We start from the raw sequence: 144,179 nt of genomic DNA, 5'->3' as shown, positions 1-144,179 counted from the left end.
AAATATAATAACAATTTTGTCCTTAAGAGAAATAACTGAGGCGGTCATGGTTTAAGCTAAATTGCGTATTTAAATAATACTAGCTGATCCCGGCCCGCTCCGCTGCGCCCGATAATGCTATGTTGAAGAGGAGTGCTCCAAATTTGCAAATTTCTCCAATTTCCTGTGGATTTATCTACTCTCAAATACCTCTTATTTAAACACCACATTGAAGTGGTCGATAACAAATCTTTGCTTGGGGGGGTGTGGTGTTGCCCCAGAGACTTGGTCCCAAAAGTGGAAGTCAATTTCGCGCTCTACTCCCCAAGGCCTTTTCATTTAAGATCCATGTTGCCATGATCGATAAATATATCCCATTTGAGGGGTTTTGACCCCTGAAACCCTTAATCCAACAATTCCGTATCAAAATTCGTTTTCTACTCGCAAATACCTTTAATTTGATACTCATAGTGAAGTGATTGCTTTATATATCCGTTTGGCGGGTTTTGGGGGTGGGCGACCCTCCTAGACGCCCCACCCCAGATTTTGATACTAAATTTTTGTTTTTAGATAAGGTGGTAAGAGTGCAAACAAAATTTCGCTTAAATCGCCCTATCCATCTCTGAGATCAGGTATTTCTGAAAATTAGGATAAAGGGGAGGGTCCGCGCCCCTTCAGATATCAAAAACTGAAGTACACTATTTTCATCACGGTTCCATCTGTGTAGTTTGGTTCAGCCTTTTTTGAGTCTCTGCGTCGTAGACCCATAAAAGCCACCTTTATTATCCGATTTCGCAGAAATTTGGGACAGTGATTTGTGTTAGGCCCCTCGATAGCCTTCTTGAAGACGACCCAGATCGATATAGCTGCCATATAGACCGATCTCTCGATTTAAGGTCTTGGCCTCATAAAATGCGTGTTAATTATCCGATTTCGCTGAAATTCGACAGAGTGACACATGTTAGGCTTTTCGACATCCGAGTCCTATATGGTTCCGATCTATCTACATTGGGATATAACTGCTATAAAGACCCATATTGAACCAAAATTGAACTGTGACTTGTATTTATTGAGTGGTCTCAATGTGCATGCCGAATTTGATTCAAGTCGGGCCATCTTTCGATATAGCCTCAACCCTGGGTACGTCCCTGATGGGAGTTTTATCTGAATGTGAACCAATTGATATGAAATTCAACAGCAATGGTGGGAATCATAAGGAATCGATAATCGTTTAGCTAATGACCATATTATTGCAATATTAGTTCAAATCGGACGAACATAGATGGGAGCTATATCCAAATCTGCACCGATTTTTTCTAATTTCAATGGGTGGCATTTCTTGACATTGAAGATGCTTTCAAAAATGTAAAACCAACGTCAATCATGAAGGAGTTGGAGTTTCTAGGCATCAACTCTACCATAAGAAAGTTTATTAATAGCAGGCTTGGAATCTGTGGATCTAAAAAGATGGGTCAGCAGTGGAGCACCTTCAGGAGGTGTTCTGTCTCCTTTACTTTGGAATATAGCCATAAACAATATATTATTGTCCCTGGGAGAAGGCGTAAAAGTGGTCCCGTATACTGATGTTGTGGCAATTGAGGTTAGGGGAAAGTTTCCCAGCACTCTAAGAGATATTCCTTAGGAAGCTCTAGATGCTAAAGCGAAGTGGGCTACCGAAAGTGGTGTAGGTATACATCTGCGCAAGACAGAAGTTATTCTTTTGAGCACAGTGACACCTGTCTCCTTGGGAAGAGAGATTCTTCCACTTACAGAAAGCGCAAAATACCTGGGTGTTTTGTTGGGCAGGAAATTGAACTTCAAATCCAAGATTTTGGAAAGGGCAAGAAGAGCAACTCTTGCCTTTATTGCCATACTAATAGCCGCGACCACGGCCACTCTTTCCAATATTTTGGAAAGAGCTAGAAAGGCAACTCTTGCCCTATACACTAGCAAGAGGGCCATTTGCAAAAGTTGGGGGTTTAGACCGCGCGTCATGCATTTGGTATATACTGCAGTTGTCACACCTATAATGCTATATGGTGTTGTGGTCTGGTGGACGGCGTACAAAAGTCCACCTATTGCTCAGTACTTAAACGGATCAAAAAGAATGGCTTGTTTGTGCATCACAGCCACACTGAGGACGACACCATCTGATGCACTGAATTTAATGCTACACCTAATGCCTCTGTGGCTAGACAAATTGCAGCGACCGTGAGGTGGAAGGAAGCTTTCTCATTTGTCATGCAGCGGATTACACCCTACCTAAGCCGCTTTTTGATAAAAGTATGGTACCACTATTCCTGATAGAACTGATGGTAACTACGATATCCCTAGTAACAGAAGTTACATAGACTTCTATACGGATGGTTGCATACTAGAGGACCAGGTGGTTTTTGGAGTGTACTTTAATCTAGAATCTAGAACTGGTCATATCGAGAAGGTTACCCAATCACTGCAGTGTGTATCAAGCAGAGATTCTTGCAATTAAGGAAGCGGTGGAATGGCTAAGATATAATGTCATAACGACTATTGGCATAAATATCTTCTCAGGCAACCAGGCAGCCTTTAAATCCCTGGGGAACGTATTTCTGAACACAAAAATCGCCCTCGACTGTTGCAGATCTTTCACCGAGATGGCTGAATAGTTAAAAATTCACCTGTTGTGGGTGCCAGGCCACAGAGATATCCCAGGGAATTGTAAAGCGGACGAGCTTGCTAGACTAGGGAGCACCCTACACATTCCAGGGATGCTGGAATCTGTGGGGTATGCCTCTAGCGACATGTAAGCTAAGTTTTCAGGATCAGGCCCGAAGGACAACGAATGATAGATGGTCACAAGGAGGGGGCTGTGAGCATTCTAAAACTATGTGGCCTAAGCTAGACTTGAAGAGGTCTGCCGTTTTGCTGTCATAGGCTAGAACAGACGTCTCAGTCATTGTGTCCGTTATGACAGGTCACTATCTAATCGAAAAACATGCTGACAAACTGAAGGTTGCCAGTAACGACTTTTGCAGAAGCTGTGAGGACATCGAAGAAGAAGAGACTATAGAACACCTTCTGTGTGTGTACCCCGCTCTGGCAGTCAGAAGGAGTTCAACGTTAGGTTCTCATTTCTTTGAGAGCCTGTCTGATTTAGCGGATGTGAATATTCGCAAGTTATTGGGCTTTTTAAAGCGATCTGGATGGTTCAACGGTAGGAACTAGAAGGCATCTTCCTGCTTCTGTTACTGTGGTATCACAATTGACATAGAACTTCAAAGTGAGTGTGATGGCAGACTGCCACTTAAACCTAACCTACAAACGGAATGACTATTTTAGTATACCCCCATCCTATTGTGGTGGGTATAAAAATAAGTGATGGCTGTGAAAAAGTTGTCACCCTAATGTACATGCATGCATTCATTCCCTAGCCTTCCAATTGAAAACGTTTCTGATATGATGTGAAATGTGGGTCAACAGTTTTGAAGTGATAAATAATAGCGTATATGCATGGCCTGGCTTTTAATGAAAGCACACACAAATACATTCGCACTATGTGCATGTGGTTTGTGTTACTACATTAAAATAAATGAAAAATTTTCATTTGATTCAGTTATGAATGAAACATAAAATATTGACTGGTGGAATTTGAATGCATTGTTATAGAAATATGTGTTTAATTCATATGCATTTTTCAAAGTTTACCTATTGGTGAAATTGAGCACAAAGCATGCATGCCAATTAAAACTTACAAACCATGATTTGTTTTTCATGAATTTGCAAAAAAAATAATCATTGATGTTTAAACTAATCACAAGTGCTTGAAGTAATTGCAGTTGGGAACGAGATTTGTAGGGTTATGGATTAAATGGAGATTAAATAATCTAAAATAATAAACAAGGAGAATCAAAATTAGTGAAACATAGTTTCATGTATTACAGAGAACAAATAGAAATGTTTCAAGATTAGTCGGGTGGAACTTTGGGTTGCCGCCGTTAAAGATTCTGCTAAAAATTTAGGCAAATTATTTGAATTTTAAACCAAGTGAAAAAATTGTTATTTGAACATTGAATAGTCATCTCACCACGGACCTCGGATATACATATTGATCTCATTATATCAAATTCGGTGGAAAAATACACCATTTTTTAAACCTTAGAAGCCCGTCTGGACTTAAATCGCCATGACCCGGATCCTTTTCCATACCCCAATTTTCAAAATCGTTAGATCTTGGAGATGGGTGCACCGATTTAATGCTTTGCCAAAAACATGAAATTGATATAAAATTTTTGGGTCAAATAACCTGGGGGGAACGCCCCATCCCAAAGCCCACCCGAACGGACATGTTTACCGATTGGCACAATATGGGTATCAAACGAAAGGTATTTAAAAGTAGAGTACGAACTTTGTATACAAATTGCACCCTACGTGTTCGGGGGTCCCCCACCCCCAAAAAAAACCACCCAACAGGACTCTTTCACCGCTTTGGGCAATATAGGTATCAAATAAAAAGTATTCGAAAGTAGAGTAAAAATCTGATGTAAAAATTTATTCCTTGGTGTCTGAGGGGCCTTCCCACCCCCCAAAACTCCCCAGTAGTATTTACCGATTGGGAAAATATGGATATCAAATGAAAGGTATTTAAAAGTAGAGTAAGAAACTGATATAAAAATTTATTCCTTGGTATCTCAGACGCATAAATGCGCCTTTTATGGGCCCAAAGCCATAAATCGAGAGATTGGTCTACATGGCAGCTATATCCAAATCTGGACCGATCGGGGCCAAATTAAAGGAGGATGTCGAAGGGCCTAACACAACTCACTGTCCAAAATTTTGGTAAGATCAGACAATAAATGCGCCTTTTAAAGGCGCAAGACCTTAAATAGAGAGATTGGTCTATATGGCAGCTATATCCAAATCTTGATCGATCTAGGTCAAATTGCAGAAATATATCGAGGGGCATAATTTAACTCACTGTCCCAAATTTCGGCGACAGCGGACAATAAATGCGCCTTTTATGGGCCCAAAACCTAGTATTGAGAGACCAGTCTATATGGCAGCTATAACCAAATCTGAACCGATCGGGGAGGATGTCGAAGGGCCAAACACAACTCATTGTCTCAAATTTTGACAAAATCGGACAACAAATGCGCATTTTATGGGCGCAGACTTAAATCGAGATATTTGAGAGTAAAGCACTATGCCGATACTTTTTATACCCTCCACCATAGGATTTCGTCATTCTGTTTGTAACACCTCGAAATATGCCTCTAAGACCCCATAAAGTATATATATTCTTGATCGTCAAGACATTTGAAGTCGATCTAGAAATGTTCGTCCGTCCGTCTGTCTTTCGAAAGCACGCTAACTTTTGAAGGAGTAGCGCTAGCCGCATGAAATTTTGCACAAATACTTTTTATTGGTGTAGGTCGGTTGGGATTGTGAATGGGCCAAATCGGTCCATGTTTTGCTATAGCTGCCATATAAACCGATAATGACTCCTTGAGCCTCTAGAAGACGCAATTCTCGTCCGATTTAACTGAAATTTTACACATAGTGCTTTGATATCACTTCCAACAACTGTGCGAAGTATGGTCCAAATCGGTCCATAACCTGATGTAGCTGTTATATAAACCGATCTTGGGTCTTGACTTCTTGAGCCCCTAGAGGGCGCAATTCTCATCCAATTTGACTGAAATTTTGCGCATAATGTTTTGATATCACTTTCAACAACTATGCGGTTCAAATCGGTCCATAACCTGATATAGCCGCTATATAATCCGATCTTGGGTCTTGATTTCTTGAGCTTTTAGAGGCGCAATTCCTATCCGATTTGGCTGTAATTTTGCACGTGATGTTTTGGTATCACTTCCAACATTTATGCGAAGTATGGTCCAAATCGGTCCACAAGCTGATATAGCGGCCATATAAACCGATCTGGGATCTTGACTTCTTGAGCCTCTAGAGAGCGCAATTCTCATCCGAGTTGGCACAGATTTTGTACAACGGCAATATGGTCTGACCTTCAACAACGGCCATGGCCTTCAACATACGTGTGCAATATGGTCTGAATTGATATATAGCCTAACACAGCTCCCATATAAACCGATCTCCTGATTTAGCTTCTTGAGCCCCGAATCGGACTATAACTTGATATAGCTCCTCCTCCTCCTCCGTCCATATTCATTATTTGCCTAAAAAGAGATACTGCGCAAAGAACTCGACAGATGCGATCCATGGTGGAGGGTATATAAGATTCGGCCCGGCCGAACTTAGCACGCTCTTACTTGTTTAGGGCTACATACCCCTCAAACTGAACATATTTGTGGATTATGGCAAAAAGGGGCTCAAATCGGAGAGCGGTTTAATGGCCAAGTGTTTCAGGGACGTCTCACCTCATAAACTCCCTCAAATGTGGTTTTTGGATAGTAGAGTGTGAATCTGATATCCAATTCGGGGCAAAGCGTTTGGCTACTTCAATCTACCACCAAAAACAAGAACTAGATCATCCAAATTTTAATGAGCGGACCCTCCCCTTACCCAATTTTCAAAAACGCCAGATCACGGAGATGAAAAGGAAATATAAACCAATAATGACAATATGGGGTTCAAATGAAAGGTATTTGAGACTAGAGCACGAATCTGATATATGGGCGTCCTCCTCACCCCCAAATTACTCCATACCGGACATATTTACCGACCACAGCAATAAAAGGCTCAAATGGGAGAAAAGCACGAAAATAATATCCACATTGGGGCGAAATATCTGAAAGGCCGTGTCAGTACCCCCAAAAGAAGACTTATTTCCTGACCGTGCCAGTATAGCGCTCAGATAAAATAAGAGATTCAATGAAAACGCAGCTGAGCGGACCCTGCCCAGCTAGTAAATATATATAAGTGTCCAAGTATGGGCCGATTTGGATCATATTCTAAATCAGGTTTAAATGAGGATTTTATAACTTAAGACCCAGATCTGCAGATCGATCTATTTGGCAGCTATATCCAATAAAGTCCGATATGAACCATACGCAGTTCGGATATCGGGTGGCCTAATGCAACTCCATGTTCCAAATTTATATCAAACTATGGTTAGATCTGGACCAAATTAGGTTCGGACAATGGGAAATCTAGTCAACTCACTAAATTTCAGCAAAATTGGAAAGTACGGCTTTTTATGGGCTTAAGACCCTAAATTGTTTGATCGGTCCATATGGTAGCTATATCGAAATTTAGTCCGATCTCCACTATGTTCAGTTCGGACAATGAAAGGCCTAGTGCAACTCACTCTTTAAAATTTCAGCGCAATCGGATAACAAATGGGGCTTTTGTGGGCTTAAAACCCTCGTTCTGCAGATCGGTCTGTAAAGCAGCTATACCTAAATATAGGCCTAGTGTAACACGGATGTAAATCGGATAACAAATGGGCTTTTTATGGTATAAGACCCTTAATCGGAAGCTCGGTCTATATGGCAGCTATATCTAAATATAGTTCGATGTGAAATCGGGTGATAAACGCGCCCTTGAATCAGTAGGTCGGTCTATATGGCAGCTATACCCAATTATGGCCCAATATGGAACATTTTCGGTTCGATAGTACAACTCGCGGTTTAAAATTTCATCGAAATCGTATAATAAATGCGGCTTGTATGGGCTCAAGACCCTAAACCGGAAGATGGGTATATATGGCAGCTATACCTAAATATAAACCGATTTAGCTCGTTCAAGAACTTTACCTGCCTATGGTCAAAAAAAGAATTTGTGCCTAACTTTAGCTCTATATCACGACATTTGAAGGCTGTAGCGTGATTATAACAGATGGACAGACACACATCTTAAAAATTTAACCCGATCCAGAGTATAAAGGGTGATTTTTTAGCTCTTATCTTTTTGGCAACACTGTTTTAAACAGCTTACGCATGTTTTGTTTTGTTTTACTGTCAAACATCTTCAGTTTGGTCTATAATATAACCATGAATCGTCTTACAAACGAACACCGCTTGAATTTTATTATCAAAATGCGTGCTCTGTTAAGAAAGTTCATCGCGCGCTTCTTTCATTCCATCGACGAAGTTCATTTTTGGCTCAATGGATACGTAAATAAGCAGAATTGACGATTTTGGAGTGAAGATCAGCCAGAAGCATCAAAGTCAAAGTTTGGTTTATGGTCTGGTGGCATCATTGGACCGTACTTCTTCAAAGATGATGCGTATCGTAACGTAACAGTGAATGATGAGCGCTACCGTGAGATGATATACAACATTTTATTGCCCAAAATGCAAGAGCTTGACTTGCATGACATGTGGTTTCAACAAGACGTTGCCACATGCCACACAGTATGCGTAACAATGGCCTTATTGAGAGGCGAGTTCGGTGAACATTTAATTTCACATTCGGGACCGGTGAATTCGTCTATTTTTTGTGGGGCTATGTTAAAGCTCATGTCTATGCAGACAAGCTCGCTTCAATTAGCGCATTGGAAGACAACATTGAAGAATTTATTCGGGAAATACCGGCTGACATGTGGTATAGAGTATGCCAAAATAGGACTAAGCGGATTTTTCTGAATTTTATGGTTTTTTTTTTGAAAAACTTTCCTATAACTTAACCTTTAAAGGAGGCTTCTACGAACTCAAGAACTTAAAGTGAAGGGATTTTTCCCAAAAAAAACCTCTGAAATCTTTTCGTTCAGGGAACCTCACTCTGAACAGAATATTTATTTATTGGCAGAAATATTTCCCCTTCGGTTTTATTCTATGCGCATTTCTTTATATGCAGTTCCACGAAAAAAGAAAAAAACAAAATATTTTATTTAAAAACAATGAATTTAGATTGCGGATTTTCCGCTTAGCTTAACAAAGCAAAATCAAAATCAAGGTCTACTGGCACAAGTTGAATACACTCTACAGACATTGCAGAGGTTGACTCAACTCGAAGCAAATAAAATAAAGAACGACAAACATCGCTGCAAGAGTCAATACCTTGACAGTGAAATAAATCTTTCTTTTTTTTCTTCTGGTTGTTGCAGCTATTGCAGCCAGACCCCAGAAGACAATGTGCCACATTTTTGGCCTTAGGCACGTTCCCATGTTAATGGTGCGACTGTCAGACACGAGTGATGGCATTCTGCAGAAGAGTGGTGTCTCCAATGCATCTATGCCTATATGAAGCGGAAGGTATATAATCTTTGGCAGATCATTGAATGCAAATAGTTTGAAATTTAAGCCGGCAAAGCAATAACAAAACGTTAATCGCCCTAACGACCTAACGTTTGTCTCAAGGTTTCGAGACCCCACACAGAAGAGAGTGAACTGTGCCCCTTAAAAGACGTTTAGTTGCCTGCTGGGCAGAGATGTTAAATCATCAACGTTCCCCCTATGGCAGGGGATGGCATCGGTTGGTTGCTTGCACCTCCATAGCCCTACTCATAGCCATAGTTGCCAGCCAATTGCCCCAGTCTTTGGCCCAAGGCACTAAATATGGCCTATGGACTCCAGACAAGGAATGTGACGATGCTGCCAGTGTAGTACAATGGACTGGAGGGCAATTTGAATTTCCTTGTGCCTCCACCAAATCGCTTTTCAAAAGCTCTGGCAAATATATTTCCAAAAATGTCATAGCCACCAGAGCGCAAATAATCCGAGACACCATCTATTTAGCGTTGCCGCGCTATCGCAAAGGTGTACCCGCCACCTTGGTGAAGACCAACATAAAGCCTGGCACCTGTTCGGCCACCTTTACTCCCTTCCCCTGCTGGGACATGCAAGAGGAGGGCAACTGCAAAGCTTTGCAATCTGTGGTAGATTTAGTGGTTGATCAAAATGAAATCATTTGGGTGCTGGACACGGGCATAGTCAACACTCTGGAGACACCGGTGCGCAAGTGTCCCCCCAAGGTTATGGCTTTATCGGCCAAAACCGGCAAAGTGCTCAAATCCATTGACCTAGAGGGCTTAACCTCCACCAACTCACGTTTGCAGTATTTGGCCGTTGATTATGCCCCGGATGGTGGGTGTTTTGTCTATGTCAGTGATGCGGCCAATCGAGCTATCATTGTCTTTAACATAAAAGCTGATCGTGGTTTCCGCATTGTTTTGCCCAAAGCTGTGACGACCGGATGTCGGACACGTGATGTTTTGTACATTGCATTAATACGCCAAGATTGTGGCACCACCGAACTCTACTTCACATATTTGAGTACGAATCGTTTGTTCTCATTGAAATCGGAATATCTGCGAAGTGGTGTAGCCGATGGACGTATAATGGGTAAGTTGTTATGTAAATGTTGAGGTTGGATGAGATCTTAGAAGGAAATGTTTTTAAAGACTGTAGGGGGATTTCAACAGACAGGCAGATGGACAGACGGACGGATGGACAGACGGACGGATGGACAGACGGACGGATGGACAGACGGACGGACGGACAGACGGACGGATGGACAGACGGACGGATGGACAGACGGACGGATGGACAGACGGACGGATGGACAGACGGACGGATGGACAGACGGACGGAGGGACAGACGGTCGGACAGACAGGTGGACGGACGGGCGGACAGACGGGTGGACGGACTGAAATGGTTAGATCGTCTTAGATTATTACGACGATCAAGAATATAAATTTCAGTAAGTGTATGTTAATTCTTGATCGCCGTAAAAACCTAAGATGATCTAGCTATGTCTGTCTGTCTGTCCATCTGTCACGTTGGAGTTGTTAACAAGTAAAAGCGTGCTAAGTTTGGCCGCGACGAATTTTATGTACCCTCCACCAAGAGCCGCATTTGTCAAGATCTTTGCACGGCATCTCTTTTTGGGCAAACAAAGGATACTGGATAAGAATTGCTATGTTGTTGGAGGTATACCAAGTTATGAATCGACAGGGCCATATTTGGTTTGGCTGTTGGAGACCAGTAGACGTAGAAGTCATTGTGCAAAATTTCAGCCAAATCGGATTTTCAGAGAACATGTTGTCTTGGCGTAGGCGGAGTGATAAGGACCACGCCCAATAGTGCACTGGACACTATTCTAGATATCCGACCCATTGACATACAGATTAAGTGTAAGGCAGCCACTGCGGCTATGAGACTTAAGGCGATGGGAAAATGGATTGAGGATGGGAGCAGCTCATACCATCGCGGTATAATCGAGGCGACGATAGGAAACCTGGAAGGAAGGTAAGAGGTTTCCGATCGGATACCTGAGATGAAACTTGAAGTCGAGTGCGAGGCACAGCTGCTATCGGCACAGTCTTGGGTTAACGGAACCCTAGTATTGCCATCTGGAAGATCATATTACACGGATGGATCAAAGCTAGAGGACAGAGTGGGCCAGGGAGACTGAGATCTGCTTTAGACTGCCTGACCATAATACGGTTCTGCAGGCGGAGATCCGGGCGATCACGGAATGCGTAATAACAACCAGGAGAGTAAGGTCACGAACAATTTTGCAGTGTAGGAAGGAGATTAACGCCTTCTCTGAGGATGGCAAAATCTGCATCGTTTGGATGTCGGGCCATAACGGATTTAGGGGAATAAAAGGGCAGACGATTTGGCGGTGAAGGCCAGAGGACTGTTAAACTCAAAGCCTTCGAGTCGACGCATTCCCATTTAAGGTCGTGGGCGACAAACGCTGCGCGGAACGGCGAAACAGTTGGTAGAACGGCGAAAATCTTATGGGGTGATCCGGGTCGGAAGAGGACGAGGCTATTACTGAAAGTAAGTAAAAAGAAGGTCAGTATAGCTGTTGGTGTCATAACGGGACACATAGGATTACGAGCTCACTTATGCAAAATCAGTGCGGCAAGTGATATCATGTGTAGTACATGTGGGAAAGATGATGAGACATTGCCGGGCTTTCGTGGCTAACAGACACCAGTATTTAGGTGGGGACACAATACAAGACATGAACTAACTAAGGGGAGAGGCAGTGATTGTAATTAAGGATTTTTTAAGTAGCACATGCTTCATAACTTGGATTGTCTTTTTCGAGGTTACTTTTTTAGTATTTGGAGCGCACAACAAGCCGATTGCTGGCTTAGGTGTATGTTCATAGTTGCTTGGGTCGGATTAATATCTGCATCCTCTTTTACAACCTAACCTTACCTATTTTATTTTATAATACCCTCCACCATAAGGGGTAGGGGGATGTACTAATTTCGTCATTCCGTTTGTAACACCACGAAATTTACGTCTCAGACCCCTTAAAGTATGTATATTCATGATCGTCATGACATTTTAAGTCGATCTAGCCATGTCCGTCCGTCTGTCGCAAGCACGCAAACTTTCGAAGATTTAAAGCTAGACGCTTGAAATTTTGCACATATGTATGTTATGTAGGCCAGTTGGGATTATAAATGGGCCAAATCGGTCCATATTCCACATCTGTATTCCAACAACTGTTTGGTAGTAAGAGGTCTTTTAAACAAATAGTTTGTCCTTGAGGCCGGCAACTGCCACACAGTTGTAGAGCATGGATATCTGATTTGTCCATGTGGGTGCAATTGCTGCAGACGTCGTAGCATGGAACATTTATTCTAAGTGTTTTAGTGGCAAGCAATCAGTGGTGACAGCAATCAGCATATTGCCGTCAGCACTGTTGTCTTTCCCATAAAACAATTGTTTCCACAAATCAGCAGAATCTTTTAGTGCAAAATAGATTTTGATGGAGTCACCTGTTCGGTGGCGAAATGGAATTTTATTCCATGGAAAATAAGCGAAAGTGCCTTAAATGAAAATATTTACAAATTCCAATGAAAACAATTGACATTTGTTTTGAAATCATTCAGCGAAACTCTCTCATTGCAATCTGTGAGGTTTTAGTATTCCCCTTTTTAATCCCATGACCTGCTGGATAGCAGGGGGGTATAATTTTCATTTAGTCATTCTGCTTGCAACACATTTCCGACTTTAAATATACACTTTGTAGGGTTATTAATCATCGTGAAATTCTTCGAACCTTACCTGCCCATGAAATTCTTCCAACCTCACCTGCCCATTGGGCTTTATGACCATTTTGCAAACTCTTGTTCTACTCACTACCCGTTTTTACAGCCTCCACCATAGGATGGGGGTATACTAATTTCGTCATTCTGTTTGTAACACCTCGAAATAAAGTATATATATTCTTGATCGTCATGTCATTTTAAGTAGAACGGACGGACAGACAGACGAACGGACATAGCTAGTCCGTCTGTCCGTCCGTCTGTCTGTCCGTCCGAAAGCACGCTGACTTTCGAAGCAGTAAAGCTAGGCGATTGAAATTTTGCACAAATACTTTTTATTAGTGTAGGTCGGTTGGGATTGTAAATAGGCCAAATCGGTTCATGTTTTGATATAGCTGCCATATAAACCGATCTTGGGTCTTGACTTCTTGAGCCAATAGAGGGCGCAATTTTCGTCCGATTTGGCTGAAATTTTACATGAAGCGTTTTGATATCATTTCCAACAACTGTTCTAAGTACGGTTCAAATTGGTTCATTACCTGATATAGCTGTCATATAAACTGGTCCTGGATCTTGACTTCTTGAGCCCCTAGAGGGCGCAATGCTAATCCGATTTGGTTTTAATTTTGCATGTGGTGTTCTGTTGTGACTTCCAACAAGTGTTCTAAGTACGGTACAAATTGGTTCATAACCTGCCATATAAACCGATCTGGGATCTTGACTTCTTGAGCCTCTAGAGGTCGCAGTAATTGTACAATTTGGCTGAAATTTTGTACAACGGCTTCTCCCATGACCTTCAACATACATGAGAAATATAGTCTGAATCGTTCTACAGCTTGATGCAGCTCCCATATAAACCGATCCCCCAATTTTGCTTCTTGAGCCCCTAAAGGGCGCAATTCTTACTCGAATTGTCTGAAATTTTACACAATAACTTTTACTATGGTCTCCAACATTCAATTTACTTATGGTCGAAATCGGACGATAAACTTGATATAGCTCCAATAGCATAACAGTTTTTATTCATTATTCTTTGTTTGCCTAAAAAGAGATACCAACAAATGCGATCCATGGAGAAGCATATATAAGATTCGGCCCGGCCGAACTTAACACGCTCTTACTTGTTTTGTGTGTTTGTGTCATCTTTGTCCGCCTACGGGTAGCTTAAAACGCCCAAGAAAAGAATTTGAGCATTATGGCAGCTTCAAAAGCGGACAAAACACCCGAAAAAAATTTGGGTATTATGTCCGTTGGGCATTTAGACCGATCTGCCGATTTAAGATCTGAGGCCCAAAAGTCGCATTTATTACCCTGTTTCACTGAAATTTGGTATAGCGAGTTTTGTTTGGCGAGTTCACCGTTGCGCGGAGATTAGTATGTCCGCCTATGACCTTAAACCCCTAGCTTCGATTCATGGCGGGATCATCCGAAAAAAATTTCAGCGGTGGTTATCCCCTCTCAAAGTTGGTGACATTGGTGAGGTACTATGCCATGTAAATACTTCTTCGCAAAGAAGTGTCGCACTGCGGTATTTAAATTGTGTTTGACCCTTAGATATCCGTGCTCAGTATGGTCCAGATCGGTCTACAGTTGGTTATAGCTGCCATATATTCCGATCTGCCAAATTTCACTGAAAATTTTCACATTAAGCTGTGTTAAGCTCTTCGATATAAGTGCTCAATATAGTTCCGACTGGTCTATATTTGGATAAAGCTGTGATATATACCGTTCTACAGATTTATGTTCTTGGGGCCACAAAACAAGCATTTGTTTCCCAATATCACTGAAATATAGTACAATAGGCCCCCCGACATTCAATCGGACAATCGAATTAGGCCATATCGATTTCCCAATTTAGGGTTTTGGAGCCATAGAACGCACATTTATTACTGAAATTTCGCTGAAATTTAATGCAATGAGTGGTGTTAGGCCTACCGCTTTCGGAACCGAGTATGGTCTAGTTTGGACAATATTTGGATATAATTGCCATATACGCAGTTTCCCAGTCAGGATAGAATTTATGTTCCGATTTCAACATAATATAGTGCTAAAAAATCCCTACAAAAAAGTCCGTTGAGGTATACAATATATTCACTGGATTCGGGCATATATAACTATCTGGTTCTCAGATGGCATATTTTTACTAGTTATACCCACCACCAAAGGATGGGAGTATATTCATTTTGTCATATATATTCTTGATCGGTGTAAAAATATAAGACGACCTAGCCACGTTCGTCTGTCCGTCCGTCCGTCTGTCTGTTGAAATCACGCTAGAGTTGTTAAAGCTAGAGATATTGAGCTGAAACTTTGGACAGCGTCATTTCTTGTCCACCAATCCACCGATGTAAGGCCTTAGGCCCCATAAAAGCCACACTTATCCGATTTCGCTGACATTCGGGACAGTGAGTTGTGCTTGGCCACTCGACATCTTTCCACTATTTGGCCCCGATCGGTCCAGATTTGGATTTAGCTACCATATAGACCGATCTCTGGGTGTAAAGTCTTGGGCCGATTTTGCTCAAATTTGGGACAGCGAGTTGTGTTAGGCCCTTTGACATCCTTCTTCAATTTGGCTCAGATCGGTCCAGATTTGGATAAAGCTGCCAAATAGACGGATTCACCGATTTAAGTTCTTAGGCCCATAAAAGGCGCATTTATTGTCCGATTTTTGCCAAAATTTGGGACAGTGAGTTGTGTAAGGCCCTTCGACATCCTTCTTCAATTTAGCTCGGTTCGGTCTAGATTTTGATAAAGCTGTCATATAGACCGATCTCCCTTAAAAGACGCATTTATTGTCCGATTTCGCCGAAAATTTGGGACAGTGAGTTGTGTTAGGCCCTTCGACATCCTTCCTTAATTTGGCCCAGATCGGTTCTGATTTGAATATAGCTGCCATATAGACCGATCTCCCTTAAAAGACGCATTTATTGTCCGATTTCACCGAAAATTTAGGACAATGGGTTGTGTGAGGCCCCTTGACATCATTCTTCACTTTGGCCCAGATCGGTTCAGATTTAGATATAGTTGCCATATAGACCCACTTCTCTATTTAAAATCTTGACTCCATAGAAGGTGCATTTATAATCCGATTTCGCTGAAGTTTGATACAGTGACTTATCTTAGGCTTTTCGACATCCGTGTCGTAGATGGTTCAGATCAGTTTATACTTGGATATAGCTATCAAACAGACCAATTTTTATACCCACCACCATAGAATGGGTGTATATTAATCTACCCATTCCGTTTGTAACACCTCGAAATGTTGATCTAGGACCCCATAGGGTATAAATATTGTTGTTTGTCTCGAAATTCTGATTCGAACTAGTCATGTCCGACCGTCCGTCAGTCGAATTAACGATAGCGGTCCAATGCGTAGAGCTAACCGCTTGAAATTTTGCACAGGTACCTAATATTGATGTAGGTCGTTAGGGATTGCAAATGGGTCATATCGGTTCAGATTTGGTTATAGCTCCCATATCAACCGATTTCCCGATTTGACTTCTTGAGCCCATGGAAGCCAGAATTTTTGACCGATTTGGTTGACATTTTCCACATAGTGTTCTGTTATGACTCTCAACAACTGTGCCAAGTACGGTCTAAATCGGTCAAGAACTTGATATAGCTCCTATATAAACCGATCTCCCGATTTGAATTCTTGAGCCCATGGAAGCCCCAATTTTCATCTGATTTGACTGAAGTTTTGTACATGGTGTTCTGTTATGACTTCCACCAACTGTCCTAAGTACGGTTGAAAGCGGTCAAGAACCTGATATAGCTCCCATATAAACCAATCTTCCGATTTGTCTTCTTGAGCCCATGGAAGCCAGAATTTTTGTCCGATTTGGCTGAAATTTTTCACTTCCAACAACTGTGCTAAGTGCGGTTCAAATCCGTCAAGAACCTAATATAGCTCCCATATAAACTGATCTCCAGATTTGACTTCTTGGCTGAAATTTTGTACATGGTGTTCTGTTATGACTTCCAACAACTGTGCCAAGTACGGTCCAAATCGGTCGAGAACCTGATATAGCTCCCATATAAACTGATCTCCCGATTTGACTTCTTGAGCCCTTACAAGCCTCGATTTTTCTACGATTTGGCTGAAATCTTGCAAATAGGGTCCGAGGGGCCCTTCTCGGGCTTCGTCAAGAGTTGACTTCTTGAGCCCCTGGAAGCCGCAATTTTTGCCCCATTTGGCTGAAATGCATGCATGTGGTGTTCTGTTACCACTTTCAACAACTGTGCCAAGTACGGTCCAAATCGGTCAATAACCTGATATAGCTCCCTTATAAAACGATCTTCCGATTTTACGTCTTGAGCCCGAGAAAGCCGCAATTTTCCCATATAAACCGATCTACCGATTTTACTTCTTTGGCCTCTAGATGGCGCTATTTTTATGCGATTTGGCTAAAATTTTCACAGTGACTTTTTCTATGACCTGCAAAGACCGAGCAGATGTGATCCAAATCGGTCCATAACCTGATCTCGTTACCATATATAGCTATCGCCCGATTTGAAATTTTGAGCCTCCATGGTAAAGTGTATATGAATCTAGGTCCGAGCTAACATTTACTCCTTTTTATTGTATTTTCTTCACCGACCGAAGCCGCAATTGTTGTCCTATATGGCTAAAACTTTGCGTGTAGTGTTCTGTTATGACTACCAACAACTGAGTCAAGAACGGTCTTAATCGGTCTATGGCCTGATATAGCTCCCATATAAACCGATCTACCGATTTTACTTCTTGGGCCTCTAGATGGCGCTGTTCTCATGCGATTTGGCTGAAATTTTCACAGTGACCTGCAAAGACCGATCAGATGTGATCCTAATCGGTCCATAACCTGATCTAGCTGCCATATAAAGCTATCGCCCGATTTGAAATTTTGAGCCTCCATGGTAAAGTGTGTATTAATCTAGGTCCGAGCTAACATTTACTCCTTTCTGTTGTTAGTATGCAGGGTTACTATTTTTCTGCTTAATACACGGTTTTTGTCCTATAAAAACATGGTCAACATGATTTGCATTGTTTACTCAAATCTTATTATCTGACACACAAATTCATTGAAAGTATACTAGACGTCAGCAGAATGCATGGTGCTTGTTGTTGTTGTTGTTTGGTGTTGAGTATCCTTATCGAATTTATGTATCGACAAGTAGAGTTGTTGTGGCTGAATGCATTTGCAAAACAAAATTGATGAACTTTTCATAACAGCAATTTCGAAATAATTGAATACATAGACATACGTAGGTGCTAGTCCATGAAGTAGGTCAGTCAACCTGCTGCTAGCCCACATTCAGGTGATGTGCGCAGAGCGGGTGGAGGGGGGGCGCGGCACTAAACAGTTCTTTGCAGTTGGTTCTTTTGTAAAAGTTCTGGGGTAAAGCTATCAAAATTGCTCATCATATTGCTGTCCGTCTATACTTTGAGTGTTCCATATTTTGTCTAGAACACAATTGCATACACACACACACACACACACATTTGTTTTTTGTATTGTATTTTAGCCATACAAATAATCACTTGCCTCATTTTTGTTGTGTTGTGTTTATTTGCAGACTTGGGTAAGAAACCTTCGCGTATGGTTATAATTGGAACCGACAATGGCTCAGCCATTTTCTTCCGTAATGAGGGCGACGCCGAAGTCTATCGCTGGGATACCAACTCAACATTTGCCGAGGCAAACTTTAAGCCTGTCTATCGTAGTCCCACCTGTCAGTTGGCCACCCATGCAGTGCCCGATTACAAACGCAACACAATGCGTGTGCTGCAAAGTAATTTCCCCGATTTTATGCAAAATCGAGTGGGCTGTGGAGCCATACAACAATTGTCGCGAATGCAAGGTTGTTGGTAATGGCTGAGCCGCCAGCAAAGTTAGTTTATGGCAACCTGTCATTCAGTCGTAGCCAAAAGTATGAGTGTTGTAGACGAATCAAGGCAACTGTTGAAAGTTGCCCCACATAGAGAAAGAGAAGGCAAGGCATGCACGGGTAAACTCATGTGAATGAATGAAACGAAAGTAAGTCACTAAGAAGGAAGAGTGAAACAGGTTTTTTTTTTATGTTATATAGTTTTCTTTTTGCATTTTTTTTTTTTCATTATTAAACCTAATATTTATTTTAAATAAGTAATATAACACAAATATGCTCGGAGCCAGGGCTAAATTTCGACTCCACTTCACATCACTTTGAATAACATGCCACTACACAACATATCTGAAGTACATAATCTCAAGCACACACCCACACAAAGAAATACCACATTTAAAGGTCCCTCCTTTACGTAAACACAACACACATGCGCCTATACACCATATCACACGCACCCACATACACTCACACAACAACACACCCCCACACTACACTATACTCAAAAACACCGACAAATTGTGCTTTAATGGTCATAACAAAAGGATAATCCGAAAAACTATTTTACTCAAGTGTTTATTGTGTATTAAATGGGTTGTAGGGTTATTTAAGTTTTCCGAGATTTACATTTTGTAGTTTTCTCCTTGCATATAAGTTAAACGCATAAGTAGTTTTAAGGCAACAACATCAACACATCGTTCGACATTAAGTTCTTCCATAAACTGTTTACAACTACAACTGTAAAAGTTTAATATGTGGCATATAAATACATTAAAACCAAAGAAAAAAAATACAGAATTTTTATTTAAATTAAATGGGAAATGCAAATAATGATGAATACCAGAGCGTATTTTCTTTGCAGATGAGTTATAAAAGATTGTGTATGGGGATTTGGGGGAAAAGTGGGTAGGTATGGGGTTTCTTGTTTTGGCATGCAAAAGGTAATCTTCAGTTCAATGAGATGATTCCACTATGGGCGAAATTACCCATCTAGCACCGCAAAACTCAATTTTCAACTTGTTTGAAATAGGCAAAATTGTACCTCAATCAATCACAAACATTCCATTGATCTTAGAAATCGATTTCACATTGATTGATTTGGTCCACTAGGACAGCTAGCTGTCAAACCCAACATATGTTTCAGCGGATGCAAACTAAGCATTACCACGTGCGTTTGCGTCAATTAATTAAACGTATTTTTCATTAAGAGAGGTATGTTTTAACTTTAAAGAAGTAAAAGAGTGCTAAGTTCGGCCAGGCCGAATCTTGGCAGCCCACCACCATGGATTCTGATAAAAATGGATAAAAACAAGTAAAAGCGTGCTATGCTCGGCCGGGCCGAATCTTATATACCCTCCACCATAGTCGAGTTCTTTCCCGGTATCTCTTTTAAGATAAACAAAGAATAAAAGAAAAGAATTGCTTTGCTAATTGAATCGAATATTGGAGACACAGTAGAAGTATATGTGTAAAATCTCAGTCAAATCGAATAAGAATTGAGCCTGTTTATAGGGAGGCTGTATCAGGCTAAAGACCGATTCAGACCATATTTGACACGTATGTTGGAGGTCATGAAAGAAGCCGTTGTACAAAATTTCAGCCAATTCGAATAAAATTAGGCCTTCTTGAGGCTCAAGAAGTCAAAACCCCAGATCGGTTTATATGACAGCTATATCAGGTTATTGACCGATTTGAACCATATTTGGCACACAGTTGTTGAAAGTCATAACAAAACAACTCATGCAAAATTTCAACAAAATCGGATAGGAATTGCGCCCTCTAGTGGGTAAAGAAGTCCAGATTGAAGATCGAAATATATGGCAGCTATATCAGGTTATGGACCGATTTGAACCATACTTGGCACAGTTATTGAAAGTCATATCGAAACGTGTCATGCAAAATTTCAGCAAAATCGGATAGGAATTGCGACCTCTAGAGGGCTCAAGAAGCCAAGACCCCAGATCGGTTTATATGATAGCTATATCGGGTTATGGACGGATTTGAACCATACTCAACACAGTTGTTGTAAATCATAAGAAAACACCTGATGCAAAATTTCAACCAAATCGGATAAGAATTGCATCCTCTAGTGGCTCAAGAAGTCAAGATCCCAGATCGGTTTATATGGCAGCTATATCAAAACATCAAACACCGATATGGCTCATTTACAATCCCATTCGACCTACACTAATAAGAAGTATTTGTGCAAAACTTCAAGCGGATAGCGGATAGCTTTAGCGGGCTTTCGATAGACAGACGGACGGACGGACAGACGGACGAACAAGGCTAGATCGACTTAAAATGTCATGACCATCAAAAATTTATATACTTTATGGGGTCTTAGACGAATATATCGAGGAGTTACAAACAGAATGACGAAATTAGTATACCGCCATCCTATGGTGGAGGGTATAAAAAAAAACTAGTTGAATTATTCTACTTCAACTTCTGTCAAACCAGCAAAAATGAATGCTTCTCGGAACCGAACAAGGATGGTCCTGAGAACGGTTTATATGGAAGCTATATCCAAATCTGAACCGAACTAGGCCAAAATAAAGAGGGCTGTCGAAGGGCCTAACACAACTCCCTGTCCCAAAAGTTTCGGCGAAATCGGACAATAAATGCACCATTTATGGGTTCAAAACTTTGAATCGAGGGATCGGTCTATATGGCAGCCATATCCAAATCTGAACCGATCTGGGCCAAATTGTAGAAAGTTGTTGAAGAGCCTAACGCAAACCACTGTCCCAAATTTCAGGGAAATCGGACAATAAATGCGTCTATTATGGGCCCAAAACTTTATATCGAGAGATCGGTCTATATGGCAGCTATATCCAAATCTGAACCGATCTGAGCCAAATTGAAGAGGGCTAACACAACTCACTGTGCCGAATTTCGGCAAAATCGGGCAAAAATTGCGCCTTTTATGGGCCCAAAACCTTAAGTTGAGAGATCGGTCTATATGGCAGCTATATTCAAATCTTGATCGATCTAAACCAAATTGCAGAAATATATCGAGAGGCTTAATTTAAACCACTGTCCAAAATTTCAGCGAAATCGGGCAATAAATGCGCCTTTTATGGGCCCAAAACCTTAAATCGAGAGATCGGTCTATATGGCAGCTATATAGAAATCTGTACCGATCTGGTCCAAATTGCAGATAGATGTCGAAGAGTGTAACACAACTCTCTGTCCCAAATTTCGGGGAAAGCGGACAATAAATGCTCCTTTTTAGGGCCCAAAGCGTCTAATCGAGAGATCGGTCTATATGGCAGCTATATCCAAATCTGGACCGATCTGAGCCAAATTGAAGAGGAATGTCGAAGGGTCTAACACAACTCACTGTCCCAAATTTTAGCAAAATCGGATAATAAATATGCCTTTAATGGGCCTAAGACCCTAAATCGTCGGATAGGTCTATATGGTGGCTATATCAAGATATAGTCTGATAAAGCCCATCTTCGAACTTAACCTGCATTAAACCTGCTAAGTTCGGCCGGGCTGAATCTTATATACCCTCCACCATGGATCGCATTTGTCGTGCTTATTGACATTTGTCTTAAATCTTTGGATGTCAAAGTGGGTGGGAAAAACATTAGCCGGAAGTCGATTCCACATACGAACGGTTCGGGCGAAATAAGAATTCACTCTATAATGCATTGTGCGGTCCGCTGGCCAATCAATTACAAACGGGTGTGAGTTCCTGGAATGTCTAGTATTCCTGACATACATTCTTACATCAGGAGAATAAGAAGACGAATATCAGACGAACACACACCATGAAAGTATCGCTAGAACAGCGCCAAACAACCCACATTGCGACGATGATGAAGGGAGGCAATAGAGTTGGATACCCCACTGTCCCCAATCAACGCCATCCCATGGCAGCCGGTTGTATGTACCGGATTGACCCGATGAATTCCTTCATCGGCAAGGGCTGCCCACTCAGCGTACCACACACTGCTACTACAACAACAACAACGCCATCGCTCTCCTCTGTACACGGTCCAGTAGCTCCAGGGATGATTTTGAAGCTCCGGCCTTATGAAAATGGTGTAGATGCTAAGAAGATCAGGCGGAGTGAATTAATCCTTACACCGTTTAGGGAAGTCTAAACACTTGAATGCTTCTTTCGACACTTCTAATACATGTTTAGCCTACCGGACATCACTTTCTATTTTCATGCCCAGAACATCAAGAGCTTCTGATTGCTCAACATCTACACCGTAGATAGACAAAGATGATCGTAATGGGTCAGCGAATCGTTTGGGTGACAACAAGCAGCACTGAGTCTTCCGTGCATTAAAATCTACTCAATTCATTCGACCCCACTCAGAAATGGCCAGCAAATCCTGGCAGAGTGTAGCGTCCATAACCCGCCTCTTGTCCTCAATCTCTTGAAGACTTGGCCTATGGTGGAATGAGTACGAATGGCAGAGATTAGTGTCATCCGCAAATGAGTAGATCGGATTCGATGTCTGGAAGAGAAGGAGAAAGAACAGAACCCTGGGTTACACCTGCGGTCAATTTGCGCTCATTGAATGAGAACCCATCTATAACGACTCGAATAGTGCGATCTCTGAGAAAGCTGGAAATAAAGCGAACGAAGCCATTACCGATTAAGCCAAATGCGACAAGCTTTGATAGTAGTGTACCGTGCCAGACCCTATCCAATACCTTGGAGATATCCAGAGCCACAACCTTACTCTCACCAAACTGGTGAATTGAGCGACTCCAACGTTCCGACAGAAGTGTCATGAGGTCATCCGTAGAGCGATTTCTGCGAAACCCATACTGTTGGTCGCAAAGAAGGCCATTAGACTCTAAATACCTCACGAGATGGTGACCTTGGAGAGAGCGGAGCATATCGCAAATGGCCGATAACTCGCAGGGTTGCTTGCCTCACTCTTCTTGGGTATTGGCTGAACGTTCGCAACCTTCCAACGCGCCGGGAAGACTCCCGCACGGTGGGCAAGATTGAAAAGGTTGCGTAATGGGCGAGCGAGCGTCGAAGAGCACTTGCGTAAGACAAGTGTTGATATGCCATTCGGACCCGGGAATTTATTTACGTCTAGATTTTCAATAACCCTTTAAACTGCACGAGTTGGAAAAAATATTTGGGGCATGATGCCAGAAACATTTTCGATTGAGGGGAGTGGTTGATAGCTATCCAGCAGGGAAGAGTTCCCTGCAAATATATCAGCCAACAGGTTAGCCTTATCAAACGGGCTCAGTGAACGTTTGATCATCCTTAACAAGAGTTGGAATAGATGAAGAACTACCCTTTACTCTTTTCACGAACGACCAAAAGCTCTTACTTCCTAGTGTAGAAGCAAGGACCTTAGTACGCAGACGCTGTTCGTAAAGAAATTTTTCGCGCCTAAGCACATTGGCACACGAAGATCTTGCTTGCTTGCGCAGCAGTTCAGTATTGGCATTTTTATACAAGCCCCAGTTCCTGAATGCAACCCTGTTTCGATCTGACAGCATCTCTGCATGTCTGGTTAGACCAACTTTTGTCGTCTGATTTTGCGCGTTATAGTCTTAACTGGAATAAATGTCTTCATTCCATTTAAAATTATCTTCTCAATCATTTCAGCAGTAGCATTTAAAATGACATGACGATCAAGAATATATGCACTTTATGGGGTCTCAGACGCATATTTCGAGGTGTTACAAACAGAATGACGAAATTAGTATACCCCCATCCTATGGTGGAGGGTATAAAAAAGGATCGGTGCACATTTTCAGCTCAATATCTTTTTTTTAAGACTGTAGCGTGATATCAACAGACAGACGGACGGATCGTCTTAGATTTTTACGCTGATCAAAAATATATATACTTTATAGGGTCAGAACTGGATATTTCGATGTGTTGCAAACAGAATGACAAAATGAACATACCCCCATCCTTTGGTGGTGGGTATAAAAAAGTGATTTTAGAGTTCAATTTTATTAAAGAAATTTTACTTAAGCACTGTTAAAGCTAACATTGGTTTAAATTTGATACAAATGGTAATGACAGACTCTTCTGAAAATGTTAATATTATTAATTTTTTTCTCCTACTTACCAATAACAATGTTAGCAACAGCAAGTTCTCCTGCAGGGGTAGCTGTTCCTAAAGGGAGAAACACTAATTTAACATCTGTTACTTTAACAACATCCCAGAACATTGCATGGCAAAAAGTAACATAGCAACATGTGCACTCTACATATGAATGAATTTCGGGTTATTTAACATAAAGTAATAAATGTAATAGGGGGCCTCCTTTTTTATGCCGAGCCCAAAGGGCGTGCCGCAAAGCGACACCACCGGGTAGAGAAGGTTTAAAACATGGCAGGATGCCTCTCAAATGAAGCCAGCATTAGTAAGAGCATAACCACCGCTGCAAATTTTTCTGATGTTCAAGCCGGCATTTGAACCCAGGCGTTCGTGGTCATAGGGGGATATCTGAACCTCTGCGCCACGATGGCCTCTTACTCCTTCTTCCAAACAACTACTGCTTTAAGAGCAATGTGCGAATAACATTTAAAGACATATTTCGGTTGTACATTGCGCGCGCTGTTTTTCACAGGTTCTACAGTGCCACTACGTATGTAATTTAACATTGTTTTGATGTTAATGGTGAGCCTTGTTGTACCATGTTTTTAGTTAACATGCGTGCAAAGCACACATGTTTGTTTGTATGTGTAGTGCATCTGTATAAATTAACAGTTTTTGATTTGAATGAAATTGGTGTGTGTGTGTGTGTTAACATGCATCATTGTGCGCATGACCTGTTAATAGCATAAGTGTTCTTTAAACAGGGGAAATGCCAGAGGTTGGAAACAAACAGCATAATGTTATCATAACTAATCAAGCGAACGGTTTGTTTTTGGTGGTGAAAATGGTGAATTAGACATTCCAGTCCAATGTTGTGGATTTTATGTTAAATTTTGAATTTTCAACAGCATGCTGTTTTGTTTACATTTGTTTTAGGAGCAATCAGCTATTTATGCTAAGATTCAGTTCAATGAGAGTAAATACTATCAATATCTTATTATTGGGTTGCCCAAAAAGTAATTGCTGATTTTTCATATAGTCGGCGTTGACAAATTTTAAGCATTAATCGAATTGGATCGTCATGTAACTGAGCGTGAGATAGGAGAGAAGTTATATATACCAAATACTATCAATATCTTATTATATCCTACACCACCACTGTGTTAGAGGATATTATAAATTTGTGCATTTTTATCCCACCACCAAAGGATGGGGGTACACTAATTTAGTCATTCCGTTTGTAACACCTCCAAATATTGATCTAGGACCCCATAAAGTATATTTATTCTTGATCGTATCAACTTTCTGAGTCGAAATAGCCATGTCCGTCCGTCCGACCGTCTGTCGAAATCACGATAGCGGTCGAACGGGTAAAACTAGCCGCTTAAATTTTGCACAGATACCTAATATTGATGTAAGTCGTTGGGGATTGCAAAATAACCATATCGGTTCAGCTTTTGATATAGCTTCCATATAAACCGATCTTCCGATTTGACTTCTTAAGCCCTTACAAGCCGCAATTTTTGTTCGATTTAGTTGAAGTTTTGTGCGTAGTGTTCTGTTATGATTTCCAACAACTGAGCCAAGTACGGTCCAAATCGATCGATAACCTGATATAGCTCCCATATAAACCGATCTCCCGATTTGACTTCTTGAGCCCCTGGAAGCCACAATTTTCATCTGATTTGGCTGAAATTTTGTATGCGGTGTTCTGTGTATAAACCGATCTCCCGATTTGACTTCTTGAGTCCTTACAAGCCGCAATTTTTGCCTGATTTGGCTGACATTTTTCATGAACGGTTCTGTTATGGCTCTCAATAACGGTCCAAATCGGTCAAGAGCATGATATAGCTCCCATATAAACTAATCGCCCGATTTGACTTCTTAAGCCCTCAAAAGCCGCGATTTTTATCCGATTTATCTGAAATTTTAAGTTATGAATTAGAACAAGTAAAAGCGTGCTAAATTCGGCCGGGACGAATCTTGGTAACCCACCACCATGGATTCTGCTAAAATATGGGAGCTATATCTGGTTATAGACCTATTTAGACCGTACTTGGCTCAGGTGTTGGAAGTTATAACAGAACACAATGTGCAACATTTCAGCCGAATCGGACAAAAATTGCGACTTCCGGGGGCTCAAGAAGTCAAGAAGTCAAATCGGGAGATGGGTTTATATGGGAGCTATATCTAAATCTGAACCGATATGGCCCATTTGCAATTCCCAATGACCTACATCAATATGAAGTATCTGTGCAAAAGTTCAAGCGGCTAGCTTTACCCGTTCGTACACACGAATAAGTGAGGCCACCGTATCGCGTTGGTTTGCATATCCGCCTATGACGCTGAACGCCTGGTTTCGAATCCCTGCGAGACCATCAGAAAAAATTTTCAGTAGTGGTTTTCCCCTTCTAATGCTGGCAGCGTTTGTGAGGTACTATGCCTATGTGAAACTTCTGTCCAAAGAAAAGAACCGCCCATCCCCACGCAAGCACAAATGTACCTACGCCGGAGCTTATGGTAGCCCCCTTTGGAACCATCCTATTCCTTCAACTAATCTCAGGAGACCTGCCAGAGGTACGTTCGCAAGTTCACCCAGATGACAGAAGAAACGGCTCCCCAGAGAGGAGAGCCTACGTACCTGCAGACTCTGATCACAGCTAGCGCTCAATAGTCTCCTCTTCATCCTCATCGAGGCAACTCCTACCGAAGTCATTATGCTTTATCCCCTGGGCGCCAGCATGCTGCCTATGGCACAGTGTCCGGTTATGACCCCTTTCAAGGTACTCATCGACCTTCTATGGAACGCCAGCAATTCCCTCGTCCTTCTTCGGTCGATGACCAGCCAAAGCGCCTTTTCAGTCCGGCCACCATCCACCGAGTCCCACCTCGCCACCGACACCGCCCTTGCCATACCCTCTACTGTGTTCAGTAGCTGGAAAAATGGCACGTAGGCAAAACCGATGACTGGTCCGCCCGGCGCACTCGTCCGCCCTCTCGTTCTCTGGAATCCCCTCATGCCCAGGAACCCATGTCAGCGCCATATCATGGGCCCGGAGCCTATTCAGGGACCCCAAACAATCCGCCACACATCTCGACCCCACCATCCTCGACCCTAAGGCCTTGAGTGTCGCCATACTGTCCACATAAATTCGGAGTTTTCAGGGCGGTAAGTTCCTTATCAGAATTTCTCTTGGGGCCACTGCGATGGCACAGACCTCTGCCTGAAAGACCGTACACTCGTCCGGCAGTCTCAGAGACATATTGCATCAGAGTAGACTCCCATCCAGTCCCTTACTCCATCTTTGTAGATCGTCCTCCTTAAATGCAGCATTCGCTCTACATTCATCCCTCCCAGGAAAACGAATTGCGAATGCCCTCACACCAGTCCGGAACTGGTGCCAGTTAGTCGGAGATCCTCCTCAGTCGACCCTCCGCATCCATAACACCCAGAATCGAACTTTGGCCGCAAGCATCCTCGTTCAGCATGCCGAGCTTTCTCAGTCTAAGCGCGACCCTGTCGGCGCAGTTCCGAATATAGGTCTTAATGGGCTGCATATTCAACATCGCCTCCAGGCCTACATGCAGGGAGGATCTCAGCGCCCCTGTGACCCCGACGCAGGCCAGTCTCTGGAACTTCTCGAACTCCCTCGCACGCGTTCTCTTCTCTAGGGCATTCCACCATACCATAGGCCAGTACTGGTCTCACGATGGCTGTATACATCTAGAAATCATCTTGGGGGTTACCCCTCACTTCCATCCGAATATCCTTCTGCAGGAGTAAAAAGCGCACAGCGTCTTACGGCTTCTTTCTTCGGTGTTACTCTTTTAGGACAGCTTCGAATCGAGGACTATGGCAAGGTACTTCGACTCCTTCGCCAGCTGCAGGGTGATCCCGTCCAATGACGGGAGTCTGAACTCCCGTATCTTACATCTACGCGTGAAGAACATCAGCTCCGTCTTCCCTGGGTTGGTCTTCTACCGATTTCTGGTACCCCATCGCAACAACCTGCTCAGTGTCTCTTCCATGATCTTATTGATCGTCGACAGAAACCTGCCTCAGTTCAGCAGCACGACGCACAGTGGGCCAAATGGCAAAAAAATTGGAAATAAGTCTACAACTTTTTATCTGTTGATTTTAGCCATACAAAATGTTCTAGACATTTGTAGAGGAGGACATAGGCTTTCAGAAAAGTGCTGTTGTTGGTCCATATCTTTAATACAGGGTGAGCTACAGGGTGTGAAAGTTGACCACTTTTGACTTCTCCAAGCTTCTGGGGGCCATAACTTTTGATCTACTCAACCGATTTACATGATTTAGGACTCTAGAGAAAGAGCTTGACAAGATCTAAAAAACTTATGCATAAAGTACCATGCCATCGTGTACTGTTAAGGAGTTATGAATTGTTTAATTTTAAAATATGAAAATTTGGCCTTGGTTTTTTTCAGTGTTTTTTAAATAACTCCGTCAATTTTAAAGCTATAAACTTCATACTTCACACAAATTATGCCAGCATATGTGTGCATAAAATACAAAAGGAATCACGTGAATATCTTTGGCGGTTTAAAAATGGCATCGTTTTCAATATGAAAAATATTTTTTTTGTCAAAAAATTGCAAAATTTTTCAAAAAAGATACTCCCATTTCCTTTAAGTTTTCGCAAACTTTGGCCATCAAAGCATTATCATTTCTTTCCATTTTCACAAAGTCGAGGTATTAAGAAAAGTTTTAAGTGCTAATTTGGCTAATTTCGATATCAAACAACACCGTTATCTTAAGACCAAAATGGCCAATTTTTTTACTAAACTTCAAAAGTTTCTCACTGGAAAAAAAGTTCCACGGGGATTTTTTCGCTTTTTTTGAACTTAAATGAAAGCTTAAAATGTTCCCAACATTTTAAGGTATGTCTCGCCATATCCTAGCCATAAATGAGATCGTAGCGATCAAAATACTGAAAAAAGTCAATTTTCAAGTAGTGCTATATTCATTGCTAAAAAACAAGTATTACGTCACATTTTATTGCAAAGATGTTAAATAAACTTTTATTTGGTAACACTTCTTCTACAAAACACAAAAAGAATCATGGAAATATCTCTATTCTATTCCATTTTATGGAACCGGCAATAAAAAAGTCAATTTTTCAAAAAAGTCGAATTTCCCAAATTTTGTTTTTGTTGTCCTAATTGCACATGACACACTATAGCCATATTTACGCAACATACCTTATCGTAAAGGAAATTTTCATACCTTTCCAACGATGTATAAAACATTTCTCAACTCGGATTCTATCTACTCTAAAATTCATTTACACTTCATTAAACTCTATATAAAAATGTCTATTTGTGAAATGGAACCTTATATGGGGCCTACACTAAAACATTGATAGATTTGCCCAGGGTTTACAATACAAATGTGTTAGAATAAAAAAAGGTCTCCTGCCAAAGTTTAAAAAAATTGGAATAAAAATATGTGTTTTAGAGCGAAAACACTTCGCATCGGCGTGCGTTTGTATAGTACCTACATCTATTTTTAATGTAAGCTGATGATTTTTGAATAAAAAGTAACCTAGAAATATACCTGCATATATATATATATTTGTGTTAAGATTTGATGCAGACAAATGTTACCTGTTTCGCTATGTCGAATTCCCAGGAAATCCACCGTATCAATGAATGTGAAAAAACCTACCCATAAAAAATTCATTGTCATTTTTTTTAACCAAATTCGAGTCCAGTTTTTGTGTCATTACTATAAGCTTCAAATTTGGTTGAATTTATCATCTTTTTGCTATTGATTACAGCCAAAATCACTTTGAATCGTCTTAGCAAGTGTTCATCAAGACCGGTTATTTTAGATGTCGATACGGGGTCCTCAAAAAACCGCCTTGCCGAGTTGCCATCATTTGTGCTTCCGTATCCGTAAAGAGGTTTATCTATTATAAGTCCCTTTTGTTTAAACTCCAACTGGATTCGATTCTTCTCTTCCTGCCTCATTTTGTGAAGATCTTGGTTGTTTCTAGCAGAGACATCGCGGTTTCCAGGGCTAGTCCGATATTTAAGGTCATACGATAAATGCAAACAATACTCCATGAATCGAATTCTACAGTGCAGGGGCGAAATACCGAAATTGAGCGCATTTTCGTTTACTAAATTTTCATCAGACTTGTCCTCGAATTGCCCATTCTTCTTGCCACAAATATTGCATCTCCAATTGGACATAACGCCAGTTAATGCGTTTGCCACCTTTCCATCGATCATAGTGAGTTGTAGTTGAAACGAAACTTTTATATTTCTTCCCAATTGGTTTATAACAATCATGGGTAATGCAGCAATTTCTTCCTTTATTTCGTTCACCAAAGATCGTGTTGTGTTCCGGTCTTCCTTTGTATACTCAAACCGAATTGGGCGACATAAATATTTTGACCCAGGTGTTCTATTTATCCATATATCTTGAAATGCATTTTCTTTCGATGATGAAGATTGGTCCTTGTACAATCTCATTCTCAATGGTACTAATGATGCCATGAAAATTGATGCGAAGTTGGTATCTATTTCTGTTTGTTGCTTATATTCGGAAAATCCAGATGATCCATCACAACCCCATTTGCTGATCAAAACCACTTCGGAATTATTACATGTGTTCAACTGTTCTTCAGTAAAATTAGAAATAATTCTAACAGCTGTATTTTCAACAAGATCAGCAAGTTTCACTCTTGCTTTTAATTCGTCCACGTATATATTTGATGGCACCATTTTCGTCCTGGTGTTGTACAATTTATGTTTTGAGGGTAAACAACCCCATCCTTTTTCACGAAGAGCCTTCCTCATTGTTGAGTATTTGTTTCTTGAGAGGCCTAGGTTCAAAATCAGGGCCAGTGCATCTTCCTCCGTGAATTCTGTAGTCGATTTTGGAGTTGGAATACTTTCTACCATTCTCTTTACCCTTTTCGGAGATGCTAATGGTAAAACATCGACAATTCGTCCAACATTTTTTGGTTGTGTTTTTAACAATGCTGTTTTGAACGTATCTTTTATTAAATTTGGCGGATGTGCCGCCAATAGTTCCTCTTGTTTTTTCTTTTTGGTTTTCTCCGTAACTTCGTCGTATGCTTTGCTAGGCCGGCCGGGAATCAGCGGTTTAATTTCAATAAGTAGATCCGATTTCAGCCACTTCTCATACATTTTGAAAAACTTGATTTTTGCGAATGAACATTCTGGCAACCTTCTCTCAAATGATTTGTAGAATTTTTCAAGTTTGTCTAAAGCGTCTTTATTTAGCCTTATTCCATATATGTGGTCCAAAGTGTAAACAAGTTCCTTAAATGACTCCGTGTATGATTTGGAATCATTTTTGATGTCCCATACAATTTTCGAAAGAGTGGAATACTTCAGTATGACTTCCATAACTTATAAATGTCCTTTACGCCTCTACAAAATATAATGAAGAAAATTTGGATTTTGTTCAAATATTTATGCAATATATTCACAATTAATGACCCATTTCAGGTATCAGACGCAATCGTAAAAAGGGGTCCAAAGTGCCTCTTTTTACTTACTCTTCTATAATTATTTACCTGGACTCGAATTTGGTTAAAAAAAATGACAATGAATTTTTTATGGGTAGGTTTTTTCACATTCATTGATACGGTGGATTTCCTGGGAATTCGACATAGCGAAACAGGTAACATTTGTCTGCATCAAATCTTAACACAAATATATATATATATGCAGGTATATTTCTAGGTTACTTTTTATTCAAAAATCATCAGCTTACATTAAAAATAGATGTAGGTACTATACAAACGCACGCCGATGCGAAGTGTTTTCGCTCTAAAACACATATTTTTATTCCAATTTTTTTAAACTTTGGCAGGAGACCTTTTTTTATTCTAACACATTTGTATTGTAAACCCTGGGCAAATCTATCAATGTTTTAGTGTAGGCCCCATATAAGGTTCCATTTCACAAATAGACATTTTTATATAGAGTTTAATGAAGTGTAAATGAATTTTAGAGTAGATAGAATCCGAGTTGAGAAATGTTTTATACATCGTTGGAAAGGTATGAAAATTTCCTTTACGATAAGGTATGTTGCGTAAATATGGCTATAGTGTGTCATGTGCAATTAGGACAACAAAAACAAAATTTGGGAAATTCGACTTTTTTGAAAAATTGACTTTTTTATTGCCGGTTCCATAAAATGGAATAGAATAGAGATATTTCCATGATTCTTTTTGTGTTTTGTAGAAGAAGTGTTACCAAATAAAAGTTTATTTAACATCTTTGCAATAAAATGTGACGTAATACTTGTTTTTTAGCAATGAATATAGCACTACTTGAAAATTGACTTTTTTCAGTATTTTGATCGCTACGATCTCATTTATGGCTAGGATATGGCGAGACATACCTTAAAATGTTGGGAACATTTTAAGCTTTCATTTAAGTTCAAAAAAAGCGAAAAAATCCCCGTGGAACTTTTTTTCCAGTGAGAAACTTTTGAAGTTTAGTAAAAAAATTGGCCATTTTGGTCTTAAGATAACGGTGTTGTTTGATATCGAAATTAGCCAAATTAGCACTTAAAACTTTTCTTAATACCTCGACTTTGTGAAAATGGAAAGAAATGATAATGCTTTGATGGCCAAAGTTTGCGAAAACTTAAAGGAAATGGGAGTATCTTTTTTGAAAAATTTTGCAATTTTTTGACAAAAAAAATATTTTTCATATTGAAAACGATGCCATTTTTAAACCGCCAAAGATATTCACGTGATTCCTTTTGTATTTTATGCACACATATGCTGGCATAATTTGTGTGAAGTATGAAGTTTATAGCTTTAAAATTGACGGAGTTATTTAAAAAACACTGAAAAAAACCAAGGCCAAATTTTCATATTTTAAAATTAAACAATTCATAACTCCTTAACAGTACACGATGGCATGGTACTTTATGCATAAGTTTTTTAGATCTTGTCAAGCTCTTTCTCTAGAGTCCTAAATCATGTAAATCGGTTGAGTAGATCAAAAGTTATGGCCCCCAGAAGCTTGGAGAAGTCAAAAGTGGTCAACTTTCACACCCTGTAGCTCACCCTGTATTAAAGATATGGACCAACAACAGCACTTTTCTGAAAGCCTATGTCCTCCTCTACAAATGTCTAGAACATTTTGTATGGCTAAAATCAACAGATAAAAAGTTGTAGACTTATTTCCAATTTTTTTGCCATTTGGCCCACTGTGCGACGTCGTCCGCATAAACGTAATCCTCGTGCCCTCCCCACCGAGATCCACCAGGGTTTCATTAATCACGAAGTTTCATAGAATCGGTGAGAACACCTCACCTTGGGGAGTTCCTCTCGTCACCCGCCTTCTGATAACACTATCTCCCAGGTTCGCATTAATAATCCTGCCATAAAGCATATTATTGGGCCATTGGAAGATTGTGGGGTGAATCCCCGTGCGGTCCAGTGTGGCGACTATACCCGAGAACGGGTAGACACAATTCTTTGAAATTTGGAATTTGGTTAGAGCTGAAGTGCTAATGAGATTGTGTGCAAAACTTCAAGGATCTAGGTTCTCCGGGCTCCTTTTGGCAGGCCCCTAAACTTAGTCACCTCGGTGTTTCGTAATTTTGTTGTGGCGACCAAATTTTCATTTGTGGTCATATTTCGAAATTTTTTTTTGCTGGATAGTGCTCAAAAATCCCTACATAAAAGTCCGCTTAAGGTCCACAATATCTCCCCTGGTTTCTGAGATGTTAGATTTTTTTGCAATTTTGACCGAGACCTGCTTGGTATTTTGCAATTTACGAAATCATTTGTGGTTCGATTTTCACTTTTATGTTAAAAATAATTTACAACGCACCTCAGCTCCAACCATTTCAAAGAGATATCTCTACCAGTCTCACACGGCATATATTTTACTATTTTTTTCGTCGCTTCGATTATACCGCGATGGGATGACCTTCTACTATCCTCTATCCATTCTCCCAATGCCTTAAGTCTCATAGCCGCAATGGCCGCCTCACACTAAATCTGTATGTCTATGGGTCAGATATCTTGAATAGTCTCCAGTGCTCTAGTGGGCGTGGTCCTCATCGTTCCGCCTATGTCATGACAACTTGTTCTCTGAACTTGTTGTCTGGTCCTTACGTTGCACTTTTTCTCCATAGCTGTCCACCAAACTACTGAGGCGTAAGTAAGTATTGGTCTAATCACGCAGCTATAGAGCCACGAATGTCATGTTTAACGCAGAAGCCTGCCATCACGGCCCAAACCTGCGAGACCCAAGGCCCAAGGCCCATGGATGAATACAATGCGTCTACCAACGCCCCCACATGTGGTAATCCACACATGAGTACCTCCTTCGTTAGGAGGGGAGCACTACCTAAAACTCCTTCCAATCTATGGGTCACGGCACCCGGTTTAAAACGCAATTTTGGTACAATCCAAAGCCACCACGTTGCTCCCCGATGGGGCCTCACCATCGCCAGCCTGGAATCGAAATTCCAGGGGCTCCTGTCACCCGTGGTACCAGATTAAAGACTCCGGCCAGACATCGAAGCCTTAAAACATGGGCAAGGCAGGTCCCAAGCCATGTCATGCGCAGCACCAAATCACTCGGTCGCGCCAGTACAGCAACACCTCGTTATGGATAACTAGCGTGTAGTCATCCCTCCACTAAGTCGTACCGTCTTCAAAGGCCCTACTGAAATCCCACACCGCCTCTCTAATCCCCATCGCGCCTAAATCTCTAACGTCTGCATAGTACGGACATTCCGCCAGTACATGCTTCCAGTCCTCAGATCGCCCACAGTCGCACAGATCAGTCGCGGACAAGTTCCTCTGATGCAAAAATGCATTAAAGGAACCATGTCCCGTTAGTATGAAGCCCAGACCTAGGCCAAAGCCAAAGTCCGGGCGGTCTCGCACGAAAGTCGCGTCACGAATAAATTCGTAAGTCACCCAACCATTGTCACCATTCATCCATCAAGTTTTCCACCTATTATCAAGACGCTCCAAAAGGAGTACCTTGAACCGCCTAACATCCCCATCTGCAAGCTCAGAAGCGGTGAGTCAATCCTCACGCACTACTGGAATTCCCTTTTTCACCCTATACGCCAAGCAATACCTGTAGTGCATCTGTCGCAACAGTCCTACACACAGGCAAGCAAGCCAGCATTGCCACCCTCTGACAAGAGAGGATCTTCTTTCGTCCTAAGACAGTCGCAGCAATTCCGTGCCATAAGTTGTGCAAGCAACAAATAGACCACCATATATGGACGAACAGCGCGACGACTAAGACCCCAATCACTTCTCAGAACACGCTTAACCATTTCGGCTACTGCAATCATCTTTTCCTTCACCCGAGCCAAATGGACAAGGAAACCCATTGTCTCTGAAACAGTCACTCTCAGATATTTTACTAGCGCTACGTTTCTGATGCTAGCTCCACCAGATCGCATCGTGGGTGGACGATTCCGCCCTTGAGCAACATTGTAACGGTTTTGTCTTCCCCGACGTCAACACCAACACGATCGCTCCATTCGGGCACAATGCCCATGGCAAGCTCACCACGAGTTTCAGAGCAAGTCTGGAATCTCCTTCAACGAGAGCAAGTTGGGAAACTCCTTCAATCAGGTCATTCGCATATGCACAGATTTTGAAGGACTCAGCGAGACGTCCCAGCAGGGAACGCTCTTCTATCATGAGGTTCCATATATATGGATCACTGATGGACCCCTGAGGGCAGCCACACTGAATATCCTTCCAAACCGTATCGCTAGCACCAACCACGCAAGCTCTTCTATCACAGAAGTAACTACGCCAGAGAGAAAGTTCCCGACAACCTATTTCGCCTAATCTCGTGAGTACACTTCGCCATGAAAGTTAATCAAACGCGCCTTTGAAATCGACAAATATCCCAAGGACATATTTGGTGCTTGATTCTCTCACACAGTTCTGCACATGGATCCAGGCATCCACAGTGCTCTTTTCCTCCCGAAAGACGAACTGGTGCGGAGAAGTACTCTCCTCGTAGCCCTCCCTAAATCTTGTCACCATTATCCTCTCCAATGCTTTTGCAAGCACGGAGAGGAGACTGATGCCCCGATACGACCTGGATTGCTCCTCAATCGACTCGAGCACATTTCCACGTACCAAGGAAATAGCCTAATTCGACACATCGTGTGAGGATCAACTCGACATGGTCAGGTATAGCCTTCGAAATGGGTTCGTTGAGGAAATGTGGTGCCTCAAATTGACCCACTATCGTCTTTCTTGAACAGGCAGATTTGAGTCTTCTCTGGGTTAACATAACCTGATTTACTTAATTTTTCCCATAAACATTCCGTTGAGGAATGGGGGATACTTCTCCCATATCAATGAGTGCGGTCCGATGAAAGTTTAAGCTCTATGATAAGGGGCCTCCTATTTTTATGCCCAGTCTGCATAGCGACACTAACGGTAGAGAAGTTTTAACATGACAGGATACTTCGCGAATTAAGATAGCATTAGTAGGGGGATAACCACCGCTGAAAATGTTTCTGATGTTCACTTCGGTATTTGAGCCTGTAGGTTCGGCATCATAGGCGGATATGCTAAACTCTGCGCCAACTTGGCCTCCACAACATATGATTAGCTTCCATAAAACCCGATCTGTTCATTAGAAAAAATAGTTCATAGAACTTTATGAAAACATTTTACCTACAAAGAATTTCAGGCCACCGTAGCGCAGAGGTTAGCATGTTCGCCTATGACGCTGAATGCCTGGGGTCGAATCCTGGCAAAAAAAATTCAGAAGAAATGTTCAACGGTAGTTATCCTCTGCTAATGCTGGCAACATTTTGTGATGTACTTTACCATGTAGATACTTCTCCCAGAGTTGTCGCACTGCGGCACGTCAGTACTTCACTACAGTACACAAAGTGCGTCCCTTATCATTAAGCTTAGAACTTGAATCGGACAGCACCCATTGATATGTGAGAAGTTTGCCCCTGTTCCTTAAAGGAATGTTCATGGGCAAATTTGCATATGAATCTCGGCTCATATGCTATTATCATGCAGTTCTTGCAAATGCCTCTTTAGCAGATGCCACGTGTTGAAATCATCCAGAAGAATCCGAATTCTTTTATTGTATATGAGCATGACCTTTGCAACGTTTTGAAAATTAATGTAATATAATTTAATTGGCAATTGAATTAATATACTGGTAAATACGAAATCATCCATTTAATTACGATATGGAATAAATTTAATTCTTCATCTTTCTTCGAAATTGGCAGGTGCAAACAGCATAATTTAGAGTGTGTGTGTGTGTTCATACACATGAGAATGTTTCAGCAAAATTTAATGAATTCTTTTAAAATCTAGCAGTAAGGTAGGAGTTACTCGGTACACTTCTTGAGGGTGTGTATAAGGGTGGGTACATTTTAAAATTTACCAAGTAGTCATCATAATGGGAAACTATGATGAATTCGAAGAAAATTTCACCCAGAAACCATGCATCTGAAATCAAAATTCAGCTTCTGATTTTTTACTTTTATATGGCAACTATATCCAAATATGCCAAATATATGGTACATAACACATTCCATAACAAATTTCTTGGTAATCGGTTGAAAATTGTTGTTACTACATACGAGTGGTCTAATACGTACAAATCATTGTTCAATTTTGTAGAACAAAGTATTGGTCTACCATAGCTACCAAGGCTACCAAAGCTATATCCAAATATAGACCGATCTGAAGAATATATGACACGGATGTCGAAAAGCCTAACATTAGTCACTGTGTCAATTTTCAGCGAAATCGCATTATGAATGCGCCTTTTATGGTGCCAAGACTTTAAATCGAGAGATCGGTCTATATAGCAGCTATATCCAAATCTGAACCGATCTGGGCCAAATTGAAGAAAGATATCGAGTGGCCTTAGGCATCTCACTGTCCCAAATTTCGGCGAAATCGGAAAATAAATGTGCCTTTTATGGTGCCAAGACTTTAAATCGAGAGATCGGTATATATGGCAGCTATATCCAAATCTGAACCGATCTGAGCCAAATTGCAAAAAGATGACGAGTGGCCTTAGGCAACTCACTGTCCCAAATTTTGGCGAAATCGGACAATAAATGCGCCTTTTATGAGCCCAAAACCTGAAATCGAGAAATCGGTCTATATGGCAGCTATATCCAAATCTGAACCGATGAGGGCCAAATTGAAGAAGAATATCGAAGAGCCTATCACAACTCACCGTCCCACAATCGGAAATATAAAATCGGACAATAAATGCGCCTTTAATGGACCCAAAACCTTAAGTCAAGAGATCGGTCTATATAGCAGCTATATCCAAATCTGATACGAAGAGGGCCAAATTGCAGAAAGATGACGAGGGTCCTAACACAACTCACTGTCCAAAATTTCGGCGAAATCGGACAATCAATGCGCCTTTTATGCACTTAAGACATTGAATCGAGAGATCGGTCTATATGGCAGCTATATCCAAATCTGAACCGATGAGGGCCAAATTGCAGAAGAATATCGAAGGGCCTAACACAACTCACCGTCCCAAATTTTGGTGACATCAGGCAATAAATGCGCCTTTTATGGGCCCAAATCCTGAAATCGAGAGATCGGTCTATATGGCAGTTATACTCAAATCTTAACCGGTCAGAGTTAAACTGAAGAAGGATGTCGAAGGGCCTAACACAACTCATTCTCCCAAATTTTGGTGACATCAGGCAATAAATGCGCCTTTTATGGGCCCAAAATCTTAAATCGTGAGATCGGTCTATATGGCAGCTATATCCAAATCTGAACCGATCGGGTCCAAATTGAAGAAGGATGTCGAGTTGCCTAACATTACTCACTGTCTTAAATTTCTGCAAAATCGGACAATAAATGCCCCTTTAATGGGCCCAAAATCTTAAATCGAGATATCGGTCTATATGGCAGCTATATCCAATCGATAACCATATCGCAGAAGATCTCGAAAAGTCTTACATAACTAACTTCCCAAATTTCGGCAAATTCGAACAAGAAATGAGCCTTTTATGAGCCCAAGATCTTAAATCGAGAGATCGGTCTATATGGCAGCTATATTCAAATCTGGTCCGAACCGGGCCTAATTAAGGAAGGATGTCGAGTGGCCTAACCTAACTCACTTTCTTAAATTCCGTTGACATCGGATATTAAATGTACTTTTTATGGGCCCAAGACCTTAAGTCGGGAGACCAGTCTATATGACAGCTATATCCAAATCTGAACACATCGGGGCCAAATTGAAGAAGGATGTCGAGTGGCCTAACCTTACTCACTGTCTTAAATTTCTGCAAAATCGGATAATAAATATGGCTTTTTTTGGCCTAAGATCGGTCTATATGGGAGCTATATCAAGATATAGACCGATATAGCCCATCTTCTAACGTAACCTGCCTATGGACAAAAAAAAAGAAACTGTGCAAAGTTTCAGCTCAATATCTCTATTTTCAAAGACTGACAGACAGACGGCCCTAAATCGAATGGTCGATCTATTTGGCAGCTATATGAAAATATCGTCCGATATACACCATGATGTCGAGGCCCCTAGTGCAACTCACTGTTTCTAATTTCAGCAAAATCGGAGAAGAAATGCGCCTTTTATGGTCTTTAGACCCTAAAGCTCAAAATCGGTCTTTATGGCAGCTATATCTAAATATAGCCTCATATAGACCATATTCAGCAAAGATGTTGGAAGTCTTGGCGCAACTCACTGTTCCAACTTTCAGGGAAGGCGGTTAATAAATGCGCGTGTTATAAGCCTTAGACCCAAATTCGTCAGATCGGCCTATATGTTAGCTATATTCGAAAATGTTCCGATCTGGACCATTTTTGGTTCGGATATCGGCGGCTCTAATAAAAACTCACTATGGCAAAGGTCGGGAAATAAATGCGACTTTTATAGGCTTAAGACCTTAAATCGACAGATCGGTCTATATGACCTCTATATCCAAATATAGTTCGATGTGGCCCATTTAAGAACTTCACCTGCACCTTTCATCTCAATTAGCGTGACAGTAGCGTGATAAGAACTGACGGACACACGGACAGACACACGGACATCATTAAATCGTCTTAGAATTTACGATGATCCGAAATATATATAAAGGGTGATTTTTTTGAGGTTAGGATTTTCATGCATTAGTATTTGACAGATCACGTGGGATTTCAGACATGGTGTCAAAGAGAAAGATGCTCAGTATGCTTTGACATTTCATCATGAATAGACTTACTAACGAGCAACGCTTGCAAATCATTAAATTTTATTACCAAAATCGGTGTTCTGTTCGAAATGTGTTTCGCGCTTTACGTCCGATTTATGGTCTACATAATCGACCAAGTGAGCAAACAATTAATGCGATTGTGACCAAGTTTCGCACTCAGTTTACTTTATTGGACATTAAACCAACCACACGAATGCGTACAGTGCGTACAGAAGAGAATATTGCGTCTGTTTCTGAGAGTGTTGCTGAAGACCGTGAAATGTCGATTCGTCGCCGTTCGCAGCAATTGGGTTTGTGTTATTCGACCACATGGAAGATTTTACGCAAAGATCTTGGTGTAAAACCGTATAAAATACAGCTCGTGCAAGAACTGAAGCCGAACGATCTGCCACAACGTCGAATTTTCAGTGAATGGGCCCTAGAAAAGTTGGCAGAAAATCCGCTTTTTTATCGACAAATTTTGTTCAGCGATGAGGCTCATTTCTGGTTGAATGGCTACGTAAATAAGCAAAATTGCCGCATTTGGAGTGAAGAGCAACCAGAAGCCGTTCAAGAACTGCCCATGCATCCCGAAAAATGCACTGTTTGGTGTGGTTTGTACGCTGGTGGAATCATTGGACCGTATTTTTTCAAAGATGCTGTTGGACGCAACGTTACGGTGAATGGCGATCGCTATCGTTCGATGCTAACAAACTTTTTGTTGCCAAAAATGGAAGAACTGAACTTGGTTGACATGTGGTTTCAACAAGATGGCGCTACATGCCACACAGCTCGCGATTCTATGGCCATTTTGAGGGAAAACTTCGGAGAACAATTCATCTCAAGAAATGGACCGGTAAGTTGGCCACCAAGATCATGCGATTTGACGCCTTTAGACTATTTTTTGTGGGGCTACGTCAAGTCTAAAGTCTACAGAAATAAACCAGCAACTATTCCAGCTTTGGAAGACAACATTTCCGAAGAAATTCGGGCTATTCCGGCCGAAATGCTCGAAAAAGTTGCCCAAAATTGGACTTTCCGAATGGACCACCTAAGACGCAGCCGCGGTCAACATTTAAATGAAATTATCTTCAAAAAGTAAATGTCATGGACCAATCTAACGTTTCAAATAAAGAACCGATGAGATTTTGCAAATTTTATGCGTTTTTTTTAAAAAAAAGTTATCAAGCTCTTAACAAATCACTCTTTACATTGTAGAGTCGAAAATGGATATTTCGATGTGTTGCAATAGAACGGTTATAGACCGATTTGGACCGTACTTGGCACAGTTGTTGAAAGTCATAACAGAACACTATATACAAAATGTTAGCCAAATCGAATAAAAATCGCGACGTGTAAGGGCTCAAGACGCCAAATCGGGAGATCGTTTTATATGGGAGCTATATAATGTTCTTGAGCGATTTGGACCGTACATAGGCATAGTTGTTGAGAGTCATCTACACACTATGTGCAAAATTTCAACCAAATCGGATGAAAATAGAGGCTTTTAGGGGCTCAAGAAGTCAAATCGGGAGAAAAGTTTTTATGGAAGCTACAATACATCTAAATCTGAACCGATATGGCTTAGTTGCCATCCCAACGTCTGACATCAATACTAAGTATCTGTGCAAAATTATAAGCGGCTTGCTTTACTCGTTCGGCCGCCATCGCGATTTCGACAGACGATTGGACGGACGGACATTGCTAGATCGACTCAGAATGTCGAGAGGATCAAGAATATATATACTTTTTGGGGTCTCAGACGAATATTTCGAGGTATTACAAACGGAATGACTAGATTAGTATACCCCCCTCCTATGGTGGAGGGTACGAAAAGGTTTTTTATACCCTACACCACCAGGGTACAGGGTATTATAAGTTTGAGCATATGTTTGCTATGCTAAAAAGGAGAAAAGCTAGACCCATTTATAAGTATACCGATCGATTCAGAATCACTTTCTGATTCGATTTAGCCAAGTCCATCTGTGAGTCCATGTATTCTTGTAATCCATGTACAGGTCGTATTTGTTGTCCAATCGTTACGAAATTTTGCACATGCCACTTTTTATGCGCAAGGACAATCGCTATTGATTTTGGTAAGAATCGGTTCAGATTTAGATATAGCTCCCATATATATGTATTGCCCGATTTGCACTTTATTGACTGTAGTGGCTATAAATTTCAACCGATCTGCACAAAATTTGGCACGAATTATTTTGTTACTTATTTTAACATATCTGCAAGATTTCATCAAAATCGGTTCAGATTTAGATATAGCTGCCATATATATGTATCGCCCGATTTGCACTTAAATGACTGTAGTAACTACAATTTTCAACCGATCTACATAAAATTTGTCACGGATGGTTAAGTTATTGATATTAACATATCTGCTATATTTCATCAAAATCGGTTCAGATTTGAATATAGCTGCCATATATATGCATCGCCCGATTTGTACTTAAATGACAGTAGTAACTACAATTTTTAACCGATCTGCACAAAATTTGGCACGAAGTGTTTTGTTACTGATCCTTACATATCTGCAAGATTTCATCAAAATCGGTTCAGATTTGAATATAACTTCCTTATATATGCATCGCCCGATTTACACTTATAAGGCCGTAATAAACACAATTTTCAACCGATCTGCATATAATTTGCCATGGACTGTTTTGTTATTGATCTTAACTTATCTGCAAGATTTCATCAAAATCAGTTCAGATTTAGATATAGGTCCCATATATATGCATCGCCCGATTTGCACTTAAATGACCGTAGTAACAACAATTTTCAACCGATCTGCACAAAATTTGGCACAGAGTGTTTTGTTACTGATCTTAACATATCTGCAAGATTTCGTTAAAATCGGTTCAGATTTAGATATAGCTCCCATATATATGTATCGCTCGATTTGGCCTTAAATGGCTGTAGTAGCTACAATTTTCAACCGATCTGCACAAAATTTGGCGCGAATTGTTTTGTTGCTTATATAAACATATCTGCCCGATTTCATCGAAATCGCTTCAGATTAAGATATAGCTTCCATATATATGTATCGCCCGATTTAGACATAAATGGCTGTATTAGCTACAATTTTCAACCGATCTGCGCAAAATTTGACACGGAGTGTTTTGTTACTGATCTTAACATATCTGCCAAATATCATCAAAATCGCTTCAGATTTAGATATAGCTCCCATATATATGCGTCGCCCGATTTGCACTTAAATGACCATAGTATCTACAATTTTCAACCAATCTGCGCCGTTTGTCTACCGTAGTTATCATAGTCTGAACATATTTCCTTACTTGAAATTTGGTACGAATTGTTTAGTTACCCATCTGAAAACATCCGCTGAGGAGTATCAAAATTAGTTCAAAATTGGATATAGCTCCCACATTGTATTTATGGTGTAGGGGTAGGGTATTACACAGTCGGCACCGCCTGACATTTGCCCTTCCTTACTGGTTTTTTTATCACTTGTGGCTCAATGGGTACGTAAATAAGCATAATTGTCAATTTTGGAGTGAGGATCAGCCAGTAGCATTGCAAGAGCCACCAATGCATTCAGAAAAAGTCACAGTTTGTTGCGGTTTATGGGCTGGTGGCATCATTGGACCGTACTTTTTTAAAGATGATGCGAATCGTAACGTAACTGTGAATGGCAAGCGCTATCGTGAAATTATATCCAACTTTTTTTTTGCCAAAAAGGCAAGAGCTTGACTTGCATGACATGTGGTTTCAACAAGACAGTGCCACATGCCACACAGCACGCGTATCAATGGACTTAGAGAGAGGCAAATTCGGTGAACATTTTATTTCAAGTTCGGGACCGGTCAATTGACCGTCTAGATCGTGCGTTTTAGCACCTTTAGATTATTTTTTGTGGGGCTATGTTAAAGCTCATGTCTATACAGACAAGCCCGCTTCAATTGAGGCATTGGAAGACAAAATTGAATCATTTATTCGTGAGATATTGACCGAAATATTGGAAAGAGTATGCCAAAATTGGACTTAGCAGATGGAACATTTGGGGCGCAGTCATGGTCAACATATGCATGAAATAATCTTCAAACATTATATGGACCATACTATCGATTCAAGTAAAGATTTTTTGCATATTGTTATTTTGAAAAACTTTCCTATAGTCACCCTTTTTATGGCCCTTTGGAACAGTAGTAGCCACAGTTTAGGTCCTATCTTAAGACAATTTTCCAAGTTTCTATTCAATATTACAACAAGTATGCAAAGTTTTAGTCTGACTAGATTTCAAGATAGGTTCCATGTGGTAAAAGTCGTACGTTGACTTGGTGGTGTAGGGTATTTTATAGCCAGCCCCACCCGACTTTTGCCTTTCTTTACTGGTTTACTCTTTGGGCTCTTAATTGAGGGTTATACCTATTCTTAAAAAATTACTTTGTGAGCATTTGGCTCATTGAACTGTTCATTCAATTACTTGGTGAGATTATGGCTCATCGAACTGTGCATTTTTTTTGTTAAGAGATCTATGACACTTGGGAGAAAATTTGAATAGTTCTGATTAAAGCTGCAATTGATTTTTTTTTTTTTTGTATTCTTCAAAGTTGAATGCTAACGAGTAAAAGCGTGCTTAGTTCGGCCGGGCCGAATCTTTTATACTCTCCATCATGGATCAAATTTGTCGAGTTCTTTTCCCGGTATATATGTTGTGCTTTTTCAGGCTCTAGACCGATGCTGTTTCAGACAATATTTGACACGTATGTTGAAGGTCATGGGAGAAACCGTTGTACAAAATTTCAGCCAAATCGAATAACAACTGCGCCCTCTAGAGGCTCAAGAAGTCAAAATCCCAGATACGTTCAAATGACAGCTATATCAGGTTAGGGACCGATTTGAACCATACATAGTAGAGTTGTTGGAAGTCATAACAAAACACGTCATGCGAAATTTCAGCTAAATCGGATAGGAATTACGCCCTCTAGAGGCTCAAGAAATATAGTAGGGAGATCGGTTTATATGGGAGCTGTATCAGGCTATAGACCGCTTCGGACCATGTTTGATACGTAAGTTGAAGGTCATGGGAGAAACCGTTGTATAAAATCGAATAATAATTGCGCCCTCTAGAGGCTCAAGAAGTCAAGATCTCAGATCGATTTCTATGGCAGCTATATCAGGTTATGGATCGATTTAAACTATACTAAGCACAGTTGTTGAAAGTCATAACATAATACGTCATACAAAATTTCAGCCAAATAGGATAGGAATTGCGCCCTCTAGAGGCTCAAGAAGTCAAGATCTCAGATCGCTTTAGATGACAGCTATATCAGATTTTGGACCGATTTCCACCATACCTAGCACAATTGTTGGAAGTCATACCGAAACTGGTCATGCCAAATTTCAGTCAAATCGTGTAGGAATGGCGCCCTCTATAGGCGCAAGAAGTCAAGATCCAAGATCGGTTTATATGGCAGCTATATCAAAACATGAACCGATTTGGCCCATTTCCAATCCCAGCTGACCTACACTAATAAGAAGTATTTGTGCAAAATTTCAAGCGGCTGGCTTTACTCCTTCGAAAGTTAGCGTGCTTTCGACAGACAGACGGACGGCCAGACCGACGGACATGACTGGATCGACTTAAAAAGTCATGTCGATCAAGAATATATATACTTTATGGAGTCTTAGATGAATATTTCGAGAAGTTACAAACAGCATGACGAAATTAGTATACCCTTATCCTATGGTGGAGGGTATAAAAAGACACTTTTGTTCTGCCCACGTGTCGGCTGTTTCGTTATCTTGACCGAGATGACCAAAACAGATAGTTGGAAATATTTTTGGGAGACTGCCATAAAGTCTATTCAATTCATATGATACATGCATCACGTGGATTGGCTTTTGGGTGGGTGTTTTTGTTGGCGAATGACCTTCGTTGAGAAAAAAAATTACAAATGTCAGATGACATTCAAATACAAAGACAACTCCCTCACAAAGAATAACAAAAATAATTTTTAGCTACCAAAACAAGGCAGCAGCAACAACGACCAACGAGTCATTGTACATCAAAAAGGGCGTAAGATTCCTGGAATCGAAGCTAAGGCATTTTATTCCGTCTGTGTGCGTTGAAAAGAACTTAACGAACTGCAGGCATGTATGGCAATACATTCAGGTGTAAAAATCCAAGACAATTTTGCTTTCTTTAGCTAGAAAAGTGACATCCATCGATTAGGTAGGTGACTTCAATTGCAATTAAATCAATTGATATTTACCTATGAATATGTAGATGTTGACATATTTTTATAAAATATCAAAATGTCACAGCTAGCAGCTCATCAGACAACTACGCAAAAGGTGCCAATTAGAAATTCTGAAGACATTGTTTAAAAAGACTTTACAGAAAAGTATGCATGTGCTTGGTATTCCGAGAAGATTAAGCACATATGAAAAAATGTTGTCTTCTTAACTTTAAAGACTTCAGGATAAAATAAACTCAAACTCAATTCATTAGAGACAAAAATCTTCGAATGCAAATTTGCCCATGAACTTTCCATTAAAAATCAGTGTCAAACTTCTCACATGTCATTGAGTGCTGTCCAATGCAAATTTAAGCTCAATGATAGGGCACTTCCTTTCTATAGCCGAGTCCGAATGGTATGCCGCAGTGCGACACCTCTTTAGGGGGAAGTTTTTACATAATGGCATGGTAGCTCACAAAAGTGTCGCCTGCATTACTGAAAACTTTTTTTTCACATTCTCACCAGGATTCGAACCCAGGCGTCCAGCGTCATTGGCGGACAACCTATCCTATCTGCTATATTCTCAAAATTTTGCACAGCGAATTCCTCTATGACTCCCACAATGCGAATACAAATTTGTCCATGAACATGCCATTAAGGAATGGGGGCACACTTCTCACATACCAATTATTGCTGTCCGCTGCAAATTTAAGCTCAATGATCAGGGGCCTCCTTTTTATAGTCGAGTTCGAAAGACGTGCCGCAGTGCGACACCTTTTTAGAAAGAAGTTTTACAAGCCATAGTATCTCACAAATGTCGCCTGCATTAGGAGGGGATAACCACCGCTGAAAACTTTTTTTCGAACCCAGGCGAGAATATCAGAAAAAAAGTTTTCAGCGGTGGTTATCCCCGTCCGTCGTTGGCGGACATACTAAACTATCTGCTACCTTCTCAAAATTTTGCACAGCGAATTCCCCTATGACTCCCACAATGCGAATACAAATGTGTCCATGGGGGCACACTTCTCATATACCAATGATTGCTGCCCGAATAAATTGTAAGCTCAATGATAAGGAGCCTCCTTTTTATAGCCGAGTTCGAACAGCGTGCCGCAGCGCGACATCTCTTTGGGGAGAAGTTTTTAAATGGCTGTCTTACCGTTTTATACCCTCCACCATAGGATGTGGGTATACTTATCTACGCATTCCGTTTGTAACACCTCGGAATATTGATCTGCGACCCCATCGTCTCGACATTCTGATTCTATCCAGCCATGTTCGTCTGTCCGTCTGTCGAAATCACAATAGAGGTCGAACGCGTAAATCTAACCGCTTGTATATCTGCACAGATACTTAGTATCGATGTACCTCAACTTCGAAATAGGCGATTTTTTTTTAAACAAGGAATAGCGTGGTAATTTCAAGCGCCCGAATCTTAGGAACCCACCACCATGGATTCTGCTAAAATATGGGACCTATATCTGGTTATAGACCGAATTGGGCCGTACTTGGCACAGTCGTTGAGAGTCATAACAGAACAATCCATGCACAATTTTAGCCAAATCGGATAAAAATCGCGGCTTGTAAGGGCTCAAGAAGTCAGATCGGGAGACTGGATTATATGGGAGCTATATCAAAATCTTCACCGATACTTGGCACAGTTGTTGGGAGTCATAATAGAACACTATGTGCAAAATTTCAGCCAAATCGGACAAAAATTGCGGCTTCCAGAGGCTTAAGAAATCAAATCGGGAGATCGGTTTATTTGGGAGCTATATTAGCTTATAGACCGATTTAGATGCTGGAAGTCATTACAGAACACAATGTACAAAATTTCAGCCAAATCGGATGAAAATTGCGGTTTCCAGGGGCTCAGGAAGTCAGATCTGGAGATCGTTTTATATGGGAGCTATATCAGGTTCTTGACCGATTGCGATCGTATTTGGCACAATTGTTGGAAGTCTAAGCAGAACTCCAAGTATAAAATTTAAGCCAAATAGGACAAAAATTGCATCAAGTTATGGTCCGATTCGGACCATAATTAAGGTGAATGTTGGAAACCATAGTAGAAGTCATTGTGTAAAATTTCAGCCAATTCGAATAATAATTGCGCCCTTTCGAAGCTCAAGAAGGTAAATAGGGAGTTCGGTTTATATAGGTGCTGTTTCAGGCTAAAGACCGATTCAGACCATATTTGACACGTATGATGAAGGTAATGGGATCAACCGTTGTACAAATTTCAGGCTAATCGGATTATAATTGCGCCCTCTAGAGGCTTAAGAAAATTTACCAAATTGGATAATAATTACGCCCTCTAGAGGCTCAAGAAGTCAAGATCCCAGATCGGTTTTTATGACAGCTATATCAGGTTATGTGCCGATTTGCACTGTAATTAGCACAGTTGGTGAAAGTCATAACAAAACACCTCATGCAAAATTTCAGCCAAATCGGACACGATTTGCGCCCTCTAGAGGCTCAAGAAGTAAAAATTCAAGATCGGTTTATAAGACACCTATATCAGGTTATGTACCGATTTCCACCATACTTAGCACAGCTGTTGAAAGTCATCCTTAAACACGTCATGCCAAATTTCAGCCAAATCGGATAAGAATTGCGCCCTCTAGAGGCGAAGAAGATTTGGCAGCCCGAACAATTTTTGGAAATGCCGATGTTACCAACTTTAACGGGTATGCCAAGAGACGCCTGGACCACACAGGGCCGTGATTGCATACGATCTCGCTACCACTTTAGCTCTAACCGTCATAAACTTCAAAGAAATATCTCTACCCACTCTCATACGGCATATTTTTTAATAGTTTTTTTTTCGAGTTTCTCCCACTGTGCATCCGTCTGTCTGTTGAAATCACGCTACAGTCTTTCAAAATGGAGATCATTAGTTGAAACTTTGCACAAATGCTTTTTTTGTCCATAGGCAGGTTAAGTTCGAAGATGGGCTATATCTATCTCCCCATTTATGGTCTTAAGCTCATAAAATCTGTATATATTATCCGGTTTGGCTAGACTGAAAGATCCCCGACATCTGCGCCGAATATAGCCAAGATCGGCCTGCGCCTTTATGTAGCCCCCATATAAACCGATTTCTTGTTTCAGGGTCTTAGGCACGTAAAAGCTTTATTTTTTATCCGATTAAGCTGAAATTGGGCACTATGATTTGTGTTAAGATCTCCACCATATGTACCGAATATAGTCCAGATTGGTCTGCATCTTAATATAGCCCCCATATAGACGAATCTCCCGATTTAGGGTCTTAGGTTCATAAAAGCTGCACTTGCCCAATTTCGCTGAAACTTGACGCAGTGAGCTGTGTTCAGCCCTTCAATGTTCATACCGAGTATGGTTTTGATCGGATCATTTTTGGGCATAGCCATCATATAGACCGATCTCCCGATTGAAGGTATCTTATCTTTATAAAAAATTCAATTTGTGTTTGTTCCGTATAGACTCAAAAGCGGCTGAACCGATTACCTTGAAATTTTCACAAATTATGTAGGTTGGTCTGGAAGGAAACATAGGCTGTAAAATTTTTTGATATCGGGAGGGGGCGGACCCTCCCCCTTACACCAAAAGTACTACCCAAAAATAAAAGTGAACCGATCGGGACAATACGGGATTCAAATGAAAGGTATTCAAGAGTAGAGTACGAATTTCATAATAAAAGTTAGGTCCAAGTACCTGGGGGGCCACCCCAGCCCGACAACCTTTTAAAATAGGTTTATTTGACGATCATGACAATATGGGACTCAAATGAAAGGTATTCAGGAGTAGATTACGAATATGGTCAGGAAGAAGGAATAGGCTTTATAATTTATTGATAACGGAAGGGGGCGGACCCTCCACCGTTGCCCCAAAAACACCAATAAAATGGTCACTTGTTAACCGATTACCTCGAAATTCGACAGGAAGGATTTCCTTACTGGTAAGTTTCATAGAAATCGGTTCAGATTTGGATATAGCTCCCATATATATGTTGGTCCAATTTGCAGTAGTAATGCAAAAAAATGGTCATTTGTTAACCGATTCTCTGGAAATTTGGCAGGCAGAATTTTCTTATGACTCTCGATATTACTGGTGAATTTCATAGAAATCGGTTCAGATTTGGATATAGCTCCCATATATATGTTCGTCCGATTTGCAGTAGTAATGCAAAAAAATGGTCATTTGTTAACCGATTCTCTGGAAATTTGGCAGGCAGAATTTTCTTATGACTATTGATATTACTGGTGAATTTCATAGAAATCGGTTCAGATTTGGTTATAGCTCCCATATATATGTTCGTTCGATTTGCATTAATACAGCAATAAAATGGTCATTTGTTAACCGATAGTCTGGAAATTTGGCAGGCAGGATTTTCTTATGACTCCCGATATTACTGGTAAATTTCATAGAAATCGGTTCAGATTTGGATATAGCTCCCATATATATGTTCGTCCGATTTGCAGTAGTAATGCAAAAAAAATGGTCATTTGTTAACCGATTCTCTGGAAATTTGGCAGGCAGAATTTTCTTATGACTCTCGATATTACTGGTGAATTTCATAGAAATCGGTTCAGATTTGGATATAGCTCCCATATATATGTTCGTCCGATTTGCAGTAGTAATGCAAAAAATGGTCATTTGTTAACCGATTCTCTCGAAATTTGGCAGGAAGGCTCTTCTTATAACTTCCGATATTAATTGTAAATTTTATAGAAATCGGTTCAGATTTGGTTATAGCTCCCATATATATGTTCGTTCGATTTGCATTAATACAGCAATAAAATGGTCATTTGTTAACCGATAGTCTGGAAATTTGGTAGGCAGGATTTTCTTATGACTCTCGATATTACTGGTAAATTTCATAGAAATCGGTTCAGATTTGGATATAGCTCCCATATATATGTTCGTCCGATTTGCAGTAATACAGCAATAAAATGGTCATTTGTTAACCGATTCTCTGGAAATTTGGCAGGCAGGTTGGTTCAGAATTAGATGTAGCCGCCTTTTGCTTTTATAGGGTAGGTGTAGGGTATTATAAAGTCGGCACTGCCCGACTTTTGCCTTTCCTTACTGGTTTTCATTAAATCCGCCAATTCCCCAATGCGTATATTGTACATTATCTGTCTATAGTTTTAAAATTCTATGTCCAGGTTTGCAGGTTATGGTCTTTATATCATTTCTAAGAGTCATCAACATTAAATTTTTCCCACTATTTTGTGTAGGATGGGTTACTGAACCGACACCTTTCCTTGTTCCTTGAATAAAATTTACACAAAAGGTATTCGAATTGCAAAAATCTATGCAAAATTGAAAAAGTAAACCCACAGAGTACGAGTACTAAGACTCAGCATTTTAAGTTTTACTCTGCTTCCATTCATCGCGTTGCTGAATTCGCTTTTGGTGCCCCACCCGACCTTTTTTGCGGGGCTCTTTTGAATAACCCAAAAAATATGAAATATGGCTCTATTTGCACAAAGTAAACTTATTTAATATAAATTTGCAGGACAGGCGGTATTTTTTGGTGTGCATATTTTATTTATTTTTAATGTTTCGTTTTTGTTTTGCTTTCATCTGTCATTGGATTTGTTGTTCGGTAGCAGCCATCAACAACGAACGACCGAATAGAAAGGAATAAAGTCCAAGTTTTTGTTCGCCCCCAAGGAATGCTTTATTTGTAATAGCACAAATTTCAATGGGGATGCGTAAATAGCATAGCATATTTAGAGGCGCTCACAGCTCGTAAGTGAATTATTAAAGGGTATTAAGCCGAACCAGTTCTCTTGCATGGCACCGTTGTCTGTGGTATATAAAATGGAAAAATTTATTTTCACCGAACTGAAGAAAAAAGTGTTCGCATATCCTTACATTCATTTCGTTTTTTGTTCCGTTGGGCTGTTTGTGGTGTGGTGTTGTTGTTTTGCCCAATTTTTTCTTGGTACCAGTGAATTTAAATGAGTGCCAACGATTGAGAGCTTTTTAAAGGGTTGTCTGCCTTTGGCATGCTTGCCGCCTAAGGTCAGACAAACAAATAACCTATTGTGGCATCCTACTTAAGAGTTGTAAGAGGATTTCAATTTGTGCAAAAATGTTGTATAGGCAAATAACAGGGCTTAGTGTAATACATGATAAAACTTCTTTTTTCTTTCTCTAGAAATACAAAAAACAAGTAAAAGCGTGCTAAGTTCGGCCGGGTCGATTCTTATATACCCTCCACCATGGATCAAATTTGTGAAGATCTTTTCCCGGTATCCCTGTTGTGCTGTTTCAGGCTATCGACCGATGCTAAAGACCGATTCAGACCATATTTGACACATATGTTGAAGGTCTTGGGAGAAAACGTTTCAAAATTTCAGCCAAATCGGATAGTAATTGCGCCCTCTAGAGGCTCAAGAAGTCAAGATCCCAGATTGGTTTATGTGACAGCAATATCAGATTATGTACCGATTTACGCCATACTAAACACAGTTTTTGGAAGCCATAACAAAACACCTCATACAAAATTTCAGCCAAATCGGTTTGAAATTGCGCCCTCTAGAGGCTAAAGAAATACAATAGAGAGATCGGTTCATATGGGAGCTGTATCAGGCTATAGACCGATTTTGACTGCATTTGACACATACGTTGGAGGTTATGGGAGAAGCCGTTGTTCAAAATTTCAGCCAAATTGCATAACAATTACGCCTTCTAGGGGCTCAAGAAGTCAAGATCCCAGATCGGTTTATATGTCAGCTATATCAGGTTATGGACCGATTTAAATCATACTTGGCACAGTTGTTGGATATCATAACAAAACACGTCGTGCAAAATTTCATTCCAATCGGATAAGCATTGCGCACTCTAGAGGCTCAAGAAGTCAAGACCCAAGATCGGTTTATATGGCAGCTATATAAGGTTATCGGTCGATTTGAACCATACTTGGCACAGTTGTTGGAAGTCATAAGGAAACACGTCATGGGAAATTTCAGCCAAATCGGATAGGAATTGCGCCCTCTAAAGGCTCAAGAAGTCAAGACGCATGATCGGTTTATATGGCAGCTATATCAGGTTATGGACCGATTTACGCCATACTAAACACAGTTTTTGGAAATCATAACAAAACATCTCATAGAAAATTTCAGCCAAATCGGTTAGAAATTGCGCCCTCTAGAGGCTCAAGAAGTAAAATAGGGAGATCGGTTTATATGGGAGCTGTATCAGGCTGTAGACCGATTTTGACTGCATTTGACACGTACGTTGAAGGTTATGGGAGAAGCCGTTGTTCAAAATTTCAGCCAAATTGGATAATAATTACGCCTTCTAGAGGCTCAAGAAATCAAGATCCCAGATCGGTTTATATGACAACTATATCAGGTTATGAACCGATTTGAACCATACTTAGTACAGTTGTTGAAAGTCATAAGGAAACACGTCATGCGAAATTTCAGCCAAATCGGATAGGAATTGCGCCCTCTAGAGGCTGAAGAAGTCAAGATCCCAGATTGATTTATATGACAGCTATATCAGGTTATGGACCGATTTGAATCATACTTAGTACAGTTGTTGGAAGTCATAAGGAAACAAGTCATGCGAAATTTCAGCCTAATTGGATAGGAATTGCGCCCTCTAGAGGCTCAAGAAGTCAAGATCCCAGATCGGGTTATATGGCAGCTATATCAGGTTATGGTCCGATTTCCACCATACCTAGTATAGTTGTTGGAAGTCATAACGAAACACGTCATGCGAAATTTCAGCCAAATCAGATAGGAATAGCGCCCTCTAAAGGCTCAAGAAGTCAAGACCCCACATCGGTTTATATGACAGCTATATCAGGTTATGGACCGATTTTGACAACATTTGACACATACGTTGGAGGTTATGGGAGAAGCTGTTGTTCAAAATTTCAGCCAAATTGGATAATAATTATGCCTTCTAGAGGCTCAAGAAGTCAAGACCCCAGATCGGTTTATATGACAGCTATATCAGGTTATGGACTGATTTTAACTATTCTTAGTACAGTTGTTGAAAGTCATAACAAAACACTTCATGTAAAATTTCAGCCAAATCGGATAATAATTACGTCCTCTAGTGGCTCAAGAAGTCAGGAACCAAGATCGGTTTATATGGCAGCTATATCAGGTTATGGACTGATTTGTAGGAATTGCGCCCTCTAGAGGCTCAAGAAGTCAAGACCCAAGATCGGTTTATCCTGCAGCTATATTAAAACATGGACCGATATGGCCCATTTACAATTCCAACCGATCTACACTATTAAGAAGTATTTGTGCAAAATTTCAAACAGCTAGCTTTACTCCTTCGAAAGTTAGCGTGCTTTCAACAGACAGACGGACGGACAGACGGACGGACATGGCTAGTTCCACTTAAAATTTCATATTGATCAATAATAAAGGGTGATTTTTTTGAGGTTAGGATTTTCATGCATTAGTATTTGACAGATCACGTGGGATTTCAGACATGGTGTCAAAGAGAAAGATGCTCAGTATGCTTTGACATTTCATGATGAATAGACTTACTAACGAGCAACGCTTGCAAATCATTGAATTTTATTACCAAAATCAGTGTTCGGTTCGAAATGTGTTCATTCACCGTAACGTTGCGTCCAACAGCATCTTTGAAAAAATACGGTCCAATGATTCCACCAGCGTACAAACCACACCAAACAGTGCATTTTTCGGGATGCATGGGCAGTTCTTAAACGGCTTCTGGTTGCTCTTCACTCCAAATGCGGCAATTTTGCTTATTTACGTAGCCATTCAACCACAAATGAGCCTCATCGCTGAACAAAATTTGTCAAAATTTGAACACATTTCGAACCGAACACTGATTTTGGTAATAAACTTCAATGATTTGCAAGCGTTGCTCGTTAGTAAGTCTATTCATGATGAAATGTCAAAGCATACTGAGCATCTTTCTCTTTGACACCATGTCTGAAATCCCACGTGATCTGTCAAATACTAATGCATGAAAATCCTAACCTCAAAAAAATCACCCTTTATATATACTTTATTGGGTCTCAGAGGAATATTCCGAGGAGTTACAAACAGAATGACGAAATTAGTATACCCCCATTCTATGGTGAAGGGCATAAAAATATATACATATATATGAAATGCTTGGGTAAATTTGCCAGAAGCTCACGCATAAAATTTTTAATGCCGGCACAATAAAATCAAAACAAAGAAATTGTAACACATGGGGTGTTTGCATGTGTAGCTGTTGCCAGAACTCACATATGGGTGAAACCTGAAGAAGCCGACATTGCTGCCATTAGCAAAACGAAAATCGGATCAAGTTTGCCTAAGATGGGAAGAGGAGGAGAGAAGGACCAGTTTCGAGACACTAACAAGAACACTCTAAAGAAGCCACTGAAATGAAGGACCTTAAACTAAAGGCCACGCTAGAGATACTTGATTTCGAGGCATTGTCTACAGAAGAAGAGGGCGAAATGAGTATAAGTATCACCTCGCCAAACAGAAGGGAACAAAGAAGAGCTTACGTTTCGATGCCGAAAAAACTAAGGATCGGTTGGACGATCTGCAGAGTTACATACCGTGAAGAGATGTTAAGGTTCTTTAGAAGCTTCAGAAGTGGACACCTTCAATGGCAGTGTAAAGGCCCGAACAGAAAAGGAACAGGACTTTGCATCATGTGCGGCGAGAAAGAACACAAGCTATAGGAATGTAGAAACAATCCGAAATGTTGTATCTGCTCTAACGAGGAAAAAGGCAAGTTTAATCACTTAACTGGCTCAAGAAGCTATAAAACGAAAGAGCGTTGAAAATCCTACAACTCCAAATGCACAGACTCAACTTGTCAGTTCTATATAAATGAAAACATTTCGAATTCAAACTATAGAATCTTACAAGATGCTCTCTCCCCAAAAAGAAAGAAACTCTTACACTAGTATATATGAAGCGAGGTCCCAGCGACGTTCCCGTATGCATTGAAAATGCTGATGCTTTAAATGGGTTTCGTCATACTAACCAAACACCTGATGCGCTTATTGATCTTTCAGAATATTGTGTGCACAGAGCTGATAGATTACGTCGTGGGGGCGGCACCGCTCTGTATGTGAGCGTTTATAGACCGAACAACCGTACGGATTCGAGAGATTTTTTCTTTGTCCTTGAACCTCTCTCTCTCTTGCTTACTCACACAGTGTGGTTGCTAAGGACTTCAACTCTAACGTTCTACAGGACATGGGCTTGACGTTTGAAATGTCTTCCTTGGGGTTTTTGCCTGTCAATTCAACAATTCCCACGAATTTTTCCGCATCCTCCAACACACGCTTCTCGATCTGTTCTTCTAAAGTCCTCCTATATCGACCAACTGTCAGCTTCATGTTTTGATTTTTTTATGCTAGGAATTTGAGGAATATCCGTGACCTCAAGACTAGAGAAGTGTCCTCCAGAACAAAACCGTGGTTCTTCCGCGATATTCGTTCGGCTATTCAGCAGAGGAATATGTCGCATCGCAGATGGAGACGTTTCAGTATGCCTGAATTACATGATGCCTTTCGCTCAGCAAGAGACCACGTCAATAGGTTGATTAAGATAGCCAAGAAATACTACTATTACCGACGCTTTTCTTCTGCAATAGGCTCCAAGAGAACTTGGAAGGTTATTCGCGATATAGGAATTGGAAAAGATACCAATAGATATTCAACAAACTTGGTCATCAATGGGCTTAATGGTGCCTTTGTTAATGTCCCACAGATCCCAGTTGATCCCAATTTCTATGGCTTTAATATCTCCCCCTCTCTCGCTGACGACTCTGGTTTTGACTTCAGCTCTATTGGTCCCGCCGATGTCCTTGCGTGCGTCGCGACTGTAAAGTCTTACGCTGTCGGATCTAATGGCATTGATCCTAGATTTGTAAGACTATAGCTCCCCCTTATTATTCCTCATGTAACCTATGTTTTCAATAGGATTTTGACCACGAGTTATTTTCCATTAGCGTGGAAGCATGCCAAGGTCATCCCACTGCCTACGAATTCCAAGGAATATAGACCAATTGCGATTCTTTGTTACTTGTCAAAGGTCTTTGAGAAATTGCTCTATATGCAAATGTCGTCTTTTGTCAACGAGAACTATTTGTTATATGTGAGATAATCCTGGTTTCGTCCTAACCTCAGCTGCATAACTTCCTTGGCAGAGGTCACTGAGAGGATCAGGGTCAATTTAGAGAATGACAAGAACATTCTAAGGCATTGGACATTGTTTACATCTTTAAAATTTTTCGTACCTGTCACACCGCACTCAGTCCGTCAGTTATAAGTCTTCTGTATCGTCGCCTCTGCATGTTTTAAAAGGTCATCCTCAGGGATCAATTCTGGGTTTTCTTCTCTTTTCATTGTACAGTAACGACTTGGCGAGTCAATTGTCTTAATGTGAGGTACACATGTACGCTGACGATGTACAGATATATATCGGCAGTCCGAGGGATGAGATTGCTGAAAATTTACGTCTGCTTAATCATGATCTGTCAAGAGTCAGTACGTGGGCGAAAGCCAATGGCCTGTGTCTCAACCCTGTAAAGTCCCAGTGTGTTGTTATCAGAAATAAGATGAGACATCTTTACAATTTTTCGTACCTGTCACACCGCACTCAGTCCGTCAGTTATAAGTCTTCTGTATCGTCGCCTCTGATTGTTTTAAAAGGTGTTTCTCAGGGATCAATTCTGGGTTCCCTTCTCTTTTCATTGTACAGTAACGATTTGCCGATTCAATTGTCTTAATGTGAGGTACATATGTACGCTGACGATGTACAGATATATATCGGCAGTCCGAGGGATGAGATTGCTGAAAACATACGTCTGCTTAATCATGATCTGTCAAGAGTCAGCACGTGGGCGAAAGCCAATGGCCTGTGTCTCAACCCTATAAAGTCCCAGTGTGTTGTTATCAGAAATAAGATGAGACATCTTTACAATTTTTCGTACCTGTCACACCGCACTCAGTCCGTCAGTTATAAGTCTTCTGTATCGTCGCCTCTGATTGTTTTAAAATGTATTCCTCAGGGATCAATTCTGGGTCCTCTTCTCTTTTCATTGTACAGTTACGACTTGGCGAGTCAATTGTCTTATTGTGAGGTACATATATACGCTGACGATGTACAAATATATATCGGCAGTCCGAGGGATGAGATTGCGTCTGCTTAATCATGATCTGGCAAGAGTCAGCACGAGGGCGAAAGCCAATGGCCGGTGTCATTACCTTGTCAAGTGAAAGTGTGTTGTTATCAGAAATAGGCTGTCTCGTTTTTCATGTGATAACGGTATATTCATTAACGACGCTAGATTGGAAATCGTTCCTCATGCAAATAACTTGGGCGTGATTATTAATAGCACTCTGACTTGGAGTAATCATATCGACTCTGTCGTTGGTCATGTATATTCAAAATTGAGTGCTCTCTGGGCCACTCAGTCGGTTACTCCGCTGCGGGTTAGGTTTCTCTTGGAAAAGACTTATCTTGTTCCTGGCATTCTCTACGGCTGTGAGTTGTTTGCTAATTGCGACTCGGTAAGTAGACGTAAGCTAAACACATTTTTTAATAGCGTTACTCGTTATGTATTTGCCTTGAGACGGCGCGACGCCATCTCTGAATACTCTTTATCCCTGTATGGCGTCTCCTTACAGCACTTGTTGTACTTGAGGTCGCTTACTTTCCTGCATTAACTGATCTACACGCAGGCATCACAATGTCTGTATGGATTCATTGATTCCCAATGAATTGATTCCTAAAACTCATAGGAGGCTTGTTTCTGAATGGCATTTGTTCTTATTCGAAAAAAACCACACATATCAAGACACTGATACTATGTGGCTCCGAAGCATGGATACTTGCGAAAACAGATTAAGGAGTACTTGGAGTGTTTGGGAGAAAAATCCTTCGTAAAATATATATACCAGTTTGCGTTTACAGAGAATATATTCGTCGCTAGGTCATGCTGCCACAATGGATGAAGAAGCTCCAGCAAAAAAGTCTTTTGAAGGCGACCACGAATGAAAACGCAAAAGGGGAAGACCAAAACTTCGATGGAGTGACGAGTGACCAAAGAAATTGGAGAAGAAGCGCAGAAGATCGGGGCTTGTGCATCTATTCTACGTTCGGCTAGAAGAAAAACTTTTCTGTAATGGCCAATTAAAGTAAAGTAAGTCAAAAAAAAAAATCGGGCAATAGTTCGAGGACAGGAATTGCAGCAATATTGATACCTAATGGGAGCAACCTGGGAACAGGGAGCACAGGCAAAGGAAATTGATTCGTATGGGTAAATATCGATGGAGTAAAAATACTTCGTTGCTTCTTCACCCCAAGTGACAATGTCGACGAGTTTGGCACAAAACTTGACTAGATCATAATGGCAGGTGACTTAAGCTCACCAGCTATAGAATGGGGATCAAAAATGACCAACACAAGAAGCAGAAGCATTGTACAAATGGCGGCCAGAACGTGCCTCACAGTCTCCAATGGGGGATGAGTTCCTACCTTTAGGCCGCCCGAGTGCGAAAGCACCATCCCTGATGTGACACTGGTTTCAGTAGTCATATCGAACAGAATAATAAACTGGAGAGTCCTAGAGATATACGCAGCAAGCAAACGACCACCAGTATATCTCATATACATTACAAATAGGCTACACAAGCGCTGAACGAAAGGCGATAAAGAGCACCTGCAAGTGGAATGTGAATAATGTGGAAACCTTTGTACTCAAGTCTGAGATAGCCAACAAATCGAAGAAGACCAAAGCCTGCAACAAAGCGATGCGGAAAATCAAATCTCCAAGAGGAAACAAAGCAGCTGTATACTGGTGGAACGAGACAATCGACACACCAGGGCGAAACTGCTTTAAATATCGAAGAAAATATACGAGAGAGCTAAGCGGAGAGGGGGAAAGGCCTTACAGAATAGTAAGAAAGCCCAGTGGGAAGAACTGAGATTGCATATTAACCGAGATCCGTGGGGCCTTGGGTGCAAAGTTTTTTGAAATAGCTCGAGGGAGAGAGTCCAACAGTCGAGCTAGACCATGAGACCATGGATAACATCGTAAATACGTTATTCCCCAGGCACGAAATAATTGAAGTAATACTGCTAACAAGGACACACTAATCTTTGCCCCTTTTACAGTGGAGGAACTAAATTTGCAGCTGGTAAGCAAGATTGAAACATAGGAAAGCGCCAGGTGCTGATGGAATACCAACAGAGGTGCTGAAATACAATAAATAGTCGTGGCCAGACATACTCCTAAGTATGCACAATATGTGTTTTACTGAAGGTGTTTTCCCAGAATGCTGGGCAGCAACTGTCGCGAGAGTTTAAAGAAGATGAATGTTTCGATACTCAATTTCAAATCTTTTATACAGAGGACAAATGGTCAGGATGGGCCAGGAGGTTTGTTGTTGAATGGATAAGCAAGGAAACAGATGTTAGTATTGATAAGCAAAGGAAAGGGAGACGCACTAGCACCCTTGTTCTATAGACCTCTATGCATTCTTTATACAGCCGTTAAACTACTCGAAAGACTCAAAAGCCCAGACTGGAAGAAGCTATAAACATTGGAGGAGGATTATCCGCAAAGCTTCATCTCAGGAAAATTACCCGAAGGCGCACTAAAAGACGTTGTCGATGAGATTCTACGTGTTCGAAAAAAAGACCAACACAGCAGATCCAACATACTTTTGATTATCCTTAATGTGAAGAACGCTTTTAATAGCCTCAGGTGGAGAGATGTGATAGACGCCCTGCAAGGGAAGTTTTAAATACCAGAGTTACTTTTAAAGTTAATCAAGAGCTACCTTATAGATAGAACTTTGACCTAGGACACTTGCTCTGGAACTTAAAGATTGCAGATAACGTCAGGAGTAGCTCGGGGTCCACCCTGGGCCCGCACGTATGGAACATCAGCTATGATGACATCCAAAGAATAGAAATGCCTAACGAGACCTACCACGTAGGCTTCGCAGACGACTTTGCGGCAGTCATATCGGCGAGAAACACGGAAAAGGTTCAGCGCAAGCTAAGGCAGGTCATGATCCGCTCGAGGAACTGGCTACGCGAACACAAACTAGAGTTGGCCATACATAAGACTCAATTGGTTCTGCTAACCAGACGGCGAATCCCTCGGGAAATAGACATGTAAGTCGACAACATAGTCCTCACGACAAAGAAGGCGGTAAAACACCTCGGAATTTGACTGGATTCCAAATTGACGTTCGGTCCACAGATAAAATTCTCTACTCTAGAAGCGATTGGAATCACGGCTCAACTAAGCAGACTTATGGTGAACATAGGAGGGCCTCAGATGGATTTGATGGAAGCTTCCAACAGCATCCTCTTATACAGGTGCGGTATTTGGGCAGATGACCTCCATGTCAGACACAGGGCACAGCAGCTGATTAGTGTTCGGCGAACCTCTATACAAAGAGTGGCATCGGCGTATCGGACCTTTTCGGCTGCTGCGGTGCAGATAATAGACGTTTCAAAGCGAGAGTGAACAACAGACAACCTACGCAAGACTACAGAAATGAAATAAGAGAAGGGACTACAGGAAGGCATACGGGAGATGGACCGCGAAACTGATTTTAAGCAACAAGGAATTTGTGTTGGGGAGACATGAGGATATTGACTATTACATAACGCATATGCTATCCACACAAAATGGGGAAGTGCAGCACTTCTTTTTGTCTCCACGAAGATGAAAAAGACCTGGATGTCGCTGAACTCGTGCGTCCCTTGAAGATCAAATAGAGGTAATAACTGCAGAAAATGTTGTAGACCAAATGTTCAGAAGTATTGACAACTGGACCGCAGTAGCAAGATACTGCGAAGACGTCCGAAGACAAAAGAAAACTGATCTCGACGAGGCAACGATGACAGCTTGGACACAAGCGATGTAATGGACACAAGTGTAAGGACCGACTTGAGAACCACCTCGAAGTAATGCGAAAACGGTGCCGAGGTGGATTTAACTCTCAACGGCAATAAGGTGGGTTTTTAGTCGGTAAGGCAGATTGTAAGCCCACCATGACACGTAAGTGACCATCTATGTGCCATATGTTTCCCATTTTAACCAAGAAAAAAAAAACACGCATATGGGTAATTCCATTTTAAGTGTCTGTTGGGTTTGATAGAGAAACAAGTCAAAGAGCATTAGTTTCAGCTAGACACGTTTATTTATGTTAGACACTTCCGAGAGGATGATATGTCGGCAACACCACACCTAAAACACGGACAAGTCCACTAAACCAGCCATTCAGATTTAGTCGGCGGCCATGGCTGAATTATTTAAAGGTTGTCCAGTTGTAATACATCTCACCATCTTGTCACCAAGCTGATCGACATTTTAGAAACACACACACATAGACATTTATGTGCACAGAGTTACTTACATGTACAGAAAGTTATATGAACAGAGAATATGCGAAGAAAAATCATAACAACAAAGAGAATGCAAACAAAGTCTGACTACCGTCCAATCTGGTCGGCTGTTAACAGCTGTTCGCGTGAGACAACCTCTAAATAATTCAGTCATGGCATAGAACGTTTTCTCGCTATCGCACAGTGTTGCCGAATTGAGGTGTTTTCCAATATGTAAGTAAACTTTGGGGACTCTAATAGGTTTGGTGCTGATTTATGGGGTTTGTAGTTGATCACCTGGAACATGTCAAATTTTGAATTGCTGCGCAAACAGACATTATCTCTAACGACTTATGAGTTATTGGACTTACAATAAATTTTTTTGAAAATTCTAGTCAATATATTGTCAGTATTTCTGACTTTGTTAGAAAGGCTACAAATGTTTCGGAAAGCTCCAACTGTGGACTTTCCAACAAGGTATAACAGTACCTGGAGGAATTCTTGGGTTGCCCTCAGGAGCACTGCCCATAATCCTGTCCTGTCTTTTTTCGATTTTTTTAGAAAAGGCAGGACTAAAAGATAACCAACCGTTCGATTTTCGAACAAACATATGTTTTGTAAAGCTCTATCTTTGGGCTCTCCAACAAAGTATTGATTTTTTTGATGACCTCCAGGAGCACTGTCCATTATTCTGTCCCGAATATTTGTATACCCAACACCATAAGAGGGAGGTATACTAATCTAGTAATTCCGTTTGCAACACCTCGAAATATTCGCCTATGACCCTATAAAGTATATATATTCTTGATCATCTCGACGTTCTGAGTCGAACTAGCCATGTCCGTCCGTCTGTCTGTCGAAAGCCCGCTTACTTTCGAAGGAGTAAAACTAGCCGCTTGAAATTTTGCACCAATACTTTTTATTAGTGTTGTTCGGTTGGGATTGTTAATGGGCCAAATTGGTCCATGTTTTGATATAGCTGCCATATAAACCAGTATTGGGTCTTGACTTCTTGAGCCTCTAGTGAGCGCAATTCTCGTCCGATTTTTGGTATCACTTTCAACAACTGTGTGAAGTATGATTCAAATCGGTTCATAACCTGGTATAGCTGCCATATATACCGATCTTGGATTTTGACTTTTTGATCCGCTAGAGGGCGCAATTCTCGTCCGATTTGGCTGAAATTTTACATGAAGTGTTTCGTTATGACTTCCAACAATTGTGCTTAGTATGGCGCAAATCGATTCATAACCTGATATAGCTGCCATATAAACCGATATGTGATATTGACTTCTTGAGCCACTAGAGAGCGCAATTCTTATCCGTTTTGGCAGAAATTTTGTACAACGTCTTCTTTCATTACGTTCAACATACGTGTCCAATATGGTCTGAATCGATCTATAGCTTGATACAGCTCCAATATAAACCAATCTCCCAATTTGCTTCTTGAGTCCATACAAGGCGCATTTCGTATTCATATGGTCTGAAATATTTCACAATGACTTCTACAATGTTCAGCATTCAATTCATTCCGAATCGGACTATAACCTGTTAATGTTAACTTCAATGTTTAAAAAAATGCGTTGCCAACACATTAAACCGCAAAGGACGTTGTTCATAGCCGCAGATTAAGCACACGCATCACACCACCACGCACCCGCACCCCAATAGTGACCTCTTAGTAGGGTCTTTCTCTCGCACATACCAGCCACTTCTCGCACTCTCACCACTAATTCTCCCATCTATGGCTTTGCATTCACACCCATAACGAATGGTTTAGAAAAAAAACCCAACATCAATTTGCTGTGTCTTTAATTGAAAATTATTTCTCATTTTAATGGATTTTCTTTTCGGAAATTAATTGGTATATATATTCTACACATCTCTGGAAATCATCTTTCGATTGATGCCAATTTCATTAAAATCCATTCAGCCGTTTGTCCATATTATATATCCCACACAAACTCGCCTTTATAAAACCCACCTATTGCATATGGCAAGCAGAGTCAGGCACATCAAACCCCCCGCACATCAATACACCGCACATCAACCCACCGCACATCAAATCTTCCGCTCATCAAACCCCCCGCACATCAAACCACCTAACTTAAATAGTGATACTCTTCCTCTAGTATCATTTGTTTCTCTTACTCTCAACACTAATACTTCCACCTATGGCTTTGCAGTCACAACCATAGCGAATGCTTTAGAAAAAAAACGAAAAATTTGCTGTATTTATGCTCTTCTTCTTCGTTTATTGAAAATTAATTCCTCATTTTCATGACTTTTTTTAAATAAAATTGATGTTCAAATTAATGCATACTTGGAAAATATGACACCTATATGTACCACAAACTAGCCTTTATAAAACCCACCTACTGCATACGAGCTGTAGTTATAAAATTGTTTGCCTTGCACAGACTCCCAAAACATATACAAACAACAAAAACAAAACTGCAAATCCGTGTCTAAGGGAATTTGCTGGCCTACATGGCAAGCAGAGTCAGGCACATCAAACCCCCACAACACCCTCACCTAAATAATAATACTCTTACTCTCGCACTATTTGTTTCTCTTACTCTCTCCACTAATACTTGCACCAATGGCTTTGCATTCACAACCATAACGAATGCTTTAGAAAAAACCAACAACAATTTGCTGTGTTTATGCTTCCTCTTCGTTTATTGAAAATTAATTCCTTATGGCTTTTTTAAGGAAAATTTATGTCCATATATATTCGTCGCTTCTCTGGAAAAATAATTGAGACATTCTAATGTGTAACCCCATTGGAGTGTCTTTGAAGTAACTTCTGAGTTCCATTTGAAGCCTAATTCATTTGCTGCTTTGCCGTCAACATGATTTCCTCATAAATTGAGCTAATTTGTGAAAATGTGCAGCAGAATCCATTACTAAGGGCAACCAAGTGTTAGCCCGTCCATAGTAAGGGCCTTTTTACTTGTCTCATGTAACATTCTAACCTAATGGCTAGTACCTAGTTTCGTATTTCACAGTTGAAAACATGTGTTTTTTGCGATTACTTCTTTGAAACAATGCAAAAGTCTCAATGATAACATAATACTTTTATTAAAATTGTTGCATTAGTTATGAGGGAATGTCCTACTGAATGAAACTAGCAAGTTTTTTTGCTTCAAAATCTAAAAAAAAGTAATCACGAAAAATGTCGCCAAAAGCTAACATAGTACCAGCCTACACAGGGAATACAACTTCTCTGTAATTATTTGTGTAGATGTCACCACTACGCAACAACAACAACTAAACACAATAGTAACTCAGCCGCTAACATTGCTTTAGTTTTCGTTTTCCTTTAATTCGTGTCGGACGTAGCTTGAAGTGCGGTTAAGTTTACTATTCGATTAGCCGGTTAAAATGATTTAATCTCTTGTGAATTGTGAGAAAAACATGAGCTCTATCATTAAACCATGGAATAATATAAAAATTATAAAAGAATTTAGTCTATTACTGGACAAAAAATGTTTTCCAAGTTTTTGCAATTACTTGCAAAAAATATTTTGTGTATAACAAGAAGATCGTGGTGAATATGACGATGGTAACAAAAGAATACCATTGTGGGAGCAGTGTTTAAGTATGGAAGAAAGAGGGAGAGAGAGAGTTAAATCATGATATACCAACAATGCAAATGATTTTGTTGCCAATGAAGTGAGTTAATAAAGTGAAACACGAATAACCTCGCACGAATAAGTAATGCAAATAAATGTTTGTAAAGCAAAGCTCACAACAGCATCAAAAATTCGAAAGGAAAATGCAGCAAGCGACCTATAAAGGAAGAAACTAAAACAAAGGTAAGTATTTTCATTATGAATGAATAAATATAAAAAAATAAAAAAAAATCCATATTTGTATAAAATATAAATTTTAAAAGAGTAAAACATTCAACAATACTTAAGTGAACTACAAAAATTTTATACTTTTTCTTGGTGTTATTCGTGCAACATTTCTTGAAAAAAAAAAACCAAAGGAGTGCTAAAGTGGGGTTTGCTAAGCATTAAGCGTTAAAATTATAATTTGCTGCAATCTGAAATGGAGAATTTCTACCAAAATCCGTATACTGAATACTTGACGAAAGCAAAATTTTTACGCAATTTTCGATTGAAATTTATGAGTTCTTCTTGTGGTGTGAAAAAAGTTTCTATAATCTACTAAAGGCGGATTAAGGGAATTGAATATACAAAAAAATTAATTTGTGTTTGTTTGTCGGTTTGCTTGTTTGTTCCGCATAGACTCAAAAACGGCAGAAACGATTACCTTGAAATTTTCACAGCTTGTGTAGGTTGGTCTGGAAGAAAACATAGGCTATATAATTTTTTGATATCGGAAGGGCGGGCGGACCCTCCCCCTTACCAAAAAAGTACCACCAAAAAATAAAAATTTACCGATCTGGACAATATGGGATTCAAATGAAAGGTATTCAGGAGTAGAATATGATTTTCATACTAATAATTGGATTCAAATGACTGGGGGGCCGCCCCAACTCCAAAACCGCCTAAAATAGGTTTATTCAACGAGCATGGCAATATGGGACTCAAATGAAAGGTATTCAGGAGTAGATTACGAATATGTTCAGGAAGAAAAAATATGCTTTATAATTTATTGATATCGGAATGAAAGGTATTGAAGAGTAGAATGCGAATATGGTATTAAAAATTGAGTTCAAGTATCCAGGAAGTCACCCTACCACCAAAGTGTCTAAAAGCAGAAAAATTGGTCGTCCATATCAATATGGGGCTTAAATGAAAGGTATTCGGAAGTAAATTACGAATCTGGCATACAAAATCCGGTCGAAGTGTAGGAGCCACGCCACCCCCCCAAAAACGCCCCAAATGGTCATATGACCCATCATGACTATATGAGACTCGGTTTGTTTGTTTGTTGCGTAGAATCAAAAAAAGGAAACATAGGTTATATAATTTTTAAATATCGGATGGTGGCTGACCCTTTCCCTTACACCAAAAATGCCACCCAAAACCAAAAGTGGACTGATAGGCACAATATGAGCATCAAATGAAAGATATTGGAGACTAGAAAATGAATATCGTATTTAATTTTGGGTTAAGTACCCAGCGGGCCGCCGCAACCCCAAAAATCCTCTAAACAGATATATTCGACGTTCCTATCAATATGGGACTCAGATGAAAAGTATTCGGCAGTGGATTACAAATTTGGCATACAAATTTAGGTCCAAGTAATGGGAGGTTGCCCCATCCCGCCATATCCCCCGACCTTGGCTTTATGAGATTCAAATGAAAGATATTTAGGAGTAGATTAAAAATATGACGTTAAAATTTGCGTTCAAATCAAGGTGGCGCTTTTCCTCCACAAAATACGTCGATTAGGTTAATTGACCCATTATAGCAATATGGGACTCAAATTAAAGGTATTTGAGAGTAGAAAACAAATTTGATACACAATTCGGGGGTACGCCCTAAATCACCCCCATAAACTAAACATTATTTCCGACTATAGCAATATGGAGCTCAAATCAACTGTATTTTGGGAGTAAAGAACGAATTTGACATCTATTTTCAGTGCAAAGTGCCGGCGGCCGCCCCAGCCCCAAAACACACTCCAAACGATTCAAACTTACCGACGACCATATGGTTTATATTGTTGGATATATAGAGCAGTCGAGACAATATAGAGCCATGTGTTTTTGGGGAGCCGCCCAAAATATAATACATCCCTATTATATAAAAACTATTTGGGATGAAAATTTATTGATTTTCAGGAAATTTATATTAATTATCGGGACAAAGACCCTGGGGTCCACCCCACCGTCAAACACAAATTATTTACCGATCATGCCGTTAAATGTTTCTGAAAGTAGAGCACAAATGTTATATTTACTTTAATGGCCAAGTGACCACCCCCGAAATAGCCCCTAAACCCAAAATATTTACCAATACGGTAATATGGGACTTAAAAGAAAGGCATTTGGGAGTAGAGTAAAAATTTGCCCAGGAACCGAGCAGGGGTAAACTTCTCACTCATTAACGAGTGCTTTCCGATTCAAGTTAAGTTTATCAACGATAAGGAACCTTTTTTAAAGCCGACGATTCCGATTGGCGTGCCGTCGTGCGACACCTCTATGGGGAGAATTTTTTACATGACCATGCAAGGCATGTCGCAAATGTCGCCATCATTAAGAGGGGATATCACCGCTTTAAATTTTGTCCGAAGTTCCGCCAGCATTCGAACGCAGGCGGTCAGCGTCATAGGCGGACATAGGCTACAGGAGCACGAATTCGATTCGTACCGCAGTTGGTACATTCTTTGTAAATTGAAGAAGAGCTATGAATTTTGGAACTTAGGTACACTGTGGCAACCGTAATGAGTAATTATAAGAGTTTTTGGAAATTTGTACATTTAGGTACTAAAAAAAAGTACCAAAAAGGTAGAGGTCGTATTTTGAAATTTGACGTAAAAGATGCCTGATGCAAAAGGATGAGGGTGAAGAGAAAACACGGAAAAATAGTACTGGTAACGAAAAAAACGAACGTTTAGTACCGCAATTGGTACCATTTGGTACTTTCTTTACAGATGGAGCTAGAGGTCTGAAATTTGGCTTGTAGGTGCAACTAGGAAATATATGCAAAAGGATGAGGGCGAAGAGAAAACATGGAAAAATAGTACTGGTAACGGAGAAAACGTACGTTTAGTATCGCAATTGGTGCCATTTGGTACATTCTTCACTGATGGAGCTAGAGGTCTGAAAATATATGCAAAAGGATGAGGGCGAAGAGAAAACATGGAAAAATAGTACTGGTAACGGAGAAAACGTACGTTTAGTATCGCAATTGGTGCCATTTGGTACATTCTTCGCTGATGGAGCTAGAGGTCTGAAATTTGGCATGTAGGTGCAACTAGGAAATATATGCAAAAGGATGAGGGCGAAGAGAAAATATGGAAAAATAGTACTGGTAACGGAGAAAACGTACGTTTAGTATCGCAATTGGTACCATTTGGTACTTTCTTTACAGATGGAGCTAGAGGTCTGAAATTTGGCATGTAAGTGCAACTAGGAAATATATGCAAAAAGGATGAGGGCGAAGAGAAAACATGGAAAAATAGTAGTGGTAACGGAGAAAACGTACGTTTAGTATCGCAATTGGTACCATTTGGTACTTTCTTTACAGATGGAGCTAGAGGTCTGAAATTTGGCACATAGGTGCAACTAGGAAATATATGATGGGTGACTAAGTGGTCTACATAAAATGCGTACAGTTTGGTACCAAAACTAATACGATTTGGTACTTTTATAACAGATGGAGCTAGAGGTCTGAAATATGTCATGCATATAAAACTTAGAAACATATGATGGGCGACTAAATGGCTTTTCACAATTCAAACATTTTGGTACCAAAATTAGTACCGTTTGGTACTTTTTTTACAAATGGAAATAGAGGCCTGAAATTTGGCATGTATATAGGAAATTTACAACGTGTGACTAAATGATACGTTAAAAATTCGTACATTTTGATACCTAAAAGTGCAATATAGTACACAACAGCTTATCTTTGCCTACATCGAACGGGGATTGCTAAAATTAAGCAATTTGACAAACATTATCGCAGTCTTAACAAAAATACGGTATGTGGAAGAAAATTACCAAGTGTGGTGTAATTGGTACCTTGAAAGAGTATATTAGGCAACAAACGAGCAAAATGGTAATTTCTTAATCGAGTGAGCTAAAGCTCTCAAAATGTTTATACAAGAACGCCATGACTATAAATTTTGGGTGATCAGAAGATTATCTAAATTCGCACATTTAGGTACTAAAACGTACAAAATAGTACATTCCTAGCCAATCGAGGTAAAGCACTCAAAATTAGGATACGGTTACACCTTGACAGTAAATACTGGGCGGGAAGAAGATTTGTTTTTAATTCGTGCATTTAGCTACTAAAGATTTCAAAATCGTACATTTAGGTACTAAAACACACAAAATGGTACTTTCTTTATGTATTGAGCTAAAGCGTTCCAAATTGGGATTCATTTATACATTGATAATATTTGTTGGGCGACTGAATGATTTTTCCGTTGTATTGTTATTCTTGGTACTATTTGGTATTTTCTTTGTAGTAGAGGATAGAATTTTGAAATTTTATACGCAATTATAACAAAACTTAATAATATTTTAAACTGAGTGACTAGATTTTGGAAGTTCTACACTTAAAAGGCGGTAGCGAATTGGACCTCCGGGATGCTAATTATATATAAAATAATTAGAGTTGAAAAAGAACAATCGTAACATTGTTTAATATCTCTTTGATGTATTTGGATAATCCGTATGTAGGCGAGTTAATGGAGGAACATATTGGCCTTAGTGGGGTGCCTGTTTTATGGATTTTCGGTAGTTCATATACCCTTGGAGCGTATATTTAATAATTTGTTTCTTATCGTCGTGTTTATGGTGTTTTGATTAAAAAGGATTTGCACAATTTGTTGTTTTTGATTTAAATTCCTGATGTTGGGTCCCTTTTCAGTCGTCTATACGTTCAGATGTCCCCTAGCGTGCATCTCATTTTCGCGCCATATTCTCCCTTTTTCATTGCCACAGTTTTTCCTCCCTTATCTGCGCTTAATATTAACATCTCCTCATTTTCATTTAGAAATTTTTGAGTTTCCCTTACTGTGCTTAGAATAAATTTGTCTCTCCTACCCAAATTATCTTTCTGTAAGAGTTTGTTTATCAATGTAACTAGTCTTACTCTCGCATTCTCTTGCATTTCTCTGCTCTCCAAAGTCTGAACACACTCCACCGCCTACGCCAATACATTAAACAGTGGAAATGTTGTTTTTGTTGTCGGAAGTGAGAATTTGGGAGAATTGAGAACAATAACCATTCAACATTGGTTCGAATGTCTTGGTCTGTGTTGTTGACAAACCAAGCTCTGTTGTGTTTAAAGTCGAGCTCAAATTGCTGTTGTTGTTTTACTCTCCGAAGTTTATTAATGTGTGTTGTTTTGCTCTTGTTGATATGAGAATTGTACATGACCTCAAGCCGAACTATCCACGAAATTAAAATCAAAAAGGTTTACAATAAACAATATAATACTCCAAGAACAATATTCGTGATGCCATTGCTGACATGCTGATTGGGCGAAGAGTGGACACGAATTTCAAAAATCGACTTAGTTAGTGTATGGCGACCATTAATCCAATGTCATTTGCAAGATTTCAAATGGAAATTTGCCCATTAACATTTCATTAAGGAACATGGGCAAACTTCTCACATATCACCGAGTGTCAAGTTTTACTTTAATGATAAAGGGCCTCCTTTTTATAGGCGAGTCTGAACTGCGTGCCGCAGAGCGACACCTCTTGGTGAGAGGCGGCCTCCATTTTTAAGACTGTATGAAAAAAGGGATATTGTATTCTCAAAAGGGTTGAAACCATAACTGAATCACTTTTGTTTTTATTTACCTTTCAAAAAACTAAGTTTCTCTGGCGCACCCCGTAAGACATCCATGGAGATTTGTTATTAAGACCTCCTATTTTCCATTTTTGATTAGGCTCACCCAAACTTACTGTTTTTATACCCTCCACCATAAGATGGGGGGTATACTAATTTCGTCATTCTGTTTGTAACTACTCGAAATATTCGTCTGAGACCCCATAAAGTATATATATTCTTGATCGTCGCGACATTTTATGTCGATCTAGCCATGTCCGTCCGTCCGTCTGTCCGTCCGTCCGTCTGTCTGTCGAAAGCACGCTAACTTCCGAAGGAGTAAAGCTAGCCGCTTGAAATTTTGCACAAGTCCTTCTTATTAGTGTAGGTCGGTTGGTATTGTAAATGGGCCATATCGGTCCATGTTTTGATATAGCTGCCATATAAACCGATCTTGGGTCTTGATTTCTTGAGCTTTTAGAGTGCGCAATTCTTATCCGATTGGAATGAAATTTTGCACGACGTGTTTTGCTATGATATCCAACAACTGTGCCAAGTATAGTTTAAATCGGTCCATAACCTGATATAGCTGCCATATAAACCGATCTTGGGTCTTGACTTCTTGAGCCTCTAGAGTGCGCAATTCTTATCCGATTGAAATGAAATTTTGCACAACGTGTTTTGTTATTATATCCAACAACTGTGCCAAGTATGGTTCAAATCGGTCCATAACCTGATATAGCTGCCATATAAACCGATCTTGGGTCTTGACTTCTTGAGGCTCTAGAGGGCGCAATTCTTATCCGATTGGAATGAATTTTTGCACGAAGTATTTCGTTATGATATCCAACAACTGTGCCAAGTATGGTTAAAATCGGCCCATAACCTGATATAGCTGCCATATAAACCGATCTTGGGTCTTGACTTCTTGAGGCTCTATAGGGCGCAATTCTTATCCGATTTGAATGAATTTTTGCACGAAGTATTATGTTATGATATCCAACAACTGTGCCAAGTATGGCTGAAATCGGCCCATAACCAGATATAGCTGTCATATAAACAGATCTGGGGATTTGATTTCTTGAGCTTCTAGAGGGCGCAATTCCTACACGAATTGGCTGAAATTTTACACAGGTCTCCAACATATAATTTAATTGTGGTCCGAACCGGACCATATCTTGATATCGTTTTAATAGCAGAGCAACTCTTTTCTTATATCCTTTTTTGCCTAAGAAGAGATGCCGGGAAAAGAACTCGACAAATGCGATCCATGGTGGAGGGTATATAAGATTCGGCCCGGCCGAACTTAGCACGCTTTTACTTGTTTGTTTTAAGCTCAATTATAACGATAAAAGGTCTACGCATTTTCATTAGTCCTACTTGAGTCAGAAATCACTTGCATTGTTTCTACCAATCTTCATTTTAATTGATTTGCAATCAAAGTCTAATGAAACGCCTACGGTTTCATAATTAGGGCACATAATGAGTGCATATGTCTAGTCCTCAGCTCAATAAGGTTGCCCAAAGTTCAATGAGAATGTTTACCAGGCGTTGCATTGTGTTTTTTTTTTTTTTTTTAATTGAAAATAATAAATAGCTTGATGGCATTGTTTGTTATATGATACATGACAATGAGTTCATTTTATTGTATTATTATTAAATTAATAAGATTTTATTTTTTTTATGTTTGTATGTATGTTTATAAATTAATACGTTTCAATAAAAATATGAACATATTTATCAGCCTAAAGCAAAACAATATTACTAACAATAAAACATAATTATTTAGAAAATAATTAAAAAATAAAAGAGGCAAAAAATAGGGGAAACAGGGAGGGATAGAAAGAGAGAAGTATGATGTGTGAAGAGATGGTGTATGATATTCATAATTATTAAAAATTAATATGTATTATTGGTTAAACATTAGTAGAGTGATAAATGAATTCGATCTGAAGCTTGTACAAAGAAATTTGCAAAACAGTTTCTCAGATCTGTCTCAGACGTATTATGATGATAAGGGCTTTGACTGAAACCTAACAATGTTAGGCTAAGAAAAAGTTGGGGCGGTTTTAAAAATCGAATACTTTTATTATTATTTTTTTTTTTTATAAAATCAAATACAAAATTCCAAAAAAAAACTTGTTGTTTGTGTAGGAAACCCCAAGATTTGCTTAAAAATATTTTCTTTGCAAAACCATGTATAATGCATTTACTGCGCATTGTCCCTTGCTCTAAAAGATAGCGCTCTCTAGCTTCTGGGTTGTGGGCTGAAAAAAATTGTGGCCAGTTTTCCCCCAGCATAACAAGAAACCAAAAATTTGAAAAGTTTTTGTTCTCTCTGTTTGTGTCTGGTTGTGCAAATCTAAACAATTATGCAGACAAATAAATGTGTAAAACAAAAAGTTTGTTGGTTGGTTGATTTGATATTGGGTTGTTGTTGTTGTTGTTGATTTTTTCTTAAATTTAAAATTTTATTTGTTGTTCATTTTTTTCTGTGGTAGATTAAAATTAAATTAAAATACATTTATTCGAAATATGATTATAAAAAAAGAAGATGACTTCGTAGATGTTGGCAGAAGTTTGTTGTTGATTTGTTCTGTTGTTCATTTTTTTCCTTTTTATAAATACATTGTTTTGTTTTTGTTTTTTTTTTTTTTTGTTTTATATAAAAACTTGATAAAGTAATGTGGTTTTGGTGTGTGTTTTTTGTTGATGTTGTTGTTTTTGGTTCTCTTGAGGATTGAGTTTAAGAAGCGTCTCTTATAAAGAATTATAAAGAATTAATTTATTCGGTGATCGTTCTTGTTGTCTCTTGGATGTAGACTTGGGAACCGGGAACGGTGGAGGTGGTGACGAAGGTGCGGTGCTTGGCACGGATCATGTTCAAATTGGATTCGGCATTTTCGGCACGATCTTCAGCAGCCTCCAATTCGCGTTGGAAACGGCGCACGCGGGTAATGGTTTGTTGGGAAACACCCTCCTAGAAAATTGTTTGTTGTATAGAGAAAAAATTAAGTTTTTGTAGAATTGTCATAATTGGTTATGGAGGGTTCAGTTCTTACTTGTTCAACCATTTGACGCTTGAACATGTTGAGCTTGCTGGTGGATTTGTCCAAAGCTTCTTGCAACAACATAATGTTCTTTTGGTCTTCTTCGCATTGTACCATGACTTCCTTGACGGTACGTTCCTTCTTTCTCAAGATCTTGATGGTTTCGGCGTGTCTCCTCTTCTCTTCCTCCAACTCCAATTCCAAATCACGGACGCGGGCTTCCAATTTGCTGATGATGCGCTTGCTGCCAGCAACAGCGTTCAATTCAACTTCTTCCAAGCGGACAGACAAGTTCTGCAAAGTAACAAGGAGAGATAATTAAAGGAAATGTTTTGAGAAGAGTCAAAAATATCAATGTTTACTATTTAAATTTATGCCTGCCAATAGATGATCAAATGTGATGTTCTCAATAAAATTGTATTCCAAACCACCACTAAAGTGTGGAGTAATGTCAATCGCCATTCCTCAACAATCTTCTATACTATGCCCAAAAATTAGGTGCCACAAGTCACTTTCGAAAGAGTTGAAAAATAGCAACGGCCACTATTATAATCTATATCTGCCAATAAATTATCAATTTTTGTTCTCACTAAAATCGTCTTCGAACCCACCACTAAAGTGTGGAGGTTGCATTCCTCCACACTCTCCTTCCTCATCAATCTTGCCTACTAATCGGTGTCACATTTGACCGTTTTTTGCGTTTCACTGCTGTAAGTAGTGACAGAGTCAGAAGTAGAAATGATATTCTCAAGTTCCTTCCGAATGTGTCGAAAAATAGCAAGACCACTATTAAAATATTGGGTTGCCCAAAAAGTAATTGCGGATTTCACAGCTTGTGACTCTGTAATTGCATTCTTTCTTCTGTCAGTTATCAGCTGTTACTTTTAGCTTGCTTTAGAAAAAAAGTAAAAAAAGTATATTTGATTAAAGTTCATTATAAGTTTTATTAAAAATGCATTTACTTTCTTTTAAAAAATCCGCAATTACTTTTTGGGCAACCCAATATATGACTGACAATAAATGATAAATTTTTGTTCGCAATAAAATCAATTTCAAACTCTCCACTATAGTGTGGAGGAATGCCAATTGGCTTCCTCACCGATCTTGCTTACTATCCCCGAATACTTTGTGTCACAATTGATCGGCTTTACAGTTCCACCGCACATGTTACAATTAGTGGTGACAGATTCAGAAGTAGAGGTTATATTCCCTATTAAAATCTACGCCTGCCAAAAGGCGATTAATTTTTGATCTCAATAAAATCGTGTTCACACTCTCTACTAAAGTGTGGGGGAACCAATCTGCTTCCAACCAATCTTCAAATATTGGGTGCCACATTGAATCGCTTTTACAGGTCCACCGCACATGTAACTGTAAGTGGTAACAGATTCAGAAGTAGAAAGTGATCTAGGCTATGATCAATTTTTGATCTCAATAAAATAGTCTTCAAGCTGTCCACTACAGTGGCGATGACTGTCAATCTCCTTCTTTACAGATCTTGCCTATTGTCCTAAAATGCTCGGCGTAATATTTAATCATATTAATAAATAGATCCACCGCACATGCTAGTGCATGTTGTGACAGAGGCAGAAGTAGAGACGATGATCTCAAATCACTTCCTGGCAGCAATTGAGGTGCTTTCAAAAAAGCCTTCTTGACTACTACAGCTCCTACTACTAAATTTCTCATGAACATTTCATTAAGAAACAGAGGATGCTTCTCCCATATCAATTTATGCTGTCCTATTATTGTTTAGGTTCAACGATAAGGGGCCTCCTTTTTATTGCCAAGTCCGAACGGCATGCCGCATAGCGACACCACTTGGTAGAGAAGTTTTAACAGGATACCACACAAATGTAGCATTAGTAACGCCAGGATTTTAATCCAGGCTTTCAACATCATAGGCAGATATGCCAATCTCTACGCCACGTCGGCATAGGGGAACACAAAAACATTTTTTCAGTGCCTGCCAATAAATGATTAATTTTTGATCTCAATCAAATCGTGTTCACACCCTACACTACAGTATACATGAATGTCAATCTGCTTCTCCTCCTAATGCTGGTACTACAATGTGGAGATGTTTTTAAATGGCATAGTACCCATGTAAAAACTTCTCCTATGGACATCATACAGGCTGGAACTTTGAGCTGCAATATGTGCGCTGTTCTTTGTTATCACGAGAAACTTAGCTGAGTGTTATTGGGGACGTCCACAAGTGCAGATAGTGTAATGCTCCATACGAAGGAGCGGCAATCAGCGGTATCGAGTCTAAGTGAGAGGCCGTGTGGCACCGGCTCTTGCTTGAATACTGAGTTCCGATGATGTTCGATTCTACAAGGCGAGTTATTGGCGCCTTTAAATAGGCAATAGCCATCATTTTCCCACGCCGATCGGTCGTATAGACAAGCTTGCTCCCCTATAATAGCTTGACGAGGATCACCACCTCCACATGGAAATGTGGCTACAACAGCGACTGTGGCACGCAGGTCGAACTCGGTTACAAAAAGGAGGTCCCTGTGAGAAGTTTGGGTTGGGTTGAAAAGATGGTGCGAATGTTAATCCTACCCGTGCCACTATGGACATACACCTAAGCCAGTAGGTGTATATGTATAGTGGCATGTGAGAAGTTTACCTCTGTTCCTAAATGGAATGTTTATGGGCAAATTTACGTGGAATGAAATATCTTTGTTTCTTTATGGGTATTAAGGTTCTTGAAAGATTTTAGACAAGGTGATTTCTGCTGAACAGAAAGGAACCAAAATTTCCCAGCCAGCTTTCCTTAAATTATTATTTTATGAAACTCCATGTTTCATGGAATAAATTTTCCACTTTTCAAAGACCTTACCTTGACTTCGACTTCCAAGGACTTCTTGATGGTTTCCAACTTGACAATACGTTCGTGTTCTTCATGGATTTGTTCAATGCTGTGCTTAAGTTCAACCTAAACAAAGATAAGAAAGGCATTTTATTTAAAACCATATTCTTTTATTTTTGAATTTAGATAAATCAGCTTTTTTTTACTTACTTGAACCTTCTGGTAACGTTCATCACTGAGACGCAATTCCTTGCTGACTTCTTCATAGTCACATTGGATGACGCTCAATTCTTGTTCCAATTTAGTCTTGATGGATACCAAGTTAACATTGGTAACATGCAATTCATTGATGCGGGTGTTGGCTTCTTCCAATTGGATTTCAACGGTACGCTTGGCACGAACAGAGCTGTCCAATTGAGAGCGAACTTCATCCAATTCACCATTCATGACACCCAAACGACGTTGAGCAACGGCATAAGAGTCCATGGTGGATTGCAATTGGCGTTGGATATCTTCATAGTGGGCTTGGATTTCGGTCAATTGCAAAGATTGCTTCTTGATAACCTTTTGCAAGTCGATGTTGGTCTTGTTGGCAACATCCAAGGACATTTCCAATTCGGTGATTTGGATTTGCAACTTCTTCTTGATGCGTTGGACTTCGGTCTTCAAGCGGGTTTCGGCTTCAACGACGCGAGCATTCAACTGCTCAATTTCAATGGAGGTTTGTTTGCTATAGGGAACGAACAAATAAGATTAAACGATTAGTTTTTGGTTTATTATTAAAAAAACAAACAAAAAATAATTAAAAGGGAAAAACCTCAAAGAAATTTGATTTGATTTGCTGTGATTTGGAAAATTTACCTTATATAACTGCAATACTAACGTATTTTTTTCTTTATTTTTAGGTAAGCCAGTTGCTAAGGATTTTGATAGTTTGTTTGGCAAGTACATTACATGCATACAATTTTTAAATTTTGCCATTTTATAGAAATAACAGTGAATAAATTTTTGTTTTCAATAAAATTTTCTTACAAAAAGTTGGGCACATTACATTAGCCCATTAAATTCAGTTGTTGATAAGATTTTGGGATGATAGATTTAGTCATTGGTAAGACGTAAGACTAAAGATAATTTGATTGATAATATGTTTGATATTTAGGTTTTTTGTCTTTCAGTAGAGGCCCTTAAGAAGGCCTACTTCCCCTAGCTCTCATAACCAAGTCGATGTAGTAGTGCATTAAATTATTTTATTATTTCATCATCCATCGAAGTGTAGCATACTTTCAGGCGCGTACGGTTTTATACTTATTACACATCTATAAGAGATCGATTACACTTAGGAACATGTTTAACAATCCATTCAAAAGACCTCAAATCATTAAAAATTAATATGAGTAGCAATAGAATGAACACAAGTGGTTAATTAGAGCTTTTTTTTTTTGAAAATTTCTCTCATAAATTGGAATACAATTATGGGTTACAGATTTTTAAAGACAAGACCAAGGGATGGGGAGCACATTAATTTTGTTTTAAGGTCACAATGCTCTTGTTAGATTAAAAGCTCCGGTACAAATCGTTTTTCTTCTTAAGAAGAAAATTTAAATTTTTTGCTTCCCAAAAACAAATTGTTGTCAAGATTCCATCAAAAAAAAAAGACTTTTCGGAAAAACGTCACTAGGTATTTTAGGACAATTGCCCAGAAAATAAGTACATTCATTGCCAAAATAAATACCAAAATATTTCAAAACACATTTAAGCAACAATTTCTTGGCTTTTGACCATACCATATACACATACGTTATGTCATTCTTGTGCGTAGTTAATGGCCAAACAATGGCATGTACTGAACTTGTCAAATTCTTTAGACTGTGACAAATCGCTATTGATCTCAATAAATTTCATCACATCTTTAAATAGATCAACGCAGATGGGTTAAAGGTGGAAAACAAACACTTTTGTGTTAAATGTTGTAAGCGAATTTGAAGAATTGCATAGTTTCATGAGTCATGCAAACAATGTGCTAACACAAGGCACGATATGTCTGTAATTGTTTTTCATTTCGTTTTTTTTCTCATTTTTGATTTGGTAGGGTCGCTTTAGATTTTTTTTTCGACAATTTGACAGAATGACTAATTGTTATGTTAAATTGTTGTTAGTGTTACAAAACTAAAAATATTCTTAACTTTTTGTTCTGCTCTGATTCATGCCATACGCGTTAATACATACTTAGGTATATAGTTCAATAAAATCTATATTAAATGCAAAACATCATTCATTGGCTATGGCAACTATTGTACAAAATTAAATCAAGGTATTTTTGCTAGATATATTTTGTTTGCTAGTGGGGTTTGCTTTAACACAACCAGGTTAATAGAATGAGAAATGTTTACCTAATTTTAGTTGAGGCCAATTTCGTATAATAGAAAACAAAATACCATTGGTTTCTATTAATTTTAGTGAATTTTACTAAAAATTTGAAAATATGTGCATATACTAGATATGTATATGTATATATTAAGAGATGCATGTCTACTTAGAGATATGTTGAAGGTAATATTTCTAAAAGAAGCATATATATCGTATTTACAATGACTTAACTTAGCTATAAGAAATATGAAAGTATTATAGCAAAATTATTGAATAATACATCATATTAAGTAATACACTAAAATATTCTGCTTTTCTATATCTGCTTAGAAAAAGATTAATTCTAAAGACCAGTATTGAAAAGAAGAAAAATTTCATTATAACTCATTCCATTATGGATTATAATTTGGAGATTGGGACAAACTTCTCACATATCAATGAGTGTTGTCTGATTCAAATTTAAGCTCAATGATAAGGGCCGAGTCCGAACGGCGTGCCGCAGTACGACATCTTTTTTGGGCTAGGTTTTAACCAGGCATATTACCTCACAAAGGGTTCTCTTTTTTATAGCAACATCTCTTCGGGGATAAGTTTTCACATGGCTTCCATACCAAATGGTACAGTACCTATATATGTCGCCAGTGTTAGGAGGGGATAACCACTTTTGAAAATTTATTCTAATGTTCTCGCCAGCATTCGAACCGAAGCGTTCAGCGTTGCTAACTTCTGCGCTACAGTGGCCTCCGGAGCATTATTTATCCATCTATATATGGTTCTAAATTAGCTTTTAGTATTAAACTTTAATCACTTGGTTGTATTTTATTCTTGTACTCTAGCTTCATGGAAAGAAACCCTGTATTGTGTCGGGTAATATTATAGCGATATTCTGCAAACAGATTAATTTGACTTGATCTGTAACGTGTAGACCATGAAAAGATACCCCATTATTTGCTTAGCCACTAAAACATTTGTAGTGAAGTAGTAACCAAAGCCCAAAAATGATCTGATATGTAGCAGTGGCTTAAAATCACGCATTCTACGTATTACAGACTAGTTCTGTTCGGTGGAACCGGGATGTTATATTGGGGCGATCATTTTATGGTTTTTGAAAACGTGTACTTCGAAAAAATATCAAAATTTTCTATTGTGGTATATGTCATTCTAATAACTGGCGCCCAACGTAGTGCTTTATATAAATATACAGTATTTCAATGTTATCAAATAGAACTGCGTAGTCGAGGTTTTGAAAACGAACCCAGGAACATTCTATTAAGCAACAGCAGTGATACTTCTCTCATGTCAATGAGAGCTGTTCATTTTAAGATTAAGCTTTATTTTCGAGTCCGAATAGCAAGTAGAGGAACAACACCATTTAGTAGAGAAGTTTTACTTTGTCGAATACCTCATTAATGCCACCAGCATTAGTAAGGGGATTACCATCTCTGAACATTTTTATCTGATGTTCTCGCCAGGATTTGAGGCTAGGAGTTCGGTGCCGTAGGAAGAAATGCTAACCTCTGCGCTAAAGTGGCCCCCAAGCTTAATATAAATATTTCAATGTTAAAATCAGAGCTGTGGAGTAAAGGTTTAAAGCTTTGGGTTTTACCCTCCAGCTCTCATTAGAATTATTATTATAGTTGTCAACCAATGGTAATTGATGTTCTTCAAATGTATAAAACTGTCCTCAAGCTCGAAGCAGCAGGTAATGCTATGAGCTACTGCATGTATGCTTAGATTGGCAGCACCACTGGCTCTCAATATTGATCTGAGACCCTATAAATTATATATTTTCTTGATCATCATCATTCTGAGTCAATTTTTTCTTGTCCGCACGTCTAGAAGGGACTAAAGCAGTGCACTACCTCACTGAAAAGTGAGAGTGATATCAAACATCACACATGAAATAGAGTCAGCCGATCGAAGCCGCACAAAGTTGTCTATACTTTTTTTTTTGGGTTTTATCGTTGTTCTTCACGACTAGTTTATCCAGTACTAAAATGAGGCACAGTAGTTATACAAATGGAATTTTTTGAAAGTTTTTCGATCATTCCTAATACTGGCGCCCAACGTGTAGAATAATTAAACTTTTTTAAGTTATTATTCTCCATCTAAAAAGTGTTTAATTATTCTACATGTTGGGCGCCACTTTCAAAAATATGGTAATTATCCAATTGGAATTTATTTGCACATGCTTTAGGGACTTTAGATACTCAAATACATGGAGCTCTCTAAATGCATACAAAAATATTACAACTTTTTAGATAGAAAGTCCGGAAAAGAGAATGTCAACTCATTTTCACAATTTCAACAGTTTTAATGTCTCCAGAGGATGATTGACAATGTTAATCGAAATATCGCAGCATTTTTGTGTCTTTAAACTACGGACCTGAAGCTGAACCAACTGGAAATTTTACAATTTATGGTCAGCTATAACACACATTATTAATTTTCATGATATTTAACTTTTCAAAAACGATTTTCGATCATACCAAACATTGGAATGTAGATTGATGTTGGGCTTTGTATAGTGTTTTCAGATATTGAAACAACATTTTGAAACGTTTATCGATCATTCCCAAAACTGGCGCCCAACGTGGAGTTATATTAGGACAGATTTAAGTTGTAGAACCATGGCATCTGTATTCTAATTGGATGTAATTTGTATTAGCATTTTATATTATGGGGATTCTCGATAACGATATAACTGGCGCCCAACGCGAGGTTGTCTTAACGCATATAAAAGTTTTAACAAATTTTCATCACATATAACTTTTTCAATAGTGATTTTTGATTATACAAAAAACTGAGATATGTATTGATATAAGATATTTTGCATTAAGATTTCTGATATTAACAAACTGGCGCCCAACGAGTGGCTCCAAAAATGCTTATTAGTGTTTTAAAGCCAAATAAAAATAACAAATATTAAGTACAATATTAGCAAATTGTTTGAAAAGCTCTTGGCGGGGAAGAAATCGTGATTAAAGAAACCAGTCAAATGCTTAAATGACACCACTTTCTTATTAACCTTTTTAAGAGTTCTTTGGTATGCTTTTCTCTAAAAATAATTAAACTTTATGTTCATAAGTTGGGCAATATGGAGTTGAATAAAATTTTTAATGCAGAATCTTATCTATTATATAAAACTCATAATGTATTTGTTTGGCTGTCTGTTTGTTTGTTTGTTCCGCATAGACTCGAGAACGGCTGAACCGATTTTCTTGAAGTTTTCTCAGATTGTGTGAAGAAATAATAGGCTATACAATTTTTTGATATCGGAAGGTGAGCGGACCCTCCCCTTACCCCAAAAGCATCACCCAAAAATTAAAGTAGACCGATCGGTACAATATAGGACTAAAGTGTTCCAGAGTAGGATACAAAATTGATATTAGAAATTGGGTCCAGGTGCCTAGGGGGCCGCTCCGACAGCAAAACCCCCTCAAATAGGTATTTTAGATGATATTGACAATATGGACGCAAATCAAAGGTATTAGGGAGTAGATTACGAATATAGTTTGGAAGGTATAATAGGCTATATAGTTTGTTAATATCGGACTCTCCCCCTTACACAAAAGCACCACCCAAAAATGAAAAAGCACCGATCGGGTACTATGGACCTTCAATAAAAGGTATTCGGGAGCAGAGTACTAATTTGATAATAAATATTAGGACCAGTTAGCTAGGGGGCGCCCCGACCCAAAATCCCCTCAAAGAGGCATATTGAACGATAATGACAATATGGGACTAAAATGAAAGGTATTAGGGAGTAGATTACGAATATGGTCTGGAAGGAGCAATAGGCCATATTATAATTTGTTGATATCGGAAGGGGGCGGACTCTCCTCTTTACCCAAAAAATCACCACCCAAAAATTAAAGTAGACCGATCGGGACAATATAGAACTCAAATGAATGGTATTCGGGAGTAGAGTACTAATTTAATAATAAATATTAGATACAGGTACGAATGGGCCGCCCCGACCACAAAGCCCCCTCAAATAGGCATAATAGACGGCAATGATAATATGCGATTCAAAAAAGGTTAGGGAGTAGATTACGAATATTGTTGATATCGGAAGGGGGTCAGACTCTCCCCCTTACCCGAAAGTACCATAAAAGTGGACCTATGAGGACAATATGGAACTCAAATGAAAGGTATTCAAGAGTAGAGTACGAATTTGATATAACAAATTTGGTATAAGGACGATCTTGACAATATGGAACTCCAAAACCTCCGCCCAAATGGGAATATTTGCCAAACATGGCATGACTTGAGAGTAGATAAACAAATTACTCTGGGGAGATACATATGGTATTGTAGAAAAATCATATTTTTCGCTTGGTGTTAACGAAGGCGGAGCGGGCTGGGTTCAGTTAAGCGGGATGTGAACATTTTAAGAATTAAAATAATTAGTCTACCTATTTTAGTTAGAAACTCAAGTGAAACATTGTAAAGATGTTTTTCATATAGATTTCTTATATTCCAAAAACTGGCGCCCAACTAGGTGCTTTATTAATAGTACGACAATTATTACTTTGTAATGACAAATCTACTGGGTTTTTCTAACACATTACTTTCTAATTTTATCAACTTCTACTTTTCTGCTTTCATTCACCTACATACAAACTATAGAATTATAGTGCCCTATTTTTAAATCTGTATGCCTTCTTTTAAGCATACAGTGTGGTGGTCCAACAACATTTCTCCAACTTAGTGTATATGCATATAGAATAATTCCTTTGGTATATCCATACCTATACACTTACATATAACTTAAGGAATTTTGAAATCACCTATGCATATTCGCTATAATTCCTATGACAACAGTATCTAGTATGTGAATCATATTGCAAGACATTATGTCTTATTTTGCATAACATCTTAACATGAGGCTGGCCAAAACAACAAACATAATACTTAAGTGAAAAACATATAAAACCCCCAAACACCCCTCATTCTCCCTAAGCATCAAAAAAAAAAAAAAAAAAAAAAACAAACATTAGTATTTGGCTATTTTCAATTACTAAATCTGAAAACTTGGCAACGATTTTGAAAATACTCAAACTCACACATACACAGGCATACTCGACGATAGATAAGCATCAGCAAAGTAAAAGAAACAATATATCGTTTCATATTCCCTGCATACAGATTCACACCTACATATAGATAACATACAATATGTACATACATACATACGTACACATCTTTCTTCAACGAGGGGGAGCTGTATTGTTTTTTCCTCTAAATTCTTGAATAGCATTTACGCAAAAACATACATCCATCACTACAAGTATATGCACACATGTATACGTACATGTGCAAAAGTATGTGTCTGTGTGCTTTTGTTATTCTTGCTGTCATATTGAAAACTGAAATGTATTTTCTTACAATTTGAATATCTGCATATTTCTTGTTTTTTGTTTGTTTTGCTTTTCTACATTGTCATTTCATAGTGCGATGGATGGATGGATGGGTAGCTGTTTTTTTTTTTGCTGGCCATTTTAAAATGAAAAAATACGTCAAGTGAATTGTTTTCTTTTTTTTTGTTTCCCTTGCTTTAACTGAAGGACATTGTCACATGACAAAGAAAAGAGAAATTTTTTCGAAAATTTCTAAATTTTTGCTTGGGGCTAACTTTGAGGTTCTTTGCATTGTTTCCATGGGAAAGTGGGGGAGGGAGCAAAATTCAAAAAAAATCAGCAATGACAGCCTACTTTTTTGTTGACATTATGTCAAAACATCATATGCATAGGAATCTTAGAAACAATAAAATTTCCTTAGTCACATTAGTTGGTCTTCTGTGAAGTCTATGAAATGCAAATGCTCTTTTTAGTGTGAAAAACATTTAATTGCTATTTTTTGTTTAATGAATATATAATGAAATTTTAAGTTAGAATTTATTATTTCCTGCTTTTTTTTGAATAAGCTGCTATTTGATGGTATAATTTATTTAAGTTTCATCTTTAAAGAAACAAAATTATAAACTGAAAGATGTCTTGTTCTTTAAATCAATTTAAAGAACAGAAGATGTATAGCATACATCTTCTCTTCTTTACATTATATGCATTGAATCTACTGAAGAGAGTTTTTATTTATGATTTTTGTTCTATAATTTTGTAGCTATTTCTGAGTTAAAATTTGCCAGACTTATTGACAATCGGACATAGAAATCGCAACTTTTAGTGGGCAGTAAGCTTTGAATCTTTATCAAGTTATTTAGGGCTGTTATCAAGGCAGTGCCAAAGTATATGGCTGACCTATAGTTCATAGTTCGCTAAATTGTAGGTATATCATATGAAATTTTCTCAAAAAGAGGCTAAAAAACTACCACACAAGCTAATCACTGCAAGATATTTACACTGTGCAATATTTCTTTGTAAAACTTCAATATCTTCTCTATCACATTCCACTTATTCATTATTAAAAAACCTTGTTTTGGGAAAATTTAAAAGATGTCTCGAACATTTTTATACCCTCCCCCATGAGACGTGTGTATACTAATGTCAACATTTTGTTTGTAACACCTCGAAATATGCGTTTGAGGCCCCATAAAGGACCATAAATCGGTCCATGCTTTGATATACCTTGCCATATAAACCGATCTTGGGTCAAGACTTCTTTAGCCTCTAGAGGGCGCAATTCTCATCCGATTTGGATGAAATTTTGCACGTATTGTATCACTTCCAACTACTGTCTTAAGTATGATTCAAATCGGTTCATAATCTGGTATAGCTGTTATATAAACCGATCTGAGATCTTGACTTCTTGAGCCTCTAGAGGGCGCATGAAAAAAACCAGAATCTTCAGCTTGAACTTCAATACCTCATTTTATTGCCAAGTCAAAATTTGTGAAGAGTACTGAGCCTATTACGATCCAATACCAATACTCTTAATACTGTACGCAATACGCAATAGTTTAGTAACACATATGAAAATCAAATGTCGAAGAACATTAGGAAGAAGAACAAATAATAATTTGAATCATTTATTGGAAATCATATAAGAAATATGATAGAGTATAGAAGTTTGCTGAAAGCTTTGCATGTAAAAGATGAATGACAACAATTGTATCAAAAACCTATTTAACTAATGATTAGTTTCGCATCTGTTTCAAGGTATGCTTTGGGTCCTAGAGAAAATACAAGGAAACTTTTGCGAATCAATATATGTCAGATTAAATACAGTATTCAGGATATAAAATATTTGATTATTTACTGAACATATTTTCATACCCTCCATCATAGGATAAGGGGCTTACCAATTTCCTTATTCTGTTGGTAACACATCGAAATATTGATCTAAGACCCAATAAATTACATATATTCCTAAACATCTTAAGATTCAATGTAGCCATATCCATGCGTCTGTGGAAAGCACCCTAACATTCAAAGAAATAAAGCTAGGCGCTTGAAATTCGCATAAATACTTCCCATTAGTGTATCGCTTCATGTTTTGCTATAGCTGTCATATCTACCGATTTTGGAACTTCAATTCTTGAGCTCCTATGCGGCGCAATTGTTTTCTGATTTGGCTGAAATGTAGCATGACATCCAATAACTATGTTAAGTATGATTCAAATTGGTTGATATATCTACCATCGAAATCGTTCTTCGGATTATGCTTCTTGAGTCTCTAGAAAGCGCAATTCGTATCCGATATGACTGCAATTTTATGCAACAACTTCTTTTGACCTTCAACATTCAAAAAGAAGCCGGGCAAAGAACTTGACAAATTCGATCTAGGCATGTCCATGCGTCTGTCCACCGAAATCACGGTTGAGTTCGAAAATGGGCTATAACGGGCTATGTCTTGATATAGCCCCTGTATATTCCAATCTGCCGATTGAAGATCTTAGGCTTATTAAAGCCACATTTAAAACTTTTCTGTGGGGTGCTTGGCTCACCCCTCAGAGGCCTTTCTACGCTTATGTGTTTAATAAAAGATTAGTTAAAATAAAGAAAATGTGTTTTCTTGAAAAGTTCGAAAACTGGAGACCATTACTTCAGTTCTTTATTTAAAGCTACTCCTACAAATCCTAACAGCTTTTCTGCTTCTTTAACAGAGGTAAAAAGCTGTTTTTTTCTTAAGTAATTTTTCTTACTATCACTAAAATTTGAATCGGACTGCACTCATTGATATGTGAGACGTTTGCTCCTGTTCCTCATGGGCAAATTTTGCATTTTTGCATACTAAATGTTAGGCAAATTTCGATGATGCCATGTCCGTCCGTGTGTCCGACGGTCTGTCTGTCGTCAGCACCCTAACTTTCAAAGTAGTAAAGCTAGGAGCCATAACCTGATATAGCTGCCATATAAATCGATCTGGGATCTTGACTGCTTGAGTTTCTAGAGGGCGCAGTTATTTCCGATTTTGTTGAAACTTTGTATACAGTGTTTTTTTTTGTCTCGCAACCACTATGCCAAGTATGGTCTAAATCGGTTGATGACTTGATACAGCTCCCACATGAACCGATCTCCCCATTATACTCCTTAAGCCCCTAGAGGGCACAATTCTTATCCGATTTGGATTAGATTTTGTACAACGGCTTCTCTTATGACCTTCAACATACGTCTGATATCGCATGTTGAAGGTTTTAATCGGTCTATACCCTGATATAGCTCCCATATAAACCGATCTCCTGATTTTGTTTCTTTAGCACCTAAAGGGCGAAATTCTTATCCGAATCGGCTGAAATTTTACACCATACCTTATACTATGGTCTCCAAAATTGAGTTCAATTACGGTCCGAAACGGACCATAATTTGATATACCTCCAATAGCAAAGCAATTCTTATCCATTATCCTTTGTTTGCCTAAAAAGAGATACCGGGCAAAGAACTCGAGAAATGCCACCCAGGGTATATAAGATTCAGCCCGGCCGAACTAAGCACGCGTTTACTTGTTTTGGACTAGGTTATGCCCTTTGGCATTTTAGGTTATAGCATATTTCACAATGATGACTTTTAAACCTTGTTTAGTATGATTCTTAAGGCTCTTAAGTAACTTTTAAGTCTCTCAAGTAACCCTTATGGTTCTAAAACAACCCTAAAGTAACTGTTTTTAACAAACATTAAAAGTCTGTTAAAAAATTACAAACGTCTTTGAATTTAATATGATTCTTAAGGCTCTTAAGTAACTTTTAATTCTCTTAAGTAACCCTTATGGTTCTAAAATAACCCTAAATCTAAAAATCTGTTCAAAAGTTTACAAACGTCTTTAAATTTAATAAAAATATACTACAAGTTAATACATTCCGTAATTAATTTAATGCCTTCTTTACTTCTTGTTACGAAATACGCCAACTGAAGCAAAGTTTGTGGAATGGGCAGCTGAAAAACTTTCGAAGTAAAAAAGTTTGAATATTCAATATACATATTCTGCTCTCGAATTACTTAGGAACTTCTGAGTTAACTCCCTAAGTGACAGTATGACTTAAAACCAACTTTAAAGTAATCCTTAAAGATCTTTAGTTACCCCAAAGTTATTATTTTTAGCAAGAATTAAGAATCTGGTTGAAAAAAGTACACATTTCTCCTAATTAAGTATACATTTACTAGAAATTAGTTAATATGGTACTTAATTTAATGATTTCTTAACTTAATTTTACGAATTTTAAGTACATTGGCAAACTTTGTTGAACGCCAGTAATTGCTTTATAGATACATGGCCATTAAAGACTTGCTGCCAATCTTGAGTCATAAAAGATTTTTCTATGTCCAATATATCCTCCTTTGGGATTTCTTTGCATTTTTTGATAAAAGCTATGACAGACTTGTTGTATGATAGGTTTACACCTTACCCTATGAAAACTTAATAGAGAGCATATCCACCTACAGAATTTCAAAGATGCCACCCTTTAAATCTCATATGGTAAAACTTTGTTTTTATATTTATAATCATTGTCGTCCTTATATGACAAAATCTTCTGCCCACGGCTAGAACATTCATGTCAATATTATTAAACAATTATGTCCAATTAGCATTCAAAGAAAATTTTTCTTTTTGCTTGTTGTTTAAAATGCCATAGAATGTCATTGCAAAATGGTTTTGCATAAAATCAATAATTATTTAGAGGGGATAAGGGAAGCAGACATCTGCCATAAGGGAATAAGAAGCAGAGGAGCAGGCATGATGTATGCCAAATAAATACAATTTAAAGTATCCCCCCCTCCCCAAAAAAAAAAAGCAGCCAAAACAATATTCGCTTGCAACTAAGACAACAAAGCCAAATAAATTGTCTAATTCACAAATGTAAAAATTTTAATTGAAAAAAATTAACAACTGTAAGAGAAGGTTTTATTGTTTCTTAAAAAAAATGTTTTTCTTTTTTTTTCATATAAATTAATGTTGGGTGTTTTGTGTTTGTTTTTTATGTTAAATGTTAAAAAAAATGTTTTTGTTGTTGTACTACCAAAAAGTGAATACAAATGTAGGCATCCAAAGCCACTAAAAGGCCACAAAGGACGTATTGTGGGAAGAAGGAAGAGTTTTTTTTTCTTAGATTTTTTGGCAACATGCATTCTTGGCGTTTTTTTTTTTTTTGCTTTAGGCATGTGGTGAGACCAGAATTGTTTGCTCGAAACACCTATATTCGAATTTCATAGCAAGCAGACACTAATAGTCGCCACATCTCTACTCCCCCGCACACAACCAACAAGCTTCTATACAATTACCCTTAGTCTGCATAAGCACAGCATACTTGTACAATTGAGTTTGTTGGGCATAAAAAAATCTAGGCACTAGCTGGCCGTAGCCGCTGCCAATCCCTGAGATTTGAGGTTTATTTTTTTTTTTTTTTAATTTATGTTGGTCTTTTGGTTTAAGTATATGGCAGGCAGCTTTTTAGTTTCTTTGTGGGACACCTCACTTTTAAGGATCTTTAGTTTGACTACTAGAAGACTACTAGAAGACTGCTTTAATGGGTATAGGCATATGTGGAACTATAATCTTTGATTTTAGGATGATTACGCAAAACTTTGCGACACAACCAACACTTAGTTTCTAAATCGCACCTGGAATCAGCGTAGAACTCAACGGTTTTTTGATTCAAATTCGACAATTGGCGCTTAACATTGTGCAACGAGGACGAAACTCTATGGTCCAGTTTGTCGACCATGCGATCGTCCATCAGCTCCATGTGATAGGTGTGCTTGGTGATGCGTGCCTTGCCATCGGGCGATACGGAACGCACACAGGAGCCAGAGCGACTCACGGAGCGAGCCATGGACTGAGACATGAAGTTCTCCTCATCCTTTCTGGCCTGTGTAATGTTGCGCGTGGACTCGGAAAGCAAGGCCTTGGCAATGGCCGAAGCGGATTTGCCACGGATCGAGCGTTTGAAATCTTGAGACATTTCGACGGTATCGAGCTCCATTTTGCGTATGCGCTGTAATATCTTTAAGGTATCTTGGCGTATTTGATCCTCGAATTCACGCTGACGACGACGGGAACGTTCACGCGCTCGCTCTAAAATCGAATCGGGAGCTAAATGTTTGGTAACACGCGACGCGTCCACCAACTTAACGACACTGAATGGTGAACGCTTTTTAACACGAAAGTCTAGTAAAATCTCATCGGCCCTAGCCGCAACAGAGCGCGATAGTCGTATGATGTCGTCAGTCTTGTACTGGCGTATGGCGTTCGAGGGTCGATATTGCTTGAGGCCACGCTCGCTGGTCCACGGCAGGTGGGGCGGTGAGACATCGAGTCTTTGGGCCTTAGCATCCAAATAGTCTATCATTGGCTGATAGTAGTTCATGGTATAGCCGTAGTTGTCCTCATAGGCCGCACCATGGCGGCGCACCCGAGTGGGGGGACGACAGCTGTATGCCAAAGACATTTATGCTGCTGCAGCAAGCTAAAGGTGCGAGAGCGGTAAGCTGGTAATGTGGGCGGGGACAAGTGACAAGTGTCAGTGGTATGAGTATGCCGTTGGGGTCTTATGCAGGGGGTTCGTTGTTTGCAAGTTCGAGTTCGATGTTGGTGGGCTAAGATAAACCGTTTCGGTAGGGTCGTTTCTTTGTATTAGGGGCTAAAAGCTTTCTCTATTTTTTTTTTCTATTGTTTTGTTTTGCATGCACACTGAAAGCTACAATTGCTCTGTGATCGCTGATACTGAACTACAAAGGTGTCAATATTTCTGCCTGCGTGTGTGTGTGTGTGTGCGTGCGTGTGAGTGTGCTACAATTATTGTGTTCTTAAAACAAAAGAATTCATTCAATGTAGCAGCCGTAGATGTTGAGTAGCGTCGTTCGAATGCCACAATCGTTTCCAAAACAGCTGATTGCTGCTGCCGACAATGTTAATGTTGACGAGCTGACAACGCTTTTAATGCTGCTTCCGTATCCTCTTCGTCAAACAATGTCAAAGGGCTGTAGCTGTGAGATAAGAAGGCTTTGATTGTTTGTACAATCGTTTGAGTAAATTGCAGTCTGCTTTGATGGCAAATAGATGAAGTGTTCAAACTTGTTGATCTATAAAAAGAATTTGTTCAAGTCAATTGACGATTTTTCTTTTTCTTCCCTCCCTATAGCAAAAGAGGAAGACTGTGTGAGATTTTTTTTTTGGTTTAGGTTTTTGTTTGTTTGCTTTGCCACATAGGCTGGCATTTTCCTTTTACTGCTGGTAAGGTCAAGAGTATGAAAAGAGTAGCACATAACATAAAAAAAAACAAATTAATTGATTGACTTTTTTGAGCTGACATATGCATAAATCCTTCAACAGGAAAGAAACAATTTTAGGTTTTCAGTAAAATCCTTTGGTTTTGCATTGACTGCTGGGCATTTAGGTTTAGAGGGCGAGAGGGAAAATGTTAATTAAAATTTATTATTCGTTTTTCATAGGGTTTTATTTAGCCTTTAGGGCTTTTCAATAAAATGAACAATGCAATGCTGCAAATCGTAGTTAAATACCAGCATCGGTATTTGAAAAAAACTTAATGTGGATTTGAAATAGGTTAAGTTGACAGATTTCCTTTATTTGAGAAGTTAAGCTGGGAGCTGCCGGAGTCACCCACAGCTTGCGGATAGTGTAATAGTAATAGTTATGCAGCAATGAATGCCCCATGTGGAGTAGGTGCAACTGCAGTGGCGTACACTCAGCGGTATCGAGCGGAGAGTCTCAATGAGAAGCCGGGCGGCACCTGCTTTTGCTTAAATACCGAGTGCCCATGATGCTCGATATGACAAGGTGACTTAATGGCGCCTTTAAATAACGATTTAAGCCCACTATTTTCCAGTTGGCCACAGTGAGCAAATTACTCTGAAAATGGAGCACCATTAGGAAAAATTACCAAATTTCGTGAAAAGTCTCCGATATCTTGGTTTTTTTTAGTACTTGAGTTCCAAATTGGATAGATTCGTTAAGAACGTGGTCCATATTATATTTCCTGTAAAGGGTTTTATCCCACTATCTCCCAGTTGGCCACAGTGGGGCATTTACTTTGAAAAATGGGGCATCTTAAGGAAACATTACCAAATTTTGCCAAAAATGGCCAATATATTGGTTTTTTTTAATACTTAGGGCTCCAAATTAGATAGATTCGTTAAGAACGTGGTCCCTATTATATTTCCTGTAAACGGTTTTGGCCCACTATATCCCACCTGACTACAGTGCGCCAATTACTCTGAAAATAAGGCATCATGAGGAAAAATTACCAAATTTTGCCAAAAATACCCAATATCTTGATATCTTTAATACTTCGGTTCCAAGTGGAATAGATTCGGAAAAAGCGTGGTCCTTATAATTTTTTTGTGTAATGGGTTTAGCCCACTATTTCCCAGTAGGCCACAGTGGGTCATTTACTCTGAAAAATGGGGCATGACAATATTTTGCCAAAAATACCCAATATTTTGGTTTTTTTTACAACTTAGGACTTCACATTGGATAGATTCGATAAGAACGTGGTCCCTATTACATTTCCTGTAAACGGTTTAAGCCCACTATTTCCCAGTTGGCCACAGTGGAGCATTTACTCTGAAAAATGGGGCATCTTAAGAAAAAATGACAATATTTTGCCAAAAATTGCCAATATTTTGGTTCTTTAATACTTAGGGCTCCAAATTGGATAGATTCGTTAAGAACTTGGTCCCTATTATATTTCCTGTAAACGGTTTTAGCCCACTGTTTCCCAGTTGACTACAGTACGCCATTTACTCTGAAAATTGGGCATCATAAGCAAAAATTACCAAATTTTGCCAAAAATACCCAATATCTTGGTTTCTTTAATATTTGGGGCTTCATATTGGATAGATTCGGTGCAAGCTTGGTCCCTATTATATGTATATACCTCACAAATATTGTATATGTCATATATACCTCACAAATATTGCCTGCATTAGGATGGGCTAACCACAGCTGAAAATGTTTTCTGATGTTCTCACCAGGATTCGAACCCAGGCCTTCACTATCATAGGCGCACATGCTAACCTCTGCGCTGCTGTGGTTTCCAAAAGCTGCCTATCAATTTGAGAAAGTACTTATTGCAACCGTCGCGACAGTTCCTCTCAAAAAAATAAGTATAAATTTTGGACACATTTCTTGATGAAAATACCCAAAATCCCCATACTGGGGAAATATGTTTGCATATTGGCATTTTTGAGTGAAATGACCATAGAGACCTCAATCCTTGGATAACGCAAAACATTTGTTGCATGTTATTAGGGACCACTTGGGGTAATAAAAATATACGATCAAAGTGGGAGTTTCATCTTTGTGTTTTGATAACTCGAATGATTTTTTTCTAAAAAAAATGGCAATATTGTACTCCTTTTTGACGAAAAAATGCCAAAAGTTGACTGTTTTCACATTTGTATACCCTTTACCATAGGATGGGGGTATACTTATCCAGTCATTCCGTTTGTAACATCTCGAAATATTGTATATATATTCTTGATCGTCTCGAAATTCTAATTCGAACTATCCATTTTCGTCCGTCCGTCTGTCGAAATCACAATAGCGGTCGAACGCGTAAAGCTAGCCGCTAGGTCACTTGAGACTATTCTAGATATCCGACCCATTGACATACAGATTAAGTGTTAGGCAGCCACTGCGGCTATGAGACTTAAGGCGATGGTAGAATGGATTGAGGATGGGAGCAGCTCATACCATCGCGGTATAATCGAGGCGACGATAGGAAACCTGCAAGGAAGGGAAGAGGTTTCCGAACGGAAGCTTGAGATGAACCTTGAAGTCGAGTGTGAGGCACTGCTGCCATCGCCACAGTCTTGGATAGAGGGAACCCTAGTATTGCCATCTGGAAGATCATGTTACACGGAAGGATCAAAGCTAAAGGACAGAGGTGCCTGGGGGTCTACATTGAGAACCCAGAGACTGAGATCTGTTTTAGACTGCCTGACCATAATACGGTCCTGCAGGCGGAGATCCGGGCGATCAGGATTGCTTGAAGTGGCGTGGTGCTTCTCTGAGGATGGGCAAATCCGCATCGTTTGGGTGCCGGGCCATAACGAAGTAAGGGGAATTGAAAGGGCAGATGATTTGGCGGTGAAGGCCAGAGGACTACCGTCAATAAACTTGGTTAACCCGAAGACCTTTTGGGTCGACGCAGTCCGTGTTAAGGCAGTCCGTGTTAAGGCAGTGGGCGACGAATGCGCATGCAACATTGTGGAACAGTGAAACGGGCGGTAGGACGGCGAAAATCCTATGGGGGCACTTAGATCGTGAGAAGACGAGGCTATTACTGAAAGGAAGCAAGAAAGAGGTCAGTATAGCTATTGGTATCATATCGGGACACATAGGACTACGAGCTCACTTATGTAAAATCGATGGGGCAAGTACTTGGCAAGCTCCTGCAAAGAACCGACCAGTTGATAAATCGGCTATGTATCTTCTCTTTTACTGATGTTACAAGCAATTTCACCACAATGGGGTTAATGGGGTAGCGTATAAAATGGATGGAATTATGCCAAATTTTTGTGATACACTTTTTTTATGCCAACTTGTCCTCATAGATTTTGTTCTTGAAAATCATTTGGTTTTTCACTTTTCCTGACTCTTGACCTTGTCCAGCATGATATAAACCAAAAAAAAAATCCAAAACACCAACCTTTCCGATGGAAAATCAATCTTCAACAAAAGTAGAATCCATTGACAATTTACATATAGGCCAAGCAATTTTAAGTATTTTTTTTTTTTAATTTCCTTGCGTTTCTTTGTTCGATGATTGTATAACAGCACAGTTTTATAAAGTTTTCTAAAATTATAAAAAATTTCATATAAGCATTTGAAGATGGCTTTAATAAATTCACAGGCATACCACTTTTGGGGAATATATGCGTTTTTTGTAATAATTTAAAATAAAATATTTTCTCTTCTACTCAAAAGAAAAATTCCTTAATTTTTTTTTGTTGCAAAATCTTATTTTAAGCACTGGCAGAAAATAATTAACTTGCTGCTGGTTGAACTATATAAAAAAGACTGGCAAAGTGGTTTGATTGGCTGTAATGAGCCATTTTTTTCTAATTGCCAAATTTGCTTTGTCATTAGCCAAAGTGGAAAAGGGAATGGCGATTGACAAACAAATAGGTAAAAATAAATTCAAATAAAAAACGTGATTATGGTCACATAGAAAAAAAAAAATAGAACAACAAAAACAAAAACAATTGGGAATATAAAATAGAAAAAAATTTCAACTGATGAAATACTTGGGATTTTTTAAAAAGCAATGGCATGAGTTATGGTTTGATGACCCATTGAAAAAATTAATAGCTAGCAGACCAAAAGGATCCTATCTGTTTGAAATACATATGTTTTACCATATCTTCTGTGGAAAGCCCTTAGAGGTAAAAACTTTGTTTCAATTTTTTCAGTGTATTTCTCTGTGTTTTTTTTTTTGTAACTTTGTTGTTCATGTACTTGCCAAAATTCAATGCATTGAACTTTCATTTCATTCGATTTCCCGTTCTAAATACTTTCAGTAATTGTTGCAATTTTTGCAAATAGCTACCCAAACATGCGTTTGTTTTGCATTCATTTCTTTTCGTATCACACCTTTATTGAGGTCTTTATCAATGCAATTGAATGATGCCACAATTTACTTTTACAAGGAATTTCATTTTACATCCGTATTTGACATAAGAGAACGAATAAGAAAATGAAAGAAAACGACAACTTTTTATGTGAATTCTTAGAAACGAAAGTAAATACGGAAGTTGCAGACAGGAAGTTTGAAGGCAAATTGAATGAAAAACAAGGGCAACAAACAAACTCCATGTTAAATATCTTTGTTAGCGGTAGGAGCTTCGTTATAAGACGATAGCAAGAACAAGCCTCATTTCGTTAGAAAGGTTTTGGAAAAATGTTTTTTTTTTATATACTCTCCACCATACGAGGGGGGTATACTAATTTCGTCATTCTGTTTGTAACTCCTCGACATATTCCTCTGAGACCCCATAAGGTATATATATTGTTTATCGTCATATCATTTTAAGTCGATCCAGCTATGTCCGTCCGTCCGTCTGTCCATCTGTCCGTCCATCTGTCCGTCTGTCCGTCCGTCCGTCTGTCCGTCCGTCTTTCCGTCCGTCCGTCTTTCCGTCCGTCCGTCTTTCCGTCCGTCCGTACGTCTGTCCGTCCGTTTGTCTGTCGAAAGCACGCTAAGGAGGAGTAAAGCTAGCCGCTTGAAATTTTGCCCAAAAATTTCTTATTATTGAAGGGCGGTTGAGATTGTAAATGGGACATATCGGTACATGTTTTGATATAGCTGCCCCATAAACCGATCTTGGATCTTGACGTCTTGTCTCAATAGGGAGGGATTTCTTATCCGATTTGGCTGAAATTTAGCGATTTCGAACAACTGTGTTAAGTGTGGTTTAAATCGGTCCATAACCTGATATAGCTGTCATATAAACCGATCTTGGGTCTTGACTTCTTGAGCTTAGCATGAGGTGTTTTGCTACGATTTCCAACAACTATGTTAAGTGTGGTTCAAATCGGTCCATAACCTGATATAGCTGTCATATAAGCCGATCTGGGTTCTTGACTTCTTGAGCCTCTAGAGGGGCGCATTTCTTATCCGATTTGGCTGAAATTAAGCATGAAGTGTTTTGTAATGACTTCCAATAACTGTGCCAAATAAGGTTTTAATTGGTCCATAACCTGATATATCTGTCATATAAACCGGTCTGGGGTCTTGACTTCTTGAGCCTCTAGAGGGGCGCATTTCTTATCTGATTTGGCTGAAATTTTGGAAGAAGTGTTTTGTAATGACTTCCAATAACTGTGCCAAATATGGTTTTAATTAGTCCATAACCTGATATAGCTGCCATATAAACCGATCTGGGTTCTTGACTTCTTGAGCATCTAGAGGTCACAATTATTTTGCGATTTGGCTGAAATTTTGTACAGCGACTTTTCTCATGAACCTCAACATATGTGTCAATATGGTCTGAATCGGTCTATAGCCTGATGCAGCTCCCATATAAATCGATCTCCCTATTTTACTTCTTGAGCCCCTTAAGGGCGCAATTTTTATACGAATTGGTTGAAATTTTACACAACGACTTCTACTATGGTCTCCAACATTCAGTGTCTTTAATGCTATGTCTATGAGATTTTCACCTTATTTTTGGATTCTTCAGTCATAGCGGCAGTAAAAGGATATACAAAAGCCTTTTTTTTGCTATTATCAAAGGACTCATAATTTGTATATTTCTCTTTATAGCCTGGGTATGAAGAACAAAAGCAAATTCACTGAGTGTTTCTTTTTTGCAGCTTTTGTATTTCAAAGCATTTGCCAAACAATGAAAAACAATCTCATTAGCAAAAGAAAATTGTTTTCTTGAACCTTAAAGACTTGGAGCTTGAAGCAAAAAAAGAAAAACATGAAAGCATGCAAAGTTCGGCTGGACCGAATCTTAGGAACCCACCACCATGCAATGTGCTTAAAATTTATACAAAACAAGCTATTGGGTTGCCCAAAAAGTAATTGCGGATTTTTCATATAGTCGGCGTTGACAAATTTTTTCACAGCTTGTGACTCTGTAATTGCATTCTTTCTTCTGTCAGTTATCAGCTGTTACTTTCAGCTTGATTTAGAAAAAAAGTGTAAAAAAGTATATTTGATTAAAGTTCATTCTAAGTTTTATTAAAAATGCATTTACTTTCTTTTAAAAAATCCGCAATTACTTTCTGGGCAACCCAATATATCAGGTTATAGACCGATTTGGGCTGTATTTATCACAGTTGTTGGAAGTCGTCACAGAACACTATGTGCAAAATTTCAGTCAAATCGGACAAAAATTGCGACTTGTAGGGCACAAGAAATCAAATCGGTAGATCAGTTTATATGGAAGCTATATCAGGTTATACACCGATTTGAACCGTACTAAATGCAGATGTTGGGCGTAATAACAGAAAACTACATGCAAAATTTCAGCCAAATCGGACAAAAATTGTGGCTTCCAGGGGCTCAAGAAATCAAATCGGGAGATCGGTTTATATGGCAGCTATATCAGTTTATAGACCGATTTGGACCGTACTAGGCACAATTGGTGGAAGTCGTAACAGAACACCGCATGCCAAATTTCAGCCAAATCGGGCAAAATTTACGGCTTCCAGGGATTCAAGAAGTCTAATCTGGAGATCGGTTTATATGGCAGCTATCTCAGGTTATAGACCGTTTTCAACTTTACTTGATACATTTGTTGAAAGTCATAGCAGAACACTTTGTGCAAAATTTCAGCCAATTCGGACAAAAATCGCAGTCTAATCGGGAGATCGGTTTATATGGGATATCAAAATCTGAACCGATATGGCCCATTTGCAATGCCCAACGTTTATATGTCGAAGACCTTAAATCTAGAGATCGGTCTATATGGGGCTATATAAAGATGTAGTCCGATATAGCCTATCTTTGAACCTAACCTAACCTTTGGACAAAAAGAGAATCTGCACAAAGTTTCGGCTCAATATCTCTATTTTTAAAGGCTGTAGCGTGGTTTCAACGGACAGACGGACAGGCGGACAGGCAGACAGACAGACTGATAAAAATGGCTAGATCGTCTTCGATTTTTACGCCGATCAAGAATATATATTTACTTTATAGGGTCGAAAATGGATATTTCGATGTGTTGCAAACAGAATGACAAAATGAGTATACCCGCATCCTTCGGTGGTGGGTATACATATAGGAAATTTAATAAGTGTTTGGATATTGTGTTGTTGTTTGTCTTAAAACTGAAAACAAATTGTGCCAAAACTCATAGAGGGAGTGTTTTTTTTTCATATACAAGAGTATGTTTATTATACTTAAGCTAATTCTTAATTAGAATATAATTTGAGGATAATGTTTTATTTTGTAGCAATTTTACATTAATTTACCTGGAAATTTATTTTTAAACTAGTCTTTAAGTAAGTTTATGAAGCTCCTGTAGAGCAATGGTAAAAATAGCAAATTTGTTATGTTAACATCAATGGGGAATTAAGTTTGGTATTTTTTCTTAATTCCCCCATTGAGAGAACCGTGATGTATGTCTTGCGCATGTAGGTGTTGCAGGTCATAAGCGTACTTTACGCACAAAGCTTCATGCAACTCAGCAAACATTATGGGGCACCAAAAGTAAAATTAGAGATGATCGGTCTACATGAAGGCTGTGCCTTTTGAAGGATCCATTTAGCCCGTATTTCGTGAAGATTTTGGTAGGCATAAGTACATCCAACAGCTCAAATGTAATTGCAAATTTTGCCCATGAACATTCCACTAAGCAGCAGGGGCAAACTTCTCACATATCAATGTATGCAGTCGATTTTCACCATAGGCCTTGATTGTCTAAATAAGTCTAATGGAATGCCATTCTATCCTAACCTAACCTACTTACGACTCAGTAGTTTGGTTTATGGAGAAGAAGTGCAATGTCAGGATAATGCAACAGGTTTAGAGAACATGGCAGAGAACATGGCGTCTTGCTATGGCAGCGCGTTGAGGACTATGCCCACTACTGGAGACTATTCTAGATATCCGATCTATAGATATGCAGATTAAGTGTGGGCAGCCACAGCTCAATGTAAACCCAAAGAAGACTTAAATCTGTCTGTTCACGAGGAAGACGAATGGACGCCTCACGCCTGCTCAGTAAAACGATTTCGATATTTGACAAGAACAATTAGTTAGGAGAGATTTGAGACAGGTAACTAAATTGGAGATGTGGCATTCAGGAGCGTATCGGGGAGGCTCACAGTTATAGGGAACTAGAAAGTCGGTCTCAAAATGGGGCCTGAATCGAAGGATATTCCAGTGACTCTATCGAAGCGTGATTAGTCCAATACTTCATTACGCCTTAATCGCATCGGTAGCCGAGTTGATAGAGTGCCCAGATTGCCTGTGCGTGAGTCCCCGGTTCGATCCCCACCAGAGGCCTTCATCTGCCGCTACTGTGGTATTACAATGGACTAAGTGAGTGAGTGAGAATTTCTAAGTGAGTTTCTAAAAGATTTTTTATTCATTTATTTCATTTGATGCCCATATTGCCCGAATCGGTGCATGTTTACCGATTTTTGGTGCATGTTGACCGACACGTGAGGTCGAATTGGAATATCAAGTTCGTACTCTACTCTTAAATATCTTTCATTTGATACCCATATTATCCGAATCGGTAAACATATCCGTTTGGGAAGGGCGTCCCCCATGTTTATTTGACCCCAAAGTTTTATACGAATTTTGTGTTTGGGTTGCCAACCCAAACGGCTTCTCACATGACCTGTCTTGATTCAAACCAGTCGTATTATCTCTTTATAAACATTATTTTTCTCTCTTTTTTTCTGGTATATATTAAAGGTCAGATTTAAAGAAAAGCTTTTGTTTAAAGTCGGAAATATAAGGTTTAAAAATCGAAGGAGTGCTTAAATAAATAAATATATGTATTCATTTTTAGAGATTCATACAACAATAGATAATACATAATAATAATAGTCAAATTATTGCATATAAAAATAATAAATAAATAAAAAGCAATAACAATAAATATGTGTTAAATATTCGTTTTATATTCTATTTTTAAACCTTTATTTCCAATTTTGATCGGGATAAATGGTGTTTTATTATTAAACGATCTATTAGCTGTATTCTCTTTGTTGTCAATATTGTAAAGGAAATCAAGTCGCATAGGTCCACCTATTATATAGGTGGAAGCCTTGCGGGAATGTCAGAGGCAGTTGATTACTTCCTCACCAATGATGTCGAAATTTGCGAAACCTTTAGCCATGTAAAACATCTGTTCGGAAAGGGTATGGAGGACCCCATTTGGACTAGGCTACAAAAAGAATGTTTCCAATCCCTCACCTTATTTTTTTCAATCGTACTCGGCTATAAAAAGAATGTCCCTAATTCCTCTCCCTTAACATTCTTTCAAAAACGTCAGATCTTTGAATAAGGGTTTCGTTTTAAACGATTTTTCGACTAAACAAAAACCCGAATTTCTTAAAAAAAAAGTTTTTTTTTTCAGACAAAACAACATAGGGGAACGCCCCACCCAAACAGGCATGTGTACCGTTTGGAACAATATGGGTATCAGATGAGAGGTAGTTGAGAGTAGATTACGAATCTGATTTAAATATGTATCATATCCACCTGTTGTACAGAGTTATGCTAGGTGGAAGGCTTGTGGGAATATCAGCGGTTGTTGATTACCTCCTCTCCAATGCTGGCGAAATTTGCAGGACCATAACCCATGTAAAACATCTCTTCGGAAAGTGTTTCGCGGCATCCCATTCAGACTCGGATATAAATAGAATGTCCCCCAAACCCTAACCTTTGTTTTAATTACCAGATCTCTGATATATGTGGCACCTGTTTCTTAAACTGTTTTCATATCGCCAGGCATCTGAAATAGGTGTTGCGATAAAAGCAATATTTCGAATTTGTTTAAAAGTAATGTTTGAGGCCAAACAACGAGGGGGAGCGCCCCACCCAAACGGGCATGTGTACCGATTGGAATGATATGGGTATCAAATGAAAGGTATTTGAGAGTAGTGTACGAATATGAATTAAATATTAAGGACTAAGTGTGTAGGGGAGCGATACTGAGCCACTTTTTGATAGAAACTACTGTATCACTATTCTTTACAGAACCTATGTATAGGCGCTATAATATACCAGATAATAGAAGTTACATAGATTCTATATGACCTGGTGGAATTTGAGAAGTACTCTGTAGAACTTGGACTGGTCATATCGATAACGTTACCCAACCACTGCTGTATGTATCAAGCAGAGATCATAGCAATTAAAGAAGCAGTGGTAAAAATCGGACTATGTATGGATATAGCTGCCATATATACCGAACTGTCAATTTTAAGTTTTGGGCCCATGAAAGGTGCATTTATTATCGGCTTGAAGGCCACCGTAGTGCAGAGGTAAGCATGTCCGGCTATGATGGTGAACGCCTGGTTTCCATCGCTGGCGGTAATATCATAAAACAATTTTCAGAAAACAATGCAGGCACTATTTGAGAACTTCTGCCCAAATAGGTGTCGGACCGCGGTACGTCGTTGGGACTCGGCTATATACAGGAGGTCCCTTATCAAAGCGCATAAACTTGATTCGAACAGCACTTATTGACATGTGAGAAGTTTGCCACTGTTGGTTTATGGAATGTTAATGGTCAAATTTTCTATTATCGGATTTCGCTGAAATTTAGCTCAATGTGTTATGTTAGGTACCAAGGCATTCGCACCTAGTATAGGCATAGCTGCAATATATAGAGACCTCCCGATTTAAGTTAAAGCAGCGTTTTTTACTCGATTTCGCTGAAATTTAGCTCAGTGGACTGTGCTTGACTCGTTGGCATCCTTGTTCAATGTGGCCCAAAATTGGACATATGCAGCTGCCATTAAGGTCTTGGGCCCGTAATGGGCCCATTTTATTATACGATTCGCTAATATTTGGCGCAGTGAGCTTTGTTAGGCTTTTCCACATCTATGCCCCATATGTTTAACATCGGGCAATATTTAGTTATAGCTAGCATATAGACCAATTTTTTGTTTAACCGTCTTGAACAGTGAACTTAAAGGCTTTTTACTTGGTTAGCCTCTAGAAGACTCATTTGCATACCTTTGAGATACTAGAGTAAGAGCTTTTATCAAAATATTTTACTTATAAAGTAAACTAATTAGTGTTATAAAGTAAACGAGGAAGATGAAGGTTGGCCAATTTGGTGCACCACGTTTCCTCAGTAGAATGATTTCGATATCTGACAAGGTCAAGGAGTGATCTTGGATAGGAAACTAAATTGGATGTGTCACATTCAGAAGCATACCGAGAAGGCTCTCAGATGTTGAGCACTATATAGGTCGTAGACACAAAATGGGACCTGAATCCGAGCATAGTCCACTGGTTCTATAGGTGAGTGATTGGACTAAATCGTATTTGTGTCTCAGTAGTTTGGTGGACTGCAATAGAGAAAAAGTGCAACGTTAGGATAATATAACAAGTTCAGATAAAATGTTGTCTTGGAATAGGCGGAGCGATGTGGACCACGCCCACTAGGGCACTGCAGACTATACTAGATATCCGACCCATTGACATACAGATTAAGTGTGAGGCAGCCATTGCGGCTATTAGACCTAAGACGATGGGAGAATGCATAGAGGATAGGAACAGAGGTCATACCATCGCGGTATAATCGGGGAGACGTCCTGTAAGGGATGGAAGAGGTTTCCTATCGGATACTTGAGACGACACTTGAGGTGGAGTGCGAGGCAATGCTGCCAGCGGCACAATCTAGGATTGACGGACCTCTGGTATTGCCATCTAGAAGATCAAGCAACACAGATGGATCAAAGCTAGATGACAGTGAGGGTCTGGGGAGAACCCAGTGACTGAGATCTGCTTGATCACTGGCTATCAGGGCAATAATAACCAGTACGGTAAGGTCACGTTTAGTCTTGGAGTGTAAGAAGGAGACTAACGCCTTCTCTGAGATTGGCATAATTTCCTCATTATTTTGGGTGCCGGACCATGGCGGAGTAAGGGGAAGGAAAGAGCAGCAATTTGGCAATGAAAGCCAGAGAACTGACGTCAATAAACTTGGTTAACCCAAAGCCTTTCTGGTCGATGCAGTCCGAGTGAAGGACCTGGGCGACGAACGCTGTGGATTGGGAAAACGATCGGCAGGGCGAAGTGAAACCTAGGGGATGATTCGGATTGTGAGAAGACGAGGCAATTACTGCAGGGATGGAAGAAGGAGGTCAGTAAAGTTTTCGGTATCATAATGGGACACCTACACTACGAGCTCTTTTAAGCAAAATTGCTGCGGCAAGTGGTAGCATGTGTAGGGCTTGTGGGGAAGATGATGAGACATTGGAGCATTTTTTTATCTCTTGGCTCGACTTTCGCTGTCAACAGACATCGGCATTTAGGTGGGGCATAAAACCGGGAATGAACCAACCTAGGGGCGTGGTATGGAGAGCAATTAGCGCTTTCGTTATCACCACAGAATTCCTGATTTAGATTTTCTTTTTTTGGAGGAGCGCACAACAAACCGATTAATGTTTTCAAGGTGTTTGCCCATAGTGGCATGGGGCGGATTAATATCCGCACCCTCTTTTCAACCTAACCTAGCCCTATGGGAAATGTGTAGTCAATTGCCCTAAATGTACCGGTCCTATACTAGAGAATTAGTTACCTGTCACGGGACATATCCTACAGGATATGAAAAGTTTGAATTGTCATTACATATGATTCTTAATTATTTTTTAAAATCCGTTAAATATATTTGCTAAATAATGTTATCTCCCTTCAAAATACTTGCAAAGTGTACTCATCCTTTTCGAAAAGTCCCAGGACATATCCTACAGCAATTAAGAATAGTGGCAATTCGTCACCTCGAGCGACAATCCTTTATAAAAGTGATAGGTTTTTCCATGTAAGGGGACGAGTACTGGGACCAGTGGACCTATCCCGTGATAGGAGGACCTATCCCGAGATAGGTTTGGGACTTGACCTATTTCCCGTAGGGAAACTTAACTAATTTGGGTGAATTTTTTGCTCAATCTGTGATGGAGGTTGGTATCAAAGTCTAATTGAATGCCTTCGTAAATGGTGCATAATGGCTGTCGATCGAAATCATTGTTGTGAACTGGACTATATGAGAAATATTTATCATGATCATAATTTGTTCCTACAACAGCATAATTTGTTCCTACAACAAATCATTTTTCAGTTAGTAACATTTAATATACAACAACAACATAATTTGTTCCTACAACAAATCATTTTTCAGGATTTAATATACATCATAATATAATATTTAATATCAAAAATTTAGTAAGATTTGGTTACCAAAATTCCATTCTTTCAAAATTTTTCCCACAAGCAAATCCATTTCTTTGAGGTTCTCTCTTACAGCGATAGGTAATGAATAGAAAAAAATCTTTAAACATAAGACTTACCGGATAAGTTCGATTTCTTCATCCTTCTCGGAAATGCGACGCTCAGCTTCATGACGGAATTGGTTGAAGTCAGCAGCAACGCGTTGAGCGCGTTGTTCCTCAGCCTTGCGACCCTGTTGGGAGAAAAAACCAAAGATGTTTAGGCTTTGTTTATTTCGCAAATCTTTGTATGCTTACAGCCTCAGCTTCCTTGTAGGCAGCAGTCAATTCATCGCGTTCATTTTCCAAACGACGCAACTCCAATTCGAATTCATGCAAGCGACGGTTCAATTCGTTAATGGCACCCTTAGCATCATGGAGCTCATCTAAGAAAGTGAACCAAAAAAAACGTTTTTAAAACAATTTCTTATCTAGGGACATTCTTTTGAAAACTTACGTTCGAGTTTCTTGTTCTCACGTCCCAATTGGCCATTGGCATCCTTAACCTTATCCATTTCGTGAATGATGCGTTGCAAGTCAGCTTGCTTGTTCTTCAAGTCGCGCTGGCTGTTCTCATACAAGACGACAGTCTCTTCCAAACTCTTCTTGATGCTAATGTTCTCCTTCTCCAATGAGACGGCATGCTTTTGCAAGTCGCGGCAGGTGTTGTTGGATTTCTCCAAATCGATGATGAGCACTTCCACTTCGCTGGACAAGCGAGTCTTTTGCTTCTCCAAATTGTTCAACTTGACAATCATGGATTCCAAGTGTTCCTCCAATTCGGTGATGCGCACTTGATATTTGCGGCGGATTTCCTCGCACTCCTCGGCACGAGCGGCTACCTCGGCAGAGTATTTGTTTTGCCAGTTGGCAGCATCGCCATTGGCCTTGACCAACTGACGTTCCAAGTCAATGCGGGCCTCAGTTTCTTCCTCAATTTGAAGGCGAACAGATTGGAATTCGCTTTCAACTTGATGAAGTTGAGATTCCAACATGGAGCGACGGCGATCTTCATCTTCCAAACGGCGACGACAGTCTTCCAATTGGGAGACAATCTGGCTCTTGGAATATGAGACGGTTTCCAATTGGGACTTAAGATCTTGGACATCCTTGATCAAGACAATGTTCTCTTGCGAGAGGCGAGACTTGTGTGAGGTGATGTCGATGACGGTGCGATTGAGTTCCTCAATCTTAATATTCATTTCGGAGATGGAGACTTCCAAACGTTCGACATGTTTGCTGGAGACGATCTTCTCCTTGTTGCAGACTTCGATTTGGCTGAGCAACTCATAGATTTCAGCTTGGAATTTGGCCTTTTCTTTCTCGGCCCTAATGTTTTACAAAAGAAAAACACACACCATAAAATCACAAAGAAGAAGAAGGAGAAAAAGAATGAAATATTATTAATTTGTTTTAGATTTTGGTGTGCTCAAGTAAGCTTTGTGCTGTAAGCTTGATACTTAGCGTGCTTTGCTTTCACCCACTTTTGGGGTGTTTGGTGGCTGCATTGATGCTTTGAAAAAACGGTCTAAAATAATCATGGCCGGTTATTCCATTAAAATATGTATTAATATTTAGTGCTGGCTACTATTGTGATAGCATACAAATCAATGCATTGTTGTTTTTCAAATTTGCTGTTACTTTGAGTAACCAGTAAAACGTAGCAGCTGATTATGATCTGTAATATTGACTTTTAATCGACATGTCTACGAAAATAATCGGAAAAGTATGTAAAACATTTATAAAAAAAATACTTCAGTTTTATGTCTTTTTGCTGTCGGTCCATCTGTTGTAAGCTCTTTCAAACGTATAACCTCCCATATATACTGACCTTCTGATTTGATTTCTTGGGCCCCTAGGCGCTCAATTCTCATCTGATTATGAGGTACTTCGTTATTAAACCGAAACGGGTTAAACCCAATCGGTCCCAAATGATTGATACAACATTGGTTTCATATGAAAGGTATTCGGAAGTAGAGTATGAATCTAAAGTCCAAATTTGAGGATAAGTGTATTTGAGCCGCCAAATGATCCCCGAATGGGACATGCAGCTTTACAGCACAATATTCAAATGAGTGGACTTTGAACTAAAAGTTACGAGCCATACATCCCAATATTAACTTTCAAGTGAAATATTGTCGTAAGAGAAATTTCTTTGAAATTGCGCCTTTAGAAAGAGTTTTTGTATAGAAATTTTGACCTTAGATATTCTATTTGAGGAGTTATCGAGACCACCTGCAAGATGAATTTTGGAAATCGGATGACAAGTGAAGATTTGGCAGCCCGAACAGTTCTTCGTAATGCCGAGGGCCCTTCCAAAAACAGCCCGGACCACCTGTGGCCTTGAAACTTTACACATGGTTTCGATAATTGCTAATTGCAAATTTTACCCACGAACATTCCACTAAGGAACAGGGGCAAACTTCTCACATATCAATGAGTGCAGTCCGATTCAAGTTTAAGCTCAATGATAAGGGGCCTCCTTTTTATAGCCGAGTCCGAACGGCGTGCCGTAGTGCGACACGTCTTTTTTCCTGATGGTCTCGCCAGGATTCGAACCCAGGCCTTCAGCGTCATAGGTGGACATGCTAACCTCTGCGCTACGGTGACCTCCAAAGAGAAGAAGAACCTGATATAGCCCCCTACAAACCGTTTGCCCGATTTGACATCGTGCCTTTATAAGCCGCAATTTTTGTCCGATTTGGCTGAAATTTGGCATGTAGTGTTCGGTTATGACTTCCAATAACTGTTCCAAATGGTATGGTCCAAATCGGTGTATAAACTGGTATAGCTCCCATAAAAACCGATCTCCCGTTTTTACTTCTTGAGAACCTAGAAGCCAAAATTTGAGTGCAATGTGGCTGAAATTTGGCATGTCGTGTTCGGTTATGAACTTCAACAGATGTACTAAGTATGGTCCAAATAGGTCTCTAACCTGATATAGCTTCTATATGAACAGATGTCCCGATTTGACTTCTTGAGCCCCTAGAAGCCGCAATTTTTGCCCGATTTGGCTGAAATTTTTCACTTCCAACAACTGTGCTAAGTGCGGTTCAAATCGGTCAAGAACCTAATATAGCTGCCATATAAATCGATCTTAGGTCTTGACTTCTTGAGGCTCTAGAGGGCGTAATTCTCATCCGATTTGGCTGAAATTTTGCACGTAGTGTTTTGGTATTACTTTCAACAACTGCGCTAGGTATGGTTCAAATAGGCCCATGTTTTGATATAGCTGCCATATAAATCGATCTTGGGTCTTGACTTCTTGAGTGTCTAGAGGGCGTTATTCTCATTCGCGTTATTCTCATTCAACAACTACGCTAAGTATGGTTCAAATCGGTTCATGTTTTGATATAGATGCCATATAAATCGAGCCTCTAGAGGGCGCAATTCTCATCCGATTTGTAAGAAATTTTGCATGAGGTGTTTTAATATGACTTCCAAAAATTTTGATGAGTATGACGCAAATCGGTACCTAACCTGATATAGCTGCCATATAAACCGATCTGGGATCTTGACTTTTTGAGCCTCTAGAGGGCGCAATTCTCATCCGATTTGGCAGAAATTTTGTACAACGGCTTCGCTCATAACCTTTAAGATAGGTGTCTAATATGATCTGAATCGATCTATAGTTTTATACATCTCCCCTTTAAACCTTTCTCCCGATTGTGCTTCTTGAGCCCCTACAAGGCGCAATTCTTATTCGAATGAACTGAACTTTTTCTAACAACAATGCTTATCCGAATGAACTTTACAATGTTGAGCATTCATTTATGATCCGAATCGGACTATAACTTGTTCTATTTAACCTTTTTTAAAAGGCTTTGCTATGAATAATATATCTTAAGTTATGTCATAATTTCAAAATTTTTGCTAAAATGCTATAGAAATACATCCCGTATAATACATATGCATTAATTTTTTTATTTTCTGTAATTGTTGCCAATTTTTTTCTGAGATTTCATTGATCAACGTGGAGATTAAACTAACCCGGTTACCTACATATTAATAATTTTGAAAAATCAAAAATGCTTTACAAGTTATAAATATAATGCAAAAAAAGAAAATTTGGCATTTTGTAAAAAAACAAATAAGTGGCTAAATCAAAATCAATGCAAAATTTTCACTCAAACATAAATATGAATATGTATATGCAAATATTTTTAAAAATGCGCTCAAAGCCTCAAATATTCAAAAAAAAAAAAAAACCGCAAGAAACAAGTTTTCTCTCTATCTTTTTGTTTGCCTTACTCAAAGGAAAATACTTTTATTAATGTTATATAGATATGTGGTATAGTTTTGTAGCTATACATGTGGTTCTTATATGTATGCCGCTGATGTTTAGCATTGAATGTGTATATTTCTCGAAATGCGTTGGTTGTGTTTTTAATTTTCGAAAATTATTTTTACATATTTGTGTATATACTCATATATATATATATGTATTTTTATAAGTATTCAAAAGCTATGGCTGCTGTTGCTGCCTTTATTGGCCGACATGCCGCCGACACATTCTACGTGGAAAAAAACATATCGAATTTCCAAAAAACAAGGTGGGCAATATAACAAAAAGAGACAGCTATAGTCAAAATATTTTTAAAAGAAAATAAACCAAAAAGAAACAAACACTTCTCAAAAAAAATGGAAAAAGAAAATGTACACATTTTTTATTTCAGTTTTTTTTCCTCCAAAAAAAGAAAACATTTAAAAATTAAGTTTTTTCAATGCAGGTGTTGTTGACCATTGGCCAAGGAAACGGAAATAATGTTTTATGGCTTTTCTAAAGCTTTTAGAGCAAAAGCCACATAGTCTTTAAAGGTGTAGATCGTGAAAAAAGCACAAACAACAGCAACAATTGACTACTGAGATCAATTGAGCATGAAGTGGACATGCACTCAAAAGATTGGGTCATATTGGGCGTAGGCCGCACTCCTATGTGTGTGTGTGTGAGTGTGTGAATGCTGCGCATACATCCATATGGGCTAACGAGTGATAAACGTGCAACACAAACTGCGCAAACTCTTGAAGCTTTTGAGTGAGTTCTGTTGAGTTTGTTTGTTTGTTTTGAGCTTAAAGCTCTTTAAAGCATGAAAACGGCTTTTTTTTTGGATATTTCAATGTAACCATAAACATTTGGCAATTAAGAATAATGAGGGGGTTTATGGAAATCAAAAAAAAAAAAAAAAACAAAAGAAAATTCCATTTTCCAACTTGGTAGCATTGAAAGGTAATGACCACAACAAATATTTGCTCTTCAATTTAAAGTGTTTTTCATATCCAAGTGTTTTTGAATCTTCATGGAAAATTGTTGGGGAAATATGGCCTTGAATTTTGGTTTTTTATTACGCTGGGATATTTTTAAACCTCCATGCATGCACACCAGTGAACATAATCACATAGGAGTGTGTGTGTGTGTGTATGCGAGTCTGACGAAATGTATATACCACACATATTGAGAAATCGGCAATTAACAAATGTGCTGCCCCAACAAGAAGCAAAACAGAGGGAAAAACAAAAAGTCCAAACGTAACAGCCGGCATATACATCTATTTTAAGTGCAGCCGCTCATATTTCATGGCATTATGCTAGATACAGGTTGCTGTTAGATCACTGTAGTTTTCAAATTTCAAAGAAAAAAAAAAACCAAACCACAAACATCTTTTTTGTCTTTGTCACTGTATGTAGCTACACATATTCATTGATATATGGCAAACTCATATCTCACAACTTTGGCCAATATTTTTTTCCTGCATACGATGCCACTTAGAAATTGGTTATAAATAATAAAGCAATGTCTAGCCTCTGCGCTTAATATTGTCAAATAATTTTCTTATATGCCCTCGCCCCACAAGATTCATGACTGCAGCAATAAGGAAAACGTTTAGAAATTCTTAGAAAAAGACTGTGAAATTTTTTATATGCCATGCCATTCATTCAATGACTGGCCATATTTATTGTCAGCTATAGCCTATAGCTTCAAAATGGGGGAAAAATGGCAAATTGTTGAAAAATTGATTCGATGTATTTTGCAAATATTAATGAGTACCATATGTGACCAATTATGGGGCAAGATGGCATGGCCAGGTATGCCACAGCTGTTGAATAGAATAATATTGAAGAGTTTTTACAACACTAAACAACAATCTGAGAGATGGGAAATTCCAAGTTAAGATGATAGTATGGTTGGATTAGGTTTAAGTGGCAGCCTGCCATCAGACTCACTTAGACATTTTCGTCCATTATGAGACCACAGGAACAGAAGAATCTAGATGCCTTCTAGTTACTACTGTTAAACCATCCAGTTCGCTTTAAAAATATAACTAACAATAACTTGCGAATGTTCACATCCGCTAAATCAGACAGGTTCTCAAAGAAATGAGAACCTAAAGTGGAACTTCTTCTGATTGCCAGAGCGTGGTACACACACAGAAGGTGTTCTATAGTCTCTTCTTCTTCGAAGTCCTCACAGCTTCTGCAAAAGTCGTCTCTGGCAACCTTCAGTCTGTCAGCATGTTTTCCGATTAGATAGTGACCTGCCATGACAGACACAATGACGGAGACGTCTGTTCTAGCCAATGACAGCAAAGCAGTAGACCTCTTCAACGCTAGATTAGGTCACATAGTTTTGGAATGCTCACAGTCACCTCTTTGTGACCATCTATCAGTGAAGGTCAGCAGAGTAAACCCCCAAGAGGTTTTATAGTTCTCATCCCAAACCATTACTTAGGGATTTTTATGCACTATACCATCAATGGGGTACAGGGTATTAGAACTTGGTGCATTTGTTAGTAACACCCAGAAGGATGATCGATTCAGAATAAGCTTCTATGTCTGTCCGTCTAACTGTCTGTCCATGTTAATTTGTGAATAAGTAAAAGCATGCTAAGTTCGGCCGGGCCGAATCTTATATACCCTCCACCATGAATCGCATTTGTCGAGTTCTTTTCCTGGTATCTCTTTTTAGGCATATAGAGTTGAAATGAAAAGAATTGCTATGCTATTGGAGCTTTATCAAGTAATGGTCCCATTCGGACCGTAATTGAATTGAACGATGGAGACCATTGTGTAAAATTTCAGCCAATTCGAATAAGAATTGAGCCTTTAAGGGTTCAAGAAATAAAATAGGGAAATCGGTTTATACGGGAGCTGTATAAGGTTACGTACCGATTCAGACCATATTTGACACGTTTGTTGAAGGTCATAGGCAAAGCCGTTGTATAAAGTTTCAGCCAAATCGGATAATACTTGCGCCCTCTAGAGGCTCAAGAAGTCAAGATCCCAGATCGGTTAATATGGCAGCTATATCAGGTAATGGACCAATTTGAACCATATTTAACGCAGTTGTAGGAAATCATAACAAAACACGTTATGCAAAATTTCAGCCAAATCGGAGAAAAATTGCGCTCTCCAGTGTCTCAAGAAGTCAAGATCCCAGATCGATTTATATGGCAGCTATATCAAGTTAATGACCGATTTGAACCACATTCGGTACAGTTATTGGAAGTCATAACAAAACACGTTATTCAAAATTTCAGCCAAATCGGATAGGAATTACGTCCTCTAGAGGCTCAAGAAGTGAAGACCCCAGATCGGTGTATATGACAGCTATATCCAGTTGTGGACTGATTTCAACCAAACTTAACGCAGTTATTTGAAATCATACAAGAACACCCCATGCTAAATTTCAGCCAAATCGGATAGGAATTGTTCTCTCTAGTGGCTCAAGAAGTCAAGATCCGCGATCGGTTTATATGGCAGCTATATCAAAATATGGACCGATATAGCCCATTTACAATTCCAACCGACCTACACTGATAAGATGTATTTGTGCAAAATTTCAAGTGTCTAGCTTCACTTCTTCGAAAATTAACCTGCTTTCGACAGACAGACGGACGGACATGGCTAGATCGACTAACAATGTCATGGCGATCAAGAATATATGTACCTAATGGGGTCCCAGACGACCCACAGTTGTTGGAGGTCATAACAAGTCACTATGTGCAAAATTTTTGCAAAATCGGACAAAAATTGCGGCTTGTAAGGGCTCAAGAAGTCAAACCGTGAGATCGTTTTATATGGGAGCTATATCCAAATCTAAACCGATATGACCCATTTCCAATCCCCGACGACCTACATCAATATTTAGTATCTGTGCAAAATTGGAAGCCGCCAGCTTTACGCGTTCGACCGCTATTGTGATTTCGACAGACGGACGGACGGACATGACAAGATCCACTCAGAATGTCTAGATCAATACTTCAAGATGTTACAAACAAAATGATACCCACCCCATCCTATGGTGGTGGGTATCATAAAAAATTGAGGGTCAAGTACTCGGGGAATCGCTCCACCCCCAAAAACCTCTCAAACTGACATGTAGGCTGATGACCTCCAAACGTATTTTGGAGTAGAATGCGAGTATGAATAAAAAATGTGTCGGCAAGTACTTGGGGGGCAACCCCATTCCCGAATTATCCCACTGTGGGCATATGAGTCGATCAGGACAATATGGTGTTTGAATGAAAGGCCAAGTGTCTGGGAGACCCAACCCAACTCCAAAAAATTCCCTTGGTGGCATTTGTGGCTATCAGGATGAAATGGGGTTGAAATAAAACATTTGTGGTGGTAGGGGACAAGTTAAGCCCCCCATTACAGCAAGGAGTTCAAATGAGAGATCTATTAAAGAAGACTACGAATTTGATATCATTTAGTGGCAAGTATTTAGGGGGCCGCCAAATGCACAGTGGGGGGAATCGAAAAAAAAAACTAATGAAAAATATGCCATGTGAAAGCGGCATATTGAAATGGGATTTTTGAGCACTATCCAGCAAAATAAGATTTTTTCAAATCATACCACAAATGAAGAGTTGACAGCTCGAACAATTTTTCGAAATATCGATGTGACCTGTCAAAGGGCGCCCGTATAACTTAGGGCTTTGCACACAATCTCGGTAACTCCTCAGCTCTAACCATTTAAAATTTCACATAGAGAGATATATCTACTCGTTCTCACACGGCATGTTTTTTACGAGTTTTTTTTTTCAGTTTTCTCCCACTGTGCAATCCTCAAATATGCAAATTTCAAATTTGCCCGTGAATATTCTAATAGAAACAGCTACGTATTTTCTCTCATATCAATGAGAGAATAGTCTCTGCTAATGGGTATGCTACCCTTACAAATACGCGGATGTGTAGGTTGATCGATGACAACGATATAAGTCTGGCATAAAAGGTCATCATAAGTTGGCATGCCAATTTATGGCGCTGAAAGTCGGTGTTGAAATTCAGCTATCAACATTTTATTCTCGAACTTAGCCTTTGACCTTTATTATCATGGCTTAAACAACGCTTCTGTCCCAGATGTTTTGAAAGGTTTTTTTTTTAATGAAAATAGCAAAAGCTTAAGCTATTTAGCGAAATGTTAACAGAATGCAGGTAAGCATTTTGGCTATTTGGTTTTTAGTAACATGGAACGCTTTGTAAATTTACCTGCTCTTCGATTTGGTAAGGATATCGATTTGTTCTTGGAAGTCGGCAATAATTTCGTTGTGCTTCTTCTTAAGCACCATGGTAGTTTCTTCGGATTCCAAATGGACATCTTCGAGCATTTTGCGCAATTTCAACAATTCGGTATCACGCTTGCGATTGGCCTCGAACTAAAATAGAAATGGAAAGGAAAATTAAAATTAACAAAAAAAAATTAGAAAAAATTTAAAAATTTACAAATTTTTAAAAAAATAAAAAATTACAAAAAAATAAAACAAAAAATTACAAATTAAAATAAAAAATTAAAATATTTTAAGTTTTAAAAAATGAAAAAATTTTAAGAATTTAAAAATTTAAAAAAATTTAGGAAATATTAAAAATTTAAATTGAAAAAAGTATATAAATAAAAAATTAAAAAAATATAATAAAAAACAAAAAAAAAATAAATAAAAAAATATAAAGCAGAAAGCTAAATAAACAAAATTTCAAAAATTTTTAAAATTTTTGAAATATTAAAAATTTAAAAATTTAAATATATTGAAAAGTTTTAAAAAATTAAAATAATTTTTAAAAATTTTAAAAAATTAAAATAATTTTTAAAAATTTTAAAAAATTTAAAAAAAATTTAAAAAAAAAAACATTTTAAAAAAATTTAAAAAAAAATTTCAAGAAATTTTAGTATTTTAAAAATTTTTAAAAATTTGGAAAATTTTAAAACATTTTAAAGATTAAAAAATTTTAAAAATTTTAAAATATCTAAAAATTTTAAAGAATTTTAAATATTTAAAAATTTTAACATATTTAAAAATTTTAAAAATTTTAGAAACTTTAAAAATATTAAAAATTTTAATATTTTAAAAATTTTAAGATTTTTCGAAAGTTAGAAAACCCTAACAAATTAAAAAAGATGTAAATAAAAAATTAACAAAACAAAAAAAATTTAAAATAAAAAAAAAAATAAAAAAAATAATTTAAAAAATTTAAAATAGTACAAATTTTTCAGGTTTCAAAAAATTAAAAAAATTTAAAAGAATTTTAAAAATTTTAATTTAAAATTTAAAAAAATTTAAGAAATTTTAAAAATTTTAATTAAAAATTTAAAAAAAAATTTAAAATATTAAAAAAATTTAAACATAAAAAAAATAATAGAATTTAAAAAAAAATTTCAAAATTTTATAAATTAAAAAAAAACAATTCTAAAAACATTTAAAAATTTTTAAAAATTTTAATACTTTTAAAATATTTAAAAATTTAAAAAATTTCAAAAATTTCAAAAATTTCAAAAATTTCAAAAATTTTAAAAATTTTAAAAAAATTTAAAAAAAAATTTTAAAAAAATTTTTAAAAATATTTTAAACAAGTTTTAAAAAACAATTTTAAAAACATTTTAAAATATTTAAAATTTTTAAAAATTTTAAAAAATTTAAAAAAAAATTAAAAAACTTAAAAATATTTTAAAATTTTAAAATATTTAAAAATTTCAAAAAAATTTAAAAATTTCAAAAAAATTTTAAAAATTTCAAAAAAAATTTAAAAATTTGTAGAAATTTTAAAAAATTATTAAATGAACTAAAAAAAGTATAAATTTTTGGTTAGTTCACTGTCATTCAAATCTGCTGTATTCCTTCTATAAAATCAGCCTAATTCGATGATTCGTTTGCAAAATCGAGTCACAACATTTCAGCGATTTTGACGGGTTAATTGTTTTTTAATGGGTAAGCATTACTTACTTGGTGTTCAGCACCACCCTCAGCTTCTTCAAGGCGTTCAGACATCTGAATGACTTGGACACTGAGATCGGCCTTCTCGCGTTCGATCTGTGAAAGAGTAACATATATAAATTAGATAATTGTTTAAGGGAAAATAGGGGAAAAATGTTTTTTTGGTATCAAAAAAAAAAAAGCAAAATTCTTCATAGAGATAAAACAAAACAAAAATCAAATACACTTATAAGCTGTATTACATTTTGTATGCCCTACACCACCACTGTGGTACAGACTAATATAACTTAGTGCATTTGTTTGTAACACCCAGAAGGGAGAGAGGGATAGACCTCGGAATCACTTTCTAATTCGATTTAGCTATGTCCATCTACCTGTCTGTCCATGTTAATTTGTGTACAAAGTACAGGTCGCAATTTTCATCCGATTGTCTTACAATTTGGTTAACGCATGTTTTTCAGCCTATAGACAAAGCCTATTGAAATTGGAAAAAATCCGTTCAGATTTGGATATAGCTCCCATATATATGTTCGCCCGATTTGGACTAATGTTGCAATAACGTGGACCGATTCTGTCGAAATTTAGCTGTGTTTTCTCTTGACTCTCAACATTGCTGGTGAATTTCATAGAAACCGGTTCAGATTTAGATATAGCTGCCATATATATATATATATCGCCCGATTTTCATTTCTAGAGCCACTGCATGCGCATTTATTAACCAATCTTGCCAAAATTTTGTATAACGCTTTCTTCGACGACTACAAGAATGTCTAAGAAGTTTGGTCGAAATCGGTTGAGAATACGATATAGCTCCCATATATATGTTTGTCCGATTTTGAGAAATATTGCAATAAAGTGATCATTTGTTAACCGATTCTTTCGAAATTTGACAGAAAGGGTTTTCTTATGACTCTTACTATTGCTGGTGAATTTTACAGAAATCGGTTCAGATTTAGATATAGCTGTCATATATGTATATCGCCCGATTTTCACTTCCAAAGCCACCTCAAGCGCATTTATTGACCAATCTTGCCAACATTTTGCACAACGCTTTCTTCGACGACTACCACAATATCTAAGATATTTGCTCGAAATGTTTTTATTGTGAATTTTTGTGGATATCGTTCTTTTCTTATTTTACCCTCAACCAAGGGATGGGGGTATACTTATTTCGACATTTCGTTTTTAACACATCGAAATATTGATCTGAGTCCCAACAAAGGTATATATATTCTTGATCGGCTTGAAATTCTTAGTCGACGTAACTATGTCTGTCCGTCTGTCTGTCTGTCTGTCGAAAGCATGGAAACTTTCCAAGGAGTAAAGCTAGGTGCTTGAAGTTTTGTACACTTATCACTGCAGGTCGGTTGGGATTGCAAATGGGCCAAATCGGTCCATGTTTTGGTTTAGCTGCCATATAAACCGAAATCGGATCTTGACTTCTTTAGCCACTAGAGGGTACAATTTTTGTTCGATTAGGCGGAAATCGTACACCAAGTGTTTTGTTATGACTTCCAATAACTGTGTTAAGTATGGCTCAAATCGGTGCATAACCTGATATAGCTCCCATATAAAATGATCTCGGATCTTGACTTCTTGAGTCACTAGAGGGCGCAGTTCTTATCCGATTTGGCTGAAATTGTACACCAAGTATTTTGTTATGACTTCCAATAACTGTGTTAAGTATGGCTCAAGTCGGTGCATAACCTAATATAGCTCCCATATAAACTGATCTCGGATCTTGACTTCGTGAGCCTAAAGAGGGCGCAAGTATTATCCGATTTGGATGAAATTTCGCATGGAGTGTTTTGGTTTGACCGTCAACAACTGCGCCAAGTATGACCCAAATTGGTTCACAACCTGCTATAGCTCCAATATTATCCGATCTCCCGATTATACCCCTTGAGCCTCTATAGGGAGCAATTCATATCCGATTTGGTTGAAATTTTGCGCAATGAATTCCACTTTGATCTCCAACAATCAAATATAGCATCATAGCAATTCTTATACATTATCCACCTAGAGGTATACTTACTATTATTACATTATTAACAATTATACGCACCCCTGCACAAACCACTATAAATACTCGTACATCAATAACGTGGGGCCACCGTAGCTCAGAGGTAATCAATTACGTCTTCTGAACGCCTGGGTTGAAATCCCAGCCATGGCATCGGAAAATGTCAGTATTGGTTATCTCTTCCTAATGCTGGCTGTCAGATATTTGCCCTAGGTAATCAGCAGTATGAAGTTTTTATTATAACTGGGGTAGCTCTGCGGCAAGCCATTCGGATTCGGCAATAAAAAGGAGATGCCAATCATTAAGCTTAAACTTATAGCAGCCAGCACTCATTGATATGAGAGACGTATAGCAGCTGCTCCTTAATAGAAGGTTAGGTTAGGTTAGAGTGGCAGTTCTTTAAACAGACTTAGGGTTAGACAATTTTAAGTTCACAGTAGTGACAGATCAAGGCCTCTGTTGGAAATTGAACCCATGACCCCTGCACTGGTATTCCGAGCACGCTACCACCTCGGCTACCGGGGCGCCTTTCTTAATGGAATGCAAATTGTATTTCAATAATATATTACAAGCAGTCAACCATTTTTGTTTTTCTCCCTCAAAATCTTAAAAATTTTTATATTTAATTATAGTTCTTGTGTAATTTTTGTTAGAACTGTCATTATGAAATGATTTTAAAATATTTGATATAAATTATTATCGATTCAAATAGACCAGAAACATCGTCTGTTCTGCTATAAATCATCATGCATTAAACAATCACATTTGTTGCGGTTATTTGCTCATTTTAAGGTAACGCATCACCGAGAAAATAATGTTTTTGGCAAAAAGAAGGCAAAATGCCAAAGCAACCGCAAAAAGAAAGGCAAGTTGCGAAAATAGACATGCACATTAAACTTAGCATTAGGCAAACAAAAATTTCGTATGCCATGAGGCGGCAACAACATATGCAAGGCAAAGAAAATAAGAAACACCCCTTTTTTTATATATATATGAACGAACGGACAAAGTGTGCAGCAGCAGTAGAATGTTGCTACTTGCAATTTCCAAAACAAAAGTTCTTGGCAAACAAGAACTTCCACGAACAACACATGTTGTAAATACACCATGTATTGGTTTTGAGAAACCGAAAATTTTGTATATAAAAAAAAAACACACAAAACAAAAAAGAGAATAATAAAAAAATTTCTAATTAAAACCAAGAACAACAAATTTAATTATATACGATCGAAATGACCTAAATTAATTACTCTGCTATTCGTCTTTGCCCAATGTGAGCAACGTCAGTGTATAAAAGGAATTTTTATTATTAACATAAGGTAGCAAGAAAGCGTAAATAATGATTTTGTTGATATTTTTATTAATGCGAATTGTTTTGTCTGTTTGCTTAAATTTCTATTGGTTAATGATGTGAAAAATTCACCAATTTATGATTGCTTTAATTTTGGGCAATTGAAATTGATTTTGAATTTTCCTAGAAGAAAAATATCTGCAAGGCAGCTTGCATGCACTATTATTATCTAGAAATGAAATTATTCGAATTAACCGAGTTTTTTTGCTTATAATAGGTTTACCCTAATGATGTAAGAAAATGTATTCCAATAACTTGAAGTTTTATAAAACGTAAGCGTAATATTAATTACAGGCCTCTGTGGCGTATCAGAATGGCGTATGTATTCCGAAATTGATCAATAATGGCAATATTGCTTTGAAATTTTCATAATTCAAACGAAATTTGTAGAAGTTTATGTATTGGGTTGCCCAAAAAGTAATTGCGGATTTTTCATATAGTCGGCGTTGACAAATTTTTTCACAGCTTGTGACTCTGTAATTGCATTCTTTCTTCTGTCAGCTATCAGCTGTTACTTTTAGCTTGCTTCAGAAAAAAAAGTGTAAAAAAAGTATATTTGATTGAAGTTCATTCAAAGTTTTATTAAAAATGCATTTACTTTCTTTTAAAAAATCCGCAATTACTTTTTGGGCAACCCAATAGAATGGTTCAATATGACTAACTCGTACAATTTTCAAATAAATGTATGATTAGTTGAAAAATACGCCTTCTTCTTGAGATTGCTTAACATGGAAGCTGTAGCGAAAATGGAATCCAATCCAATTGCTCTAAGTTTCATCGGAGTTAAATGAAAAATATACTTCCCAGAAGAGTAATCGGTAGATCGGTTTCTACAAAGACAATATTGAATTCCAATCTGCGTAATTTGAACACAGGTGACCTTTTGATAAAAAAATCATTAAAAACAATGGAAATGTTCGTCTTCGGCCCTTTTACGAAATGAAATCGGGAGATCGTCTATGCCTTGAGTCCTATAGGGCGTATGATTATCATCAATAGGAAAACAATTGGGCGTATGAGTAATGTTTAACATAGCAAAAATATGAAATTTTTAATATGAGATATATTTCAAACACGTGTGAATGAGCAGATTGGAGACCACCGTAGCGCAGAGGTTAGCACGTCCACCTATGACGCCGAACGCCTGGGTTCGAATCCTGGCGAGACTATCAACAAAATTTTCAGCGGCGGTTTTCCCCTCCTAATGCTGGCAACATTTGTGAGGTACTATGCCATGCAAAACTTCTCTCCAAAGAGGTGGTGGAACAAATTTCACCCAAATCGCATGAAAATTGAGGCTTCTGGGGACTCAAGAAGTCAAATCCGTATCAAGTTGCACCTGAAACGACCACAAGTTGCACCTGAAACGACTACTTTAATAGTGTATCGATAGACTCAGAATTACTTTCTAGTTCGATATAACCCTGTCCGTCTGGACGCGAATTTGCCTGTCTGTCTGGACGCAAATACGCCTGTCTGTCTGTCTGCGTATTGTAATCAAGTTACTGGTAGCATTTGTTATCCGAATCGATCTAGCCATGTCCGTCCGTCCGTCTGTCGAAATCACAATAACGTTACGCTAGCCGCTTGAAACTATGCACGAATACTTCTTATTGATGTAGGTCGTTGGGGATTGTAAATTGACCATATCGGTTCAGATTTGGACATAGCTCTCATATAAACTGATCTCCCGATTTGACTTTTTGAGCCCCTGGAAGCCATACTTTTCGTCGGAAGTGGTTGCACATAGGGTTCGGATGTGACTCCCAACGACTGTGTCGAGTATGGTCCAAATCGGTCTATGACCTGATATAGCTCCCATATAAACCGATCTATCCATTTGACTTCTTGAGCCCCTGGAAGCTTTAATTTTCATCCGATTTGGCTGAATTTTTGCACACAGTGTTCCGTTATGACTTCCAAAAACCGTGCTGAGTATGGTTTAAATCGGGCTATAACCTGATATAGATCCCATATAAGCCGATCTCCCGATTTGACTTCTTGAGCCCCTGGAAGCCGCACTTTTCGTGCGATTTGATTGAAATTTTGAACATAGTCTTCTGAGCTATATCCTATATAGGGAGCTATATCCGGTCTATAACCCGATATAGCTCCCTTATAAACCGATCTCCCGATTTGACTTCTTGAGTCCCTGCAAGCCTCAATTTTCAATCGATATGGCTGAATTTTTGCACACAGTGTTCTCATATGACTTTCAACAACTTTGCCAAGTATGGTCGAAATCGGTTTATAACCCGATATAGCTCCCATATAAACCGATCTCCTGTTTTGAATTCACACAATGTTCTCATATGACTTTCAACAACTGTGCCGAGTATGGTCCAAATCAGTCTATAACCTGATATAGCTCCCATATGAACCGATCTCCAGATTTGACTTCTTGAGCCCCTGAAAGCCGCAATTTTTGACCGATTTAGCTACAATTTGGCGCACAGTGTTTTGTTATGACTTTCAACAACTGTGTTAAATTCGAGTACAAATCGGTCTTTAAGCTTATATAGCTTCCATATAAACCGATCTCCCTATTTGACTTCTTGAGTCCTTACAAGCCGTAATTTTTGTCCGAGGCGGTTTAAATTTTGCATGCGATGTTCTATTGCGACTTTCAACTACTGTGCCAAATACGATCCGAATCGGTGAATAACCTGATATAGCTCCAATGTAAGCCGGTCTCTCGATCATCGTTGTTCGGTTTCTAGAAACTTTAAGTTTTGCTGTTTTGACAGAAGTTTGGTAGGTAGAATAAAATAATTCCCTTCATATTCATTTATTTTGTTCCCAAGATTCGGCCCGGCCTACATACATAGCACGCTTTTTCTTGTTACCATTCAGTGGTTTGTCCAGGGTGTCGTATGACTGTTATTTATTGACAACAAACATATAATATTACGTATACGCACATTTCCTAGTGAACCATCATTTAACACTGAAGTGTAAAAAGGCAAGGGATTCTTCATTTGAAATGGATGGTGTCTTTTAAACCATTTTTCATTGTTAGTTAATTTAACTGAACTTGAAATTTTCCAGTCCATTTGTTTTAACGATTAAAGTTTACACTTCCCATATATATAGATTTTATTTTTTTTTTACTACATTCAAAATGCCATTCAAAATGATTGATGTTTTATTTCATGCAATACATGAAGAGAATTGATGTTTTTTTAAACTTTGTTTTTGCTTGTAGTCAAAGTAATGCTTATTTGAACACATGGTCAAACGAAAAAAAACTCATTTTGTTTGTTTTTTCTTTTACTCTGGTATCTTCCAAGTAGAATGTGCCAATGAAATATGTAGTGTTGTTGTTACTGTGTTTAGATTGCACAATATGGATGGACTCTCTATTGTATAAATAAAAGTATGACACATGTTGGAAACAAGCAGAATGTTGCCTGCATTCATATATACATATAACAACTCAGTGAGTCATTACATGGACCACATATGTATGCATATGTATATTTACGCGCGCACACACACACACATATTGAAAATGTTGTATTCACCAATATGAATTTAGGTGATGTGTTTCATCTTTGCCCATTGGTAGTTTTTGCTAAATTTGTTGTTTTATTATGAGCCAGCGGGGGAAAAAAGTAAATATTAAGATCATTCTTTATGTTTTTAATTCTGCACATCTGTTGTGGCGGTTAGATTGCTTTTTGGCCTTTGCCAAAATTTCAACATTAATGAGGTGAGAAGATTTATGTTAATCATCACCAACAGCTACTATGAGATGATGCCGGTGACTAATGTTTTAAAAAAAGGTGTGCAGAGTGTATAGGTAAAATATAAAGTGGTTCAGCAGGTGGGTGGTGTTAAAGGAAGACGATTTTTTTAATGAGACTTTATTTTATAATTAATATTTTGGCAAGTTAATACATACTTAACAGTGATGTAACCAAAACACCTTAAAGTAGAACAGGCAACCTAACATTAGATGCGGAAGACTAAAAATAGACCCACTTAATGTTTTTTTAAGTTTTCGCTTACTTATAGCCTCTTGTGGGAATCCAACTCAACACTACCGCTCTGAGACTACATCAGGCTATCAACTCCTATGCGTGCAGTGAATAACAGGATATTATATGAACATTTCTGAGTTTGTATTAGTGATTAGGATTAGGCAGGAGTGTGAGTTTGCTCCTAACGTATGCTGTGTAAAAGAAAAAAAAAATGAATTTTTACATTTTCGGTCCATGTGCATTCGTTTGGCATTGTTTTTATGCCCTCCACCTTAGGATGGGGGTATACTAGTTTCGTCATAGCGTTTGTAACTTCTCGAAATATGCGTCTAAGACCCCATAAAGTATATATAATCTCGATTTTCATGACATTTTAAGTCGATCTAGCCATGTCCGTCTGTCTGTCCGTCCGCCCGTCTGTCTGTCGAAGGCACTCGTAATTTCGAAGGAACAAAGCTAGGCGCTTGAAATTTTGCATAAATAGTACTTATTAGAGTAGGTTGTTTGCGAGTGTAAATGGGTCATAACGGTCATGTTTTGATATATTTAGTGACATTTTGTACAACGGCTTCTCCCGTGACCTTCAACACACGTTTCGAATATGATCTGAATCGGTGTATAGCGTGATACATCTCCCATATAAACCTGTCTGCCGATTTTACTTCTCGAATCCCTAAAGGGCGCATTTCGAATTGGCTGAAATTTTCTCAATGACTTCTACTAAGGTCTCCAACATTAATTTCAATTATGGTCCAAATCGTAACATAACTTGATATAGCTCCAACATCATACCAATTAGTTTCCTGTATCCTTTGTTTGCCTAAAAAGAGATACCAAGAAAAGAACTCGACAAATGCAATCCTTGGTGGAGGGTATACAAGTTTAGGCCACTTTTACTTGTCATATCAAATTTGGCTACAAAATTGAATTGGTGTTCAAAAGTCATTGAAATATTTAAGAGCAACATATGGTGATATTTGGGTACAAAAGAGGTCGTGAAGATGTGTGACGAGCTTATCATTGAAGATGTATCACCACAAAAACCAATGGATTACAATGCAATAGATTTAAACTTAACTCCCAAATGCATTTTTTTTTGGGTCTCATTTTGTGTACATTTCTCCATATGACTTGTATTTTTTGGAGGGGTAGATTAGAGGTACCTCGGTCCTCGCAGAATTAGTTCAAAATTTGTTTTCCACATTTATACTCTACTCCCAAATACTTTTCGCTTGAATGTAATATAGTTACAAATCAGGGACGTAGCCGGGGGTATGGGGATAGTGGGGGCTTGGTGCTATGGGGCCCAATCCCCCCTCCCCTTCAATATCATTATTTGAATGTTAGCGCGTATTCGTACTTGTTATTGAAGAGTAGTCCTATTATGCCCCCCCATATGAAATCTTGGCTACGTCCCTGTTACGAATGGTCTATATTATATATACGCCTGGAGTTTCTTAGGGTTTCTCTCATTTATTTAACCACAAGTCATTATCTAAACCCAAATGTTCTACATTTCATTTCCTTATGATGCCTATACGGTGTACATGCCCGCTTTGAAGTTGGATGGGGTTTTACCCTTTTTGCAAGTTTGCACCTGAACATTTCATTAAGCAACAGCGGGGGAATATTTTGTCATATCAAAGAGTGTTGTTCGATACAAATTTTAAGCTCAATGATAAGGGATACACTTTTTATATTCCACACCACAGGAAGGAGGATACACTAACTTAGACATTCCGTTTGTAACACCTCGAAATATTGATCTGCGACCCCATAAAGTCTTGATAGTCTGGACATTTTGAGTCGATATAGCCATGTCCGTCTGTCCGTAGGTCGAAATCTCGATAGCGGTTAAACGCTTAAAGCTAACCGCTTGAAATTTTGCACATATATTTACTATTGATGTAGGTTAGGTTAGGTTTAAGTGGCAGTCTGCCATCAGACTCATTTAGACGTTTTCGTCCATTGTGATACGACAGGAACAGAAGAAGGAAGATGCCTTCGTCGATCTAGCCATGTCCGTCTGTCTGTCGAAAGCACGCTAACTTTCGAAGGAGTAAAGTTAGCCGCTTGAAATTTTCCACATATACTTTTTATTAGTGTAGGTCAGTTGGTATTGTAAATGGGCCAAGTCGGTCCATGTTTTATTAAAGCTGCCATATAAACCGATCTTGGGTCTTGACTTCTTGAGCCTCTAGAGGGCGCAATTTTTAACCGATTTTATTGAAATTTTGCACGTAGTGTTCTGGTAGCACTTCCAACAACTATGCTAAGTAAATCGGTCCATGTTTTGATATGGCTGCCATATAAACCGATCTTGGGTCTTGACTTCTTCAGCCTCTAGAGGGCGCAATTCTTATCCAATTTGATTGAAATTTTGCACAAAGTGTTCTGGTAGCACTTCCAACAACTGCGCTAAGTATGGTTTAAATCGGTCCATGTTTTGATATGGCTGTCATATAAACCGATCTTGGGTGTTGACTTCTTGAGCCTCTAGAGGGCGCAATTCTCGTCCGATTTAACTGAAATTTTGCACGTAGCGTTTTGGTAGCACTTTCAACAACTACGCTAAGTATGGTTCAAATCGATCCATGTTTTGATATAGCTGCCATATAAACCGATCTTGGGTCTTGACTTTTTGAGCCTCTAGAGGGCGCAATTCTCATCCGATTTGACTGAAATTTTGCACGTAGTGTTTTGGTATCACTTCCAACAACTACGCTAAGTATGGTTTTAATCGGTCCATGTTTGGATATAGCAGCCATATAAACCGATCTTGGGTCTTGACTTCTTGAGCCTCTAGAGGGCGCAATTCTCATCCGATTTGAAATTTTGCATGAGGTGTTTTGTTAAGACTTCCAATAACTGTGCTAAGTATGGTGTAAATCGGTATAGAACCTGATATAGCTGCCATATATACCGATCTGGGATTTTGACTTCTTGAGCCTCTAGAGGGCGGAATTCTCACCCGATTTAGCAGAAATTTTTACAACGGCTTCTCTCATGATTTTCAACATACGTGTCTAATATGGTCTCAATCGATCAATGGCCTGATACAGCTCCCATATAAACCGATCTCCCGACTTTGCTTCTTGAGCCCCTATAAGGCGAAATTCCTATCCGAATGAACTGAACTACAATATAACGCAATGACTTCTACAATGTTCAGCATTCATTTATGGTCCGAATCTGACTACAACTTGATATAGCTCTAATAGCATAACAGTTCTTATTCAATATTCTGTGTTTGTCTAAAAAGAGATACCGCGCACAGAACTCGACAAATGCGATTCTTGGTGGAGGGAATATAAGATTCGTCACGGCCGAAATTAACACGCTCTTACTTGTTTATTTTCATTTTTATTGTGGTCGAAAATGCACCATTTCTGGCCACAATACTTCCCCATACTTTTGTTTTTCGATACATTTTCAATTTCAATTTGCTAATGCATAACGTCGGCACTTGTACATCAGTTGCAGTTGCATATCAATCAATCTAAAATATTTGTGGTTGATGCAAATACAAATGACCTTCAATCAGGTGTAAATGGATGATGGTGTTGTTGTTGTTGTAACTCTCGCTTTCGTTGAAATTCGAAGAAATTTCTTTTGTTCGTAAATGTCAAAATACCAATGCAAAAAAGAAATAAAAAAATAGAAAACAAACCACAAAACAATTGGTTACTGCTTTATAATTAATGAAAATATAAAGAAAAAGAGAAAAACTACATAGAAAACATCAAAAGTAATCGATAAAGATGAAGTAATCAAAGCATGGCCAATTAAGAAAACAAGTGCTTGCGCCATCACACAAAGCATTGTTGCAATGGCAAAAAAACAAACAATGAAGGAGAGCAAGAAAAAGGGGCAGCTAAATATAAACTAGCCGCCCTTGCCGAGAAAGCACGCAGCAGCAACAATTAATGCTGACCGATAAAGAGCGATAATGGTGTGCATTGAACTTCAATTGTTGCCATCTAACAATGGACGTTAGTGGCGATAGTCAACATAACAGATGATTAGCCATCTAAGCGAGCTATTAGTAAAGCAATGAGAGATCAGCATATATCCCACCTAGAGCAAGTAGACAAAATGGCCATAGCAAAATCTCTATGAAGAAAAAAGCATTCAAAGAGACAGAGTGCAAAGATTGTTGCAAACTGGCATTTGTGTTTTGTTTTTTACCCTCCCCACAAACAGAGTGGCCACTTTTTCTTTTGGTTTTTTTTTTTTTTGTTTTCTAAAAAAAAATATATTCGAATTTTCTTCGAAATTGTTTGTCGTCACACGCACTCTGCTGTAAGTGGAAAGAACTGAAAACAAAGAAGACGCCACTATAACGCACCCTAGGCCAAAGGAATTCACACTCAACCAACATTCATCATCATCATCATCATCATCATCATGAAACGCCAAGATATAAAAATGCAAAACAAATGCTTTAAACAAAATTAGAAAATATTTTTGGCCTGGGCCAAAAAATTCTATGCGGCCCATAAGACAATCCCAAGCACTAACAACAACAAATAGCAACATGCGACAACAAAGTAGGGTGTACATGCAATGATGCCACTCGCATGCTGCTGCCATGCCATGCGATTGTAGGCTGCCCATCTTTTCGCCTACTGTATCGCATATTTCTGTTCTCTTGTACCTATCCTACCGGAAATAACTGCAAATGACTGCAATTGTCTGGCGAAAATTAATCAGAAATTACTGGGAGCCACATAACATAGAAGTAGTAGTGGTAGTGGTGGTCGTGGGACACAGGGACACAGTTAATGGTTGCCTGCTGGGAAAGCGGATGGCACCATTAAATTAATTTGTCTATATATATCAATCAGTACAAAAAAAATGCACATCTTCTCCAACAGAGAAAAAAGGTCATATGAGGTGGTTGGCAAAGAAATGCTTTTATGAAAAAATCATCTAAAAAAACAAAATTTAAGAATTTTTCATATCAAATCTGACTAGAGAGCCTTTGGGTTTTTCAGTTGCTAGCACACCACTGTGTATCCTAGTATCGTTGCCATACAAATTTATAGGTCCACTTAAATGCAAGTAGATTTTTGTGGGAATTTATGCTTGCAGATATATTTTCATACTCTACACCATAGGATAGGGGGTTTAATAATTTCGTCATTCAGTTTGTAACTCCTCGACACATGCGTCCAAGATCCCATAAAGTATCGTCACGAGATTTTAAGACATGTCCGTCCGTCCGTTTGTCCGTCTGTCCGTCCGTTCGTCTGTCCGTCCGTCCGTCCGTCCGTCTGTCCGTCCGTCTGTCCGTCCGTCCGTCTGTCCGTCCGTCCGTCTATCCGTCCGCCCGTCTGTCCGTCCATCCGTCCGTCCATCCGTCCGTCCATCCGTCCGTCCATCCGTCCGTCCATCCGTCCGTCCGTCCGTCCATCCGTCCGTCCATCCGTCCGTCCATCCGTCCGTCCATCCGTCCGTCCATCCGTCCGTCCGTCCGTCCATCCGTCCGTCCATCCGTCCGTCCATCCGTCCGTCCATCCGTCCATCCGTCCGTCCGTCCATCCGTCCGTCCATCCGTCTGTCTGTCTGTCCATCCTTTCGTCCGTCTGTCCATCTTTCCGTCCGTCTGTCCATCCTTCCGTCCGTCTGTCCATCCTTCCGTCCGTCCTTCCGTTCATCTGTCTGTCCTTCCTTCCGTCTGTCCATCCTTCCGTCCGTCCTTCCGTTCAAATCGGTTCATAACCTGATATAGCTGCCTTATAAACCGATCTCCCTATTAGACTTCTTGGTCTTCTAGAAGGCCCAATTCTTAACCGATTTAGCTGAAATCTTGCACAAGAAGTTGAGGAATGACTTCCTATAACTGTGCCAAGCATGGTCTATAGTAGATTTTTGCAGCTTCGTGGAGGTTGCATCCGAGCCCTCTGGACTAAGTAAGATTTCTGTCCTCGAGACCTATTACGGTGGGGTATATTCAGAAGTTTGAGAATGTATGGACAATGTATAGAGGGGAAACACTAGAACTACTCGTTGATACACATTTCCCGGGAAATTCTTCTCCAGAAGAGGTTGTCACTGGTATGCATTCGTCGGTGGTCATTAGAGAAATTGTGTCTGAGCCGAATATCATTTGGGCGATAAGAAGTTTCGCCTCTGATGATGCATCTCCGGTTGAATTACAAGCTGTGTCTGATAGACTGTTTTCTTGACGTTTAGAGAAATACTCTGCTTGTATCAGAATGTCATATATATACCTGTGGGATGGAAGGACACGAAGGTCATTTTCATTCCGAAAGCAGGAAAACGCTACCACACGAAGGCAAAAGATTTTCGTTCTATTAGTCTGTCATCCTTTATGCTAAAGGCTCTTGAGAGGTTGAAAGAAACATATCTTTGGGCAAAGATTCCTGGAGATTGCCTATCGCGGCACCAACATGCATATAGTAAAGGCAAAATGCGTGTGCTGATGACGTGGCAATTCCGGTAAGGGGAAAGTTTCCCAGCAATCTTAGAGATATACTTCAGGAAGCTCTACGTGCAAGAGCAAATTCGGCTTCCGAAAGAGGTCTAGGTAGAAGAAGTAGCAAGGAGATACAAGTTGCCTACAGTGGAACCTGTCTCCTTGGGAGGAGAAAATGTTCCATTCCTGGTAGTTTGCTGGACAGCAAATTTCATTTCAAACCCAACATTTTGCAAAGGGCAAGAATAGGGCAACTCTTGCCCTATACACCTGCAAGAGAGTCATTTGCAAGTTGGGGCTTTAGACCGTGTGTCATGCATTGGGATATACTACAGTTGTCAGACCTATAATGCTATATGGTGTTGTGGTCTGGCGAACGGCGCTTCAATAGTCCAACTACTGCTCAATGCTCAACCGGATCCAAAGGGTGGCTTGTTTGTGCATCACAGCCGCTCTGAGGACGACACCATTTGATGCACTGAATGCAATCCTTAATCTTTTGCCTCTGGACATTGTCATTGGTCTGATGGCAGACTTAAACCGTACCTAACCTAACAGGCAAAAAAAAGTTAGCAAGCTTTCGACGGACGGACAGCCAGACAGATGGACATATCGGAATCGACTTTTTTGGGTCCCAGATCAATATCTCAAGGAGTTACCAGCGAAATGTCAAAGTTGGTATAATCCCATCCCATGGTGGAGTATAAGAGTCGTAGTTCCCATTTTTCACTTTGTTTTGTAGAATTTTGTAGAAACTATTGAATAAAAAACAAATTTTTAACTCTGTATGCATAATCCTGCCCCCCTCACTGCCTTTTTGCTCCCACACAACACCCTGTGTGGCCCGCCATTGGTTATTGCACAAATATCTATTACGTGTAGGCGTGCATCCCAGTGTATGTTTGTTTAAATATTTGCTTAGCTACAAATCCATCCACCAACCGGTCTTCCTTCGCATACATTCGCAGCTCATAATTACACAATTTTTAATTTTATTTATTTATTTGAATTTTTGTTTTTGTTTTTTTTTTCTTCTAGAAAGGTGGACACATTTTGTGTAGGCGATAATGAGGGGCATCCATTTGCAATCCAAACACCGAAGCAAGCATTGTCGGGGGCGCTATAACCGAAAACATGGTGAGTGTTTATTTTTTTGTATTCTTAACAGACATGTGCTGCGATTAACTTGTTGCAGAAGATTTATGGCTCTATTTCATGTGAAAATGTTAGCATATACACGAATTCTACATGTACATAATTATAGATTGCAATGCTTGTGGAAATTTTTTAGTTTTGATTTTTCTAGAATTTCATTTTGCATATATGGTGTGAAAGCCGGCATTTTCCGCAAATCAACATCTGTTGAAGTTTGAAACCTTAGCATTCTCGCCAGGGACGTCAAGTTGTTTAACACAATTTCACTGTCTGCACTGACCATAAAACGGGAGATTGGTCTATGGCGTAGTGTCATTTCGCCCAAAACATTTTCGCCCAAATTAATTAGTTTTAGTTTTTGTACACTTTTGGGTGATATGACCCTCTTTCGGGCACAATGAAATTTTTTTAAAATGATTTTGGACCTCAATTAAACGTAGATATGACTTATTACCCTACCAAACAAAAAAAATTTTAATGTCATACGGCCCAATGCCATAAAACCCAAATGAATAAATGTCATTAAACCCAATATAATTGGGTTTAATGACAAAAATAACACAACATAAATTCTTGAGCCCGGCCCCTATTTAGAATAAATAAGGGATTTTTATGTAGACAATTTTTGACTTTAGTTTACTGTTGGACCTATACCTATAGGAAGGAGACAATCTTCAGCCCGGTCGAAGGCCGGTTAATTTCCCCCTCTCTCTAATGTACATACAATGAGTAAAGGCATGGCAAGTTCGGCCGGACCGAATCGTAGGTACCCGCCACCCTGGATTCCCTTATAAACTGAGTTTGTATTTGAATAGGGTTTTGGGCCAAATCGACGTCTAAGGGCTCAAGAAATGAAATCCGGGAATCGGTTTATATGGGGGCTATATATGTGTATAGACCGATTTGTGGCATACTTGGCAAGGATGATGGAAATCAAAACTCAAGTCTTTTTTCTAGCCAAATCGGATGAAAATTGAGGCTACTAAAAAGCTGTAGAAGTCAAATCCGGGGATTGGTATATATGGGGGCCATATGAGTTTATTGACTGACTAGGATAGTACTTGGCTTGGATATTCCAAATTTCTGCCAAATCGGATGAAAATTGAAGCTTCTTAATGCTCAGGAAGTCAAATCCGGGGATCGATTTATATGGGGTCTATATCTGTTTAGAGACCGATTCGGATCATACATGGCATGGACGTTGGAAGTCATAACTCAAATCTTTGTTCCAAATTTCAGCCAAATCGCATGCAAATTAAAGCTTCTAGTGGCTCAAGAAGTCAAATGGAAGTCATAGATCAAGTCTTTGTTCCAAATTTCAGCCAAATCGGATGAATATTTAGGCTTCTAAGGTCTGAAGAAATCGAATCCGGGGACCGATTTATATGAGGGCTATACTTGTTTATAGACCGATTCGGATAATACTTGGCATATATGTTGGAAGTCATAACACAAGCCTATGTTGCAAATTTCAGTCAAATCGTATGAAAATTAAAGCTTCTGGTGGCTCAAGAAGTCAAATCCGCTGATTGGTTTATATGGAGGCTATATCCAAATCTGAACCGATATGACGCATTTGAAATCCCCAACGACCTAAATCGATAAGAAAAATCTGTGCAATATTTTAAACGGCTAGGTTTACGCATTCGATCGCTATCGTGATTTCGACAGACGGATGAACGGACGGACATGTCTAGGTCCAAAATATATATATTTTATGGGGTCTCAGATCAATATTTCGAGGGGCTACAAAGGGAATGACTAGATTAGTATACCCTCATCCTATGCTAGTGAATATAATGGAATACCAAATCTATTTACGATGGTGGGTATTAAAAGTTCGACACGGCCGAACTTAATGCATTTTTATACCCTCCACCATACTTCTTTTGTCATTCCGCTTGTAACACCTCGAAATATTCATCTGAGAGCCAACAAAGTACATATATTCTTGATCGTCTTGACTTTCTTAGACGATTTAGCCATGTCCGTTCGTCTGTCGAAAGCACCCTAACTTTCGAAGCACGCTAGAGCTGGGTGCTTGAGATTTTGCTGTAGGTCGTTTGGAACCGTGAATAGACCATATCCGGCCAATTTTTTGATATAACTCGGTCCTACCATATAAACTGATCCTGGATCTTGATTTCTTGAGCTTCTAGAGGGAGTAATTATTTTTCGATTTTGCTGAAATGTTGCATGAAGTGTTTTGATGTAACTTCAAACATCTGTGCCAAGCATGGTCCCAATCGGTTTATAACCTGATATAGCTGCCATAAAACGGATCTCGGATCTTGATTTCTTGAGCAGCTAGAGGGCGAAATTAACTGAAATTTTGTATGAAGTGTTTTATTTTTCCTTCCTACAGTTGTTTCGGGTATGGTCCAAATCGGTTTATAAGCTGATATTGCACCCATATAAACCGATCTCGGATCCTGACCTCTTGAGCCACTAGAGGGCGCAATCATCCTCCGATTTCGTTGAAATTTTGCATAGAGGATTTTTTTTATTGCTTTCACTAAATGTGCTTAGTATGGTTCAAATCGGTTCATAACCTGATATAAGTGCCATATAATCCGATCTTGGATCTTGACGCCTTGAGTCTCTATAGGGCGCGATTCTCATCCGATTTGGCCGAAATTTTTTATGATTTTTTTTTTTTATAACTTCCAACAACTGCGGTAAGTATGGTCAAAATCGGTTTATAACCTGATATAGCTCCCATATAAACAGATCTCGGATCTTGACTTCTTGAGCCGCTAGAGGGCGCAATTATAATCCGATTAGGTTCAAAATTTGCCTAAAGTCGTTTGTTTTAATTTCCAACAAGTGTGCCAAGTATGGTCCAAATAGGTTCAAAACCTGATATAGCTCTCATATAAACCGATTTTCAATCTTGACTTCTTGAGCAACTAGAGGACGCAATTATTATCCGATTAGGCTGAAATCTTGCATGAAGTGTTTTGTTATAACTTCCAAAAAATGTGCCAAGCATGGTTCAAATTGGTTCATAACCTGAGATAGCTCCCACATGAACCGATTTCATATTTTGACTTCTTGAGCCGCTAGAGGGCGCAATTATTATTCGATTTGGCTGAAATTTAGCATGAAGCGTTTTGTTTAAACTTCTAATAACTGTGCCAAGCATGGTCTAAAATGGTTCATAACCTGTTATAGCTCCCATATAAACCGATCTCCTGATTATATTTCTTCAGCCGCTAGAGGGCGCAATTATTATTCCATTTGGCTGATATTTTGCATGAAGTGTTTTGTTGCAACTTCAAACAGCTGTGCCAAGCATGGTCTAAATTGGTTCATAAGCTGATATAGTTCCGATATAAACCGATTTCCAATCTTGACTTCTTAAGCCGCTAGAGGGCGCAATTGTTATCTGATTTGGTTGAAAGTTTGCCTTCTAACAATTGTATCGGGTATGTACCAAATCGTTTTATAACCAGATATAGCTGCCATATGAACCTATTTTGGATCTTGACTTCTTGAACCGCTAGAGGACGCAATTATTATCCGATTTGGCTGAAATTTTGCATGAAGTGTATCGTTTTAATTTTCAAAAACTAAGCCATATATGTTCTAAATCGGCTCATAACCTGATATGGCTGCCATCTAAACTGATTATGGATCTAGACTTCTGGAGCCGCTAAAGGGCTCAATACTAAACCGATTTAGTTGAAATTTGATACAATGACTTCTACTGTGACCTTCAACATGTATGCCAAATATGGTCTGAAGCGGCCTATAATCTGATATAGCTCTCACACGGAGATCGATTATCACGATATTATTTCTAGAGCTTCTATAGGGAGCAATTCATATCCGATTTGGTCGACTTATGACTTTTTTTTATAAATTGCAACATCCAAAACCAAGTATGGTACAAATCGGTCCAGAATCTGATATGGCTCTTATAGTGTGGCAATAGTTATCCATTATCCTTTGTTTATCCCTAAAGAGATACCGGATAGAGAAATTGATAAATGCCATCCTTGGTGGAGATTCGGCCCGGCCGAGCTTAGCACTCTTTTTTTTTTCAAAATGTCCTTTATTTAGTTATTTAATTTTCTTTCTTAGATATTGTGATAAGAAGAGTTTGGCTTGTTTGAATAGTGTTTTTTTGATTCTTATTTTTCTTAAGATTTATTATTATTATATTTTTAATTAACATTTTTAGTATCCTTGTTATTAAAAAAATTATAAAAATTGGCAATTTTACAATTTTTTGTGGTTTCAAAAAATTTTTAATTATAAAAATTGGCATTTTTTCTTTGTGTATTTTATTATCCTTTGATATTTGAAATTTTTGAAAAATGTTGCTTTTTATAAGTATTTGGTTATATATGTGTTTGTTTTTTTTGACTTACCCTTTGGCGCAATTCACGTTCAGCTTCAAGATCATCCTGGAGCAAACGGATTTTATCCTGCAAGTATTAAATATATATTTCTATAGACACACGTTTTCTTTTTCATTTAATAGCGGTTTAAAAAAAAAAAACGAAAAAAAGCGCTTTGTTTTTTTTGGAATCATAGGCTATGTACAATGTAAACGGGCACGTCCTTGAATTGAATTAATGTCACTTTTTGGCCGATTTTCGAAGAAGAATTTTTTGTTGAGAAAAAAAATATCCATTACATAATTTTTCCATTTTTAAAAATATTTCTCATCTTCATAAAGATGTTCATACATATATTTGATGGTATAGATATACGTTTAGATACATATACATATATACAGACATAGGTATTTTATATAGAGAGGCGATATATGTATGTCGGTATTTCTTGGTTCCTTGGTTTTTTTTTCTTTTTTTTTTGCCTTTGGTTCTTCTCACTGTTGCACACATACACACACACACATTTCTCTATTTTGTTTTTTTTTATAAACATATATACAACTTTAAGCAAACACAAATGTATGTGTATGTGTGTGTATAGTACACCATATGTATGGGTTGATTTTCTTTGTTGGTATTCATACACATCGAATTTCAGAACTTTTGCACTCATTTCATAACATTTTTATTTTATTGTGTTGTGTTATTTTTTTCTTTTTCTTGTTCAATTCTGTGTTCACATTCATATATGTTGGCCAAGATTTTAGGTGTGAATTTTTTCGGTTCAATCTGTTTTCAAATTTTTTTTTCATTCAAACTTTTTTATAGTTTTTCTTTTCTTTGGTAAATTTCTTTTTTTCTTAAGATTTTTAAAGTTTTGTTGGTTTTTATTCTCTTTCGGCTTTTTAACTTCTTTCGTTGGCTTGGTCCTTTTATGCTTTAGTCCTTGCTTTGGGCATTTTTTCTTTTTTTTTATGATTAGTCCTGCTTACCTCAAGACGAGAAAGGGCGCTCAAATCGGCGGTATATTCAATGTTGATGTTCTCAACACCGGGTGCAGTGGAGCTGGCTCTATAAGAGTACTTTGAGGTGCGTACAGCTTGTGATGAAGACATTTTGTTGTTGTTGTTAAATTTAATTAAAAAAAAATTTTTTTTTTTTGAAAAAGGTTGTGCGTTTTTTTTTGCAGTAAAAAAAAATTCACTTCGTTTCGCGTAAGCGCTTTTTTTCTTCCAAAGAGATTTTCCTTATTTTCAGCGGGGGCTTCCACACGCAACAGAAAAGTCCAAAGTAGTTGTCACCGAGTCACCGAATAATTCGTAATAAACGTCGGAGTAAGGCTGGTGATCTACTGAACGAGAGATCCCGGTGTCGTTCGAATAAAGAGTGTTTCGTGTTATTGTCGGAATGACTGGCGTTTTCGTCTATTTCTACCCAATTTTTGTTTTTTTCGCCCAAAAACGAAAGTTTTTCTCATTTCCCATCACTCGCCGAAGCTTTGGCAGGTCGCCCCCTGATCATCGCACAGGCCGTGTATGCGTTACCGCCAACGAAAACTTTGAGTGGCTTTTGGGCGCGTATGAGTGCCTTGTCGTATGGATTCAGTGGCATTTTGAGTGTTTTTCCTATGCTGCTTGCTTTTAGCGGCATTGTCCATTGGATCGCATCTTTGGCGGCTGGCTAGTTTGTTGTGTATTTCAAAACTTTGCCTTTTGCTTTTTTGTCTTAGCAGAGTACAGAAACAAGGAAGGGGGCGGGAGGCGGGGGGTGGGTTTAGTGTGTTTAGATTCTAAATGGATTTTTCACGCTTCTTTCATGCTCACACTTTCAGATATTTGTGTTAATTGCCGTTTATGCCAACGTCGCCGTTCGTGTTGTTGTTGTTGTTGTCTTCGATGGTGTTGCGTTGGCCTGCTCCTTAGAGGGAAATTCTTTTGAATTCATTTCCCTTCTTGTTGTTTTTCCTTGGCTTTTGTTGGTTTTTCCGCTATTTTCCCTTCATTTCTCATTTAAGTTAAGCAATTTTGCTGCTTATTTTGGTGTGTGCGTTTGGCGTTTGGCGTTTTTTCGCTTGGTCTTGGTCTGCCGTTGTTGTCTGCCCCACAACTTTGTTTGGAAATACAACATTTGCATTTACCTGTAATTAGCCATGTGGCAACGTCTTTTTGTCGGCCATCTCTCCCCTGCCTATGGTTTTGTCCCCTGTCTCTCGTCCATGCATCTCTTGAGGCAAAGTGCGTAAAAATTATTTTTAAATTTTTCCTTTTTTTTTCTATGGTCTTTTAGAATTTTTCCTCACCGCGTATTGTTAGTTTTCTTTTGAACTTTTGATTGAGGTTTTTGTTGTTGTTGGTTGTTTTTTGTTTAGTTTTCTTTGGTGTTTTTGGCTTTTTGGTTTCGTGTGTGGCTAACCATTGGCATGGAAGAAGTTTTTGGTTTATTTTCCTCTTGAATTTGATTTCGATTGAAGTCTAATTTTTGTATTCATTTTCAAAAGTATTCCGCTCATTGCATTCATATTTCTTAAGGCATGTCGATCGATAATTTGTTTGGTATGGCAAGTGAGAACCACTTTTTTCTTTTTTTTTGCCAACATTTCCACAATATTGTGGAAAAACGGCGGTGATTTCCGATGGTACAAAGTCCGAAGTACAAGAAATTACACATGTAAATTGTTATCTAAGCACAGGCAGTGAAGGTCTGAAAAGTTGGAAGGGATGTTATATTAAGAGAGCCCTTTAAATAATTTGAAAAGTTTTTGGTATCTAAGGGGGTTGGGAAATCAGGAGACGACTCAGAAGATCGATAATCGCAACTTTCGATATTTTCGATATATCTATTAATAAATATCCATAATATCGATACTATCGTTAATTTCCCATCACCTAGGTTAGGTTAGGTTTAAGTGGCAGTCTGCCATCAGACTCACTTTTTTCGTCCATTGTGATACTACAGCATTGTGATACTACAGCAACAGAAGAGGGAATATACCTTCTAGTTCCTACCTTTGAACCATCCAGATCGCTTAAAAAAGCCCAACAACTTGCGAACAATCACATCCGCTATATTAAACAGATTCTCAAAGAAATGAAAACTTAAAGTGGAACTCCTTCTGACTGCCAGTGTGGGACACACACACTGAAGGTGTCTAAGTAGTTTCGTCATCACTCTTTACAGCTACGGCAAAAGTCGTTGCTGGCAACCATCAGTCTGTCAGCATGTTGTCTGATTAGACGGTGACCTGTCATGATGGACACGGTAACATTGGTTAAGAGGCCCGTAGACTGTATAACAGGGCAAGCCCAAAAAGGGGATAGTCAACTGGGACATATAAAGAGTGATTTGTTAAGAGCTTGATAACTTTTTAAAAAAAAAAAAACGCATAAAATTTGCAAAATCTCATCGGTTCTTTATTTGAAACGTTAGATTGGTCCATGACATTTACTTTTTGAAGATAATTTCATTTAAATGTTGACCGCGGCTGCGTCTTATGTGGTCCATTCGGAAAGTCCAATTTTGGGCAACTTTTTCGAGCATTTCGGCCGGAATAGCCCGAATTTCTTCGGAAATGTTGTCTTCCAAAGCTGGAATAGTTGCTGGCTTATTTCTGTAGACTTTAGACTTGACGTAGCCCCACAAAAAATAGTCTAAAGGCGTCAAATCGCATGATCTTGGTGGCCAACTTACCGGTCCATTTCTTGAGATGAATTGTTCTCCGAAGTTTTCCCTCAAAATGGCCATAGAATCGCGAGCTGTGTGGCATGTAGCGCCATCTTGTTGAAATCACATGTCAACCAAGTTCAGTTCTTCCATTTTTGGCAACAAAAAGTTTGTTAGCATCGAACGATAGCGATCGCCATTCACCGTAACGTTGCGTCCAACAGCATCTTTGAAAAAATACGGTCCAATGATTCCACCAGAGTACAAACCACACCAAACAGTGCATTTTTCGGGATGCATGGGCAGTTCTTGAACGGCTTCTGGTTGCTCTTCACTCCAAATGCGGCAATTTTGCTTATTTACGTAGCCATTCAACCAGAAATGAGCCTCATCGCTGAACAAAATTTGTCGATAAAAAAGCGGATTTTCTGCCAACTTTTCTAGGGCCCATTCACTGAAAATTCGACGTTGTGGCAGATCGTTCGGCTTCAGTTCTTGCACGAGCTGTATTTTATACGGTTTTACACCAAGATCTTTGCGTAAAATCTTCCATGTGGTCGAATAACACGAACCCAATTGCTGCGAACGGCGACGAATCGACATTTCACGGTCTTCAGCAACACTCTCAGAAACAGACGCAATATTCTCTTCTGTACGCACTGTACGCATTCGTGTGGTTGGTTTAATGTCCAATAAAGTAAACTGAGTGCGAAACTTGGTCACAATCGCATTAATTGTTTGCTCACTTGGTCGATTATGTAGACCATAAATCGGACGTAAAGCGCGAAACACATTTCGAACCGAACACTGATTTTGGTAATAAAATTCAATGCTTTGCAAGCGTTGCTCGTTAGTAAGTCTGAGCATCTTTCTCTTTGACACCATGTCTGAAATCCCACGTGATCTGTCAAATACTAATACATGAAAATCCTAACCTCAAAAAAATCACCCTTTATATTTACTAAAAGCTTTCTACAAAAAGATCGATGACATCAAATGACGCCGTCAGGAAACCGAAGATTCTCTCGAAAACCCCCAAGTCCATATTATACCCACTTTCGTCGCAATCCGGTGAAAATTGGATAACTTATGCAACCAAATTCGGACAATGTTTCAAATGAAACCAAAAACACAATGTGACATTTATTGCAAATTAACAAAATATTTTCTTTCCATTAAGACGGCTAGCTAGTGGCGTGGTGGAACGAGCATTCATTTTGCTTCGCATGTTTAGTTTGCCCCACTGAGATGATGAGATGTTCCACAAATACTTTGTATCTATAATGAGCTGAAAATTTTCTTGAATATAAAAAAAAGCTTTTTCTCGAAAATAAAATAAAAAAAAAAAACTCAAAAATATTTCACCTGCAAAAGAAATTTAAAAGACAATCCAAAAAAAAAAAACTGCTCAACTCAATTCTCAACCATACAACGAACCGTATGGTGGTGTATATGGGATTCGAAGACAACCCACACAAACTGAAATTGTGCCTTGTTTCACAACTAATTAGTGTCCATAACTTAATTTTAGAGAGAACCAAATTTTCCCTTTACTCTGCGATGGTCTTCAAAACTATTTCACCTTTATCCATGTACCCTATATGACATTTCAATTATTACTGTTGCTTTGGGGATGGACATGTGGAAAAATGAGTGGTTTTCATGAAACTAGAAAACTTATTAATTTGTTAAAACCAAAACTAATTACTCCTTTATTGTTGTTTTCGATGCGCTCCCTAATGGTAGTCACGCATGGCAAAGCAACATCAAACATTTTTTTTTGTAGTACAAAGAGTTTCTTTTATGTCATTACTTGAATTCAATGACAAACAGCCTTCTGATATTACACTCATCACTTTGAATATCACTCTTGCACAAAAGTTTTTCATAGCTGAGATATTTGAAAATGTCATCAGTACGGGCAAAAAACACAAAAAAAAAACAAGTTAAAAGGCGTTAAGTTCGGCCGGGCCGAACTTTGGATACCCACCACCTCGGGTATAAACATAAACCACCTTTCTTCAAAATCCGGTGAAAAATGCGTACCTTATGCCCTATATAGAACCAAATACAAATACGTACAAGTTATTGTATTGTTATATGTATTGACCTTTTTAGTTGCTATATCTAAAAAATAAACCAATCTGAATCTTATACGACACGGATGTCGAAAAGCCTAACATAAGTCACTGTGTCAAATCTCGGTGAAATAGGATTATAAATGCGCCTTTTATGAGACCAAGACTTTAAATCGAGATATCGGTCTATATGGCAGCTATATGCCAATCTGGGCCGATTTGGGCCAAGTTGCAGAAAAATGTCGAAGAGCCTATCGCAACCCACTGTCCCAAATTTCAGTGAAATCGGAAAATAAATGCGCCTTTTATGGGCCCAAGACCTTTAATCGAGAGATCGGTCTATATGG

At 38.7% G+C, this 144,179-nt stretch overlaps 2 protein-coding genes across 3 annotated transcripts; one reads left to right on the top strand and one right to left on the bottom strand.

The window, feature by feature from the left end:
* Nucleotides 1–9,307: 9,307 nt before the first annotated feature.
* On the top strand, nt 9,308–19,513 carry LOC106090945 (protein yellow). Its single transcript, XM_013257311.2, has 2 exons — nt 9,308–10,220; nt 18,453–19,513. Exons 1-2 carry the CDS (start codon nt 9,308–9,310, stop codon nt 18,746–18,748), a joined length of 1,209 nt encoding a protein of 402 aa, XP_013112765.1. The 3' UTR covers nt 18,749–19,513.
* Nucleotides 19,514–75,344: 55,831 nt separating this feature from the next.
* LOC106090950 (paramyosin, long form) lies at nt 75,345–139,505 on the bottom strand. 2 transcript variants are annotated; one of them, XM_059364113.1, is made up of 11 exons: nt 139,087–139,505; nt 138,125–138,181; nt 118,804–118,890; nt 117,077–117,243; nt 108,045–108,916; nt 107,846–107,973; nt 107,669–107,781; nt 79,106–79,625; nt 78,926–79,021; nt 76,090–76,371; nt 75,345–76,007 (listed from the first exon to the last, which is right to left on the bottom strand). In XM_059364113.1, the coding sequence occupies exons 1-11, from the start codon at nt 139,207–139,209 to the stop codon at nt 75,813–75,815; spliced, it is 2,640 nt and encodes an 879-aa protein (XP_059220096.1). In that variant the 5' UTR covers nt 139,210–139,505; the 3' UTR covers nt 75,345–75,812. The 2 variants fall into 2 exon arrangements, with proteins under 2 accessions (XP_059220096.1, XP_059220099.1); XM_059364116.1 differs by lacking the exons at nt 107,669–107,781; nt 107,846–107,973; nt 108,045–108,916; ... (2 more) ...; nt 138,125–138,181; nt 139,087–139,505 and adding exons at nt 92,278–93,738; nt 97,329–97,475; nt 97,539–97,689.
* Nucleotides 139,506–144,179: the final 4,674 nt, after the last annotated feature.

Source organism: Stomoxys calcitrans, chromosome 1, assembly GCF_963082655.1.
Source record: "Stomoxys calcitrans chromosome 1, idStoCalc2.1, whole genome shotgun sequence".
Classification (NCBI taxonomy): Eukaryota; Metazoa; Arthropoda; class Insecta; order Diptera; family Muscidae; genus Stomoxys; species Stomoxys calcitrans.
This window is presented reverse-complemented; position numbering and strand designations above follow the sequence as displayed.

What these genes read in the sequence shown, in the direction of transcription:
- LOC106090945 (XM_013257311.2), top strand. Translation starts at nt 9,308, where the DNA reads ATGTTAAATCATCAACGTTCCCCCTATGGCAGGGGATGGCATCGGTTG. An exon ending in AGCCGATGGACGTATAATGG is followed by an intron (nt 10,221 to 18,452) that starts GTAAGTTGTTAT and finishes GTTTATTTGCAG; the next exon opens with ACTTGGGTAAGAAACCTTCG.
- LOC106090950 (XM_059364113.1), bottom strand. Translation starts at nt 139,209, where the DNA reads ATGTCTTCATCACAAGCTGTACGCACCTCAAAGTACTCTTATAGAGCC. An exon ending in GCGCCCTTTCTCGTCTTGAG is followed by an intron (nt 138,182 to 139,086) that starts GTAAGCAGGACT and finishes TAATACTTGCAG; the next exon opens with GATAAAATCCGTTTGCTCCA. An exon ending in AACGTTACCAGAAGGTTCAA is followed by an intron (nt 79,022 to 79,105) that starts GTAAGTAAAAAA and finishes ATCTTTGTTTAG; the next exon opens with GTTGAACTTAAGCACAGCAT.